This window comes from Leptosomus discolor, chromosome Z (assembly GCF_034619465.1).
Source record: "Leptosomus discolor isolate bLepDis1 chromosome Z, bLepDis1.hap2, whole genome shotgun sequence".
NCBI classification, from domain to species: domain Eukaryota; kingdom Metazoa; phylum Chordata; class Aves; order Leptosomiformes; family Leptosomidae; genus Leptosomus; species Leptosomus discolor.
In genome coordinates this window covers 78,135,104-78,279,282 of record NC_141419.1, presented here as the reverse complement: position 1 = coordinate 78,279,282, position 144,179 = coordinate 78,135,104, and the positions used below count along the sequence as shown (strand labels likewise).

Below are 144,179 nucleotides of genomic sequence, written 5' to 3'. Positions count from 1 at the left end.
GTTTTTGTATTTGAGTTTGCTCCTGCACCTTACATCTGAACTTCATAGCATCCACATCTTAAGTATCTGCAGTAAGATCTATCTTGGAATATGTTGGTTAAAAAATACTAACACATGAATGTGTTTTGCCTGAACAGAATGACACAGCTGTTACACATGACAGCATAAACTCTCTTTCACATATCCACAAGATTTGAAAGGATGATCTTTCCCAGGAGAGGCAGAGAAACAAGTAGTAATAACAGTTGGAAACCACAGACTGAGCCAGGGATTAAAAGCTAGGTTAGCAGAGAGGTACAAAAACTGTGCTCATACAGACAAAGCAGTGACATGCAGAGAAAAATTAAGTATCTCCACAGGAGCTAACTCCAGTACTGGAAGCAGAGTACTGCACTAGCACGGTGCTCTTCAAGGCAACGTTCTAATTCATACCAAACTGGTAATCATGGGCATTGCTATGCTAATGACTTCCTAGCTAATGTCCTTAGATGTAGCTTAAAGTACCTTTGCACAGCATCTTCTTGTGCCATAATTACAGAGGCTTCTTAGTACACAGGGGTTAGTTTTTAGACCACAGTCTGACAAGGCTAGCTGCTTAAAGCTAGTTGTAGTAAAGAAAAAAAGAAGGAGACCAGCAGACTCCATAAATCAGTCATCTCCTGAAAAGTAAGATGTGAACACTTTGGGTCACGTCTTGGCATAAAGCCACTGAAATCTCAGAGCTATGCAAAATGTTAGCGGCTGGGACATGGTCACACGACTAAATCCACAGTTGAGCAGTTACTTGTGAATGTGTTTACTTGTGCATTATGCACTGGACCCTCCTTAATTATAGTAATCACCTGTGTAACTGCCAAACTGTGTTGTATAAGTATGTTCCTTAGGCATTAATGTCCCATTTCAGAAAACATTGTCCTAATGGTGAGAAATAAATACAGACAGACAAAATTCACAGATGTTCAGACTGGTGAGAAGTGGGAGAATTTTATCTTTGAAAAGGCATCTATGCATGTTTAGTAGGAGCTGACAGGTGATAAAAATCAATTCTAGAGTTAACAAGACTGGCAGGATATGTTTAGAAAAGGAGTGGAGATTTAGCCACAGAAAACCAAGGACGGTGAACCTGCCAGGTAAAATAATACACTGATTCTTGGACAGAAACATCACCTGACTATGCAAGGAGCAAAACAGATGGTAAATGTTAATACAAATGGGCTTATAAACAGCACTTCATAATGAACAAATATGTGCTGCGTAGCATGCGCAAAGGATATGTAACCTGTATTTTCCATGCTATAACAGGTATACTTTGGGTGTAGTACAGTTCTTAGACTTTTCATATCTAAGTGGTGTAAGCAGAGATATGTGCATGTCAATTGCAGTTGAAATGCAGGAAATCAGTAGCTAGCTAGCCAAGTTTGTGCATACTGCACAAGACCAGGAACAGATGGCAGAACTACAGTACAGACTTCCCAAAAATAACTACATAGTTTTAAAAAAAAACAAACAAGATAAATTTGACCATATTGCCCTAATCGAAATCCTCTGATGGTGCTTTTGAAACACATCATGGTATTTAGACTGCATTTAAAAGACTGATAAGAGCTTATGTATAGAAACTAGCTGGTTCGGAAATAGATAGAACACTAACTGGGGTAGGGAACTACATCACACTGGCCGATCATTTGAGGTTTCTGTAGTTTTCCAGACATACATTGCATTGCATGCTCAGCTCCACACTACCACAGTTATGCGGTTATCACCATCAGAACTACTTAATTCAGGTTGGGCATGTTGGTGTGAATTGCTGTCATATCTAAGACTTCAACACAGATACTTCCTCCTCCCCGCAAGAAAGCCTTAAAAGCAACCGGTGACACTTTAGACTCTAGGCCAATCAACATCTGGCAATCCTAAAATTCTTGTAAAGATCTGAATGGTGGCAAAATACTAATTCTGTGAGTAAGTAAACATTTAAGAAAAACTTTATACAAGTCAACAGAAGAAGCTTTCATACAGGCTGAGCAGCTGATAAAACACTGGCATGGTACAGATAGAATCTGAAAGAAAATCACATAGAAAAAGAACAATAGATCAGTAAATTGAAGGTGGGACATCCAATCTTCCAAACTAAAACGAGTAATTCGACAAAATTAACAAGTAATACAATAGCAAAATCTGCAGATGACACAACAGTATTGTAGATAATCAAGTTTAAATGCTGTGAGAAGTATCAGAGGATCTTTACAAAGCTAGGCAAATGGAAAGCAACAGATAAAATCTAGGACTGTGCCATTCAAAGCAAAGATGGCCTAATCTAACTATTTCTTGGTTCACAGTTAACTGTCATTCACCAATGATCATCTAGTTAAGAAATATTGTAAAATCCTAGCAGCATTGCACTCTCACCTGCAAGACACTGTTCAGTTCTATTTACATTTCTTCAAAAATCTACAGAGAAAGTTCAACAAAGCTTTATTCTTTTAGTTTCATCTTTACCGTGTGGGACAACTGACAGCTTTGGCTGGGCAAGAGCTGACAGTCATCTGCAGAACTCAGAACACCTTTGGACAACTAAATAGTGCACACGTTGGCCTGTCATTCAGGATCACAGTATCATTCTTTCTTTGCTTCATTCATGTAATTTTTTCTTGTGGGCTCCGCTCCGACACCACTCTACAAACTCTGCCTCTTTGCTGTGCCATTCCTCCTTTGTCACAATGTACTCCACAGACAACATAGTATTCATACTTACAGACTGCCCACTTGATTTATAGGACTGCTTTAGCTTGTTTGGTTCAAACAAATACAGTAAATTTCCAAGGGTTCTGCAAATTCTGACATTTATTTAAAATTACAAAGCCAAAACCACATCACAATCTAATCCCCTTCCTTCTGATCTGTACTATGTAAAAACAGCTTTCCGTACCACAGTTTGCCCACTTCTCTTCAAAGGCAAACTTAATTATGTGGGATCTCTAAAGTAATTGTTGTATTTTTCATATATTTCCGACATTACTATACAAAAATACAGCAGGAGTGTCAATAACTGTAGTCTAGTTATTTATGAAAAATTTGAAAACTGTTTAAGGAGATAATTGGCACAAGCGAAGGTATGGGCCCAAGATTTTTCTTCTCTACCCTCATCGCCCCCCAAAGAAGACAAAGAATCTTCCCACTGAAAAAATAGAAACAGACTCTTACTTTTTCATAATCTCATCCTTGAAAGCTGTTAAAAAAACAACACAGTTAGCAAAGGCTTCTCATGGACTCTTTAACACTGTTTAGAATGATAGTGTAGCAGTACTTCTACAATGAAAACAGCAGCTGGGATGTTTAACAAAATCATAATATAAATGACAAATAAAAGTAAACAAAAGCCAAACTTGCTGATGCTAGCCATGCCACCTCTACCCAGCAAGCACAATTTTCATTTCTTATCAGCAAGGTCCCAGGAGACAAACTGAGTTTCAAAGCTGTCAGCTGATGACAGGTATCCAGGAACATCAACACTGGAAGTGTCAGTGGAACAGCAGATTTAGGGGTTTCCTGCTTTTTGACACTCACCACAGTTTTGCTTTCTGATGTCTGAAACTGCCTTCCTGAGACAAGCTTTATGTGACTACCTCTTATGGCCCTGCTCAGCATTGGAGGAGTGTCAGCTGTGTCCAATCTGTGGAATCGCATTTTACAGAAGTTGTCTATGAACTGGAAACAGTACAGCATGGAACAACAATAATTAGAAACCTAGACAGCATGATCTGTGAAAAATCTAAAAACAAACTACAGATGTTCTGATAATGCAAAAAAAAAAAGAGGGAATAATCTGTCCTCCATGTGTTTGATGGACAGGCAAAAGAGCTATTGTCTTAAGCTTCTGGAGCAGTGATTAGGTTTAAACAACAGGAAAGCCTCCAAATGTTCAGGAAAACTTTGTGACAGTAAGGAGAGGTTCAGGTGTGAGACAAATAGCTTGAGAGGCATGATCAGAGGTCTTTAAAAATAGGTTAAACAATGTGAATGACACATTATTGACCATCCTTTGCCCTGTCTCCTATGATTGTCACTCTGCTGCTAAGCTGCAAGAACTCAAGACCTCTTTTCACCATTGAAAAATATGAGAAAGGCGTGACAGGTAGAGAAGTAGATTTATTCAGCAACACTCTGGTAAGCCAGGAGTTCATGTGTTAACAAATCAATAGAGTGCAGTATGCAGGAGCCGGTTGTCACCTTAATTAAAAAAAAAAAAAAAATCAGACTCCAACGAAGTCCCTTTCAAAATGTCATCACAGAAACAGTATATTAAATATGTGAGCTACAAAGTATTGTCATAAATAAAAATCGGATAAGACACAAAAATAAAGGAGCTGTAATAAGTGGTCAGTTTCCTTTACCAAAAAGTAAGTTGATCGGTATAAGGCAAGCTGTTTGTTTCTTTTTAAGTATAACTGAAACAAAACTGGAACAAAGGCTGAGTAGTAAGTAAGAAAAAACTGCAGGTGCTTCAAAGTTATTTAGGGTGGTCAAGTCCAGACAGGACTGTGAGAAGTTTACAAGAGAAACCAAAGTAATCGCCAAAATGGCAAATGAAACTCAATGCTAGTACATACAAAATAACCCACATTGGACAGAAGAAAAAAGGAAGAGCATACTTTCATCATCCTAAATTAACTGTGTGAACTTGGGAAAATAGTCTGGTATCACTAGAAAACTCATTAGAGACCTCAGCTCAATGCTGAGCTGTGGTAAAAAAGCAGACATGATGTTTTGAAGGATAAGAAATAGGATGGTGAATAATACAGAAAGTATTGTAATGCCATGATATAAATCAGCGGTGGAGTCTCATCTGGAATGCTGTATGTGCTTCTGATTACCCAGTCTCAGAAAGGATACTGCAGAACTAGGCAGGATTCAGAGAAAAGCAATGCAAATGATCAAAGTGCTGAAACCTCATATACCATGAGAAACGATGAAAAAAAATTACTTAAGCTTCTGAAAGGAACAGACTGTCAATAACAAATGTGCACTATGATGAAGTACGGAGAAAGCAAACGAAGGCTTTCCTTCTCCCTGTCTCGTGACACAATAACAAGGTCATTGATTGACATGAAAAAATTACAAATTTGGAAACAAAAAAGGAGATACTTCACATCTAACACATAATTAATCTATATAAAGCATATAGGTGATTAAAGCCAAGTACTTATATTCAGTCATTTTCCTTCTATATGTTGTGAAGCAATCAAAAAAAAATAAACCAAGAACTACAGAGTGCTAACAAAATTTGGACAGAACAGTAAACCAATTAGGGATAAGGAGTAAGCCAAACCTATGAGGCAGATTACCCTGTTTTACAAGTAATTTCTTGTACTTCCTCAGCTACCTGGCAATGGCCAGAGTTGACTGCAGCTTGCTGAACTAAACCGATTTTAGTCCAGCCCATTCCTTGCATCTCTGAGAGATGAAGGAGTCACATGCGTTGTACATCAGCAATGAAAACAGCTAAGAGAGAAGCTCTTACGACATGGCACCCCACCACTGGAAAGAAACAGTGAAAAGCAGTTTATAAGAGATTATCAAAATCCATTCATCGAAGTTGAATTTAAGCATGACAGGAATGCTAAACTAAAGTTACTGACCACAGAAGGACAAGGATGCCCTGAACACAACTACAAAATCTAGATTAAAAGGGAAGAAAAGTAGCTTTACTAAGGCAGAGAAGCAAATACGCAACTGACAGAGGTCAAGCTTAGGTAAGGAAGCTCATTCTAGGCCTTTCATAGTGCTAACTAAAAGGTGAAAATGCAATAAATTATGCTTTGTTTAAAATGGAATATATCTGCATGACAGCAAAGGTGTGCTGGCACAGGCATCAGAAAAGGCACACTTAAAAGCTTTAAAACTGAGTTAATGTGTTATAAACAGCTGGGAAAACAGGAACTCAGTCCAGAAAGTGACTCCAAGAGTGACTGTAGATTGAGGCTCCACAAAGGCACTTAGGAAGCTAACTTGTACTTCAGAGTGTGCATCTGATGGACTGAAAGAGTTTTAGACACAACTTTGAGGGGCACTAACCGTGTAACACTTTCAGGTCCCACTGATATTCAGAATAAATTGCTAATTGCATATGCAGCTTTGCAAGTCCCCTCTTGATAGAATGAAGATTCCTTGGCTATACATATGTATGTTTGTTTGTTTATGCATACATATATATGTATATATAGGCAAAGTAAATGTGGCGAGGACAGCTCTCTGACACTGAGGCCAACCAGCAATGAACTGATTGGGTGTCTACTACTAAAGTGCCTCGGACTGCAAAACCGAGAAGGCAGCACCAAGAAATGGATGTTGCGCAATGCCAATGCCCAAGCCCTGCCCAGGGATTCCCTGGGAGAGGGGGACCTCGCCTGGGCCAGGGCACAGCAGCAGCTCTTCTGGTGACGCAGCAGCAGAGAAGACCAAGTTCTAGTGCCAGGCAGATGCCCTAGTACTGCTTCCTAGCATAAAGCAGCTCCTGGACTCCTGCCCCTGATTACTAGCATCTGAACTGTGTTTTCTTAAAAAATGTTGATGGTATTTATTCTTTACAGCAGGGGGGACATCAAATAAAATACAATTAATTATTATTATTTTTCATTACTGTCATTACAGAAGTCCCAAGTGGATAGACAGTTTTCTGTCTTGCAGAAAACCTTGTTCTTCCCCTCTGATGCACCTAGTTCACACAAAATGAAACGCATGTGACATTCAAGTGACATCAGAGCCAGTACATGGCAAAAACATAAAAGCCATATATGGACAAGGAGGCACACCGCGATCTTCTACTGCACAAAGACTTATGACAACATTATACTGTGGGATTTGCATGACTAAAATTAGGCAAAAAATATTCTCCATGAAAGAAAGGCAAGGCAGTCTATAAGCAGTAGCCAGAGGCAGCTTCAGACGTGTCAATTCAGCTGTGTAAAGAATGTGCCAGTCTCACTGTTGGAATAGTTTCCACACTTAATATACAGAACGAGTCATTAAAAACGAGGGGGAGTAACATGGAAGGGTGAGGCATATGGCACACAGTGTGCTACCACAGCATACCATATATTCCAGATAATACTGTGCATTAGAAAATCCATTTACACTTTCACTGCTGACAAGTACAGCTACCATCAGTTAACCTCAACCTCAACTTCTGTTTCAAGGTAAATTCCTGGCCCTAATGAATCAACATGAAATTTGCCATAAAGGTTAGTAAGAACAATATTTACTTGTTCAGGATTCTGCAAGTGTGTCAATCCCCCTAGTTCACATGTGTATACTTATTACATATTTTAATACATATCACTTGTTTCATCTGTCCACGTTACTGTCCTCATTTTTTTATTATTGTTTTGGAATAGCAAAGGCTGGAAAATATGCAACCACACAGATTACTATCAGATTCAAAAAACAGCTGGGTACGTGTTTAAGAGACAAAGCTCCCATCTAGGAGAACATCTCATATCTAGTTCAAATCCTCCTTCTAGTTTTGTGTGAGTGGGTCCCCTGTAAAGTGAACAAGGTGAGGCATAAGCAACATCAGCCAACTCAGTTACTGGAGGTCTGCATGGCATGAGTTCAAAGTCGACACCACAGGTGAAAGATTTGCTCAGTGCAATGACAACCACATTCTGATGGTTCAGGGCCCAATCCTGCCCCATAAGCATCCATGTAAACCTTACCATCAACTTCTGTTGTAACAATATTTGACCCTGGATTACAAGTGATGTCGCACTGCTTTCTTGAAAAGAAAATAGCAAGTACTGTTAATTCATATGTCACAACATTGTTAAGCTAAAGGATCTGAACAGATCAGTTCCAAAAGTATGCAAAAATCATAATATCCCATTCCAGAGCGACTGTACAGTTTGCTCTTCAATACAGACTGTATGGATTCATACTTATCAGCTGGTGACTGATTAATATTCATATTCGGGAGTTACACACATCATTTAAAGTATTCCAATGCAACAACAGATCATTGTGATCCATTACACAAGAAATTATGTCTGAACTCACCCAGAAAAAAGGGAGAAAGATCATGCAGAAACCTGTTTCAGTTTTAAGGCTGTTTGAGTGACTATTGTATTATTCATGTAAGACTCTGAGTGAACATATAGATACCAAATGTATTCTGATGAAATTATCAATACCTACACAGAGAATTCCTGACATCAACAGGAGAGCACATCAAGCTGCACAGTAAAAAATTTAATTTACATGATATACCCCTCAGTGTGGGAGAGTTTAATTTTGCCAGAAATTAATGTTAAAATATGCCCATTGAACAAATTCCAACCCATCTGACTATTACAAAGCCCATCTGTACAACACTTCCTGAGACTGAATAGTCCCATTCATGACAATAGTACTACCCACACATTATGGTACGGTTCACTGTAAGGAATGCTATGACTTAGTTTGGTCTGCACTTTTTATTACATTTTACATTTAACCATAAATCTTACTCATAGAAACACAATTGCACTATCTTTAATTTCATAAACAGAAAACAAAAGTGCTTATTTTATTGCAGTTAGTATGTAAATGACCACAAGAAATCTATCCACTCCAAGATGACTCTCCAAATCTTCATATTGTAAGAGATATTTTTAATTAATTTCCTGTGTAAGATTCTGCTATTTGGGGAACATTAAGTTAAAGGCTGATATTCAAAAACAATCCAGCTTCTGGGTCAAAAATCATTCTTTAACAATCCAAACGTCTTAGGTACATTCTCTAAGGAGGAGGGAATTTTCTTCTTACACCATAATACAGGTTTCTACAGACATTAAAAATTCTTAGTCCACCTTTCTGCCAGTCATTAATTAAAAAACAAAACCCTTTCTGATGTTATTTTTTTCTTTCCAATTTCTAAGAAAATCTTATGCCACAAATTAATTAGTCTAGTGCCTCTATACATTGTTTTCCATTTCCATGATCACATTTCCCTCAGTGCATGAACAAATTCAACTACATTTGCAGTAAGACTGATGCAAAGACTTCTTGCTGAGGGTGAGGGGACCAGAACAAAGATCCAAGGCTACAGTGCACCTCCTAAAACGTAGAACTACAGAAATTGTGTGATCCAATGCTCCAATGTATAAATGAAGGTGTGGAAGGGATGGACGGAAAATTCAGATGTTTTTCCATAGCTTCAACCTAGCAGCACCCATATGTGCTAACTTCAAGATAATAAGTGATTCAAGTGACTTCAAGGATGCAAATACCAGCTGTTTGTTGAATCAAACCCTACAAATGAAGACTGTCATTTAGTTTGTTCACAAGAAACATTTGCTATAAAGGGAAAATGGAACAAACAGCAAACTTGCCTGAGTCAAGTGCAAAGTTTGTATACATGATGCTTGCACAGGCTTTATTTGGTAATCTTCTTTCCATAGGAGTTCTCCAAAATGAAATACCAATGAAACAATGCTAATAAAAATCAGCTGTCCAAATAAGTGGGACCATCAAAATTCATTCATATTACTTAAGCCAAACTAAATCCTTCCTTATTGCATTCATCGAAGTCTTTTAGTATGGAGACACTCATCCTCAGTCCAAGACAGTAAAAGAGAAAAAACAAAGCAACACAGCTGTAAAGGGAAACAATAACCTACTAATACAACTTTACCCAAAATAGCACACTAAAAATGAAACAAAAAAAAACCCAACTGCCCTCCTAGATATAAACATGTTCAATGATTTGCACACTTCTGTACTTCTGAGATCGCTAATAATGCTGCCAGCCACAAACGGTATTTACCCAGTATAGGAGATTGATGACCAATACCTTAATCATAACTGAGCTCATCAAAGGCAATCAAGGAAATGAATCATATAATTTAAGCTAGAGGTGAATGTAAATAGTTCATTTCAAAAACAATAACAAAAATAGTTTATTTTATGCAGTATTTTCCATACTTATCATGTGCTAGAACAGTTCATAAACAAGAGAAGTATGTATCAAGAATGCTGCCACACAACTTAAAGAGGATGAAATATATCTCTGGAATGTTCAGGTCCAGAGCCAGAATAAACTGTTATCTTTATGTTCCACTTAAGCTTTCATGTTGATCCCTAGTAAAATTCATTCTGAAAAAGAATTTTAAGATGGTTTTGTTCTAAGTGGGAATCCTCTTCCAAGAGGATGCTGATGACAAAATCTTGGTCCCACTACAGTTAACAGTTGTAGTTGCTGTTGACTTCAGTAAAACCAGGCTTTCAAACAGTTTTTTGTAAAGGTATTTCTACCTGTCGTCAGAAATAGAAAGATAACACTGGCAATGGCTGCTAAGACATCATAGAGACAAGAAGATAAAAGTTTCAAAAACTAAGACTTTGAAAATGTAGGTTTAGCTTCACAGATATAAGCAGGCAGAAAAAAATCCCCTTAACTATAAACTTTTTTGCACCTTGAGACAAAAATATCAGTTGCTATAAAAACTATCTTACTTTTCAAGACCACACATACAAATGTTATAAGACGCAAAACAGTAATACACTCTGGGATTTAATGAACTTACCCTCTTAAAAGGCATAGAATAAAGCTGATAGATTTTATGCAATCAAAGAAAAAGCTAAAAAAATTCCTTCTTTCTTCCACAGAACAGTCACACATATTTTTGTCCCATCTGAATTAATGCCACTTCACATGCATGAAGCAATTCAGCTGAAATGGGAATGGTACATTGCCTCAAAGAGTTTACACCAGCAAATATTGAAGAAGATGAACAAGAATTCAGCTTTTGCAGATAAGTTGCTGAACATGTGTTTTTTGCAGGGCCAGTATAAGTTTGTAAAGAGTTTGGACAAGAAAGATTTGAATCAGCATTACCACTTGCAGGACAGACATTAAAAATGTTGTCCTTTGATATTAAGATAATGTTTTGGTGAGATGTGTTTAATAACAGAGGACACTGGAAACAAAAACTAAGAATAAATCATCCCTTTATGCCTTGGCATGGTCCTCACACTATTGTATCACTACAATTATTTTAACCTCACAGATACATTTTCCATTATTTAACTTTATTACCCAGTGCTTCAATGAAGTCTCTTTGTTCTTTAGTATGGTAAAAAATGGAAGCTCTATAGTAGCTGCCTTCAGGTCAAATGCATGCTTCTTTAAGCCTCTTTTTATACTTTATTTTGTTTCTCCAGAATGAGCAGTTAAAAACAAGAGCCAAAGCACACAGAGAGAGTTTACCTTCATGGTGAAAAAAAAACATCCGGCCAGACGACATGCCCATATGAAAGTCTATTCCTTTTCTGTTCCTTGGAGTAAGCTTGCAAGCTAAATCAGTCCCAGTCACTGATTAATTAGTAATATCTTTATAGTGCTTACAGTACAAAAAAAGCCAGGTTTTCTTGTAAAAGAATACCATATAATGCTGTTTTATTCACAGTGACCGGGGCACTGTCACCTTCCTAAGATGATCAAGAAAGTATTTTTTCCATTGAAAAAAGATCAATGTTCACAAATTCTGGGAAAAAAGACATCGCAGAAAACAAAACTTCAACTTTTCTTTCTATTTTCTTCACATATTTTGCAGATTTCTGAAAGCTGCTAGGGAAAAGTCAAGAGAAAAAATATGTAGCTGGAAAATTAAACCAAATTCAGCGGGAAGAACAAGAACTAACTTAGTGTAGTGTTTTTCCCGTTAAACCCCAAGACAGTAATACTGGAGGCACTGGATTCAATATTAATACTTTAAAGACACAGACTATGTGCTCACGATGAAGTCTGACACAAATTTTCTAGTTGTTCATTTCATGCTGTTATTCACAAGCGTAGCAGTCCGCAGAATCAAATACATCCTCCACAGCTTCATTGGAAGGAAACGTAAATTACAATAAAATCATAATTTTTTTTGTGCAACATGATTTTTTAAAAGATAAACCAAATTACATATGATAAACAATGAAATTAATTAAACAGATTTCCATAAATATAGTGCTTTCAATTGATTCAGTTGAGTTTATTGTTGCAACTAAGTGAAATCAGTATGGTTAGTTTTACAGACTGAAGCTGCAAGCAACGAGTGATATTCATCAGTATCTGGGACAGTAAAAGCAGATTCTTATTTTGCTCAAGTCCAGGTACATTCCTTATGACTTCTTTGTACTGTGAATAGTACTTTTCAGCCAAGAGAGACTGGCAGAATTACTGTATAACTGACTGTAAAACAGAAACATGACAACTGACCCATCACAATGAACTCCAAATATAAAGAAATCCGACCACACAAAAAAGGGAATAAAAGTATTTTTTCTATATAGTTTTTTTTGACGTCTTGTGTTTCACATAACATCAGCAAGTTTAGAAAATGTAACGGAAATTGATTTTTAAATTAATGCTGTTTTCTTATAGGTATCTGCCCACATCCTACCACAAGGTCTCTCTTACATAATACCATGCATTAAAACACAGAATTTGGGAACAGGATTGATCACACTTGATTTCACCATTTAAGAATAAAGCCTCTTGTTCCAGGAAGTTATCGGGATCCCTGTTCTGGTCAGAGGACACAGACAGGCAATCTCAGAGGACAATCCTACATGGCCCTCAGGGGAGGTCTCTATGGCATCTGAAATACTCTCAAACTCAGGTTGCTGCTGAAAGTAACAACCCCGTCCTCCCTCAGCTGCACATTCCTACAGGCCTTTGTATATTCACATTCAATGAGATCAGGAAACAGATTAAAGTGAAAATTAACCTCCAAATTCAGGTGAAAGCACTCCAGGCAACCATCTTTCAGAAACATAAAATCCAATGTGAGTCGACAAACACCTACAGAAAAAACTTCACGTGCAACTGAGTTCCCCCTTAGTAGGTTTCTGGTAATAATTTAAGACTTTAGATCACTTCTGCAGAATTGATAGCTATGGAACCTGAGAGCTGCAGGAAAAAGCACTTAAGTGACTACTGTATAGAATTTCTAAATCCCTGCTGAATTGTTCCAGGACATTTTTTTTTTGTTACAACTTTATTTTATTTTTAGTTCATAAATTTGAAAACACTGAAAGCTGATCCTGCAGAGTTTCTAAGCACAATGAGACAATCTCAGTGGATTATTTTTAGCAAGTAACTCCATACCTTTGAAACAGACAAAAAAATCATACAACAGAAAGTAATATTATCACATGTGCAAATAATCCGCTACATACATTGTTGCAATTCCTATGCTACATCTTTTGAGATTTGATATTCCAGGTAATGTAAGACTTCTTAAAAGTTAAACTTTTCACTTTAAAACAAAATTGAAGCATGGCTTCTTCTTCTGCTTAATACTACCTAATAACACGGTTTCCCTAGGAAAAAAAATCTTCTTTATAAAAAGACCAAATTTGTCATATTTCAGGTGAAAGAGTAGACTTTGCTTTTTTAAGACTGAAGATAAATAGACGTAGAATAAAACTTTATTTTATAATTTTCAATTTCCATATTTTCTGTATCACTTAGGATTTTTGCAATATTTCCCAGGCTGTTTATAAAGCTTGAGAAGACAGCATCAGACCTTCCAGATATTTCTTATAAATGGTCAGTGTGCCTTGGTACAAACCAAGTTACACACAAGACACAGTTCCTTACATGAATGTATCTGATAAACTGGTATGTGGCTCACTGCCACAAGACCCTCGTTCATGTGGTTATAGCTGCACGCTGAGCTATTTTCTTGCCTCTCCAGCACATATCTCACATTTTGAAACCTATTCCCACCACCTGGTCTAGTAACACAAAGACCAAATTGCTTCTGTGTCCTAGAGCTTACAGAATGCGTCTTCCTGAGCTTGCACCATGCTAACTCCTGGTGCTACCAAACAGATTCACAATATGCTCCTGGTCTCCTTGCTCTTTGAAGACAGGCAAAGATCAAGAAACTCCCAAGAACCATAAAATCACAGTCTATTTGAGTAAATCGGTGTGATGATGGCTCAGAAAATACATAAAACGTGCTATATAAGGTCTTGCTAATGCCAAGGACATATAGGCAGATTTTCCAGAGGACAAAGTATAAAATTTAGGCCTTCAGGCACATTTGTCAACCATGAGACCACACTGAATTAAGTCTGATCCTGGCAGAAGGTTCCTGAAACCCTTTATAGGCAGACTTCAGCCTCTGTCCTCTACCCTCACTGTCCATTCTCCAGCCCAAACAGTCTCTAGCTGCTAGAAAACATATAATATTATTTGTTAAAACATATACCTGAAACCTATTTTTGTTCCTGGGTCTCAGTATGCTGTTTTAGATAGCTGTGCTCTTTCCCAGTTGAATTAGTCGCAATTCACATGCTCAAAATAATATAGACCCTGACATAGCCCACATGTTTATACGCTAACACCCATTTGTGAGCCTCTGATGTCCCTCTTCTTCTTCTTGTCTCTCCTGCTGATGTATGTTCAATATTATGCAATTAAAATGACAATCCCACCTTAGTCAATTTGTTTGCTTTCACTTCTGTTCCAGGATGTTGTCCTGATTACAAACAAGTGACATACCTAATCTGCTAACTATACTGGATTTTAAAGAAACATCTTATCCAATAAATATGACTACTGAGTGTTCAGAACTGTATGTTCTCCAGTTCTGTTGGGAGTACCTGTCTCACAATTTTAATGCCAGAAATTAACTCATGGCACAAAAGATATCTTAGCAATCCACCTTTTTCATCTGTTCAAGTCTCATTCAGGAAGATTTAACTTTGTAAAAAACCACAGCAACACTGTTTTTCAAACAAAAGCTACTATAAGCAATGTATACATACAAAATATTTACATTACCAAGTAGTGCAGCAATAGGAGCAGATCTGTATTTGCAAACCTGGAAATGGAAAAACAAACAGGTATCTTTCCTGATTTACAGTGTCCAGGAGAATGGAGATCCAGAACATCAGGGATACCAGAGACATAAGGCAAACCCAAGAGGAATCAGTGTCCACAGACGCCTCTGACAAATGAAGATATGTTCACACACACACACACAAAGAAAAATAAAAAGAGTTAAAGAGAAGGCATTACTCAGAAGCAAAAGGACAGAGAAACTCACGGGAGGACCTTATAATTACCAAGGAATTGGTGACATGGTTAGTCCTCTGACTCAAGAGAGAAAGAGGGAAATGCTAGACTTAGCAGAGAAAAATTCTTGGAAAGCAAAACTGAGGCTACCTAATAGAGGAGTTATTTCAAAATGTGTCTTTCTTTCATTACATCATTGAAAGGACATACTGAAAGGAAGCGATGGATTTCCTCTCAGATACTTCTTCAGCCTCTCACCCTGATCTAAATATCATACAAAGTACATTATCATTGTTATTGATCCCTACAGTACAGATCAACAAGTATAGATCTGTAAAGATCTGCACAGTCATTAGTTGGGTCGGTTTTTTGCAATGTAATCTGTATGAAGACAAAGGTCTGCCTTTCAACAAGCTAAAGCTGAAAGGCTTAAGTTATCAGTGTAAATCAACCAGACGAACGTTTCTGAAATGCAGCTTTCAGCGGGACATCAAGTATGTTCTTTGTTAATTTTTTCTTAAACTGCAAGTTATTTTTAGCAAAAAGAAAGCATCCAGCCATAATGGGAAAAGCTCAGGAATAAGTTGAAGATCAAATGGCAAGTCAAAAAAGCAAAAAGCAAGGGTAGAAGGATATACTCCTCCTGAGAATACAAATTCTACTAAGGTATGAGCTCCTTTCTTAATCTAGCAGCAGCATCTTTCAGTGTGCTTTTTAAAATCTAGCTCATTAAGGCTTAAAACTGGCAAAAAATTACACACCTTAGTAGCCCTCCAATTCTGAGGATATAAACTCCACAAGCAGTCTGCTGAGTCTATTATATCTACTGGAAATAGAGCTGCTCAATTCTTCATTTCCCTAAACCGTTCATCTGCTGTCAGTCTAAACCTCTTGTGCAATACTTGAGCCTTCCAGTTACTGTAACAGTAATTTTAGCTTTCAGAAGGCTTCCCCTTCCTCTTAAAGACTGAAATTTGTTTTGCAATTCAGTTCATTTTATTTATAAATATTTAATTTTCATTTGCCTCCTTAAAAATTGTTCTGAGTGGATAGTAACATTAATTTATTATGAAGTGTATTTATCTTTCTGTACTTCATTAGTGCTCAAGAGTTCTGTTGCCTCTTCTAAGCATTCTGCTAAACAAACTTCTGGAGACCAAATTCAAGCACATGGAGGAAATGAAGCATAAATTTAGGATGCAGTTCCTTTATGCTCCTCTGAAATCTTCCTCAAAACCACATGCCCCACTGGAGTTCAGAAATGGCATTAATGCTGGTAATCTGAAAACAGGAGACAAGATCCAGATTAGTTTTAACTCCCCTGTTCCCTATACGAATTGCATCCACATTATTTCCAGGAACAATCTAAAGTGGCAGTTTCACAGCTTATAAACACACACCCAACATAAGAAAAAGGGTGAAAAAAAAGTCAATCTTTAAAATGAAACAAGAAACTCTGAGTCAGGGCTTGTAGTTGTTATCCAATTACTTTATACTAGTTGTTATCCAACATTACTTTATATTAGGTTTACTCACCATTCATGTCTCTAGACATGAACACAACTGCACAAATCAGACAGTTCAAATCAAATTTGAGGCTGCTTGAAAAAAATAGAAGTGAAGAATGAAATGAAGCGCACACACAGAGTTTTAAGGTTAAAAAAGAAAAAAATTCAAATCCCTAAGATACAGTTTGTCAGTGAAGGAACATCTGACAAAGAAATAACAAAACTTTTAGCCCGTCTGCGCATCTTATCATGACAACGGCTGATGACATTTTCAACGTACCTTCAATTCAACTGCAGTCAGCAAATATTCTGATAACCTAATTATCCTGAAAAACCCAAGCAGGAACAACACAGCATGATTTCAATGCGTTTTGACTTAGGTGCATCGCTACAGTTTCATAGAAACAGGGCACAATTAATGGAATTTTATTTGTAATTTTAAAACATTTATGATGCAACTTTCTTGGCTAGCTGTCAAAATCTCTCTGACTTCTTCCCGGTTATGGGTGAAATTAGAGAGAAGTTAGTAACTGGCAATTCCAAGCATATCTGCATACTTTTTCCCCTAAGGCCAGCATCACAACTATTTTACATCATATTGGTAAGTTCACAAAGGGAATCAAATTTTCTCATTAATACTAAATAACTTGGAAGCTGGAGAGTAAAAAGTAAGCCATTAATTCAGTATTGAATTATGATATCAGAATCATTGCAAGGTTAAACACCTTGAGTACAGTAACTGAGTAAATCAGTCTGAATAAAAACCATACATTATACTTACTATTGTTGGCTTAATGCAGCACAGAGGAAACAAATCAAATAACACTGCAAACATTTAACAAAACTATTAAAAGAATAAGAGCATCTTACTCTGTCTCTGCACAGACAAAAAGGCTAGATAATGTATGTTGTGGCTGAATGAAAATGCATTACACTCTTAAATCAGTGGGAAGGCATATAGTCAAAACTACCTCTACTGGTGCTCTTGAATGTCATGATGATCTTTTCTTTAAAATGGACTGATATTAATATCTGTCTGTACTTCAGATAAAACAACTAGTATTTTGAAAAGTTCATGCTGGTCTGCTAAAACAGATGCTGAAGTTTTCCATATCAGTAAAATAATCATTAATCTGCCACACTGCAATATTTCAGACATCTAAACAGGTTTCTGGTTACTATTATAATGGACTTTACACTGGGTTTTATAGTTTATAAAAGATTATGTATTGCTCCAACACATTCTCTTCTTATTCCCAGACAAAACACAATGCTTAGAACTTCCAGTAAGGTCCTACAATAACAGGCACACTTTTTCAAGATACTGTTCACTACAGATGCCTCTGGCATTTAAGTTTCCTGAATACATCAGCTCTTGTATTAATTTCTAGGCACTAGACATACATAAAAGTCACATATTTTATTATAGAATTTTTTATGTGGGGCTTTCTTAGCTACTGGGAGAGTCTTACCAAGCAAGACTTACTATCTATTATTAGCAAAGCCTCACAACAGTGAAAGCAAACTACCATAACCAGTTTAGCCTTCTTGACTATTCCCGGACTCTACCAAAAAAAATGTAGTTTGCAGCAAAGTGCTAACTTTAGCACCCACCACAATTTTTAAGATTAAATTCATTACTATATGCTTAGTACATTACAGCTAAAATCTTATCAAATTACTGCTTGAAAATACAATTCAGTTACCATCACAGTTCCTTCTGAATCAGCAGTAAAACTGAAAAAAAAAAAAAAAAAAGTATTATTTTCTTGATGGTCATGATTATTATTAAAGAAATAGAAGAAAGTCCTATATCTGCATAGTTCCCAAATGTTGGAAGAGTTCAGATCACTGACAAAAATGTGATTGGTATAGATTGTTTCTACTACTTAAATCTTTATACATTTGTATAAGATACTGGATGAGCCATTATTCTCTCAAAAGGTGACTACCAATGACTATCCAGTAAAATAATAATCAAAAACTAGGTTAATAATTCAGATAAAAGATTGATTAGCTCCTGTGGGAAACAAAAAGCAGAAATAACACTGATACTATCGTTGTCATACATTACTCAGTTGGTTAACATAGTATCAGAAAGCACTCAAATAAGGAAGTGATGAAAGCTAAATACAACTACAGAAACTCTTGGTAAGATAATCAGCTTTGAACAGATACATGATGTAGCGTATTTGAAGGAGTAACTTTAGACGTGGAATTTAGCAAAAAAAACCTGAGAGATTCTTGCAAGAATAAGTGGCAACAATATGGAAACGGGAAGCCATGAAAACAGGAGACACAAAGAGGAGGTTTGAGAGACACACACAACTCAACAAGGATCAAAGCAGTGATAGTAGCACAAGAGATTACATGGGACTTTAAAAATACCTCACATTTTCAGCATTGACATGTATGGTTAGATCTGTATAAGTATACTACAGGTAGGATTTAGGTCTGTGATTTGGTGCTTAAGTTCCAAAATTACATACTCTGCATCATCACTGCTACTTAACCCTGAATATCATCAGCACACTCAGCTGCTATTGCTCAAGACAGCTGACATCTCTAGTACCATCTGAATTTTAATCAGTTTAACTTCTGTTCATATCTATTGATAGTTCCACATTCCTCTGCTTCTCTCAGCCGTGACACCCTAATCAAGGACATCCTCAGAAAACCAGGCTGAAGACAGCAAGACTAATGACAAGTGTTCCCTGGAGCTAGGGCTTAAAACCCATGTCTCCCTACTCCCAGTTGAGTGAGCTAATCCGTAAACTGATCTTCTTTTGCACTCCCAATTAATATTTAATTATTCCACGCAAAGCAAAACACCTTCAAAAGGAGGCACTTCAACCATCTCACCTCAGAGTATTTTATAGCCAGGATACTTTCCTGGAAGATAGGAGACGCTGATTAGAGCTCCCTCAGGCAGAGGAAGGAACCAAATGCAAGCCTGCTGCCTTTTAACTGCTGAGCTAGTGCATAGCATGCGTTGGGAGTGGCAGGCAAGGAACAGAAGAGTAAGAGGTTTTGAACAAAAAAGGCTATACGGCTAACTCCAGGAAAGGGATCCTGTGTTGAAGGAGACAAGGGTAAGCCAGTCCCAGACAATGGCACTGCTTAAGGCACTCCCCCACCTAAAGATCTTTTTAAGATCTCTGCCAAGCAGCTCTCCATTCAGCTAGTTGGGATTTGTCACATAACTCTCCTTTTCATAAGGGCTGCCTAAGCAGCTAACCTTAATGATGTTCAGTCACTAACACGGAGCACCTAGGAATTGCAAAGCTCAAAGCTGCAGCAACTTGTGCTTTTCTTTGTGAGTGTGCTGCCCAGCGAGTTAGAGAAGAGATCAAGAAGCAAGGTATTGCTACCAGAGTGGTGAAATATGTTGACGACTTGGGCGGCAGCATAATTCTGGGTGGACACTAGGCAATAGTTTAAAAGCAAGCAGCCTAGACTGAAAGCACTTACTGTAATTCGACAGAAAGTCACAAGGAAATGGAATGAAGAAAACCTTTTGGATACATAAACAGTGAAGTTCAGAGGAAAAGATGACCTACAAAACAAGTCTTCTCCAACTCTACTTCTCCACATGCTCCCATTGAGCTCCTCTCTTCCATCATTTCCAGCCTTATCACCAAACCTTCCACAATTTGTACACCATACCAGCTGTCTTACGGAAAGCTACCATCATTCCACAGCCTTACAGATAATATCCCTTCTCTCATCACACTATAAAATTAACATTATTAACCTTTAATCGTTAAAATAAAACATTCTCTCTCCCTGAACACATATAAAATTATTTTAGATTATTTGTAACACAGATTGTAATTTCCCCTAATTAGGGACACTGGGCTAGATTCTCAGTTATGATATGAATCAGTACATTTCCAAGAAACTATCTGATTTACATCACATGAGTATCTCACTTGTCTAATTAATATGCATCAGGACATTATGCAGGAATGCTTTCCACATGGCATAGATGTCCATGAACTGAGTGATACATCACACACACTCCTTCCAGATCTGAGATGTCAGAGAGGGTGTCCCACAACACTGCTATACTTGCACCTGTTCAGGTAGGTGCGGTTAAAGCACTACTGCAATAGCATATTACAGATATACATGCAGGAAGAAATTACAAATTAGATGGCATAAACCTTTGAGATTTCCATAGGCCATGATCATCCAAGAAGAAACACTGTTCCTTTGCATTGTTTTCCTTTTTCTTTCTTGTCAGCGTGTCTCAAGGAGTCCCCCACAGCATAGAAATACTTGGTACAAAACTTAATACATCCTGAACTATCACTTTTCTGAGAACTGCCCAATCATTTCCATGATTAGACAACACATGACACGCACATGGAAGTCAGTTTGCCTATGAAAGGATGGGAAGCACACAGACACTTCATTTACTGTACTAAGACAAGCAGTCCTAAAGTGCAATCCTTCACATGACATGGTGGCTGCTTCAATCTTCTTTCTTCCTCCTCAGATTAGATAAGAACTGCAGCCACTCCACTTCCTAAATCCATCCTCCAGTTCTTAAATAATTCTTCCAACTGAAACTAATTTAAAAAACACAACAACGACAACAACAAACAAAAAACCCCTCACCTGTGAAGCACTGTAGTGACACTGGAGAGAGCTTAAGTTTTTTCGTACTACATAACTAGGAAAGAATCGCGTTGAGTTCCTTGAAAATGTTCAGACCTCAGCAACTAACAACCTTTCTAAAATTAATACTAGGCTCAGCAGCACTGCACAAGATATCACAAGCCTGTATGATCACAGGTAATTACTCATACTCAGTGCAATTTGAGCTTTCATCACAATACCAAAACTGTTATGGCTGCATACAGTAGCTGTAGCAACTGAATGTTTAGTCAAGAATACTTACATTATCTCAACGTCTCATCTGAAACACGCACACATGTAAAATTCAGCTACAATTTCACGATACACATACTTAAATTATATAGAAAAGAGAAGCAACAATGTCAAGGAACATAAACCAGGGTTTATCTTGTGAAAAGTTACGATTCCTGTTGACATGTGGAAGTTCAGGCTGTTGCAATCAAAAGGCGTGTTTGCAAGTCTAATATTTATAATTACACAAACATTCCCCCACCCTTAATGTCAAATACACTGAATGCCTTTCCGACAGTAGAGACGCTTTGCAGCTGGTGAAGAAAACAGTATCAGGAATTCAATTTGCTTGTTATTTAAAACTATTATCTATCTAAATTTCTAAAGAGACTGGAGTTCACTTTGGTTCCAATCTGCTACTCTAAAACAGCCAGATGCTGTAATAATTGATGGGATATATAAATACCAGATGTAAGTATGAAGATTCACTTCTACATGGCTCAAAAATATCACTAAGCTAATACATACCAGTAATAAATGGTAAAGTGTCCATTATAGAATGCAGTGGTTCAAAGTTTATTTATGTCTATTTAAAGTGCATTAATTGCTAACACATACATTCTCCATCTGTGACAACCTTACAGACTCAGTTAACCAGCCCTTTGCAAACTGCTTACCATGAAACAGTATAAAGTTCAAACTAAATACACTAAATCAACTATAAATGGCTCTGCCTCCTCCAGACAAAGCTATTTCCACCTTGAAAAGCAACAGAGTCAGATGAGATTGTAAGGGACGGGCAAGTAACGATTGTGGCACTAACCCTTTGTGTGACTTTGGACAAGCTGTACCGGGTTCCTCCACCTTCTTCTGTCTGTCTGGTGTTTAGACAACAGTGATCTTGGATCAGTACTCAGGCCTGGAATTATCCCACGTTAGTAAAATACCTAACCAAAGTGCCTGCCCTAAGAGATTAATTGCCTAGGCTTCTTGTATAATCGGTGGAGAGCATGACATAAATCTTCTGCTGATCCATATAAAAGCTTTTCTGTATTCATTTGGTCATGTAGAATATGGGTTTAAAAATGGAATCAAGGTAATTGGTTATACATGGACTGCTCCAAAATAAAGAATTTAGATACATTATTCAACCCTGATATAATCTGGGTTATTTTCCAATAAATAGAAAATAATAACGTGTCATTTCTGAAATCAAATTCAAAACTAGAAGAGGGGGGGAAAGGCTATACTATAGAGGGATACAGCCAGATTTGACTTACAGGCCTGGCTGACTCATACATATATTTAAATCGAAAAAAAAAAAAAAAAAGTGCCATACACCAGGAAAACTCCAAATGATAGTAACACCGAGATCAAACTAGCCATGGAAGCATTTCCATGGACATGATTGACACTGACCACACTCACAGGTTTCTTAAAGGAGTACTGCTTTTATTTTCATCAGAGCAAATGATACAGATGTTCAAAACTGAAATATGCAGAATAGTACTGCTTATATTAGACTTCTGACTAAAATGAATAAAATGATAAATATTAGTTGCTGTTATGTTATTACTATTCAGTTAGGTGGTTTATCAGTGGCTGCATCAAAAATTTCACATGCCAGCTGCAAGATCCACAAACGCCCAAATCAGCCTGAAGTACAGACCCATAGTTTGTTTTCTTCATGGGGCTCTCAGAGCATACCTTGCTTTCTCTTTCCACAATCAGTGGATCAAAATACTCTTTCTAGAAAGCAGGTAAAAAGGCTAACATCCACAAGGAGCTGAAACGCTGCTTTGAATGGAAACAAATTCTGTGCAACAGGGCTTCACTGAACCATGGCAACAGCACAGCTGTGGATCTGCACATCCCTTCTGTCATCCTCTTCAACATTTCGGTGGTCACTGCACTCCCTCATGCTCCCAGATCAGAAGAGCTTCTGCTACACTTCAGGACTGACAGCCATAGAAGCTTACTGGCAGGATTGTTCCCTGACAACTGATTTAAAATAAAGTATCAGAGAAAAGGAGAACTCAGAGAGAGCATCGGAGAGTGACCATACACTATCAGTATAGCAGAGAGGAGATGCAAGTAGTACTATTACGACAATCAACAAACATAAGTTCTCCTTAACATCAGCCGCTGTAACGGTGGGTAGGTACAGTGGCAGAAAGAAAGGTGATAGATACCACCACTAGCAGAACCACTCTCAACTTTGTACCAGGCTTTAAGTGGTGTGTGTCTCACCACCACAGCTCAAATACCCTTGCCCGAGAGAAAACTGCTAAAACCAGGCACAATTGCATCAGTCCAGACATCAAAGAGTGTTTAAGCAACTATAAACAAGCTGAATACCCTTCAACTAGAGTGATTCCATGCATATGGCATAAAAAATGTTTCATACTGTATCTACTAGCCGACAAACGGACGTCAAGTAACTCTTAAGCATCAGGCTGATAACGCAACTCTTCCCAGCATAAGCAAACTGCAGTAATTCTTGAAGTGCAAATGAAATGTTTGGTAGCAGGGCAGAAATGGGACTACTGTTGAATTTGGCTGCCTTTTCCAGTTCCAGCCTAAGAACACACCGTAGCCTAACAGTATGTTTCAGCATTTGCTAATCTGATGAGGTCAGTATGTTGAAGTTAATTTTTATTGCCCTATCTGAAATAAAAGGAAACGGAATCATTAAGTTACCTTTCCTGACCATTCCTTCAACACACCTAGCTTCCTAGAGGATAAACTACCCTCTGCTGGAATAACAGAGAATTTACAGGCAAGAAAACCCTTAAAAACTTGCAGACCTTAAAAGCATTCAGCTGCAAATATAGTTTGTCACCTGCTGCAGACTTACTAAAGCTAGGGTTTATTCCAACTATTCTGCAGCCAGTGCCCTCTTAGTGAAAGATAACTGACTCACCAAATACATGAATCACTCACACAAAATTAGCGTTTTTTCAATGCACTTAAGTAGATTTTTCTAAGAACCAAGCTGCTGATTTACAGATAGTATCCAATAGCTTGTTGGTTTGTATTATTTTTCTTGGTCCTGGAATCCTTCAGAATTCAAAGCTTAGTGTGGTATAATTCACCTTGTGCAGGATTTGATTACATACAGTTGTTACATAGTGTACAAAAACTTTCTGAATAATTGCAATGGCAAGCATTTGTAAAAAGGAAAACCTTTCTCAAAGAGCCCAGTCTCAGCATTTATTAGGAGAATTCTTCTACCAGGCAAGGATAGAACCATTGCATTGCACTATTAATCCATCCTGACAGCTGGAAACACTTTCAAACCCAGCCCCACAGTGGGCAGGATGGTACAAGAAGAAACTTCTATTAAATTTTCAGCTGATCGTAACTCACATCTAGCCTCAAATCACATGCCCAAGCCAGCCTTCATGCTGCGGAGGTAGCATAGAGCCTCAGCATATACTATAAAGGATTCTGCCCTCTTCCCAAAGATGGTTCAGGTATCTTAACAGAAAAAAACAAATTTCACCTCAAAATCACTGACAAGCTTCCTGGAGTGCTTCACCAGGATGGAAACAGAGAACACAATTTCTACAAAGGTAGGATATTTTGCAGAGAAATTTTAGTTTATTTTACAAGGAGGTGTTGAAAAACAAAAGCCAAGTATGACAACAAAGAAAGGAATGCTTCAAAAACCATATGAGTTAAGCCACTTCCATGACTGTTAATCTGGCTGCAAAAATCACAGGTCCACTGATTTCATCACAGGTGCCTTTGGTACACAGCTCTTAACACTTGATAAAAGTTTGTACTTTCAAACAGAAATACACTGCTTCAGTTCTTTCTTCAAAGCTACAGAATACAGATGTTTAACACACTCCCAGGTCCCATTATCACACCTCAAGGAAAAAAAAAGAAACAGAAGAAAGCCTGCCACTTTGTTGAAATTTCTGGCACACAGATATCATCACAGAGTTACAATGGAAATTCTTTAGTCTTTAGATCTCTCATGGAAAATCAAGGACCTGACAGATAACTACTTCCTGTGCAATGCTGGGTTGCTTCTTCTTCCACCACAGCTGTCAATTTCCATCTCTCGTCACAACAAAATGAACCACCACACACAGCCAACTGCAGAAAGGTAAAACAATACCAAAAATCCCAATTACTATTATTTATAAAGTATATTCTAAAGTTCCCTGCAAAACAAATCCAGCATATGTTCTAAAAAGATTAGTTCACTTCAGTGAAGCTGCCATAGTTTGTGCCCAAGAGGAATTTAATTCATAACGTTTCTTTCTGCACAGGGTCTGACTTAGCTGTCTACTTGTGCTTCAGCAGGTAAGACCTGCAATATCCAAAACTATTTTAAGGGCTCTAAAACAAGAAGATTTGTTGACAGCTAATTATTAGTGCTCTTCTACGAACCTCCCTTTTATGCTGTTGGCCTCTGAAAGGCAAGAAAAAATTGCCAAATTTCAAAAAAAAAAAAATCAGAAAAAACAGCATATGCAACAGTTGAGGAAGAAGTTAATTTAATTTATACTGCTCCAAAGAAAAGGATTGAAAAAAATAACTTTAAAAGTATTTTAACTGTTAATGCAGACTTCATAACTGCTGAAATAGAACTATGTACTGCTGCAGTGACAGATGTTATTACAGAGGAAAAAGTCATTCAGTGTATTATAAAGATTAACAGCACCGTTTAGACAGGAAAAAAAACCCCAAACTTCAGTAGCACGATTGACTAATACGGAACCCATGACTGCGGAGTAAATTATAGAGCTGTGTTTTTTGGCATGATAATGACCTACTGGAGCGCAGAGGTGCCTTGCATGCCAGCACACCACCAGATCCCCTGGCAATGGCAGCTTGCAGCTCTCTCTTAGACAGTCATGCAGCAAGAAGAGCTTGGGGGGAAGGGGTCACGCTGCTCTCACTCCGCAGAGAATTCCCCCGCCCAGGGAAATCCCCCATTCATCAAGATGTTTTATCAGGTACAATGGAAATGTTCCAGAAGTGCTAGTAATATTGCTAGTCACATTCGTAACAGCCTAAAATAAATTTAATACTGTTACAGTCTGTGATGATTTTATAAGAAAATATGTGAGTAGGAAAATATTATATGCTTTAAAATATACATTTTTTATCTACTTACAATGTTATTTCTATTCAAATTACATTACAGAATTCCCCACTTCCTTTCAAACATTTTTCCAACTTATTCCTTCTATATTTTTTCTTTTGTAATGATTAGTTAAAGAAAGACAATTATGTAATATTTGGTTCAGTCTATTTCCATTGTCTACTAATAATGATTTTATTTTGTCACACAGGCGGAGTTCAGACTAACGGTTGTTTTTTTCCTGAAAAACTTTATGTGTCAAGAGCACGACAGCTGAACAAAAATTAAGCAAAAAAACCAAGAAAGTTTTCCCATAGTCAAATTTCCCACCAAAAGAGAAAGGTTGATGAACTGTCGAGAAAGTCAAGAATGTTACTGAACTTCAGATATTTAATGGGAGTTTAACACGTAAAAAGTTTTTCAGGCCTGCAGCATGTTAAGAGCAGCCCAAAGTTTCCAAAATTGGCTGTATATCCACTTTTACTGCCCGCTGAACACATAGCTCCTCTAGAATTGGAGCTCATAGAAGCACCTCCAGAAAACACCCACCAAATCACATGCCTACCCAGGTATTTTGGTGTTAAAATCACAGTTACCTACAGCAAGGAGACCTTTGCATAGTTTACTTGTCTATATTCCAGCTGCCCCTGAGCAACACAGCTAAGGTTTTGGAACCATCAGCTGGCTTTATAAAAGAGCTTTCTAAGGGATATCACATGGCAGCTGAGACATGTTGAATAAATATCCTACCACACCACGGAAGAAGAAAAAAAAAAAAGCCAAGTATTTTAATTTAAATCTTTCAGCCAGAAATATAACCACAGTTAGTTATACAGCTCAACTAATCAAGCTATAGGAGTTGGCTCATGCATTTCAGAATTAATCTCCTAAAATTGTAACAACAGTAAAATCAGAAAAAGTTTACTCTGAGGCAAGTAAAAGTCTGTCCTAATAATTCTCAGTGTCCATGTTTTCTAATTTGGTATATTTTAAATGAACTGGGTTTTTTCCCGTACACGATTATTAATCCAAAGCTTTCATTTTTCCTTTGTGATGTTTTGACTTTTCTCCCAAGTGGTTTCTGTAGAAACAGTTGTTCTTTGGTGGTTAATCAATGTTACAGTGGGTGACATTTCTGCTATGACAGCATGACTGCTCATGTTGCAAGTGGAGTTTCTTCAGTTTTTCAGTTCCACTTTAAGTCTCCTCTTTGCTCTGAAGACTAAGGTTTTTGTGCAATTATGCTTTTCATCTTGACTAGGAGTTCTAAATACCAGAACCGTTAGTGCAAAGGGAAACTCCCAGAAGTTAATTTTTCTAACAACTCTAAAAGTTCTACACAGTGGGTACACACAGCAAGTTGGCAAGCAACCTGTCCCAAAATTTTGTGACTGATTTCTATCATATTCTCTGATTAAAGAACTAACACTATTTCACAAAACTGATCTCACTACCCTTGCACTCAAAACTATGCTTTTGTTGTTTCTTCATTGATTTTCCTTGCTTCCTTGCATCTTTCAGTAGTTCTTCAGATGTATCCATTGTGAGACAGACCTTATAGAATGAAAAAGAGTATTCACTTCTCCACACGCCCACATGTGTATGTGTACCCACATAAGGACCTGAGCACGCTGTACTACAGACTGAGGCTTCTGAAGATGCACAGTCTGTTATGAGATGGTCAAAACACCTCTTAAGACTTGATCTGCAGATAAGAAAAAAAAGTGGATAAAAGGCAGCAACAAAGAAACATGAGAAACTTCCTCTGCCCTTAGTCATCAAAAACCTTTGCACCACTTCAGGGAAGCAAGGTAGTTCTTTTCCCGTACTAGTAATGACTGCTGTGCCTGTGTTAACTTAATCCCACATTATGGCCTCTAATACCAGAGCACCAAAGTCTTTCTGTAGGAAAGAAGAACTCTTGAGAAAGCATGTGCAAGTACACCGCCTGAATTCAGAGCTTGCTCTGTACCTGGGTCAGCTTTCCTGGAACAGCTGGAAAACATTTTAAAAGATAAGGAAAAAAAACACCCTTTGTGCTGTGCTTTCTTTCGAAAGTATTTTGAAGTGCTCATAACTTGCTTCTGACAATTAGGGAAACCTAACTGAGCAACCACTAAAAGGTAGCTGTCAATACTAGCAAAACATTAAAAAAACACGTTCTGTTTATTTTGTCTGAGCAGACCAGGCCGCCACCACTGCTATTGTTTCTTTATCTCCATATGTGTTATTCCAAAACCAACTATTTTTTCTAAAACTGGATTTTAATTTTCAAAGCAGTTAGGTAACAACACTGAAAAGCTGATCAAATAGAAGATCGCTTTTGTCTTCATGCCTGTTCATACAGCATTGAAAACTGAAACTCTTTGCTCTCCTTCCCACAGTACACACTTTGTCCTTCTCATATATTTTGTTCTGTCGGTACTTCTGCTGTCAGTATGTCATGACTTTACCGAATGCTAGTAAGGCCCCAGGTATCACTTTCACAGGCTTAAAATAAAAGAGCAGGGAGGATAGTAAGACTGAAAAAAGATCAAACTTTTACAGTACATTTTACCTTTATGTCAGAGAAGAGGTTCTTGTAAGGATATACATGTCATCCTTTGGGGCACGGGTTTTGTGTCCTTTATAGCAACTGATGTCACCTAATGTGCAAGAAAAGGCATTAGACCAGCTGGATCCAGGTGTTCGATCCAGCACAATGCTGTGAAGCCTCATCCCTGACCCAACAGCATGAGCACCGGTCACTAGTACTTTCCCCTCTGGCAGAAACGCCCATGTGTGTTATGTGCTGCAGTTACAGGTTTTCATGGACATTTCTGGACTAGGGACTCAACCACCACCACCATTTAGGTGAAAGCCGCTGCACAGGCATCCCGTAAAAGTGACAGCTGTCCCTCCATCAGCCCAGCTGAAGACTGAACTATAATTGTGAGGCTTTGCTGGTGAGTGTTACCCTATCTCCAACTCATGTATGATCCTCTCACGGTCAAGACAAAACAAGTTCTTGAAACAAACATATAAACACTTCCCTTGAACGTACACACCCCCTTCCTGTGTTTAGTAACCTCACTAACAGCGGCCAGATACAGGCAGTACTCAAGAGATCTTTTATTTGGCAGCGGGAGACACCGGTCATGCTCACCTGATGCAGAAGCACCTGCTGCCAGCCATCGTGCTCTGTGGCATCACCTTGCTGCACCTGCACTTATCGTCCTGATAAACGGCCTGGCCTCGGCCTCTCCCAGCCACCACTCGTGAATCAGCACCCGGTGAAACTGCCCCGGGGCACCATCCCCTTCCTTCCCCGGGACACCGGGGTGACACCTGTTCGCTCCCCGCAGGAGGCCGTGTCCGGCAGGGCCCGGGCCCTCGTCCAGGGCTCCACGCTGCAATATGGCGGGCCGGACCTGCACCAAGCCAGCTCCTCGGCAAACACGGCTCCCTCCGGGCGCCCGCCCAGCAGCGCTGCCCTTTAGGGCAAGGTGCGAGGCGCCCTCGCTCCCATCTGTTACAAGCGGGGGGCGAACCGAGACGGCACATGAGGCCTCTCGGCTGCGGGAGGGGAGTCGGCCAAGGGGGCGCTGCGCGGGCAGGTGCCCCCGGCCCGGCCGCTGCTCGCCGTCCCCACGCGCACACGCGCGCAGACAGCCCCCCGCCCCGGCCCGCCATCAGCGGGCGGCCGCCCGCCTCCCCCCGCCTCGCCCCGCCTCGCCCCGCAGGCAGCCCCGGGCGGAGGTGCCCGCGCCCGGCCCCGCGCAACCTGCCCTCCCCGGCCCGGCCAATGGCGCGAGAGGGCGGGGAGGAGCGGCGGGAGCTGCCCTCGCCGCCCCCGCCCTCCGCGGCGAAACCCGGCGGGAGCTCCGCGGGGAGTTAGACGGCGCCCGCGCCTCACGACGCACCGCACCGCCGCGCCGGCCGGCGGGAGGGGATGAGCGGCGGCCACTGCGCTCCGGCACCTTCCCGCGCCGCCCCCGGGGGCACCTGGAGCTGCCGACCGACCGCCCAGGGCCGCCCCAGCGCCGCGCTGAGCTCTCCCTGGCGTCGGTGCGAGAGGCGGTGAGGCGGCTCCGCTCCGCTCGGCTCCGCGCTCGGGCCGCCCCGGTCCCCCTCCGGGCTGGGCGGCGGAGCGCTGCGGTCTGCGCGGGGAGAGCAGCGGCAGGGAGAGGCAGCCTCGGCTCCCCCGGCTGCAGTCGGTCGCTGCCGGACGGCACCCCGCTTCCGCGCCTTTTTAGGACTTTTTTTAACTAAAACACACCACTTTTTTTTTTTTTTTTTTTTTTTTTTTACTTCTCCCTCATTTGAATTTTTATTTTCACGCTAGACTACCCCCTCCCCTTCCTCCTTACTCTGCCTTTCTTTTTCGGACCAGCTCTTGCCTTTACTGGACTCCCCAGTGGCAGCGTGGGCATCATGTCCTTCAACCCCACCATCATGCCACCTGCGAACGCCTCCGCCAACGGGACTGCCAGCGGGGCTGAGGGTGGGAAGCCCCCCACCATCCCCACCATCATGTTCATCTTCGGCGTGGTGGGCAACCTCATAGCCATCGTGGTGCTCTGCAAGTCCAGGAAGGAGCAGAAGGAGACCACTTTCTACACACTGGTCTGTGGGCTGGCGGTCACTGATCTCCTGGGGACCTGCCTGGTGAGTCCGGTCACTATTGCCACTTACCTGCAGAACCGCTGGCCAGGAGGACCGGCGCTGTGTGAGTACAGCTCCTTCATCCTCCTCTTCTTTGGACTGTCTGGCCTCAGCATTATCTGTGCCATGTCTATAGAGAGGTACCTGGCCATCAACCATGCCTATTTCTACAACCATTATGTAGACAAGAAACTGGCGGGGCTCACACTCTTTGCCATCTATGCTTCCAACGTGCTGTTCTGCGCCCTCCCCAGCATGGGGCTCGGCAAATCTACCTTGCAGTACCCTTACACTTGGTGTTTCATAGACTGGCGAGCAAAGGAGGCCACCCATGCGGCGTATTCCTACATGTACGCCGGCTTCAGCTCCTTCCTAATCATGGTCACTGTGATCTGCAACATCCTGGTGTGTGTGGCCCTCATTCGCATGCACCGCCAGTTCATGCGACGCACGTCCTTGGGGACAGACACCACCTCCAGCCGTTTATCTGACTTTCGCAGACGCCGGAGCTTCCGTCGGATGGCTGGAGCAGAGATCCAGATGGTTATTCTGCTCATTGCCACTTCCCTGGTGGTGGTCATCTGCTCCATTCCTCTAGTGGTGAGTAACGTTGTGCAACCCTTCTTTTCCATCACCCGCACCACTGAGTCTTTTCTCCTCCTAATCTGTGCTTGCAGGACAGATCCTATTTAGCTGGTGCTGCAAACTTACAATAACTTAAAGGCTGTCAGCATACATGCATGGTGAGAGAAAGTTGTGTTGATTTATATTTATAAGAAAAGAAACGCACTTATCCCAAATCCTGGGCTCCTTTGATTGGTTAAAATACAGCAGCAAAAATTCTGAGTAATTTTTCCACTGTTCAACTGGAATCCACACAGCAAAAATCTTACTGAAAGCGAAAGGCACTTTAAAGTTCACTTCTAAAACTAATTTGTGATGAGTGAGGTTTTGGTCTGGCCTGCATTTCTGGATGTTTATTGTGTTTTAAAAATCTGCACACTGTTCCTGAAGGGTAGAGCAGTCCTTGACGTGGAGAAGGAGGACAGAGTTCTGTTCACTTGGCACCAGCAACATGCAGAGTGCTTCACACCCAAAACCTGAGCCAAGCTTCCCCTCCTGAGGGATTCACCCACCATCACTGGGGTAGATCCCACGCAGACATCTCTCCTGCAGCTCCCCACTGTGGGAGGGCTGAACTTGGTGGAACCACCTGCCAGTGTAATGCTCAGTTAAATGAGAGTTGGAGGAATCTAGCCTACATAACCCTAGAGATCATACCGAAATGTCAAACAACATTACCACTAACCATTTGCTAATTTTCTGAAATGGCTGATACAATTAGTGTCATTAAATTGAACATGCAGGATCTACTTATTACTATTCCTCCACCTTATCTCCAAGGAAGACAAAAAAAAAAAACCCCACCAGCTGGAGGCTCAGTTCTTGCTTGCCACCCACCATAATAAAGCTTGGCGAACTCCTCTCCTCCTCTGGCTCAGAGACATTAAACAAACAGCTGGCTTGCGTTATTCACCACCTTCCAAAACAGAGCGTAGGGAGCCAAGCAGTGGTTGTCAGACAGAAAGTGTTTTTAGAAGGATTGTTTTAAGGGAGTTTATTGTCGGTAGGATGATCCTTCTGTCATAGGAGGAGTACAATGTGTGTGAAACACAGCTGGCCAGCTGGGGATGCAAAACACATGGTGTATACCATGCTAATAAAGTTTAGAGAATTACATGTGAACAGGACTCGAGAGGTCAGTGAGTCTGTCCCCCTGCTTCCGAGGAACTGTAATCACGAGGGTCGGGCCAGTTTTGCCACATTACTGACATAAAGTGGAGCCAGTGAAGTGTGGCTGTGCTGGAGCACCAGTGCCCCAGCTGTCGCTCAAGGCTGTCTCCTGTCCTTCGGTGTTGTCACTTTGCGTTGCGCTGTGGCGTGACCGAGCACAGTGCCGTGCGTTCATTGCTTGACATCTGAAGGGAGTCGAGAGGTGCTGTCTGAGCTGCGCGGAGGGTGTCTCTGGGAATTGCACATGCCTTAGGTGGAGGAACCGCACACAACCAGCCCTGTAGTCCAGCTCCAGAAGCTGCAGGGGTGAGCAGACTTGCTGTACCGGGGAAGCACCAGGTCATGGAATGGCCAAAACCCCGACAGTACTGTGGGTTGACAGTACTTCATTTGATCAATCTAGTATTAAAACGACTACCTCACAAAAGAACAATATTGCGTTTTCAAAAGAGATGCCAGTGAATGCAGAGAGTAGGTTCCGAGAATTAAATGCAGTGTTGTAACGTGATACAGGGTATCAGCTGATGGACTTCAGCAGGCTCAGTAAAAAGCCAAACCTTATCCCGTGGAGGAGCAGCTAGAGGAAAGCTGAGAAGTCTGAACGTAATATGCAAAATGAAATTGTTCATATCCATTTGGACCTAGGCAGTTTTTTTAGACAATGTTAAAAAACAAAAGAAGGGGAAAATCAAGAGGGAGGTGTTAGCAGAAAGGGAACTGGATTGTTGACAGTTAAAATTAATAAACCTGGGTGGGACAAAAGGTTTATTATTTAAACAGTAGCTAGCGAAAAATTTGTACGTAGCAGAAGGTATGTGAAGGTGCAGGTGATGAAGTTGCGTAGCTCTCTCAGACCTTGACTTCACTACTTGCGAAGGCACAGTGTTACCTTGGGAGCGTTCACGTAAGTTAGCTTTTCCTGCTAAAGCAGCACACCTTTTCTGTATCTAAAATGAGGTAAAAGACTGTCATTTCACTTAGATGGATGACTAAGAAAAAAAGGAAGCTTTCTTTAAAAAAAATACACAAAACAGCCACATATATACACATCATCACAGTGTCCAGTGTGGTTAAATTTCTTCATTGTTAAGTAGCTTTAAGTCATGTGCCTCCCCCTGTGGGAACAAGCTATAGCCATCTATGCTGCTTTGTGCCGTGACGCACTGCGGTGTGTGCCGCTGTATTAAGTTCTCTGATTGCAGATAGGCCGAGGTTAAGAATTCAGATACAAACTCAGAGAAGTGACACCTTTATGCTGTAAATCCCCTAGAAAGAGTCACTAGCAGAGATAGGTGATCACTAACACAGACGTACATTTTCATGACTCGGAGGAGTTTTAGGGAGCCCTCACCAACGAGAGGCTCATCTATAACAGGACAGCCTGGCAGTCACCAAGAACATGTGAGTGGTAAGGTGGTGGCAGCAGCATGATTCAGATACACCAAGCAGGCTCAGAGGGTGCTTTGTGACTGAAGTTTTCTGATGAGCTGACTTCCTACTGATGATTTCAGCTGAATAAACCATCACTTAAGTCAAAGCAAAGCAGCTTCTGAAAGAGAGACATAAACCTCTAACATTTCAGAATTAACACGTTCACACCATAATAAAGTAGCAGAGGCGATCCAGCAGGCTACATTTATTAGGGTTTGACAAAATTTCAAGTCTTAAAATATTAAATAGCCCTGAAATAATGAGCAAAGTCTTGTCTTGATTTAAAAAGTGGATAAAGAACAGCAAGTTGAGTCACAGAGAACAGCAGTTTTTAATAAAGAGGTGCTCCAGCACTCAGTTTACAAGTAAGGCTGTTTAGAGTCTCAATGATTTATTTATAAAATCAGCAAAATTTTATAGTGACAAGAAGTGCTGTAACAAAAGTATGGGGAATTGTGCAAAACGCTGAATGAACTTGACAACTGAAGGCAGATCAAATTTATCAAGGAAAGAAAAGTTGAACGAGAAACATTAGTGAAAGGAAACTTTTGATGTAACCTGATGTGTTCTCAGTGCACAGAAAGTGACGTGAAAGACGTGAAGGATTTGACAGTAGTGTAAAAATAAAATAAGGAAAATACATAAATCGTGTACGGACTCTTGTCTGCACTCCACACAGGTTATCTCATCTTTTAAAATATTGTGAGATTTTAGAAAATAGAATCGGATAGAGTCAAAAGTAGAGAATAAGCTATATTAGGAGGGATTTTGTCAAGAATAGAGTAGAAATTATTATCTGGCCTTTAAAAAAAAAAAGCCAAACTCTTTCAATAGGCACACACTACTCAAAGCCTGTAATTCACTCCAGCAGTCTGTCAGATACTCTTTTAAGTTTTTTAAGTGCGTGGTCTTTTTCTGACCCTGACCGCTGAACATTGGTGTTACATTACAGTGAAGTGGAAAATAAAATACAATGTTCATGGTGTACACCTGGTTCATTGTATGAAATACTCAGGAGTTTCTAATTTTAAACTTTCTAGTTTAATTGTTCTAAAAGTTTGGATTTTCTTTTGGCTTGGTTGGTTTCAACTTTCAGTATCAGGGCCTGTCCGCAGCCAACAGCAAGGCGGCAGACACGATTTTTGAGCAATGGAGTAGAACACGAGCAGCTGCTAAGCCCTTGAAGGGCAAAAGTTACTGGCTTGTAGAGCTGAAAAACTCGTTCCTGCTTACTACAGTACGGTTTTTAAATTTATCCTATCAGTATGTGGGGAGATTTTGAGGGCAGGCAGAAGCTATGAAGACAATTACCAGCATGACGGTAACTATACAAGTCACTTTATAGTACATCCTAGGATTAGAAATCATGATTTGCATCTGTAGTTAGTAAAAAGGAGAAACAGCAAACAGTTCACGGACTCTAATCCTACAAGTACCTATCACTTGAGCATAAACTCAACACACCTCGGAGCTATGTGCTTCTTAACACAATTGCAAACAAATAATTACAAGATATATTGCCTGAATTCTACAGCTACAAAGCTGTATACTCATTCTTTTGAGATTTGAATTGTTCTGGTTTGCTTCTCACTTTCCTTAGGCTTTCAAATTGCACAATTTCAAGCATCAGATTAGCTAACTTAGTAGTGGATTCCACTTACTCGGCCTTTACTTAGGATGTGGAAGGCAGTATCCTTTATCATGCTACCTCCTGCAGCAGAAGACTTGCAGCCAAAACAGGACACATCTCTTGCTGTTCTCATACACCTCTTACTGTTCTTGTACATGATATGTTAGTAAATGCTGCCTCACCAGTATGTAAAGAAATGATAAAACTGACATTCCAACACTGATTAATTTTTACCTTGTGATTACGATGTAATTGCAGCAATAGGTCTGATTGATAAGGTGTGTGTGTGTGGGGCCTTCTAAAAAAAAGATATGTGACCTTTTTGGGAAGTAGAAACTGTTTTGTACAGTCCAAAGTTTTCACTAAATAGGTCTGTGTTGTGAATCTTTCACCTATACATGCTGCGTATCTGTCAAAAGAAAATAAAGCATACAGAGGTATCATAAAGCAAGCTGTGCCGTGCAATTAGTGATTGTCCTTTTCAGCCACAGAGTCAGCGCTTAAAGACGTTTTTGTCTTTCCATAAAGCCTGCCAGGTAGACAAAGGTGAAATGGGTACCTCAATTTCATATGCTGCTTATCAGGAGAACAATCCCACTGTTAAACCACTGATGTGTAACTACAGCTGCGAGTTTAAAAAGAAAAAAAAAAAAAAAAAAAGGCGGGTCTCCCGAGTTGGACTGTGTACTTCTTCAGCTAGCTCCAAAGTGCGCTTCTGCGATCCGGATGGATTTATCAGCAAGGACCCCGCCCTCCCTCCCTGTCACACCCCCGATCTCCCCAGCCCTGACGGCAGGTGGTGGCGGGAGCCGCTCGAAGGGCCTCCGCTCCCTCCGCGCCGTCCTTGGGGCTCCCAGCGCTCGGGCACCCCCTGGGCGGGGAGCGGCCGGGCCGGTACCGAGGCCAGCGCCTACGCGCTCTCGGGGTGCGTTCCCCCGAAACCGCAGCGCGGAGGACGGAAAGGAGCGCTTGGAAAGGAACGTTGTTACGGCACGTGTTACGTCCCCCGGGGACACGTCACCGCTGTGTATTCGTACGCGTGACCTCCTCCCGGTTGGGAGGGGGAGGAAACCTCAGGCAAACGGCCGGGTCGGTGTTTCACGGACAGGTTTCCGCCGGTGCCAGGCCACGCCGCGTCAGCGCGGCTCTCGGCCCTCCGGCCCCAGGGCTGCCGGCTCCTGCCGGCCGGGCTCGGACCCGCGGCCGCTCGCAGCCGCCTCCGCGGGCGGGCCCACCTGTGGGGCCACAGCGCCCCCCGCGCCCCGCCCCGGCAGGACAAGCTGCGCGGCGGCGGGCGCGGGTCGGTGTCACCGCGGGGCGGCCGCGCCACCTAGCGGCGCTCCCGGGGCAAGGGAGGGGCCGGCTTCCCTGCGCCGCTCCCCCGGCAAATGGCGGGAGGCTTGAATCGAGGGCGCTGTGAGGGAACCGTCGGCGAACACCGGCCAGGCCGTGGGCGCTGAAAAACCTGGGCCTCCGGGGGGGACGGTCTTCTCTCAGCCAGCGCTGCGTGGCGTTGTGCGGTGCTGGACACCGGAGAGCCGGCTAATGTCAAATAAATAGTGAAAAAAATCGAAGCAAGTAAAGCTTAATAAAAGAAAAAGACCCCATAAAGACAAGCTCAATAAGCGTAGGAATACTCTTCAAAGTATTTCAATTCCATGTTTGGTTTAACAGAAAAATAAGGTCAGTAAATTAGTTGTCAAAAAGATATTTGCAGTGCTGGAAATCATTAGGAAAGTAACTGAGGATAAAACTCGGATCATCACATTGCTGTGCAAATTCAAGATTTTCCCATAGTTTGAATTCCATGGGCAGGTTTTGTTACCCATAAACCTAGAGAAAAGCACTGAGAAAGAAAACATAGGCCACCACTGCTTTGACAGTCAGTGTGAAAGAGACTGTATGCATTGGACCTCTGAGGAGGGACTTTGCGTTGTTTTAGCCGTACTTTGTTGCTAGCATTGAAAGTCACTCAGCCTCTGAATTCTCACTAGCTGCATGCCACCACATTGCCCTGCTGCAGGAAAATTTCTCCAAACAGAACGGTGAAACTTTTTCCCCAGCTTGGATGGCTTCACATGCAGAACTTCTAATAAAAATTACTTAAGAGGGCTGTTCTAGTTTGGCATGTTCATTTAAGTGCTTGTCTGCCTCCTTGTCTGTAACCTCCTAGGTAGGCAAGACTTGATTCATTTCAGGAGTCAAGGATGAGATTTTAAAAACCTCATAATTATTTGGCTACTAGATTTTTACTGTATCAGATAAGAAGATAACGAAGGCATTTATTTTGATGTACCGTAAGGATTCTGAAGAAAACAGTGTCTTCCATTATCAGTTCTTTTCAGTGGCTTTCCTAGGCCTTCCTGTAGTTGGACACCGCGTAGGTCTTGCTAAAATCGAGAACAGCTATTTGAGACTGATCAATATAACGAACTCATATGATGCCATCTGCCTTAGTGACACTGGAAAGAACAATTGATATCAAAGAATGGGACTGTGCCTTACTTACAGTAGCATTTACAAAAGCAGCTTCTAAAGCAGGAGAGGGACTAGGTTACTGTTTTTTTTCTTGGATTCAAAGAAAGAAACTGAAGAAGAAATTTCTGTGTAGGAGACAGGATCCTTTAGTCTTAAATTTTGTGCATGACAAACTAAAATTGCAAAGTGAATAGAGGGAATAGTCACTTCATGCAGCAGCTTCAACATCTTAAATTCTTAACCACTCCATCAGTATTTTTATACTTGTGTAAGTAGAACCAAAATGCTGTCTCATGTAGGAGAGCAGGGCACTCCAGTCCAGTGCTGTAATCCTCTCATCATCTTGACCTATGAAAAATCTCCTAGCTGGGGAACCTTTCCTTTTTTTCTTTTACTTTTGGGTTTTTTTTACATTTCTTTTTTCCAAACCATGCTGCAGCAAGCAAACAGTTGAGGGTATACGAACAATTCCAGTAAGGACAGGTGCCAGCAAATAGCATTTCTAAACTTGGGAATTGACAGCTCTGAACTTGTTTCCAGCGCCTAGTGTACTTGGATTATACTCTGTATTTCAGTGTGTTTCTAAACAAACAGTTATTAGACCTTTGCTAGAGGAACTGATTTTCCAGGTCTCCTCAGTCAGGTCTCTGTCTGCAGGTAGTGTAAGACTCAAGATGCACCAAGGAAGTGGGATACAGGTCTACCTCTTTGCTTCCAAGTTCTATCAGGAAAAAAGACATTTTAGAAACAGCCAAAAGTTGGACGTTCAAGGATTAATTATGAAGGGAAGGGAAGAGAAAGAGCCACTCCTTTCCTACCTGCAACAAAGAAGGCCAATTTACAGCAGATTAATCTCCCTGAATTTTTTTGCTATTTCCAAAAATAAACTCACAGCTGCCAATCTGAGATGCCTGGCTTTGTCAGCCTCTTCTCTTGTCATAGCTTGCAGCAGCAAATCTAGATCTCTGCTTTGAAATGTAAACTTTGGTTTCCTGATATAATGGCATAATTGTGTCTTTCTCTTCCCCCATTTCCTTGGGTAGGTCCGTGTCTTTGTGAACCAGCTGTACCAGCCGGAATCAGTGAAGGATGTGAGGCAAAACCCTGATCTGCAAGCCATCCGCATTGCCTCAGTGAACCCCATTTTGGACCCATGGGTCTACATCCTCCTCCGCAAGACTGTGCTCAGCAAAGCCATTGAGAAGATCAAATGCCTCTTCTGCCGCATTGGAGGGGCTCGGAGGCAGCACTCGGGGGGCAATTTCAACTGTGTGGATGGTCGCAGGACCTCCTCTGCCATGTCAAGTCAGTCACCCTCCTTCATCTCCCGTGAGCTGAGGGAGATCAGCAGCACCTCACAAACGCTGCTCTATCCTCCGGAGTTAAGCGAGAGCAGCGTCGGGGGTCGCGTGCTGCTTCCCGGCCCCAGCGCCAGCTTGACTCAGTCTGACACCACATCAGTAAGAACGCTGCGTAGCTCGGAAACCTCGGACTCTTCACAGGGACAGGACTCCGAAAGCGTCTTCCTGGTGAATGAAATCAGGTCTGGTGGCGGGGCCAGCTCTACGTCCAAGGGCAGCCCTCTGCAGGTCACCTTCCCTACAGAGACATTGAATTTATCAGAAAAGTGTATATAGATAGCCGTGAAAGGCATCAACCCTGGGGATACTTCCTGATATATTGGAAAAACTGGTGCAATAGATAGGTGTTCTGCCTTTTCGAGGGGAGAGGGATTCAGCTGTGCTCCAAAGGGCTATTTTTCTCTTGCCATGTGATGGGTACATTTCGTTTAGACTACTGAGGACTGTGTGGAACAGACACTGCACTTGGGCCCTGCTGTCAGAAGTTCTACAAGGCAGATCTAATGGGACTGGAAACACGAACTGCCTTGTCTTGTTCTGGGATGCAGGAGAGCTACTGGGCCTCTGGAAATAGAAAGACCCATCACTTCCTTTTTTTTCCTTCATTCCCTTTCCAAATCTGGTAGAACTGTGTTTTCTCTCCCCATGGTTGCTCAGCTATCAAGAGTTTAAGCTTCTAGTACTAGAGCTGAATGTGAGGCAGCTGCTAGGAACTGGACACAGCAACTCTGAGAGCTGCCTGGGGCAGGGTTTTAAAGTGTCTCACTAAAGCATGAAAATGTGAATTTTTATCATTGTATATATATCAGGATTGAAAATATTTAAGACTATTCTTCTCTATGAGAAGGTTTTTTATTAATACAAGGTATATAGAAATGATTGCCAGCCTTCTCTTCCCCAGTATTTCCTGCTGATAAGACATTCTTGTTTTAGGTTTGTTGTCCATGCTAGATTCACAGCTGATGAGGTAGTTGTCTAGCTGAAAACAGATAAGCACTTTCTGAGTGAAATGGGAATATTTGCGCTATTAAGAGAGAGAAAGAAAGCACATCTTTTCAGTTAAGAATATTGCTCTGCAGTGTATGTACATACTAAAAAGCCAGATTTTATTTATGTGCTGAGAATGTTTCTCTGTATAACACATATGCGCCTCTCTGAGTACTATGGCCTGGAGTCTGCACACACTTAGAGGCACACAGTTAACATTGCCCAACAGAGTAGTCCCTCTGCTGCCAGGGAGACTCCTTACGTGTAAAGTTAAGGACATATAGAAGTGCTTTCAATATCAGGGCCTAAAACTTTCAACCCCTGGTTAATAGTCTTAATACTCACTTTAGTTAAAGAATCACTGATGTAATAAAGGTATTTTTTCATAACATTTATCAATTTACTTTAAATAGTAAATAGAATTTTATGACTGTGTAATCTGATACTCTGTCAAATAAATGTACAAAACCATGGAAGCAGAATCTTCATTTAAAAGTATAGGTTATATAGAACCATATCCTGGTCTTGGACCCCTTGAAAGTAATTTGTTCCTAGAGTTTTAATGGCAAATGTGTTACCAAAACCAGCTGTTAACCACTGACAAGAAGGAGTTTTGTGTTTCATGTTGCAAGGGTTAGATCTTGTTCCAGAAACATTGTTTATAAAAATAATTCTGTACAAATATTTGGAGGATGTTTTGTCAAATACTAAGCATGTTACGCTGCTTAAAGTGTTTTCATGTGAATGCTTTATTGTCATGAAAATCTTGAGCCTTATGTTGATATGTTTAAGCAGTTGTACTGACCAAAGTGATTTTGGAGATCACAATTAAATGGAAATGTTCTGCTTGATTTCAAGTGTTCATATGAGTCTTCCATTCAGTGACAACTCCTCACCTTAACGAGCCTCCCATCTTGGAAAGCTTTGTGCTGAGCTACTGTCAAAACATACTTTGTCCTGTGAGTTTCCGAAACACCACAGCATGGTCACCATCGGCAAGGGGCAGCCATCTTCAAAAATGTCCCCACCAGCACCAACACAGAGCCATGAAAATTCTTTATGCAAACAAACAAACAAAAAATTAAAGACATTTTCCTTTAGTAGGGGAGCAGTTGAACTTATTTGCCTTGATACATGTAGAAAGTGAAGTTAAACCTAGACACAAATGTTTGCAGCAGAATCCACTTTTCTACCAGTTAAGATGGAGAACAGTATTACTCAAGTTCCTACTGCAGCTACGCATAAAGATTCGCCTGAATTCTTTGGAATTAAACCACTTAACTATGGTATGTTGCTCACTAGTGACCAACAAATAGAATACACCCATCGCACTTCCTGAGTCAGGAAAGCGGGAGGGTGGGACTGCCACCCGCAGATCCACCACCTGTACCAATACTGGACCACACCTTCGCAGCTGGCCTGAAGCAGGACACCAATGTTGCTGGTACTGCATGCAATGACAATTAACTATCAACAGTTTATAATAAGTATTTAAATAAGCAAGGGCTTACTATTATTTTTGTTGGGTTTTTATTTTGTTTATTTTTTAAAAAATTATTATTTCTTATCATTACTGATGAAAAATACATGTGGTCTGGAAGAGCTTCAAGCAAGAATAGACCATCTTAAGTAGCTGACCTTCGAGCTTCCCTTAGCAAACATGTGTGATAAGCCTGAGGTGTTCCTCCTGCCCACATCATTGCTGGTGTGTCAGTAGTGGACTGGACTCACAGCCCACACCATCAACAGTAACACCCTCAGTAGTGAACTCAAGGATTCCCAACAGCCTACAGATTACAAAGTCTCCTGAGCAGTACTGGAATTGCCTGCCTCAACTCAACGGCAGTGCACAAAATAAAAATGGGAGTACCTCTCCCACCTAGCTGCAAACACAGATGGGCATTCAGAAGTAGCCTGGCTAAAAGGATGGGGCAAGGGTGCCTTTTTTTTTAGGGTGACAGACTATTACAACTCCCTCACCTGCCCAACAGTCCCTGCTCAGCTTTGGCACTGTCCTCTATGCTGACCACAAACACATTACTGAATTATCTTCCTTAGTTTCCCTGAGCATAACAAGTCTTGTAAAATAAAGCTACAGTCTTTGTAGAGACTAATTTGTCACATGGAAGTTCAAAGGTTATTTTCCTGCTAGGTATTACGAGTGGTTTCCATACATCCAAAAGGGCTTCCCTTCTCACATGTAATAGCTCCCTTCCACTCCCAGTCCCCAGAGATCCATATACCCCCAAAACAGCCTGTCTTCCACATCTCTATTTACCTTCCCCAGTCCTCTGTATTCACAGAAATGCACTAATTTGCCACTCAAAAATTTTCTCTCTCTGACTCCATCCTGCTAGTCCTGCAAATGGCAGCCCCGCTCCCTCACTTCCAGCAGCCTGCCCTGCCCACACGTCCCAGAACACCACAGAACCCTTTCTATCCAGAGGTACATCCATACAGACCTCCCAGCCTCATGCCACGCCCCAAACCCCAGCCCTAACTGAATCTAAGCCCCTGTCCTGTCGCACATCTTGGAGGAGCTACTCACCAGAAGCAGGATGACAGCCAGTATCTGTATAAGACAGTGGTTTCTATGAAAATGTGTAGATTAATTTGAATCTCTGATCAGCAATATAAGTTAGCATTAAGATTTATATATACCTCTGCTGTCTGCAACACTAGTGCTGCCTAACCCAAACCGGTGCTATAGGTGCAATGCTAGAGCACTAACAAAACCAATGTAATCCCCCAGCTTCAAATGGCACCAGCCATCATCCTAACCAAGAACCCTTCCAAAAAGTTTTTAATTCTGCTCCTAGACACACTGCAAACCTATTCCACTTCAGGCAGATTTACTATTAAAGCTACTAAATATCACCAGACCTTTGCACTCCTAGGCCTTGTCCCAGACCTGCCAGCTTTACTGGATCTGGAAACAACGGGAGTACAAATCACCTGCTTTCTGAACCCAAATAGTCAACTCATTCCCCACCTCTAATGTTTCCCTTTCACGTTTTGTCCTCTTTATGCTCCTAGAGCTACAGCTCTTAGAAAGTCAGCCCTCAAAACCACGCCAGTGCATCTCGCAGGATCCAGCAATGACCCATGCTCATAAGCTTCTCTTGCTTCTAAACTAAAATTCTGGAGATACCACAGGCCAAGGACTCCAATCCATTCAAGAACGTGATGTGAACATGATACCAACCTACAATAAACACACAGCATCTGCAACCTGCCAATAAACCAAGCCCACATGCTTCTGCTGTCCTGTGCCCCAGTCCTAGCCACACTTACTATAGTTTTTATAGTTACTACATGACCTCAAAATAAATTAGGAGAGCACCTGCCCTCAACACTAGTTTTTATCTCCCTTCCTTGGTTTTAGGATCTGGGGGACATTTACCGTGTATGGCCAGGTAAGTTTCCAATGCTACCTCTCTAATCTTGATCCTCAACACCAACAGATAACTCTGACAACTTTCAGGAACTAGAAGAGCAGAGGAAACTAATATTTGCTTTCTTCCCCTCCATAACTACTTTTAAAATCCAGTCTCTTACGGTATTATCAAATTAGAGTCACTGTTGTATTATCTGATCCATACTTTTTTACCTTCTAGTATTGTCACAAAGGATTTATTCTCGCTCAGTATAATCTATGTTTAAGTTTTTTAAAGATAGTTACCTCCATCTGTAAGAGTGGAATTCATCTGCCCTGTTCCAGCATTTGAAATTAACTGCCAGCCAGTCACCATCAGCTTCCTTTGCAGTCAATGGAAATAATTAGGCACCTTGGGAGGCTGATTCAACTCATTCTAAGATACTTATCTAACGCAAGGCATATGAATAGCCCTCTTGAGGCTGTGTATTTCCTTCCACTGGATGTAAAGGGACTCAAAGGGAAAAAAATTACATTTAAATGTTTAATTGCAGATTTTAAATTAAGCAAAATTAATCCACCTAACCTACTGCTGTTGTTGAGATGTCCTCTTTAACGATGTTGCAACCCTTCAGCATTTTAATACAGGACTCATAGGAAAGGCAAACACATGGAAGCTACTGCAGCCACTGCCACTAGTGATGATGAAGAACAATAAAAATAAATTCCTGATAGCAAAGTGGGAGTGTGCTTCACAGATATCCTATTTTTGATAACAAAGGCTTTCTCCTTTGGGTTCCTCTCATTTGGATACCCCTGAGAGGTTTAAAAGTACTGAGCACTACCTTTTATTGAACGTTTTTCCTCAGATGTCTTTTTTTTTCTTTCTACTGTAACCCAGTAACATGCTCAGCAGAGACGGAAGAAGCCAACTGATTAAATGAGTAACATTGCAAAATGGTCAATGGTAACCCTTATTCTTGTTATAACCAAAAGAATAAACAGGCATCACTAAGCAGCAGAGAAGTCAGTATTTTATTAAAACAAATTAAAAACAAATCCCATACATGCAAAACATGGCATGCTGTACAAAAAACAATGTTGAAATCATAAATTTTTGAACTTCTTTCCAGTTTGAGAATAACAGTGTCACGAGAACTTATCTGCTTTACAGTGCTCTACAAAACACTATGGGTCCTGACAATACCTAGAGTTCATAACCTAATCTAATCAGAAGGAAAACACATTTAGTACAGGGGATGGAAACAATCACCCCTTGAACCCAGCATGGCTGTTCTGCCTGATGGTGTAGATGCACACCCCTGCAGTAGTTTGGCCCAGCAGTGCTGAAGTCAATAGGAATTTTGTGAATCATTTCAGTGGAAACAGATTCTGTGATAACATGGAGCTCTGAATGGAGGCAGGCAGTCCTTCCTGTATGAGTAAATACATAATGCTGACGCAAGTATAAAGCGCAAAGAAAGAAAAGACTTGTTTGATTATAACTGAGCTCCTTCAAAACGAGAACATACCTGACAAATTCTCGCACATTTCCTTTTCTAGCCAGAGAATGTATCTTTTTTGAAGAAATCTATCCAAATCCCTCTCATAATAACTCTTCCTATGGCTGAACAGATTGTATTATTTAAGTTGTTAGGACAAATAAGATTAAGAAATTTTTCCACCGGGGCAGTTTAAACCATCTATGGAACCATATTGAAATCAAATGTCTATTCAGAAAGAATTTAAGAGCTATTTCTGAATTGAATGAACAAATAAAAATGCAGCATGATGTTGTTTTACATTTAACATATTTTAGTCGCTTTAATTACAATTCTTTTGAATACTCAGGAGATGTTAACAAGTGTAAATTTTGTGTGTGTGCAAGCACAGATCTAAAAATGCACATACATACAAAAATATATTCAGGAGGAATCTTGCAAAAATTATGAAAACTTACTAAGTACACCATAGCAATTAAGACTTTGAAAGGGACAATTAATTTCACAAAGACTGTAAGTGCCCTGTTAAGTAAAGTTATTCAACTGAAAGCATGATCCGAGATAAATAATTTTTCTACAACACATTTTCTATTGCAAAAACCACTGTGCTTCTTGAGTAACATTATTTCTTCTTAAAATGTGTTATTTTGAAAATAGAAATCAGATATGAAAAATGCAAAGATTACTGATTTCAAAACGTTTTACTTATCTACAAAGCTGTTACTCAAATGTTTTTGTCATTCAAAAAGTTATAAAAATCAAGTAGAAATGATGTGTTTCCAATCCTGAATTCACCAGGAATTCCTCTGTTGACGATTTTTTTCCAGTCCAATTAGGAGGAGACCATGTCTATGATGTCTCCCAGACAACAAAAAGAAAGCAGTCTCAGCACAAAGCACATCAAAGAAACAGGCTGACTTTGTTTCTCTGAACTGCCCATGTGAGGAACCAACAGCCACCCTCCTCTAAGGAAAGATTAACATTAAACAAATCTCCTACATTGTGCCTAAGCTAAGACCACATGAATACCCACCACAGCATCCAAAAGCCAAAAAGGATAAAAAGGGAGACTCAGGCAATGCTGTCCCGAAAAACTGGTTCATTAAGAACATACTTTAAATGGCAGGTCATAAGAATTAGGAAAAACAAGCTGACTCCCTTTATCAGATCAGCCCCACTAGGAAACAACAGACTAAATATAATACACTTCAGATGTGCCTATTTCCAACTTCCACCATTCACTTTCAGTGATGTTTGTAGCACAGCACTGAAGATAAGGGAAGTACAGTTTCAGTCAGCTGAATACTCTTTCTTCTGTAATAACTAAACATTCAGGGACCTTTTTGGTACAGCATTTCCCTTCTTCTAATCACAAAGTCTTTAATCCATTCACCTATGAAAGCAACATAAAGGTTTTCACTGGTTTCATTTGACTGCCAGGTCTATCACACACACAAACACAAGCAAAATAATAATTCAAGTCTGCTTCACAGGAAACTTCCTCATAGAAAAAGTAATCTTAACGAAAATAAAGACTTCTGGTAACAGAGAACAGTTCACACTTTAACTGGAAGAAAAATAATGAGTACGGATTGAAATAGATTTTTTTTAAAAAATCCTTTTTTCTTTTACAGTTTAAATAAAAGCTTATTAATTACTGGGCAAATGTAGACATTAATGCATAAAATTATGAAATACATAAAGATGAAAGCAGTTGTTAGAATTTAGAAATTCTAACATTTAGAAAAATGTTAGAACTGTTAACATTTTAACATTGCATTTGTTCATAAGATTTTTAGAATCAACTCTTGGCTTTCTTCTCTAAAAACATGGATGGAACAACAACTCGGGTCATTGCTTTTTCTATTTACAAAAGAAAAATAACTTCAACTCTTTAACTTCCATAGGCTCTGCCATTGCTTAAAAAAAAACCAAAACAAAAAACCAAAAAACAAAGCAAGCCCAGTACAATAAATAACACTAGTTCTTAAAACAGCGTGGCAACCCATAAGGCTACCCTATCGGGCTCTGATGAAAAGGGTTTCATCAGGAGTTGTAGGACAATTCTCATTCTCAGTAACAGTCTCTACCCTGCCTGAAGCAGACACAATCACTACCGTTTTAGCTGCTGAAAGAGCTTTCTCCTTCTCTGCAATGGCAGCACAGACTGCCACAATTTCATCACTTTCAAAGTCATAGTCTGGGATTGACTCTTGTGCAAGCCCTTTTTCTTTTGCCAGTGCTTGCACTGCCTCAGTCTTTGTTGCCTTCTGCTGTTCATGTAGTTTTCTTGCCCAGGAAAGGTCCTCTTTCCATACTTCAGGGTTCATTGGAAAGATGTGTAAGGATATCTGGAAACTTCGGATTGCCTATAAACAGAATAGGGAAGAAACAAGGATTGGACAGTTTTAAAGCCTACATATTTCATCACAGAAATTAACAACAATGACAAATATTACGTGCATCATTCAAGCAAAGAAAAAAGTGATTTTACTCCAGTCTGTCTTTTGTGACACAATCCTCCCTCAGCTCTAAGTTTTACATATTTCATCACAGAAATTGTCAGCTCTAGATATTTCATCATAGAAATTTTCAAGCCTAGGTATTTCATCACAGACAACAACAAATATTACGTACATCATTCAGGTAAAGAAAAAATTGATTTTACTCCAGTCTGTCTTTAGTGGAACAACCCTCCCTTAGCTGTAAGTTCAACAGCAGCATTATCCCCAAACAACCGCACGCAAAAGTGTCTGAAAGTATCAAGAATGCATGAACAAATCAGGTACCAGACAAAACGGGCACAAATAAAAGCTCACATGTCAAAAATAATATTGTAATTAAAAAGGTAAAAGCAAAAATAATTTTTGTTTTGATTGTTTTGTATGCCACTTTCTGCTATCACCAGATGTATGGGAAGGCAAAAGTAGAGAGATACAGTTTAAAGAAATACAGAAAAGGGATGACTGCAATTTGAAATATCACTGATGTTCCTGCTTTTATATTAACATGTAGTCATTTCACATACAGACCTAACACTACAGTAATCCTAGCCCTGCAATAACTAGTTTCTGTAACAGGTTTGTGGATGCAAACACACTTACCTAAAGAGGCAAAAGTAGACAAATAAACTCCCAATTGGGAGAGTTGCTCTAAGGAAGAACTCCTATAATCTTACAAACCATGCAATATTAATAGAATTAAGTATAGCTGATACTGTTTCTCCTGTCCATCAGCTCAATTAGGAAAAGTCTCACAATTACAAATAACACAGAAGCTGTTAAATACAACAAAACATGACCATCTAATCCAGTAGATGTGATATTCAGCAGTAAGAAGAGACTGCTACAATACTGGAAAAATGCTGGACCAACTGTATTGTATTTATAGTTATATTAACAGTTAAAAGGTCAAGACTGATCTTACCTACTCAGACTTGTGTGTGTCTACACACAGGCACATGTGTATTTCACATTTATGACTGTATGGTCCCTTATGGAAACGGCCACCTGACTGACCAAACTTGACAATGTACAGAAGCCTCCCTTTGGGTTGGGAAAACACTGATGATAAAGATTTGGATTATATTTGGGAAGAGTTCTAGCAACTAGCATATAAAGACTTTCAAGACATATGAACAACCATCGAATTCCACATCCTGTTGTAATTTATAAATACTTAAAGCATGGAAATTAATTTTAAAAATCACAACTTTTCATCTGCATTGACAGAAACTGCCAATTCACCCTTCTGCTGGCACAGATTAATATACAAATTCTGTATGACGTGAACTCAGCAGACAAGAGATATAAATCAGAGTTAACAAATGCTGATTATGCTATCAGCATTACTGCTGTTGTAATAGGCAGCCTTTCAGTTCCAGGAAAAAAAACGAACCCAAACCCTTTATTATTGGTCCACAGCCAGCTCTGAAGTGTAGGAGCATGCTCAACCTTCAACAGAAGGAGGAGCGCAGTTTCTTGCAGAACAGTGTAATTTTACTCAACTTTGTTAGCTTTTAATTTCCAGGCATAGATGGGCTACAAGTAAACACTAAATACTCTTGTTTTTTACTTCTACTGAAAAGAAAATACAAACACCATCTGCTTTTAAACTTTTCATGAAAGAGGCCGCCTAATTAAAACCTGTCTATATAGTTACGTTTATGCACAATGAACAATACTAAACACAGTAATCAAACATAAGGTAACATTTGATAAGCATAGAAGCTGCCTTGATGATTCACACAATACAGCATAAACCAACCATGTTTGTAAATCTATTAGAAAAAAAAGATTGTGTGATATTTTTATAAATAAATAATGATAATAAAATACTAAAATAAATTTTAAGTGCTGCAAAAGATCAGAGGGATTAATTTTAAAGCAGTAATGCAATACTGAAAAACAGGTCATCCACATAAAATTTCATGTTGCCACTGTAACCGCTTCCACCAAGACTATTTTTACCTTACACCTATCGGAATTCGGTCAAGTTATAAACCCACAAAAGTCTTTTGTAGACATCTGTGAGATGATGCTAGCTTACTTCTGTGCTGATGGTTCTCCACTGCAGAGAACTCATGCAGTGCGGATGAAGACGCACCACCGCCAGCGGTGACTCAGCACACGTACTCCTTGGGGTGCAGTGCCTGAGGGCTGGCATGAGAGGCCAGAGGACATATGCCTGAGCCCAGAGGTACAAGAAGAGAACAGAAACTGCAGTAACTGATAGAAAAAGATCTCAGTTTCTCTGGCCCCAGGCACACATCTCTGTAGAGATCAGAGTTTCAGAAAATTTCCCATCAGCACTGTGTCTACTTCAAGTTTTGCTTCAAGGTGCATCTTCCTCCCTTTGACAGCTTCCTTCTTCCTCTTCTTTTGAAGAAGTTTCTGTCCTCTTCTTGTACTTTCTTTTGCTTCGGTGATATACTCCCATTTCCCAGATCACATTTGCACCAACTTGCTTTTTCTCAGCCCTCTTTCTTCACAATGCTTACTGCCTGTCTGCCTTTACACTGCAGTCAGCATCCGCAAGACATTGCAGCACACTCTGCAGAAGTCACTGTTTCAGGCTGCCTCTACCATAGAGATCTTCACACTCTTCTCTACTACATGCGTGGACATAACCCAGGATTATCTGTGGCAAGGGAGGGAAATCTGTCCCATCCTAGAAATTTATATATTTAGCCCAAGAAAATAATGCCTGAAGGGATATGAGTGCTCTTAACTTGTAAATTGGAAAATCCAGGAGGATAGAAAACATTTACCTCTCTCTTACCAAATTATACCGCTAACATTACAGGGAACTTTAAAACAACAGTAAAAAACACATTCTCCTCAGTCCCAGTTCGTCATATACTTTGCATCTGTTTCAGTTAATGCTTTTAATTACAAGGTCTAAATGTTGAGAAGATGGACTTCATCATCACGGCGAAAATCTCTAAAGTTCTGAGCATCTGACAAAAGTACCTACCAGGAGGCACCAGCTAAGTCAGTGAGGAACACTCACAAGAACTAAGTACCCCTGCCAGAAAATGGCTGGATGGTCACACAGAGTTGTGGTCGATGGCTTGATGTCCAAGTGAAGACCAGTGATGAGTGGTGTTCCTCAGGGGTTGGTATCGGGACTGGTGCTGTTTAGCATCTTTGTCAGCGACATGCACAGTGGGATCAAGTGCACCCTCAGCAAGTTTGCAGATGACACCAAGCCGTGTGGTGCAGTCGACATGCTGGAGGGCAGAGATGCCATCCAGAGGGACCTGGACAGGCTGGAGAGGTGGGGCCGTGCAAACCTCATGAAGTTCAACAAGGCCAAGTGTGACAATCCCAAGCACAGATACAGACTGGGTGGAGAATAGATCAAGAGCAGTCCAGATGAGAAGGACTTGGGGTGTTGGTGGATGAAAAACTGAATATGAGCCAGCAATGTGCGCTTTTGCAGCCCAGAAGGCCAATCACATCCTGGGCTGCATCAGAAGTGTGGCCAGCAGGTCGAGGGAGGTGAATCTGCCCCTCCACTCATGAGACCCCATCGGCAGTGCTGCATCCAGCTCTGGGGCCCAGCACAAGAAAGACATGGACCTGCTTGAGCGGGTCCAGAGGAGTGCCACATAAATGATCAGGGGGCTGGAGCACCTCCCCTACGAGGACAGGCTGAGAGAGTTGGGGTTGTTCAGCCTGGAGAAGAGAAGGCTCCGGGGGGACCTTATAGCGGCCTTCCAGTGCTTAAAGGGGACCTACTGGAAAGGGGGGTAAGGACTCTTGATCAAGGAGTGTAGTGATAGGACAAGGGGTAACAGTTTCAAACTGAAAAAGGGGAGATTCACATTAGATATTAGGAAGAAATTTTTCACTGCAAGGGTGGTAGGACACTGGAAGAGGTTGCCCAGAGAAGCCGTGGCTGCCCCCTCCCTGGCAGTGTTCAAGGCCAGGCTGGATGGGGCTTTGAGCAACCTGCTCTCATGGAACGTGTCCCTGCCCATAGCAGGTGGGTTAGAACTAGGTGATCTTTAAGGTCCCTTCTAACCCAAACCATTCTATGATTCTATGAAATACAGCAGAAAGGGCATTTAAAGTTTCGGAGACTTGCTTGCCCTTCTCAGTAGAAGCTATTTTATTAAAAAATTCATTAGGTGGGTTATCAAAAATATATTTATGACTTCCAACAATGATTAAAAAGAAAAGTATCATACTATAGCAGATGGAGACTGCAGGACTAACACAGGACCTCTGGGGAAGCTAGTATTACTGGGTATTACCTGGTATTACCTATAACTGGGTAGACTGTTTAAAGCTATTGAAAAGAATTTAACAGAACCCTACTCTAACTGACAAAGCATTTTATTTTTCTCTCTCACTTAATACTTTCCAAATACTATGCACTAGAATATGTAAGTGGCTGGAGTGTAGTTCAAAATGGAGTCAGCAGGACAGAAAAATGCCCTGTGACATATTTTATTTTCAAAAGAAATGTCTTTTATCACATCCCGGTAAGCAAAGCAGCATCATTTAAAGTGTGAGACTAAAACTGTAAAGGGAATATCAAGAAATTCTAGGCCAAAATTATTTAAAATATAGCAATTTTTAAAATTGCTGCCTCTTTTTCTTTTCATTTAAGCACATAAGAAGAATAAGTATCAATTATATTAATGTAATGATAAATATTCCATCACTGTAAAATAATCCACACATTTTATTGTGCTTAGAAGGAAGATTAGCACAGCAGTGTAATTAAATATTTAACCTCACATAAATCTATAAAAATAAAGGCCGAGTTATTTATCCCCTCAAGCTGACAGGAACACAATTTGGAGTACAAATTTGTCTGCTTTTCAATGGAAAGCCAACCACCGGTTTCCTTTTGATTACCAAAATCTTTATGTTCCTACACACTTACATTACTAACATTTTGAAAAATTGTCTCAAATTCAGAATTAGTTATGTTAATTAGCTGGATTTCAATAAAATCCAGTAATTCCTCTCTCTGCTAGTACGTAACTCCCACCATTATGTAGAAGACCTAAAACTGTTTCTCTCAAGAGAAATAAAAGGGCTGATCTGAGGATTCATGTTGTCAAGGCTTGGTGCCTTTCACAAAGGCATCATACTTTTACAAGTATCACACTTAAAGACTGCTAAACCACTAACTACTTAATAACAACACAGCAAACCACATCCTTCAAAACATCAAACAAAAAGCATGCACAATTGTTTCAGATTTACACATCTGCCCAGTTTACTTCGTAATCTTCAGTACTCCAGATTTGACATAGAGGACCCAGCCCACAATGGGGTAAGCTTAAGTCACAAAATCACAGAAGGGTTGAAGTTGGCTGTGACCTTCCACAGTCATCTGGGCCAGCCCCCTCCTCAAGTAGGGCCACCTGGAGCTTGTTGCCCATGACCATGTCCAGATGGCTTATGAATTTCTCCAAGGTGGGAGACTCAGTCACTTTCAGTTGGTCTTTTTTTTTTAGTGCTGCTTTTGGGTTTTTTGGTTGGTTGGTTTGTCTGCTTGTTTAATTAAAAGTGTGGGGCTCACTCTGTCTCATGAGAAGAACTGTTCTAATGAAGATATCAGTGTGAAATTAACTGCTTAAGTTGCCATCAGCAATACAGTAAATATCATTTGTAAAAACAGAGAAATATTGCAAGCCTGACTACATTTCTACAGTTTATACATTCATGTTGCAAAGTTTACTAGGATCTACTCTTGCAAATTGATTTGTAGAATTTAAGGTATTTCTGCCTTTACAGCAATGAAGTTCTGCCTGCTCACATTTAAGTATTACTGTTGAATTACCTTATTAGGAAATCCAGAAAAAAGAGCAAACAGCTTTTGTAAAAGCTAAATAAAAAAAGCCTAATATATCTCACTTCTGTCACAAGATTGATAAAACCAAACCAAACCAAAAGGAATACATTATGCAGCTCATAACATAAATTAGATTTGTTTGGAAGCTGTATTTTAGACCTGGGAAACTTGAAATTGGAATACAGTAAACTGTTTTTTCCTAAGAAAAAGTGCATCATTCACTGTGAAGGAATAAAAACATTTAAAACAGATCATTTGGCAGGATGTGGGTAGTAAGGACAGACATTGGTGGGGGAGAAACGAGACAAAGAAACAGAAGAAGCTGCTCTTGAGAAGTGTAGTACTTCCCAAATCTCAAACTTTACTTAAAAGCCCTGATGTTTATGCTTTATTAACTTCTCTTTATTAAAAATATAGTGCAGTAAAAAATTAGAAAGTCATGATAATGAAAGGCTAATGGGAAAAGGATAATTACGACTTAGATCACTTTGTCAATAAGCCTCCACAGGTTCACTAATTATGAAATCATTTCACCTTTTAAGACTCCTCCAGTCTTAACCTTTTAAGATTCCTTAAAAAATTGCTATGTTCAAAAATAAATAGTGAACATTATCTGCATTTTTGAATAACTGTTCTCTTATTATACGTCATTCTGTTAGATAATAGAATTTTATTAGCAGGCATATATAAAACTGAGCCTGAATATCAACTGGGACTTCACAGTACCTTCATCTTTAAACTATGGTGAGCTGTGCTGTAGCAGTACAGTACCCAGAATGTAGTACAGCAGTTATGTCAACATAATTATTCTATTGCATAAACCCACCACATAAATATAGCATATAACACAAAAGGCTTTGAGCTAGGCCCAGCAACAAAACCACAGAGGAAGCATTTGTGAAAAACAACAAAGTAGAGGGAATACTGGAGATAAGTAACAATAAAGGTATCCAGCTATCTCGATATTTCTGCACTTTCATTCTCTCACACACAATTCAGAGGATGTGGTTTACAAGTTCAGCGTAATAATGTTAATTTTCCTACCAGTGCTATCTCTCCTAATCCAAGCTGGGCTCGTCCCAAAGTCTGCCAGGCATCCCAGGAACGTGGGTTTCTCTGGACAGCCATTTCGGCTGCATGCACTGCTGGGAACATTTCATGTAAAGACATCAGGACCTATGACAGAAAAAGAAAAATAAGAGGAATAAGGGAAACTGAAAACAGATTTAAGTTTTCTGGGATTACTCAGACAACCACCATTGTTTCAATAACTAAGGACAGGTTCATCTTACCTAGCTTTTTCTAGTTTAAAAGTTAGTTTTCTAATCTCAGATAGTCATCCAGACTCATTCCCATGGAGAGAAACAGACATGCTAGAAAATGATTCATCTGCACTATTTAAGCAACTCCATTAGAAGCAGATTAATTGCTTCTGAAAGTGTCCCTCCCTCTCCCTTCCTCCCTACAAACCTGACACTCCGTAAAAGCGTAACAGGATACATTAAAGGACAAACCCATTGAAAAATAAACACAATAAATAAGCAAGTATTGTTGAAAAACCCTGGGTTCTATTTTTTCTTTTTACTGGAAGACTGGAATCTACCAAATACAGTTGCAGTGCACATGATAAAATTAGAGAAACAATCCCTGTAACTCAGCATGGAAACAACCTTTAACAATGGCTGTTGTATTCGGAGAGTAAGGCTTTTCTATTGCAGAATGCTAACTTAGACATGAAGTCACCTGTATTTAAAAAAAAAAAAAAGTAATTTCCAAATGGGGAAATCTCTTTTACTCAGCAGTACAAGTTAGTGTCAGCCTGTTACCATAGTAACCTGCTCCTTGCATTGAATCTCTGTAACTAAGCCTATAAATCATAGTTAATGATACATAACACGGCACAAAGCTTGCCTTATTTTTCCAAGACCACCATGAGATTGGCATATTACCTGAAGACCTGCATCACTCTGAGATCATGATTTCAGACACCCACATGCTATGGTGATAGATACCAGCATAAGAAACAAATGACAACTGCATTCCTATAGTATGATGAGAATGTCAACCACAAGAGTAAGACTCATGTGTGGGCAGTCACTTTCATCCCAACTGACTGCAAGCATAATGAATAATATTAGAATCTACGAGGACTACTGCTGAAGTGCAAAATGCATTTATTTAACCTTACTGTTCTATGATACATTAAATATAGCACAGAACTGGGGTGTGTACAGCTCACAACATAGCTTTACTAAAATAGTCCCATACACAAGAAAGACAGGAAGCATAGCTCCCAATAAACCCTCCAGATCCATGCTCTTGCTGTTTTAGTAAGACAAAGTTTTTCTAAAGACTAGTCCTATGGCTTCTCTTTAATTCCATTTAAGAGGCTGTACACTGGAATTTAGAAGTACCTAAAAATCTTTTAAAAATAAGACACAGCTTTATGTCATGTCACTTCCCCTTTTTGTCCTCAACAGTTCTCAATGACTGGGCTTTGTAAGCAAAGTTTTTAATGAATACTATGTATTTTTTCCAAAACTTTCAGTTCAACTGCATTTCTGTTTGCAGTTTCTCTTACCTGCAGCAGATCTGTGAATTGAATCAAACTGTTCCTAGTGGAGAGGTGTACATTCTACCAAGATTAAGTGATTCTGCATCTATCAGCTAGCCTTTAATCTCTGAATGTGTTTACTCTTGTAAGAGAAAACAAATCCAAGTATACACTCACCTGAACATAGAATCACAAAATAGTTTGGGTTGGAAGGCACCTTAAAGATCACCTAGTTCTTACCCACCTGCCATGGGCAGGGACACGTTCCATGAGAGCAGGTTGCTCAAAGCCCCATCCAGCCTGGCCTTGGACACTGCCAGGGAGGGGGCAGCCACAGCTTCTCTGGGCAACCTCTTCCAGTGTCCCACCACCCTCGCAGCGAAAAATTTCTTCCTTACTTCCAATCTCAATCTCCCCTCTTTCAGTTTGAAACTGTTACCCCTCATCCTATCCCTACACTCCCTGATCACAAGTCCCTCCCCACCTTTCCTGTAGCCCCCTTTGAGTACCGGAAGGCCGATAGAAGGTCTCCCCGGAGCCTTCTCTTTTCCAGGCTGAACAACCCCAACTCTCTCAGCCTGTCCTCATAGGGGAGGTGCTCCAGCCCCCTGATCATTTATGTGGCCCTCCTCTGGACCCGCTCAAGCAGGTCCATGTCTTTCTTGTGCTGGGCCCCAGAGCTGAACACAGTACTCAAGGTGGGGTCTCATGAAAGCGGAGTGGAGAGGCAGAATCACCTCCTTCGACTTGCTGGCCGCGCTTCTCCTGACGCAGCCCAGAATACGGCTGGCTTTCTGGGCTGAAAAAGCACATTGCCAGGTCACATGGTGTTTCTCGTCAATCAACACCCCCAAGTCCTTCTCCCCAGGACTGCTCGTGATTCACTCATCACCCAGCCTGTATCTGTGCTTGGGATTGCCCTGACCCAGGTGCAGGACCTTGCACTTGGCCTCGCTGGACTTCATGAAGTTTGCACAGCCCCACCTCTCCAGCCTGTCCAGGTCCCTCTGGATGGCATCCCTGCCCTCCAGCATGTTGGCTGCACCACACAGCTTGGTGCCATTGGCAAACTTGCTGAGGGTGCACTCGATCCCACTGGCCATGTCGCCGACAAAGATGTTATACAGCACCAGTCCCAATACCGACTGCTGAGGAACACCACTCATCACTGGTCTCCACTCAGACATAGAGCTGTTGATTGCAACTCTTTGAGTAAGACCTTCCAGCCAATTCCTTATCCACAGAGTGATCCATCCAGCAAATCCATGTCTCTCCAATTTATAGACAAGGATGTTGTGCAGGACAGTGTCAAAGGCTTTGCACAAGTCTAGGTAGATGAGATCAGTTGCTCTTCCCTTACCCACCAATGCTGTAACCCAATCACAGGCCACCAATTTTGTCAGGCACAATTTGCCCTTAGTGAAGCCATGATGTTTTTATGCAACCGGGGTATTCAGTATTTCCTACCAGGACCTACTAAAGCAACACAATTCCAAAACTTCCATGTCAAGTATTTAGGAAATCTTTTGTAGCTTTTAATGATTTTCATTTATTTGTGACTTTTGTGTGTACTAATTCAGGCAGATGCTTTAAAAATGGTCTTCCAGATTATGGTGGTTATTACTGTGCTCCTATGCTGTCAGCTTCTTAAGGTACATTCAAACAAAAACAAATTTTGTCCAGCACAGGTGTTTTTTTTTCAGTTAATAAAATGACTCAGCTATACTTCTCAGTCATTGTGAAAGAATAAACTTATTAATGCACACTATTTTCCAACGCTTTGTTTTCAGGTGAAGAGATCACCAAAACGAACATACGATAGCAAACCTGAATGTCTGCAGCCTTGTCTTGGCTTACTTTGCCTGTGATATTATTATCATTTTAATAAAATACCTCTGCATGCTAAATAACACTGCTACTTGAAAATTGCACCAGCAAACACTCAGTTATTCTACATCTGTAATATTATGCTGAAAAAGGAATAAAAAGCACTGCTAACATAAAGTTTTCTTCTGCACAGATTTGATAAGAGTCAGTCCTTTTACTGGGGCAGGTCACATGGCCAAGGCAAAGCCAGACAGGAACCACGTGTGCCGTATCCCACTTTTATCTTACAATGTGCCTGTCATATGCTCAACATGCAGCCACATCAAGCACCAAATGTATGTGCATATACAACGTCCCCCAATAACACACTGTCCAGTGGTCTTCATTTCACTAATATGGTAAGTACCTAAAGGGTTATTGTCACCCCTTACACATGTGCCCCTTAGACAGCGTGTGTTCAAAAAGGGGGACAACAGGTAGCATGTACATCATGGGAATTACACTGGTGGCCTTCATCAAAACAGATTTCTCACCCTGAACTAGCTTAACATATCAGTCTAACAAAAACACAATCATACTTTCAATTCTATATATAGCATTCATACACAACATAACTTCAGTATTTATACCTACTTGAATAATATAATAATCTTGAGTTCTGCATGACAATACAAGATGTGAGACTTATTTTCAAGAATGCAGCTACTCTGAAATACTACTTTCATTGCATTTCATGTCTTCTTGCATAACTCATTGCTAGTTTAAACATATCTAGAACTGAACTCCTTGCCTCCTTCCCAAATCATCTTGCTTTTATCTATAGTACTGTCATTTTTAATTTTCTCTTCCTTCATATAAATTTAGTCTACAGTTATGCCTTGTGTAAGAGCAAGGTTAGTTTGCTACCTGCAAAACTCTTCTCATCGTCTTGATTACAGTTTCTTTATTGTTGGTTTCCTTGATCCCTACATATCACAACCTAATGGACCAAAGTCTATTTGACCTAATAAAAAATTAGACACTCAATGTCATTGTTCAAAGTCTAGCTTCCACTTCCTACTGTATACAACTTGATTTCCTCCTCTCAGTTTAAGAATCTATATTATTTGTTTCCTTTTATTTACCTCTTTTTGAGTAAGTTACTTGTATTTTATTGGCTCCAACATGGCACGAGCATAATGGTCTATTTTTCTCCTTCTTACAAAGATGCCCCCCAAGTCTTCTTTCATTTCAGCCCATATGCTTGGAATACTTAAGCTGATCAAAAAACTATTATCTTTTCATTCAGATGTGTGACTGAAACACGAATCTGGAAGCCAGCAGCAGTCTTTACACCCGATTTGAGCAGAATGTTTGCTGCTACTCTTACCTTTGCTCAATTTTACCTCATTGCCACAGTAATTTATTTTTGTTCTAAGTTTGTTTACACTTAGATACTTCAGTAACTGTTTTGAAATACTTATTCTGTAGAAAATGGAATAAATAGAACACACCCCCAAGGGCTCCCTCCAAGATTCACATGTTCTTTGATCCGGTTAAATTCCTTTCAAAAGAGTAAAGTGAACTCCCCTGTGAGTGGAGTGTTTCTTGTTGGGAACTCTATTTTACTTAATACAACATACACTTGACCCCCTTTTAATCCTTTATGGACTACTTTGGTACAATTGGCTCTAAACAGCAAGCCATCATCAGCATCAATCCAGACCTGCATACAATAACATTACTTCATCAGTAACCATGCAATCTCTTTTGATTCAAGTTACATTCCTTGTAACAAGCTACATTCCTTGAACAGGCTGCCCAGGGAGGCTGTGGAGTCTCCTTCCCTGGAGATATTCAAAACCTGCCTGGATGCAGTCCTGTGCAACCTGCTCTGGGTGAACCTGCTTTGGCGGGGAAGTTGGACTAGCTGATCTCCAGAGGTCCCTTCCACCCCTACCATCCTGTGATTCTGGGATTCACACCGATTTCACCCATGGTTTTGGCAGGGTATTTTTCACAGCAGAGGTAATTGTCACCCTCTGCTAGTTACTTCCTGAAAAACATTCAGATTACTAGTAAACACAGGAACCAGCAAGCATTATTCTAAAAAGGTCACAAACCATTATAATAAAGTACTCAGACATAACATCTCTTTTTTCAAACAGATGTTTACTTTTTAGAGAAACTAATTCAGTTGCATTAGGGTGTTTTTCAACGACCAGACAAATAGCATGATGCTTCACCGAGGAACTATGTATCACTGAAAACTCCATTTAGATCTCTTTCCTTAATGTTTTAGCATCAACTTAAGGGTCTTTAGATGGCGGTGGATTCAGGAAAATGCACAAATATAACCTTGTCATTTGAGAATATGAAGACATTAAGCTTTTACTTATCAAAAAATATGCTGGGGAAAACCTTCATAAAAGAGACAGTCCTACCAGCAAAATCAGTCTTTAATCCTTTTTGAAGGAAGTTATGACAGAAAAGGGCTATTTTGCCAGAATCACCTAAGGTAAAGATAAGGATGCATGTATTTGCTTATGAACACCCTTTTAAGAGCTGACACACTAAGATTCCTTTCCTGTTGCTCTCAAATTAATTTCTTAGATGAATTTTCTTTTGCAAACATCATTAGCAGGATGACACTCAAGTTTCAGAGTTAAATAATCTCATTGCATATTTGATTTGTTTTCCAATTATAGGGATAACATTTCATTAGAAAACATATTTAAAACTAATCAAACAGAAAAATAATCTTATGAAGCAGAAAAAACATCTAAAGATTCTAATGCACATATATATTAAAAATGACTAGAGGAAAATGTCTTATAAAGATGTTCAGTAGGTGGATTTTCAGAACTCACTTTATTCCAACATAGACTTACCATGATCACACACATTAAAACAAAGAAGATCCATGTCACTACAATGACTTAGTTTAATAGATCAAGCTTTTAAAACAAAAGAAAATACATGAGAGGTTAAGAACTCAGTGGCAAAAACCCCAACTAAACATAGCAACTACCATCAAGAGACTGACCAAGCATTAAAAATCCAGGCAGCAGAATGACCCATTCTGCCCTACCAACAGTATTTTGGAAGTGTTATGAATCTGAGTAAGTCCTGGTTTTAGATGAGCTCACTGACTTAAAGCTGAATCACTATATATAGATACATTCCAAGTCCAGTGAAATTGACCCAATTCCTTCTTCCATCCAGAAAAACACTTCAAAACTCTGATTAATAAAATTCTTCCTACCCATAAGCAGTTTACATTGTAAAGCAACTACCGTTCCACCACACAGCAATGTCTTTTGCTACTTAGCTTTCTGGAGTTTACATCAATGTTCTCACCATATCCCAGTTTAAAAATAAAGTATATTTAAAAATAGTCAGCAATTATAAGCTGATTTATTATAACCAAAATTTGGGATTGTGGGTCTAGTCATGTCTTATGAACCTCACCATTCCTTAAGCAGCAACAGGGATGGATGGAAGTTGGTATTATTTCTTCACTGAGTTCAAGACTAAGAAAACCTTTAGAAGAGAAGAAATAAGGTCCCCTCTTGTCTTCTCCTCTCCAGGCTAAAGAGCCCCAGGTCTCTCAGCCTTTCCTCCTCGGAGAGATGTCCCCCAGCACAAGAGAGACAGAGAACTACTGGAGAGAGTCCAGCAGAGGTGGACTAAGGTGATGAGTGGACTGGAGCATCTCTCTCATGAGGAAAGGCTGAGAGAACTGAGGCTCTTTAGCCTGGAGAAGAGAAGACTGAGAGGGGACCTTATCAATGCTTGTAACTAAAGAGCAGGTGGCAAGAGGATGGGGCCAGGCTCTTTTCAGTGGTGCCCAGTGCCAGGACAAGGGGTAACAGGCACAAACTGGAGCACAGGGAGTTCCACCTGAACATAAGGAAAAACTTCTTCACATTAAGGATGACAGAGCACTGGAACAGGCTGCTCAGGGAAGTTGTGAAGTCTCTTTCCTTGGAGATATTCAAAACCCTCCTGGATGTGATCCTGTGTAACCTGCTGTAGGTGAATCTGCTTTATCAGGGGGTTTGGACTAGATGATCTCCAGAGGTCCCTTCCAACCCCTACCATTCTGTGATTCTGTGAAATCGAATGGTTTGGATATGGATATGACGGTTTTGGCCTATTAAAAAACCAACCAACCAACCAAACAAACACAACAAAAGAAGAGACATACATCTGAAACCCCAGTCCTGTTTAACAAATGCAAATTGAGAATGCAGGGTTGTACTGAAACGAGATTCTCAGCTGATGACAAACATCCAAAAAGCTTATTAAATGGAGGTAAACCTGACTGGTTACATTTGTATATTTATTTGCTTCTATAAATATCTATAAACAATTGCATTGTGTACTTTAGGAACTCTGTCATAGTTGTACAGTGTGTTTGACAACGTTATCTGAGATCTGAGGTAGAAGTATCAGTGGATGAGCAACATGAACCAGGTAAATTCTCAGAAGTGATGCAGAATAGAATGCCCGATTCCCAAGAGAATTTGCAAGAGATAACAATGTAATAAGTCCTTTGATAACTCTCTTCACCCAAGAAAGAGTTACACATGGTCCAGTATACAAACGTTCCGACCCAAATTCAAAGAATTTCTCAAAGCCTGTTCCTCCATCTTGTAATTCAAAGCATTAATAAAATAATCCAGTCAATGTTTATAAAACTTAGCCCACAATGAATTTCAAGCAGTCTTAGTGACTGCCTTTATATAGGCAGTCTTCATACACTCCTTTGAATTTACTTATGATGCTACTTATCTAACACTAGAATCAGCACTAGGCTGTTGTTGTTGGGGGTTTTTTTAAAAGTGTTCTTTTAAACAAAAATATAGACATGAACTGCTTGCATAAAGATTTACTTGCCACTCGTTGTTCTTGCAACAGGGGAGCAATGCAGGCTGGTAATGGAACATCAAGTATATACACTGAAAGATCATGCATGCAAAGACAGTTTAAGTGCACCCCAACCTCTCCACACACCACAATAATCTGTTTTTAAATGGCTCAAAGAGTAGCTGAAAGCAACGGAAAAAAAACTCATCAACTTTTATGGGGTTTTGAAGCAGTTGAACAATTCCATATTTCCCATACGTTTTCCTGGAAACACACTTACTCCAAGTGTTATTGACAACTGGGAACTTTAAAAACTATTTCCGCTCTTCAGAAATACTGAAAGACATTTGTCCTGCATCTGTTAATACACAGATCTTTAAGAACTTACCATAAATATTTACAGATTCCCACTGTATCATTAGCATATTTATCTGAGCTGCATATCAAACAGGGTATTTAAAATGTTAAGTTTGCTGCTGAGAAAGGAAATACTAATGAACTGGGAAGATGCTATATAATCCAACACAAGATTATCTTCATAAATGTTAACAGGATATACAGATATTCAAGCCCATGAAAAACACTCTATCCAATGTTAATTCTCAAGAGCAATTACTTCATGGGAAGACTTTTCCTCACTGAAAGAAAATTAGTATAGACCATAAAGAATCTTTGCATATCGCTCAAAGTCATTCTTAAAGTGAATCACTGCCTCCAGTATGTGACTCGCATACCAAGACAGGCAGATTTTCCTAGGCCAAATGCTGGTCAAGCCGTTGCTGAAGTTGGTGTGCAGTTCTTCCACATCTGGAGCTACCAAAACGTTCTCATTTAGCTACACAGTAACAGCTGCAGTATTTGTGCTGGTATGCTGGACTGGAATATCATAGTCAGCTCTAAGACAGTATCATTTAAATATTGACCACAATATTTTTGGAATGAATTATGTACTCCTATTTTGGCAAAAATGGATTTTTACAGCTCATATTAGGGCCTTTAAAAGTAGAAAGGTATCAAATTATGTATTATACTAATCAGCTTCCAGTAAACATTAAGTCATACTGCAAAAAACATCTGTAATAATTATTCGTGTGTACTAAAGAGATGTTACCAATTTTAAAATTAGAGGGCTTGTTAATAAGATTCAAGAAATAATTTCATAAATGCATATTTTGTATGTAAACTTTCCTGGTGTTCTCATTTACAGTGTAACAGAACTGTTATGCAATATCAGAAAGTGAAACAAAGAGAAACAGTGCAACTGCCCAGCACTGCTCTCCTCTTCACGAAAGGAAGCAAAGGCATGGTGGAAGCAGAGGCCTGAGTTCCTTTATTCTTTCAGCTTTCATTACTCTCCAATGGTTTCATTGCACAGGCAAAGATATTTCAGAAGACAAATGACAGCCACCCAGCTCCTTTCACAGCTCCTCCTGGTCAGCAGGAAAGCCATGTGCTTTATTCCTCCAACTGACCTTTGTCATTTAGCTGAAATACAGTGACCGGGGCGCCGAGTAAGTAACCACCCATCAGCATTAGGTATTGCAGCGGGGGCACCAACTGAAGGATATTGTAGTAAGCACCTGTTTGGATAAGTCACTGCATCACAGTTTGGATCCTGGTAAGCTAACATAATTCCCTGTTCTCATGTTATTTCCACTGTGAAAATATCTAATTTTAGTATAATTTCAATTAAATAGAGTACTCTTGGAGAGTTAGCCTAATTCCTGCATTCACATGATAAAGAACTGTTACAAGAGAGCTATTGACTAATTTGTCAGCATAACTGTCCTTTTCAACAGCTTTCTCTTGACTTTAAGTAAACCAGCTTTGCTGAAACACAGGAGTTGCCCTCCCACATTTCTGTACTGTAAGATACTGAAGAATTTAAAACTAAACTGTAACAATGAAGAATTTAAAACTAAACGATATAGCAAGGTTCCTAAAAGTTATACAACACAGTCACTGAAGTACCATGACTCCACTTTCTTTTCCTTTCTCCTAACTTTAAACAATGTATTTTTCAGCCATATTTTGAGTAGCCACCTTCCTAAAAATAGTTTTTCCCATTCTAATCTGACCAGCTAGCTGAAAGAAGTAATACATTTCTTGTTCTAATCCTCAATCCAAATTAAAATCATTTTTGCAGGGCATTTTTATTTAATACAGAAAAAAAAAAAAAAAATTTTTGTACCTTTGTACAGAGATGGAGACAAAAGCTTCCCAAGCCAAAGAAAATAATGGATCCTGGCACTTTTGCCATCTAAGCTATGCAAAGACACACTGAAATTACAAGCTGATCTCACAACTTTAGTGAGTTGTTGATGGCTGCAAGCCTTTTTCCTCAAGCAGCTTTAAAATAAAGGCTCAGACGAATTGACATCATAAGTACACTCTGTTTAACACTCTTTTCAAGATTAATTTATCTACATAATACTTAATACGAAAACAGACTGGAGCATATCTTTTGCGTACAGGGTACCCGTTTAATGTTGACAGTATTAAGCCAACTCTTTAGAAAGAGCAGGCAGCCTTTTTAACCATCAAATTTTCTGATCTATCACAGTAAAGCTCTCCTTGATCCTCCAAATATAATTCTCAAATATTCCAGTTGCATTTTCCACGCTGTAACATCCTAATTCATGTCCTAACAAAGATGCTGTTTATTATGATTGGCTAGGCTAACAGCATTATTTTAATTCCTATAAAAACATATATTGTTGTGTTGGGAAAAATTAAAACTAAATTGTGCTGTGGTTCATGCACACAACAACTACACAATGTTGCACAGTATCTGTTCACAAGCACAATGTTTTTGTTTTCTGAAATGATAAGGAATTGTCATGCTTTACCTGCGATTTCATCTCATAAAGCGTAGCATCCTCTGGAGTTAACTGAAGTGCTTCATCCCACTTCTGAATAGCCTCTCGGTACCTGTAGTTAAAACAATATCGCAGTCTGACTATATTTAAAGACATCATATATTTTTATTCATATCCTGACATTGTCCTAAATAAAGTGCCATGACATCTCATTAGTATTACTGATTTTTCTTCCCTATAGGACATGCTGAACTGTTTTCAGGAACTGGCCATTTGTTCTTCTTACCAAATGAATGCTAAGTTCAACTGGCCTCAAGTGAATTTACAAGTCAGCATAGGAAACCTATGGCAAAGCAATGACTTAAAACTAGAAATCTTCAACTGAGTCCAACTCCCCTCATTGTCAAAATCATCCTTAGTCAGGCATAAAGAAATACAATCTGAACCCAATATGCCTTGCTACACTCAAAATTTCTTTACAGTCTAAAAAGGCTGAAACACAGGAGTTGCCCTCCCACATTTCTGTACTGTAAGATACCGAAGACATCTGCATAACTTTGGTACATAACTATAAGAAGGAAGTTGAACATAAACAGCTATACTGAAATCACTCAATTTTTGGAAGGTATACAGTAGCTCCGTAATTTGTTGCCCTTCCCTAGTAAACAAGACAAAACAGAAGAGTTCACCAAAACTAATAAAAAGTAGGTCTTGAACAAAGGGGTAAAACTTGGACAAATTCATACTAGAGTTTCGAACCATACTGAAGAGCTGTGACAGCACAGTAAGACAGTTACAGGGGTGCAGTCTTTTAGCCCTAAAGGCAGACTTGAATTAACATTAACGAGTCTGTGGGGTGCCACATGTTCTCTGACTCTGTTTCAAAAGACACCTTTTTTATGGAAATGTGTAGGAACTCCTTTTACTGCAAAGGTATGAAAACAGTTACTCCTGATAGATACGCACACTGCAATTTTAATATAGCATAGATAAAACTAAAGTAATTTTCACATGCTCTTCATTTTTATCTTCCCCTACTCCCCATTCTTCCTTCCCTTTCCCTGCCCCATTTTTCAGTCCTCTGGCTTGTACTATGCCTCCATGTTTTCCACAGCAGTCACATGAAGACTTCAGAAAGTTCTGAACTGTCTTGGAATAGAGGAATAGATTGGAAAAACAATGCAACTGAAGTCAAACTCTCATTATGATTCGGGTATCATTATTAGTTTGTAAGTGACACTTGTAAGTATGACGAGCACTAAGCAAAGGATGTTTCAATAAAGTTTCACATTTCCTCAAAGTTTAGCCACCAGCTGTGCATTTGTGATCTCACTTCATTCTCCACGGGCAAGTGTTCACACTAAAGGAAACACCACATTTTCTACATTTGTCAGTAGAAGCCTTAAGCTGTCATTCAGCTAGCAAGAACTACTTTTTGAGTGGAAGATTATAGTTTTGTTCAAGAACTAGCAGAGACATCGCACAATAAAACCTACATGAGTAAGGTAAGTCCTCAGCTCACTTAGGTGGTGTGCTGGCCATGCAGCAAGGCACAATATTGTGAGGTAGCAAAAAAAGTTTGGGAAAAGATGATTTTGGGAAATACATCAAATACCGTAACAACATCAGTGAACAGAAAGGAAGGAACAACATTGGCATTCTGCAAATAGGAAGATACAAGATAAAAGTTATATTTCAGGAATCTTCATTTTTACTTCTATGGAGGGGACATCACTGCTTAAAGTGTCAATCTGAATGGGATAAAAAGTCATAGCAAGAACATGCTACCTCTGAAGGGAGCATCAATTATAAGCAAATATTCCCCCAAATCCTGTTAGGTTTTCCTGCCAATTTGTCAACACTCTGTCAACAGAATAAAGACAGGCAAAGGAAAAGAAGTTGTCCACTGACAGAAATGCTGTGCTGTATGTGTTTGGTGTGTGAACAGTGACTCAAGTCTACCTGTGAGCCTCAGAAAGCGAGATCGAAGAGAAATGACAATGCCGGAATCACTTCCCAGGATTGAGAACAAAATGGAAGAGGAATGGAAAAGGAAGATTTGTCTGCAGGTACAAGCTGAATCGCCTGCTTAAAAAGACTGAAAGCTGACTACCAGTTTACAGCATGGACATATCCACACAGCTGAGGAATATTGATCTTCTCATTGCATATGTTTCCTAAAGAAGAAATCCTGATAAAACATTACTGTTCTATTCTTTCAAATACTCAGGAAAAAAGATGTTTCCATTGTTGTTCCAGCAAAAACTAAGGACACTGTTCTTAGTAAGAGAAAGTGAGCCATGTTGCTTGCTCCAGTAATGCAAATTTAGGAAAAAATTCCTTTCTCTAAAGATAGTCCATGAATTCAAGAATTTTCTACCTCATTCTTTTGAAGGAAAACATTATATACTGTATTAAATATCAAATGCCTTACTGAAAAAGTTGCCAGAGAATATAAGATACAGTTGTAAAGTCCATGTTCCAGTAAATGTTTCATGAAAACCATAAACCTTGGCTGAAATAAGAAGTGACATAACACAGAGGTAGTGTTGTAAAAGAAATAATTTAAAAAATCTATCATTTTACTGTCTCTCAGTATCTTTTTTGAGATGAACTGTATGGAACCTTTATCATTATAAGCAGGGAAAACTAGTTTTCAAAAGGAAAATTTCAATATAAATATGACATCTGCTTTGGGTTTAACTAACACAAATTTAAAAAGCATTCCATTTGCTATTCCTATTTCTTTCCTTACCAAATAAATAAGCTCACATATAGTTGAGCAACAGGTAACAAGCTTGTATGCATTAGCTGAGCTGCAAAAACTGCCATGTCATGGCCAGCAAAAGTGAAGTAACGAATTTTAGCTTAATGCTGTTCCACTGAGGTCTACCTGAACTTCTTCCCATATGCCTGATATGGAAAGAGAGCACGTATGTTCAGAACACACACTATGGCACAGCTGATGTACAGTAACAAGCATTTGAATTTCATGTCCCTTCAGAAAATGGGATATGAAACCTAGCACTTCTTATACAAGTTAAAATAACTTGTATAAAAAGTAACATCTCAGAAACAAGACTAAGACTCAAAAATCACAGATTCATCCACCAGTAATGCTATAAACCTTCTTAAGAAACCTTTGATATTTATCAAAGTGGCGACTAATCCCAAGCACCAGTCGGCTGGGGGCCTACTGACTGCAAAACAGATTTGCAGATAAAAGACATGGATGTCCTGGGGCACAAGAAGTTGAGTACAAGCCAGCAACGTGCCCCTGCAACAAAGAAGCTCAACAGCATCCTGGGATGCCTTAGCACCACCAGCAGACAGAGGAGTGATCTACTTCAGCTCTGGTGAGACCACATCTGGAGTGCTGGGTCCAGTTCTGAGCTGCCCAGTATGACAGAGACATGAAAATACAGGAGAGAGTCCAGCAACGGGTCACAAAGATGATTAAGGGCTTAGAGCATCTGTCATATAAGTAGACGCTGAGAAAGATTGGACTATGCAGCCTGGGGAAGGGAAGGCTCAAGAAGGATCTCATCAAAGTGTAAAAATACCCAATTTAGAAGGGAGGCAAGGCGTAAAGAAGATGGAACCAGACTCTTTTCAGTTGTGCCCAGTGACAAGACAAGAAGCAACAGGCACAAAAGAAGCACAGGGAATTATGTTTAAACATATCTCCATTGTTGGAGAAACCCAACTGTACAACGTCCTAAGCCACTTGCTCTAGTCGACCTTGCTTTGAGCAGGAGTTGAAGTATAAAATCTTCTAGGGTTCCTTAGGATTATATGATACTAAGACATCAGCAACATTAGTAACACATGTTTTAAGATGAAATACAATGATCTCTTGGCTAAATGAAAACAAATTTTAAGCAAAACATAATCTTGCAACAAATAGACCAATTAATTTTTAGATGTCTGAGATTACTAAAAAAATTTATCTAATGTAGCAGTAAAGAAGCCACCGAGTATAATGGGTGTATCTTGATTTTATAGAATATCAGATTAGAATTTCCTGCAAAAGTAAAGCCTTAATCTGTATACACAGTGTAACTAAGCATCTAAACCTCAGAAATATAAAGCATCTTTAAGACTATTATGTTTTGAAGTATTGAATTACTATTTATGTGAGTACAGAGATACAGTACACTTAGTTTATCTACCCACAGTGATTTCAGTGAAATAGTACATCTCACTTCAAAAAAATTACACAATTATAACCAGAACTTAATTATCTTTTTCTCTTCTTTATTGCAATGCCATAAAAAGGAATAAATTATTGAGAACTGGATATATCTGAGATGGCTTCAGTGTAGAAGACTTGATGGATCTTGCCAATTTTTATTTTAACGTATGAAATCCCACAGCTCCCCTAAAGTATTAAAACTGCTTTCCTCAGACATGCTTCTGACCATCTGGGAGCTATACAGACTTGGCACGTTTTACTACAGCTTGCTAAACTTTTGAAACAAACAACTCATGCGTACACTTCGCTTTTTCAACACCACTTCTGGGAAAACAGGAGGATCTCTTGAACTCTCAAATTAAATTATTTAAATAAAGTCATATTTCCATAAAAAGTATGGAGGCTTCTGGGTTAAAAAAAAACCAAAACCAAACCCTATTTAAGTTACACAAAGATCAGTTTTTGAATCATACATATATAATGCTAAAAAACACCACTGGAGATTAGGCAGGATTTAGAGTCCAGTAGTTTTACTCCAACAGGCTTGCCACAGTTGATGCTTCAGGAACAGATGGAGACAGGGCATGCTCAGAGTGACACTGAAAATATCTGAAGACACTCTGAAGAGATGAGATGGCATTTTCTCAGACAAAATCAGACAAAATGAGACATGCCTGCAGGAGAGAGGCAGAGCACAGGAGTACAGTGTCAGAAGAAAGAATCAGGCAATGTGACTCCTCAGAATTCTGAGACACTTGGAGGAATACTCCTACAATCAGGTATTACAGGAAGACGACAAAAACATGGTTAGACAGAGCTAAGGAAGGAAAGCAGAAAAAAAAATTAAAAAGAATATGGCTAACTGTCAAATACTCATAACACATAGAATGAATATGAATGGTCTGTGGCCACCAGAAACACAAGCTAGAACAATTTTAATCTAGTGTAGGGTCAAATTCAGACTTCGGTGGAAGCTAGAGAAAAAGAACACTAGCCAGTAATTATACAGAGTACATAAAAAGAGGAATGAAAAGCAAAGCAGAAGTTGATTACAGGAACAGACTTCCCTTTTTAAGCTGGGGGTTGACGCAAAGCTGGACTGTGAGAGAAAAGATTCAAAGAACAGGTGAAGGAGGAAACTGAAAAGAATAAAGGAGAATGAATGTAATACGTTTTTTTTGTTTTTAACAGCTTCGGCGTTCTGTAATCCAGCCAGGTTTTTACAGTAAAATACTTCCTCTGCTGGGGATGGAGAGGGAGGTGTATGGTGCTTTATAGAAGCATCCAGGAAAAAACTGTGTGCAGGAACAGGCAAAAGCAAATTGTTTGCTGAAGTGCACACAGAAAACTCTTGTCCGTAGTTAGTGCCATACAGCACGTTTAACCTCACTGGTAACCTTCACAAGATTTGTAGGCCTTTAAATACATGAAGTATAACAGTAAATGTTCTTTTGTAGTCCCAGAAACTCTACAATTTTTTTTTTTTTTTTTATTGCAGACAGTTCTGACAATATTGATGAACCATCACTAGTGCAGCTCAAAAGCATAGCTATTTTATGGTAAATAAAGTGTCACTCGTTACTTCTGATTATGCAGGGAGGAAGTTAAAACCAATTGCTTTACTATCTACTCAGCTTCCAACACAATATTTTAATTTCACAGGATGAATTAGGCATGGTCACACGAATCAACACAGGTGAAGAGGTGCATGACAATTCTTCAATGACACCTGACCATATACATGTTCTTGTCTCACAGTAAAGGAGACAAACCCAAAATGTAAGGCTGTAACTGCCCTTTGAGTAGGTAAACTATACTGATTTAACCATGGGGTAAAACTGCATGTGCATAGCTAACGCACATCATTTCAAAGCATAATTATTCATCAGAGTTACTATTCTTGCACATATTAGACCCCTGACTATCAGGTCATGACACCTGGACATTTAGTGCATATAGTAAAATAAGTCTGATGTATACAGCTAAATCTTTTCCTACGCAGCAAATACAAAGTTCTGTTACAAGTAAATCAGTTGAACACACGACAAACTAAATAGCTACGCAAATATTTCAGAGAGACTTATCTCACTTAAGAACGTCCACAGAAGCACAGATAGGAAATACCACTTCATCACATGCCAAAAGCAGCTACCACCTATCATCACGCTAAACTACAAGATCAAGATTTTAACATAAGCTTCACTCCCCATTTTACTAATTTTTATTTCAGCCACACACGGAAATATGGACACCTTTTATTATTGACTCTATTAGGCAAATACAGTTTTGAAACTACCTTTAACCAAGAAAAGGTAAGAAATCCAATATTTGAGAAAGATCACCTCATAACTAACACCCAGAAGTGAAAGCCACAAAACCAGGATTCTGATACTGTCTGACAGAGACAGCTTCTCTCACATGGAAATAACATTTAATTTCCTCACATACAAGATGAAAAAGTAACCTCAAAAAAAAAATCACTTACTACTATTTCACAATTATTTTATTAAGACCCGAGAATGGAATATACTGCAGTAAATAACTTCAACGACAAACAATAGAGGAGTTAATGCAACAGAGTTCAAGATAATGATGAGGAGTGAACAGTGCCTACACTTGACAGCCTGCCATAAGACGTCTTTCACAAATACATTTTATATTAAATTGTGAGCTGAGGGCCCTGCTGCCTTTGACTTATTTTATACCCTTCTTTACAATCTGGTGAATCACTGATTCATCATTCACCCCAGTGAGATACGGCACTTATATGTAAGGAGATAAAATTTTGCAACACAAATGCAACACATCCAGCTGCTAATCAATTCTCTTGCTGGTAACTGAAAACTACTTTCATTCCTGTACCTTGTGCACTGGCCCTGTCAGTGTGGGCGATTTCAGGACTTTGAAAGCATGTATGTGCATATGCTTGTGTTTGTTCTTGAAACATAAAATAATTACTTCAACTCTGACTAATAAAGAATTTTACAGTTGACTGGCAAGCAAGATCAAAGCACATATTTTTCTTTTTAAAAAAAAACTTTATAGTCAGAAGAAAACCCAAACAAGTTGTACACTACTAAACAAAACCTTAGTTATATATGCCAATAACACAAAAATTCTAGTATCAAAGAACCAGAGAGTCACAGAATGGTAAGGGTTAGAAGGGACCTCTGGGGATCATCTAGTCCAACCTCCCAGCTAAAGCAGGTTCATTTACAGCAGGTTGCACAGGATTGCGTCCACGCAAGTTTTGAATATCACCAGGGAAGGAGACTCCACAACCTTCCTGGGCAGCCTGTTCCAGTGCTCTGCCATCCTTAATGTAAGGTTTTTCCTTATGTTCAGGCAGAACTCCCTGTGTTCCAGTTTGTGCCTGTTGCCCCTTGTCCTGGCACTGGGCACCAGAGGTGGCTCCTGTAAGAGGCTTTGAGAAGCTCCCCCAGCTCCAATTTTGGACCCACCTCTGGGCAAGGCCAGACCAATGGCACCTCTGCAAACTAACGAAAGAAGGGGTTGATTGCTGTCTCTTGTTTTGGTGTATGTTGACGAGCGAAGGGGGATGGGAGAGAGACAACACCTTGCAGACCCCCGGGTCAGTGAGGCAGGAGAGGGGCAGTTGTGCCGGAGCAGGGGTTCCCCTGCGGCCTGTGGGGAGGTGGCGGCTGAGCCCCTGCAGCCCCTGGAGCCCAGTGATGGCCCAGAGGCTGCCCTGCAGCCTGCAGGTCCCTCTCCCGGCAGACAACCCTTCACCCACCGCCCCAACGGGAGAGGGACCCCGCGGTGGGGCAGAGGAGGGCTGTGAGGGCCCCTCTGCCTGAGGGCGAAGGAGCAGCGCAGACACCTTGTGCCGGCCAGACTGTGACCCCCATTCCCTGCCCCCTGTGCTGGTGGGGGGAAGAGGCAGCAGAGCTGAGCCAGGGAAGAAGGCAGGGTGCAGGGGGAGGTGTGTTGTACTTAAGACCTGGTTGTATCTCTCCCTATCTTTGACAGTGGTGGTTGTTTTATTAAATGTATGTTGTTGTCCCCAAGTTGAGCCTGTCTTCTGCCCGTGACCATAACTGGTGAGTGAGCCCTCCCTGTCCTTGTCTTGATCCTCAGGCCCTTTTGATTGTATTTTCTCTTCCCCATCCCTCAGGGGACAGGGTAGGGCTGAGTGAGCAGCTGCATGGTGCTTTTGAAGCCAGCTGGGTTGGCTCAAACCGCGACAATCCCACACCTCCTAAGTTTACTTATGAGGATGTGGTGGGAGACAGTGTTAAAAGCCTTGCTGAAATCGAGGTAGATAACATCCACTGCTCTCCCGTCATCCACCCAGCCAGTATGCCATCACAGAAGGCTGTCAGGTTTGTCAGGCATGATTTCCCCTTGGTGAATCCACGTTGACTACTCCAGATAACCTTCAAATGCTTAGACACAACATCCAGAATGAGCTGTTCCAATACATTTCCAGGGATGGAGGTGAGGCTCACTGGCCTGTAGTTTCTTGGATCCTCTTTCTTGCCCTTTTTGAAGGCTGGAGTGATGTTGGCTTTCCTCCAGTCCTCAGGCACCTCTCCTATCCTCCATGACCTTCCAAAGATGATGGAGAGTGGCTTAGCAATAACATCTGCCAGCTCCCTCAGCACGTGTGTGTGTATCCCACCGGGGCCCATGGATTTGTGGGTGTCCAGTTTGCCTATAAGATCCCTAACCCAATCCTCCTCAACCAAATGACAGTCTTCCTTTCTTCAGACTTCCTCTCTTACCTCCATGGTCTGGGATTCCTGAGGGCCCATTAGCAGTAAAGACTGAAGCAAAGAAGGTATTCAGTAACTCCACCCTCTCTGTATCCTCTATCACCAGAAACTGGGTGCTCTACAGTTTTGTTTCTGGCCTTGCTGCATCATCTCCCTGGACCTGGCACTACTACTTCATATTTTTTCCATGAAAATACGGATTTCATATAAAACTTATATAACAGAGGAATTTATTTACCTGCAATAAGATTAGATCACGAAGACTGTCAGAAGCTCAAAGAAATACAATTTGCTAATCACAAATACGTCCTTATCTTTGCAAATGACCCTACAAAAATGCTCATTTAAAAAAATCAAAATAACTGTTCTTTTACTTGCAAGTTCAGTCTAATTTTAACTGTTTGTGGTAGTACAGAGAACTTTGTAACGTAATTTTTAAGTGAGAATGCTTAATAGCACAAGTTCTCTCTACAAGCTGTCAACTTAGACACCTTCTCAAAATGACTTACTGCCAAAAAAATTATGCTTAAGGGTAGGGTATTAATAGGGCAAAACATTTTGAGAGAGATGATACACAAAAAGCAACAGTCTGCTCACGTTCCATTCTGAGCAGTTCCATTTCACCTAGTTGACATGCTCTCATTATCTGTATTAAATAATGTAATTCCCCTTCGTTTTCTTTCCCTATGTTACTTCTGGACTCTACAATGTTTGCTGATGCCAACATCAGAGGGTAATAATGACAGAAGCTATATACAAAAAGAGAAAGAGAGAGAGGAAACGTAATTCTCTACGGCATTTTGAAACTTAAAGGGCAATTTTAATGTATTTTCCATGAAAGCACCAATAACTTCAGTAGGCAGATACCCTACAGACCTCCCCACATAGCTGAAACAATTAGAAAGTATTAATGTAAAAAAACTATAAAGCACCAATGCAAATACTAGTTAGCAAAACCCATGAAGTTTCCCAGAATAAATGAAATATAGATGTGCAACAAACAGTATGATCTACATTCAAGAACATACAGATTGTATAAAGACTGGATGTCACCAGCCAGAACTAAAGGAATGTATCAGACACTTCTAAAGCCCAAGATGATTACCATGAAAATCTTACACACAACCGTGGCAAGAATAGTGGGAACTCTCACTACCAGCACTGCAGAGACAAGGAGTGGTGAGCCTCAGTGTCAGTAGGCAAAAATGTTTTGTACAGGGACAGAAGAGGCAGGTTTGTGCTCCAATTTCCATGACAGAGCTAGTTAGTCACTTACAATGCTGTTATGTTCCTCCTGATAAGCAGTCTTACAAAAACCAATAGATTTAGACTGATGATTTTTGTTCGCAGTGTGATTTTGCATACACATAATAGTGCCTACTGAAAGAGAGTAACAGCAAAAACTCTTTGAACTATCTGTTTCAATTTTTCCCACAGCACAGCATGAGATGCAAAACAAAACATTAAAGATTCAACAGAAGATTAATATTTCAGATGTTTTTATCTGTGTTAATTACTGGATAGGAATACTTAAGCCATTTAGTCCACAGTATCCTATGCTTCTGAATTCTAACTTCTGAAATTAATTCTTCCTCTTCCTCTTATTTCATGATTCAAATCCTATGCTCTACATAGCAGGGAACATCTACAAATAATATTTTGACATCTGGAACGATTCCCTTTCCATTAAACTAATCAGATTTACAAAACAATTTCAGAAAAGTGAACAGGACAACAGACAGTAGTTTGTCACCATAATGCACACAGCTGTAATACATTTATGAACTAGACGATCCCTTCTGGACAAAAAAAAAAAAAAAAAAAAGGAAAACAATCAAAGCTTGACAGCTTCAGTATTGCACCTAGAGAAAGGATCTGTATCTCAGTTAATTATAAAAAATATGACCTTTACCATATATTCCTTACTACCTTCTCTTTAAACATTAGGGTTGATGCCACTGACTAGATAAATGTAATTAAGTCTGACTTGCAAAAGTTATCTCTCCACAAATCCTCTTCCTGGATTTAAACAAAAGATACCATCCACAAACTCCAAGAGCAACAATAGATTTTCTTTGAGAAATATACTCATCTTGCTTTTTTTTCCAGTTTTGCTCAGTGTTTAAAACTTCTCTCTCCCAATCTCAATTTATTACCAGAATAAGATGACCAAAACTAACTTGGGCATCATAATCAAAATATATTCAAAAACTCTAAATTACCTAGAAAAAAAAGCCAGGTTAAAGGTTTCTCACATACTTATGCAATGCTCCATGTAATGGATGTTTATACTAGCAATCTACATAAAACTTCCTAAAGTTTTATGACAGCAATTTATTCTGTAAATTAATTAGGACATTTTAGTATTTAGGATTCTAATTTTAGTATTAATTTCTTCCATTCTGTATGTCTACAACACTTCCAAAATTTTTTCCAGTCTTGCCTGGAATTCATTTCTCACTTTGAATCCCACAAAAGAAATCAGCTACTAAAATAAATAATTTCTGAAACCTCATTCATTCAATTCCACCCACAGAAGTATTGGAGTTCCGCCACATTTTTGAAAGGCAAACACAAACGTCTTAATATTAAGTTGTAGAGTCATTCTAAGTCAGCCCTCAAAAGTCATTCTACACTCTTCTCACATCAGTCTACTGTCTTGCCCCTAACTTTGCACCAGTATAAAACCTTTTGATTCTTAAACCAAGTCACCAGTCTAAAACAGGTTACGATCTGTCCAAACATTAGTTTGTTTTAAAACACCAAGCAGCTCCCCAGTGTAATTCTTCATTTGGATACACGAACACAAAGAGAACAATGACATCACTATATTGTAATGGTTTTGCATGACAGCTAAACTTTAACATCTCATGTATATGTTGGGAAGCTAGAGAAGTTCACAGTCCTTTACTAAATAAGACAAATGTGATAGTCATGAATCTCAATGCATTACAAGAAAAATGGCATCTTCATCTGTCCTGGTTTGGCTGGGGTAGAATCCTAGACCATCCACAGCCATGCTGGGCAGGCTGCTAGCAGCTTTGAGTCAGCCAGGGCAGCTGAGCCGAGTTAGCTACAGGGGCAGCCCGTACCATCATGTCATAGTCATTATAAAGGGGGAAGGTTGGCTGAGGAAGGGGAGCTCCTGTGGAGTTCCTGTTGGGGTTCCTCCTGCTCTCGGCCTTCTCCTCCTGCTCCAGAGGGCCAGACATTCTAGGCTGAGTATAACTTTGTACACTTTATTTGTTCTGTTGTTTCATGAAATCTGTCCTGCTTCAACCTTTGGATTTCCTCTCCTTTTCCTGATTTCCCTTCTCAACTGGGGAGGGGTCATCAGGTGATAGAATAACTGCTACAGTTTAGCTCTGGTACAGGCTAAATGTAGACATCAGCAAATAGCTTCCTACCACCTTCATACTGAAAGCCCTACAAACAGATTGTTCTACCTGGCAGTGACAGAAAAATCGTTCAGCAAGGGCTGACTAAAACAAAGTTTATTTTCTATACTGGAAAATTTTTAGTTCTATCTCAACATGTGATCCTACCCCCCAGAATGCTTTATGCAATCCTTTTCTTTATTAAGCCCCTATTTAAGTCCTTTTTGAAGTCTTAGTAAATACTAATCAAATTCAGATCAGAAACGCTCTTTGAAGACTGAAAGTTGGAATGCTTCACTGAACTACAATTCTATTTTAGAACAAGCAATACTTCAAATAATATGCCCATGAAAATAAGTTATGTGTGAGCAATACCAGGAAAAGTTAACCTTTTGACAAACAGAAGAGTTTCACTGGCAGATTAGATTAAAGACAATTAAAAACCTCTATGTCAACATCCAAATCCACTGAGGATGAACTTATCACCACCAAAAGAGCTAATTGCCAGGAAAAGGAAAGCTTGTATTAAAGCTTGCAGACAAATACAACTTCCCACAGAGAAGCCTAGGCTGCAGAACTCCTTTCAGTAAGTTTATGCTATTTCAGACGTCTTCCATTTTTAACAGTAAAATAGGATTGTAAAGCTGGCTGAATAGAAACCATTATTCATCACCAACATCTCCGATCCAAAGAACCTAGTTTAAAAAAAAATCTACAACTACTATGAACTGCATTTTATCTTAACTATCTTTTTTTTTTTATTTTTGTAGAACACAAAAAGCTTAAGCCACGGTCTGTTACACTGGATTTCTATTATCAGCTGACAGGTCAAAGACAAAATTATAGAATGGTTTGGGTTGGAAGGGACCTCAAAGATGATCTAGTTCCAAGCCCCCTGCCATGGGCAGGGACACCTCCCACCAGACCAGGTTGATCACTTGCTTGTACACTTCCAGGGATGGAGCATCCCCAGCGTCCTTAGGCAACCTGTTCCAGTGTCTCACCACCCTCAGGGTGAAGACCTTCTTCCTCATATCTAGTGTAAACCTGCCCTTGCCCAGCCTCCAACCATTACCCCTCATCCGATCACTGCAGGCCCTTGTAAAAAGTCCCTGCCCCGCCTTCTTGTAGGCCCCCCTCAGGTACTGGAAGGCCGCTAGAAGGTCTCCCCGGAGCCTTCTCTTTTCCAGGCTGAACAAGCCCAACTCTCTCAGCCTGTCCTCGTAGGAAAGTTGTTCCAACTCTCTGACCACCTTGGTAGCCCTCCTCTGCACTCGCTCCAGCGGCTCCATGTCTTTCTTGTGTTGTGCGCTCAGAGAAGGACGCACTATTCCAGGTGGGGTCTTACGAGGGCAGAGCAAAGGGGCAGAATCACCTCTCTTGACCTGCTGGCCACGCTTCTTTTGATGTAGCCTAGGATACAGTCGGCTTTTTGGGCTGCAACACACACTGTTGGCTCATGTTCATCTTAACATCTACCAGCACTCCAAAGTCCTTCTCCGCAGGGCTGCTCTCAATCAACTCATCGCCCAGCCTGTATCTATGCTTGGGTTTGCCCTGACCCAGGTGCAGGACCTTGCACTTGGCCTTGTTGAACTTCATGAGGTTGGCCTGGGCCCACCTCTCCAGCCTGTCAAGGTCCCTCTAGATGGCATCCCTGCCCTCCAACGTGTCGACCTCAACACACAATTTGGTGTCATCAGCAAACTTGCTGAGGATGCACTCAATCCCACTGTCCCTGTTGCCGACAAAGATGTTAAACAGCATCAGTCCCACCACTTGTCACTGGTCTCCACTCAGACATGGAGCCATTGATCGCAACTCTTTGAGTGCCACCTTCCAGCCAATTTCTTATCCATCGAGTGATCCATCCGTCAAATCCACGTCTTTCCAATTTGAGACCAGGATGTTGTGCAGGACAGTGTCGAAGGCTTTGCACAAGTCCAGATAGATGACACCAGTTGCTCTTCCCTTGTCAATTGATGCTGTAACTCCACCATAAAAGGCCTCCAGATTCATCAGCATGTTTTTCCCTTGGTGAAGCCATGTTGGTTGTCACCAATCACCTCCACATTTTCCATGTGCCATAGCAGAGCCTGCAGGAGGATCTGCTCCATGATCTTGCCAGGCACAGAGGTGAGACTGACTGGCCTGTAGTTGCCTGGGTCTTCCTTTTTTCCCTTTTTGAAAATGGGGGTTATGTTTCCCCTTTTCCGGTCAGTGGGCACTTCACCAGACTGCCATGACATCTCAAATATAATGGAAAGTGGCCTAGCAACTTGGTCTGCTAGTTCTCTCAGGACCCAAGAATGGATCTCCTCAGATCCCATGGACTTGTACACCTTCAGGTTCTTTAGGTAATCATGAACCTGATCTTCACTTACAGTGGGCGGATCTTCCTTCTCCCAGTCCCCTTCTTCAGCTTCCACAACTTGCACAGTGTGGCTAGAGCCCCTGCTGGTGAAGGCTGAGGCAAAGAAGTCATTGAGAACCTCAGACTTCTCCATACCCCTTGTGACCAGTTCTCCTGTTTCCTTCCAAAGAGGGCCCACAGCTTACCTAGTCTTCCTTTTATCACTGACATACCTATAAAAGTTTTTCTTGATACCCTTGATGTCCCTGGCCATATTTAATTCTATCTGGGCTTCAGCTTTCTTTACCTGATCCCTGGCTGCTCGGACAACTTCTTTGTATTCTTCCCGGTCTACCTGTCCTTTCTTCCACTTTCAGTAAATTCTCTTTTTTGTCTTGAAGTGTGTCCAGGAGTTCCTTGGTTCATCCATGCAGGCCTCCTAGCATTCTTAAATGTTTTTTTAGATTTGCCATTTAGTTGCTACAGTCAGTAAAACTCCAGAGACCAGCGTAAAAACATGTCCAATACACACTCAGAATGGCAACCTGTAAAAATTATCAGTTTGAACTGGCTTCAAAATAGCAAAATTCAGTTCTTAATAAAACAAAATTTCTATTATTGTTTTTCAGAAAGTAAGAAAGAGGGGACGGATGCATTATCTCTGTCACTACATGCTATTAATGTACTAGGCACCATCCAGAGGTAGAAAGGTATGGGCCTTTGTATAAGACCTTTGACTAATGGTATTTAAACACCATATTATAAAATTGAACATGATATTACACTGTGATTCCTCTCTTGATATTGGGATGGATGCACTGGTCACCCAAATGACTGTAGTAAGAAAAACCTAGAAAGTCTATCACCTATTTCACATATGTCACAGTTTACCAGAAGTACTTGGCAATACATGTAAACTATTTCATTGTGTTATGACTCTCTCTGCACCTATCCTCCTATAAAAAGTGTACTTCAGTTATGTACTGCTAAAATTAGAGAAAATAACTGCTCATATAACACATTAGCACAGTCCCTTACAAGCTAAGTAAGAGTAATTTATTCAAGGTCCAGTGATAAAGTGAGAGAAGAATTACACTCGTTCTGGAGGAGATGAACATTTAAAAGTGTAAAAAGAGAAATGCCTGGCCTGCAAGTGAAAATACATTCACAGACATCCATTTCAAACTCTTAAGTGCAATACAGTAACAATAACACAGGTTACAAATAAATAACAATGCCACATAAATTAAAGAACTTGTTTCCACATTACTTGCTTTTTGGCCACTTACTCAAACACCTGTTTTCCCGCGTATTTTGGCAAAAGCATTTGTGAACCAGATCAGAGAGAGAAATCAGAAAGACGCTATTTTCCAGCTAGGCTTCCTCTCCAGTTCAGTGACAAATTAGTACTTCGAGTTGACTCCCCCCACGGTAAAATAAGAAAATGGGACCATTGCAAAAGGAGTGGAAATGAGAGAGCAGGAGAGTTGGGTCACATTGACCCTGACTGAAATCTGCTTGACCAGCGATGGAACTGCAACCTTTGACTAGATATTTGACTTGGAAACAACTAAGGCTAGGCAGCATGTATACCAGCCCTTGCTTTCAATTAACTCAGCCCTGATATAATTTAACAATTGTCCTCAAAATTACTAAATAATTAACTCCCATGTAAATAAAGAACAGGACAAAAAGCAGTAGAGAAAGAGCCACAATAAATTAAATTTGTATTAATTTGATGACCATGTTAGTGTACAAGATTACGTTGTGAAGTCAACTCTTAAACAATTAGCAGTCCTGTAACATCAAGTATTTCCACAAAGCATAAAAGAGAATGTACCACTCTCGATTTTCCCTACCCGCTATTTGAACTAACCCTCCAAACAACTGACTGAGTGTGTTGCTAAGGAGTTTTTACTCTGAGCCTTTACTGCCAAGCATATTTTTATGATATGCCATAAGATGTGGAGGACACCATTTAGGGAGCCAGAAGACACGCTGACATACACATAGAAACTCCTGAAACAAATGCTGATGGGCAACTATAATCCCTTAAATTTAGTAATTTTAATTTTAGAAGATATAGACAACAGGTACACATTCCGTTCAATGAGGAACATGCAAGGAATACTGAAATTACTGTTTCAAAAAAGCAAATTCCATGAACCATAAAGACAATTAAAACAAAGCGGGTGCAGGGGAATCTTATCTTCATCAGCAACAAAGACTTTGTTTAAGAGCAACTGGACAAACATATTAAATCAGGACACCACTTTAATTTTTTCCCTGCAGCTTCCCCTGTGAAGAGAAATATTATGAAAAAAAAAAAAATTCTAAAAACAAAGGTTTTATTATTCAACTAAAAGCAACTACGTGTATTTAACAGTAGATTTGGACAATAATCAAAACCACAAAACTAACCTGTAAAAAATTAAACACAATCATACTTTACAGTATCCACACCACAATTCATGATGTCATTAATATTAAGGAATTCTGGACTCTGTGACAGCAGTACTTCAGTAGAGCAACTCTTGCAAGCGGTTGTCAAGCAAAGGATGTGAGAAAGGCTCAGGGTTATATTTCTCTGTAAAAACTTCTTAAATTATTAATGTAAAGTACTAGATTTTGCTAAATGGTATACAAATATACATATATACATATACTATGTATATAAATAATAGAATTTTCTACATTTAGACATTCTAATAATGCAGCATTTAACTGAAGTTATGGGCGAAAACTCTTGGCTCAAGTCAGAAACATGTTCTTTAACTTGCTAGATAGACTTTTGCATTAAAGTATTTACATCAATTTCTAGCCACTATCTGCCACTACAGACCTGCTAGCAGAAACCGGTTTCTGCAGGATAGCAATACTGCTGGTTTTGCTGTCACCACATCTGCTATTTCAGAAGGTGGTCCCTGCCCCAGACAGTTTATAACAGCAATATGCAGCAAGAGAAAAGGAATGAAGACAGTTTCAGACATCGACTCTGAAAACAAACAAGCCAGCTGTGAAACTTGCAGCAGAGCACTACATCTTAATGTAACACTTGCACCGGGTGCACTCTGCTGAATACACTTATTGACCCTCATATGCAGCAAAAGGTTGTAAGTGTTGTTGGGGAAAAAAAAAATCTCTCAAAGGCCGCATGCCATACACACATCAGATTCAAAGACAATCACAGACTGTCAAAAGAATAAAGTAAAAAAGGTAAACAGAGTAATCAACTCTACTTGTGTATAATTTACAAGACTAGAAATAGGCCAGAACCTATGCTTTTACTTTTTTTAATTAATTTTTCAAGCACAGCTATGATAATGAGTGATAAAAATTAAATGTAAAATGCTGTCATAATAAATAACAAAAATAATATAAAGATATAAATATTGTTATTTTTTATTTATTTACAGCCTATTATGTTATGCAGTTCCTCATAGGCCCTTACATAGTACAACAGAGTTATTCCGGGATTAGGTGCAAATATTCTACTTGGTCATAAACAAAAGCTGTCTGGAAAATATGACAGGAATTAAACAGAAGCAACAGAAGCAGCTAGCAATGTAAAAATTCAGAAACTATCAATTCCTGCCCTACTGACTACTAAAAAGAAAATCCAAGGGTAAAAACCAGAGGCAAGTATTCATTATTTTCCAGTAACTTCACATGCATCAGAAGGCTAGAAGAAAGCAATTGTCAGGGATGACATCTCTATATAGAGATATAAATATATACATAAAAATTAGGTAAAAGTTTCGTCAGTATACATTAAGAACCATTTTTTCATGCTTGTTCAATTCCAGTAACATAGCCTACATATTTAAATAAGGGGTTTTTTTAAGTAAACAGACATTTTCAAAGAGTTAACATGTACAATGAATAGAGTGGCTTTTCACTTACAAACTTCTGTAAATTATATTTCATGCACAGAAGGAAGAGACCCTCTGAACTTAAATCCAAAGACAGGTAACACAAATTATCCTTCATCTCCAAACAGGTATTAGCAGTCAGGCCCAATTCATCCTACCCAAGTTTAGGTACCTACCCTCAAGCACTTGCAGAAAGACTTCAGTCACCCTGAAGCCTCGCAAGCTGCACCTGCACTAGCACGTTCATGGAGCCAGGAAACACCACCAGACACTGGCACCTGAACAGCGTTACTGTCAGTCTTACAGAGCAGTCCTTGGCATGGCCATGGCCAGCCAGCGCTCTCCCAGGCTGCCCACAACTACCCTGCCCAGCAAGGCAAAAGCCCCACAAAACGGTCCTGTACCTGTTATCATGTATCTATAGGGTTAAGAGTGAGCAACAGAAACCTCTGAATTCCAATTTAAGCTCTTAAGTGAGCTGAATTATGTCAAGATCTCTTTCTCCTTCCATTGTGACGAGACCTTGAAAAAATATAGATCTGTACCTTACTGACATCACTAAGTGCCCAAAGTTATATAGGATGATATATAGGCATCAACTAAATTACGTTTTCTACTCAAGGAAAATACAAATATATGTATACACACAAATGCTTCCACAGTCTACCATTGCTCCATGCATATTCCTTCTGTTTCTATTTACAAATACATAACTAAATAAATATGCACACATTCAAATACAGACGGGTGCTATAACATCACAAATCAATATCTTCAAGTAACAATAATTCTAACAAAAAGATACTCTCAAAATTATTCAAACTGTGTAATTTAAAAAGTTTAAATAATCTACAGTTCTTCTTGCACACACTCTCAGAAAAATGTGCACTAAATTAGTAACAATTTCAAAACTGAACTCCTGCTTTACCAAATAATAACCAGTTGTTGGAAAAATAATATTTTTCCAGAACAAAAGGAAAATAGCTAAATTAAATTGCAATTTAAACAAAAACTACTTAAAATAAACACTCTGCAAAGAATTTCCTCCTCAATAAGAGAAGACAACTAGATGTACCACCAGGAAGCAACAACTCTACCAGTAAATGAGGAAAAACAATAAAGCTAGCAATAAAAATCAACTTAAGGATAAAAATTAATGTGTTACTTCAAACAGCAGTTTATGGGAGGGTGTTAAACACTCCTTGCGCTTTTTTTTTTTCTTTTAATTCTGTAGAAAGGTTAGGAGGCCTGCAAAATAAACCATGTGTTCTAACTAATAAAAGAAGCTGCAACATGTGCTTTTCCCAGAAAATGGAGGTAGGAAGCCCATACTTGTTCAGTCTTCTCTGTTTCAGCTCATGTGTTCTGCACTTGCACTCAAGATTTACAGCTTACACACCCTTAGTCTCATTTTAGCGAGCATATCATGTGTAAGGCATTCTCAAGGAAGCTAACAGCAAGGAAGTTTATATATCTACACACACAATAGATAATAACGCTAAACACTGAAAAACATTAAAAAGCAATCAGGTATTCTGACTTGAAGTCACAACCATTTTAATCAAGCTCCTATTCATACTATAAAATATTACTTAAGGTGATAAGCCTACCTATTTTCTCAGCATTTTTGCATGACTTCCCTTAGAAAACACTCAACCTAATTAAAGCGAATAATTACTGAGATTAAAAATTTTCGCTTTATTTGGAGAACACTGGTATTGGTTATTTACTCTGAAAGAGGTAAGCACTATACAGAAAAGCTGGTTATACCAGGCATGCAAATTGCATCCAAGACTGGTACCAAACAGTCATTTTCAGCCTACAAGGAACAGTAAGAATAAATACTTACTATGTCCTCCTGTTTCATTACAAGTTATTACATTACATTACATTATTTTCCAGTGATTTCCCATGCACTTAATTACAAAATCCAACTGTGTAAGGCTTTTAGATCACTCTTATGGAAGAGTCAACATTGCTGACATGATATATCAGCAGCCTAACAGAATTTTAGCCTGTATTCTAGGAGCCATAAACAAAAGCTAAATTGGTAGACTCCCAGATTATATACTGAATCAACTCTTTTCATTTTCTGACTTTTAAAATACATCTTCGCTTCAAATGACATCAGTTAGCAGACAGAGATGATAAGACTCAGGAGCAAAGACTGCCCATTTTTTTGCATCTCTCTCTGTACCCAAAGCATTCCACCAAAGATAAATGGACTACTGAAACAAAATGAAAAATAAATTAAAGAAACAGAAGTTTCCCCCACAGAGAAAGGTTCCACACCAATGACCAATACCGTCAAATTCAACTCTGAGGAACTACCTTCTGTATTCTAAATGTGTCTGTAGTTTTAATGGGATATAATCACCGAATGGCTGAGATTGGAAAGAACCTCTGCAGATCATCTAGTCTAAACACTCTGCTCAAAGCAGGGTCAGCTAAAGCCATTTCCTCAGGTTATTGTCTAGTTGGGTTCTGAGTATCAACAAGGATGGAAAGTCCACACCATTCTCTGGTCAACCTGCCATGTATTAGGTTGGCCAAGCATATTTTCCCCTTTGCTAATTGATGCCAACTACTCCCAATAACCTTCTTGTACTTCCTGTATTTCAAAATAGTTTCCAGAATTATTTGCTTCATCACCTTCCCAGGGACAGATTAGAGGCTGATGGGCCTGTAAGTCCCTGAATCCTCCCGCTTACCCTTGAAAGAAGGGATGTTTGCTTTCTAGCAGCCCTCAGGAACCACCCCCAGTTGTCATGACCTTTCAAATGCAGTTGAAGAGCCTTTGAGACCATACCAAGCAGCTCCCTCAGCACTCATGGACGTAACCCATAAGGTCCCATGAACTTGTATATGCCAGGTTTGTCTAAACATTTCATAGCCTGATCCTCCTCCACCAAGGATAAGTCTTCCTTGCCACAGATCTTCCCTCTGATCTCATGGGCCTGGGGTTCCTGAAGGCAAGTCTTATCAGTAAAGACCGAGGCAAAGAAGACATTGAGTACCTTGGCCTGTTCTGCATCCTTTGTCAGTAGATTCTTTACTCCATTCAGCACAGCACCCATATTTTTCCCAGTCTTCCTTTTGCTGCCATTACACCTGTAGAAGCTCTTTTGTTGTCCTTCACATCCCTCACCAGATTCAGTGAATGCCAGGTGGGCTTTGGCTTTCCTAATCCCATCCCTGCATACTCAGACAGGGTCTCTATGGTCTTCCTTGGTCACATGACCCTGCTCCCACATCTTGTACATTTACATTTTATGTTTGGATTTTGTCAGGAGCTCCCCGTGCATCCACACAGGACTCTTATCTTTTCTTGATTCCGTTCTCATCAGGATAAACCATTCTTGAGCTTGGAAGAGATAACTTTAAAAAAAAATGGAACCAGCTCTCCTGGACCCCTTCTCTCTCTAACATACTCCACTTCTCCTAGGCTACTCCATAATGTAACTCAGCCTATTAAACTGCTGAAATGTTTCTGCCAAAGCAGCTGTTGGATCTTCTGGGGAACTTCTTTATTAACACTACATTTATGACTGAAAATTGAAAGGCAATTTCAACACAACGATCTTCGCCCTTTGCATCAAAATGAATTATCAAGACAATCTGAAAGCTACTTTATTACTTTAGCACTTTCGTAACTCATTAATAATGAAGTCCTTATGATAACCTAAACCGGAAACACGCAGGTAAACAGAAAAATAGAATGTAATACAAACACGACAGAAAGGCCTTCCAACTTTATTTAAATATATATTACTCTTCTGCTCCATCTGCTAAACACATTATTTTTTTGATAACACTTAACCTACCACTACACTAAATGTGTTTTAAAGCAATGTGCCTCATCATCTGACACTGACACCCTACAATGTCTAGTGAGAAAGACAGGTTATATAGCTAAGGAATCACAAACCACATATGTTGAAGTGATGTTGGCATATTAGCATCAGGGGAAAATTCCCAATTGCTAAAATGCGGAACAAGTACCACTTCACAGAAGTTCAATTTTTTTTTTTAATAGATCAGAAAATTAAATTAAGTAATGCTCAAAGATTAATTCCTCCAGAAAAGTAAAGTTTCATGAAAATTGACCTATTGTCTGGTCTGCTCATAGCACTTTCACATGCCCTTATTTAATTTGCTGCTGCAAAAGATAAAGGAAAGAATAAAACCTTATTAATCAGTCTAATATACACATCCAGTGCTAAAGTGACATCACCCAGTGCCAAAGTGACACAACTATTTATTTTAATGTAGGTGAATCTCTATAAACTCGGCCAAAATATAACAGTGTTTCAGATGAAAACATGATCTTCCCAAACCAGTATCAGCTTTAGAGATGGAGATTTTTTTACTACAATATGGAATACTAAATAAATATCATCAGAAGCGACAGCAGTATTAACTTTTAGTTAGCAAAACTGAAAAATTAAATGCAAATCAGCAAGAATTTAAACCCAACAGTGTCTATTTGCAAAAGAAATTTAAGTATTTAGATGAGCATTTTTTTGCACATCTTCAAGGTACATTGAGAAGAACTCTACCTCCACCTACTGGACCAGCTACAAAAATATTCATAGTTTGAAAACAGCACAGGGGAATTGCAAAACCATCTATATGAATATGGAACTCAATTACGCTGTAGATACCAGTCTACAGAAGTTTTTCATCTACTTGCTGTTAGGTCTCTACATGCTACGTGTTTGAGGACATTACACTTCACTGTTTAATCTCACCTAAATCCATTCTTAAAGTTGTCTCTGCAGCCAACAACTGCCTACCTAACAGTCAAAATACACTGTAACTGCTAACTGCTGTGTTCAAAATACTGAGGCTGAGGACATAAATTTCTATTCTTTTGGATTATGCTGGATCTAACCTGGATTATGGTTGTTGGGCTTTGCTATGTTTTTTTAATTCCAGTGCATGTGGGCACATGCATACTGGTGTCTCAAACTGGATAATCCGCAAACATTCTAAATTTCACATAAGCAAACCCAATTTCTCCTCTGGAATATTCTCCATTCTTTACACCAACAGACAATACTCTGTTTCCCAAAAGACTGTGTGTATGTTTGTACATGATTGTTTAATTGCTCCTTCCCACACAGAAGGGCACACAAATGGGAGACTTGTTCTACATATGTGCCTCTTCTTTCTGTTCTGACAGCAAGTCATCTTCAAAACCTCCTATTGATAAGTTTCTAGTCAGGATTTCCTAAACCACGTCTTCCACAGTAACAGATCCACTGGGATAATCAACCTAGGTCAACACCTGTTTCTGTTAGTCTCTCCATCTTTCTTCCCATCCCACAAAAAGACTAAAATATGGATCAGAAACTGTTTTCTTCAGCACCATTTTTCTTCTGTGTGTCTCAGTCTTGGCTTAACAGGTCAATGCACACACATTACAGCAGGTACAAATACCCCCCAAGCAGCTACTGCAAAAGCTGAAAACCCATAGAGTGCTGCCACCTTCAAAATAATTCACCCATGCCACTCCTGAGTTTGCCAATGCGTAAAGAAAGCAGGCTGTAGAAATTCTGGGCCCCATTCATTATTCCTTCCTGCCAAGAAGCACTGAGACTCGCTTTACAAGCACAAGTCAATCAGATCTCACTCATCCACAGAAACAGACCTACTGCATACACAAAGACTAACAAAGCCATGGCGGGGGTGCAAGGCCATCACTGCCTTCTCTCACCAGAAGAATAAGCTAATGGACTGACAAAGTGTAAAGGTGGCAATCACTATTCTAACTAAGTAACAGTGGATCTGCTTACAAAATTCACCTTTTGACCTATTAGGTTCACCATGTACGTTATCTTGGAGCCTCTTTTCTTTCAGAAGTGAAGTTGCATTTACTACTTTCCATATTTTACTTTATTTAGCCTCTTGCTTCTTCCCAAGTCTGTTTTCTTTCAGGATCCCCTTCTCTCCACCCTACAAGTAACACCAACTAAGATACCACCTTAGTTACCCTCTAGCGCTCAGTCTCTGCTTTTCTCATGAGTTTCTTCAGTGGAAGAGATACCATCCTTTTACCTAAATGCTACACAATTCAACTCAAAACTTTCCCTAACTGTTATTATGCTTTGGTATTTCAGGAAACAATCTACATTCAGTATTTAATTATTTATGTGAATCTGCTTACATTGTACAAATGTACAAATGAATATACAAATGTATATTCAAGAAATAGATCATGTAAGTCTGTAACACAATTACAGTAACCACTTTCCACCAGAGAGAATAAACACCTCTTTCAGTCTGCTTCCACAAGTTCCCTGTAATGGTACATTGACTATTCCATCTGCTTAAGTAATAAAAGCCTCCCACTGAGTTTAGCCCCTAATCTACGTGAAATCTCTCTTTTAAGAGAAAGATCTGCCTGAAAGTTATGTACTCTGACAGCACCATACTACCATAACTGCCCAAACAGTACAGAGTATGCTAGAGTAACTGATGGAAACTACAGTTTCAAGTTGGAACTTCTGTTATGCTTCAGATGTAAGAGTGTTAACACAAAAGACTCTTATAAGTCTCTCAAAAGCTGCATTTTAATTTCTTGTTACTTGTTTCTCCTATCTGTTATAAGTCATTCACTCTTTCTCTGTAGCTCTTACAGGCACTTCTGATGAGATATAGTTCTCAACAAATTCTCAAAAAACCCTTATGTTGCTACTTATGGACGAGTTAAGCTTTTGTATTGTTTTCTAACTGACAGATAAAGGAAAACTCAATCTCTAACATGAACTTAAGACATTAAAAGCACCAAAAATTATCTGCTGCTCAAAACCAATATACAGCAGTCTGTATCTCCCTACTCTAAACCACATATACAACAGATTATTTGCTACTGTTCAAGATATTTATTGCACTTCACATAACACATAAAAACAAATAATCAAAAAATCAACACCAAAATCCACAAAGATAGACAACATCCAAAGCAAAAGACAAGGAAGGCAAAGGTAGAACAGAAGATAAGACAAAAATAAAAATCCACCTGTTAACATATGTAAGTACAGTAAATATTAGTGATTACCAGACGTACAATGAAATATTTAGAAATAATTCTGTTTTCTTAATCTTAAAAACATTATTTCTATACCCTGAAAAGGACAGAACAGACCTAGTTTTCTGCAGACTACTGTATGATTTATTTCTAGTCTTAAAGGCAAAGATGTTAATAGATTCTTAATTAGCATGTTCTATGTTTTTCGCTATTAACATTACTTTAACTGACTTTCGCAGCTACTGCATTAGAGGTGTTGATTAATACAATGGCAGCAGGCTTAGAACTGATTAAACCAAATTAAACTAAAAGTGAATTTTAAAAGGCTTCAAAATTTTATTCAGCAATTACAGAACTCAGGATGTACAGAAGTGAATCATTGCCCCCCTCAACAGTGTCACCATCCGAGCGAACAGTAAAAAGAGGAAACTATTTAAACATTTGAAAATAAGCCTTTTCTCAAAGACATTTTATATTTATTTACTAATTTTTAAATCAGAACAGCCACAAACATAGTATGTTTATTATCACATATAAACTTGCCTGCTTTAAGCTTCTAAATTGTTCTCTTCTCCATATTGCCCAAGGAACCCTTTTTTAGGGTGAAATTTCTTGACACAAAGAGTTTAAAGACACAGGAGCACATACTGACTTCTTATGGAATTTAATGTTAAGGAAGATAATGTTATCTCTGATCTGGGAAAATTAATAAAGTGAAGCTGCTCATACAAGTCAAGCCAGGGTACAGATTTAGAGGTCAAGCATTCTGAAGATTTTAAGGGGACTATTCTTGGAACTGGTTTTTTCCCTCCAGAGAAGATCTAGCCAAATTACATAGTTAATATGTAGTTTATGTAAAATATTAACACCTCTTTCCCTCTTCTAACCCTCCCTTACTTTAAAGGTACTTTCAGCTTGAAGCATGATAGGACAACGGTTCTTTGCAACACCCTTCCAAAACCCCCAAAGTCTCAAGACTCAGTACTACTATCACAAGACGTTCACAGCAGCTACCTGAACCTGTCCTTGCAAAAGCATTATAGAGATTAACAGTGCATCAGATGCTTTACAGTATTCGCCTAGGCACTGCAAACATGCAAATAAGCTTACTCTTAAGAGAAAACACACATTTACAAGAGAGAAGAAAGCTATCAGAACAGCTAAAGCATTACGCACAGTGCGGCTTTTCTCACTGTATCTTACGTACCCTTTCAGATCCAGTTTCTTCTCCTCCTCCTTCTACCATTTTTTATTATGTGAACACAGAAAAAGTGAGATGGAATACAGACTTCATTTCACAGCTGCCAACACCACCAAAGGAAACAATTTATTTAGTACCAGACAGTGAAGATAGAATGAAAAAAATGATCACTTTTTCAAATATGAAAATTGCAAATGCAGCTGCTAGCAAATTACCTAGTGTTTAGCGAAAGGATTAAAATGTCATTCAACACTTATAGTCAATGCAAAACAGCAAGATAACATTAGTACCTCCTATTTTCAGCCAAATTTGCACCTTCATCCTTCAGCTCCTTACTTTTCTTTACACAGTCTTCCAAGAGAATTTCCTTTCTTCTCTTGGTTGCATGCACCCAGTTAGCATCATCATCATCAGCCAGATCCTTGTCATCTGCAGCTTCTGCTTCAAATTGCTGAGAAGTAGCTTTTGAAACTTTCTCCCCAATCTTTCTCTTCCACCCAAAAGAAGCCATTTGGAGAACTAGAGAAAAATGTATTTTCAGTAGTTATACACTTAGCTTTTAAGTAGACAGAAGAAAAAATACACTTTGCTCATCTCAATTCTAAAACAATAATATGTAACAGACTGCCACCCACCCATTCACCCAAATTCTGCCCACCGGCTTCACCAGAGACGTTAGTCAGGCAACTACACTTTTGAGCCCAGCTGGAAAATATTTGCTAGCAGGAAAACAAGGGAAAAAAAAAAACCAAACAAAACAAACAAAAAAAAAAACCAAAAAACCCACCGCTCTAACGCACCAGGAAGCCTTAAAACGCTGAAGCCAACACCAGAAACGAGGCAAAAGCAGAAAGGAAACGACTCTGTCCAGGTGACCGACGCATCACAGGCACGGCCGTTACCCCGGAACGGTACGAGCCGCACCGGCCACGCAGACCTCCCGCCACGCAGCCCTACACACCCTCGGCCCGGCCGCCTGCGGGGAAGCTTCCCGGCACGGCCGCTCTTCCGCCAGCAAGACACGCCCGGGACGGGCGTCTCCGGCGGGGCACGGGCCCGCCGTCACCGAGGCCCAGCACAACCGACGCGGGGACGACAGGAGTCGAGCAGCCAGCGGAGCTGAGGGAGACAGCGGCCGGCTCCGCCCGGCCCGGCCCGGCCCCACCGCGGAGGAGGCCCTGACAGCGCCCCGCATTCCCCCGCGGTTCGGGCCCCGGCCGGGGACCTGCGGCAGCAGCCCGTTACCTGCCGGTCTTCTCCGGTCACGTCTCTTCCGGCTGGGGGCCCGCGCGACCCTTGACCCCGGCAGGAGGGAAGCGGAAGGGCGGGGCGGTAGCCGCGGGCAGGGCAGGAAGGGCCGCGGCGGCGGCACCAGAGGCCGCCGGGAGCTGTAGTTCCCCGGGGGAAGGCACCGCCCATAAGCGTCGGGGTGGGGCGGGACGGAGCGGGACAGTAAGTGCCGGTGAAATCCCGCTTTCGTGAGCCGACAGGAAGGCTTCCGGACACGGCGGGGGAGCGGTAAAGGAGCGCCCTGGGGGCGAGCCCGGCTGCCCCGCTCCCTGCTGCACAGCGGGAGGTGCGGCTTTGAGGGTTTTAGTAACGTCACCCCTGAGGGCATGACGCAGCTCGGCAGTACGGCGAGCGGAGCGCGCAGGGGTGACGGTGCGGTACCACCGGCTGGCGATGCCCGGGCCGCGCAGCGGGGCAGGGGAGGGAAGGCGGGAGCTCGGCGGTACCGAGCGAGAAACACTGCAAGGAAAAAGGACCAAGGCTGAAAAGGAGGGCTTTTTCCCTAAAAGACAGAAAAATACGACAGGCTACAGGGGCAGATACGGACAAAAGAACCATCCGCGGTGCGTGAGAAGAGCAGAGGGGAAGACGCGAGGGAAGGCGAGCCCCCACGGGCAGGGCAGAGGGGACGGCAGCGCTCCGTCCCTCCCACTGCCCTTGTGCAGCAAGAGGGGGAAAGGGTCAGTGAGGGGCCAGACTGGCACAGCCGGCGGCGGCCTGCCCGGCTGGGAGCGCTGCGGCAGCTCGTGGTCATCCTGCCGCTTATTCTGAGCTTGTAACCGCCGCTGGTTTTGAACACGTGTAACAGAACGAACGCTAGAAAAGAGCATGGACACGGTTTGAACCAAGGTGGTTCAGTATTTCATGTTTACTTCGTTTAAGTTTTGAAAGTTGAAAAAGTTACATAGTTATAAACAAGCATTTTTGCCATTCAGCTTTGCGAAAAGAAAACATAGGAAGTAGGCACATCTTCGTTAAAAGATCAGGACTTCATATCCTAACAATGGTCATCAACTGGTACAATAAAGCTTATTTCCAAGTTTGTATTACATACTCATATCAAGACAAACATGAAAGTTGTTGTGGTTTTCTTTTTTTTTTTTTAATATTGCACCACCAAGATGAATTTTTATCCATTACCAGTGAGTTATATTGCACATGGACAATCAGTTTCATCCATGTTTTTGAAAAACTTACAATACAAAGGCAAGATAACTCAATGCACTCCAACAGGAGTAAGCTTGGGAATACAGAGTAACATACTTGACCAATTTGTGCATTTGCATAAGCTGCCTCCTTACAACCCTGGCAGCCGCCTTAGTGAAGTTTTGTTTTACAGCCTATTGGCAGATACTAGCGCAACACTAAAAAAAAAAAAAAAAGGTCTGCAAGATTGGTAGGAACACGCAAAGAAAGCGCTTTCAACAGCAAAATCTACAAGGCATAAGAAAGTCACACAGCAGACAACTACCCTGGGTTCAACTAGGTGGTCAGTCCCCTTTTCTCCCTTCCCCACCCCCTATAAAAATCTCAATCAGAAAACTTTTGGCCACCAAAAGTGATTTATCATACCAATAAAATTTACCTTATTTAAAACTACGCATACAATACACTTCTGCCAGAAGCTTACTTTAACCTCCAGATACCAAGACAAAGGAAAAACCATTATTGTCTTAATGCACAAGAGGGCCAAAAAAAGTATATAAAAACTAAGAGCTCTCTGCACCTTGACACGCTGCATTTGTGGTCAGCAACACAAGAAGCAGGTATCATTTATAAGTATTTAGTTTAACAGATGCAAGAGTGATCCCAAACCAACTCCAGATGAGGAATTACTACAATTAAAAAACCTGTGCGTTTGTTATATTTGTACAAGTGCAATATTTAACAATTCCAAAATAAAGGGGTAACAAAAATCAAGACACTGACTTATTCAGTACATCAGAACCAATTCTTACAAGACTAAAAACAGGACATAAAAGTAGGAATTGCAGCAGGTCCCTCATGTGGACATCTCAGTCTCAGGAGTTTAAACCCAAGGCTTTACCTAAGGGAAGTCCTCCACTTTGAGATACAGTAACACAGCCTTGCATTACAGGGACCGTGTGTGACACTTGAGCAAAGAAGTGAAGTTGTAACTTGTACCTACATACTAGACAGACCACACAGCTGCCCAGTTCAGAACACAGTTACAGCAGTTCCAAGGCTTAAAGCAGCTTCATGTTTCTTCAGATTCTGTGCATGTTCATAACAGATGAGTTTCTGGACTGAAGCCAGCTGGCCTGGATTAAACTGTTCTTATATCTGTAGCTAGCAGTTTTCTGTGGGTGAAATCTGTCATTGGCAAGAATCCCCAACCGTTTTAAGAGACCAGGTTTCACTGTTCTCTCCCTAGGAGAGCAACCTTTGAAACCAAGTAGGTCATGAAGTTTATTTGGAAGATAACATTAACTCTCGAATGCAAAACTAAACATTATGACTATAGTTTACTGTTTATGTCTATTAGTGCTAGATGAAAATGGAACTGTGGCTAATTATATCCAATTTACAAGGGACTAAATGTTTTTGCACAAGTTAACAGATAACATTCAATTTTCTCCCTGAATATGGCAGAAAACAAAAATGCAGAAGGATTTATGTTATTGGTAATCACAATCTACTGTTGAAAACTTCTGAATATTAGCACTCAAGTTGTCATGATCAGTTTTCAATGTTCAACTGAAAAGCTGATTATTAATATTAGTTAATTATTATTAATAATTAAATAGCAAAGTTTGCTATAAAGCCGGCCTGGGAAAACCTAACCTATATATGTAGTTTCAACTGCAAAGTTAATTCTATATAGTATATGCTAAGTTAACATGATAAACAGCTGTTATCAAAGTCTTACCATATATTTTAAAAACCTGTCAATTTAGATTCTGGAATAGCATGCAGCAGGCCCTAGGCTGTGCTCTTAACTACATGCACATGTTTCTAAGAAAAGGATTCTCAGCCTGCAGTAGCAGCAGGGAGCTGCTGTACTGCTGCCACACTAAGGTATATGCACAGATCAGGAGCTTGCTGTCAGTTCTCCTTCACAGGGCAATATTTTGTTGTAGCCCATGGGCTGCCAAGTCTTCTCAGCATTAAGTCTCTCACCACTGCGGCGGACTCAATTGTTCTACTCACATGCCACAACATTTCACCCTTAGTGCGTTACAGAGCACCTACAAGCATCTCCCTCTGGCTGGATTTGCATGCATTTAAGCAAACTCACCAGTTGTTAGAACTGTAATGCATTAAACTATATCATTTACTGTCAAATAAGGGGGAAGAAACACAGCAGTTTTAACATGTTGTTAGAAGAAGTTGATAGTTCTGACTAACTGAGGCACAACTGTAGATGGTGACCAACAAGTCATACTTAGCTGACTGAACTAGTAAGTGTACATTTGCTTGCAGTGCATTGGATGTATGTATTCCCAGTGAAAAAAACAAGAAGGTCTGTCTAACTTAAATGTTATATGCAGCCTAACGTGCACTCAATGTAAAATGTTATGAACAATGCCCCAAGGGCATGTGATTTCCTTCACCTGTATTACGCTACTGGACAGCAAACAATCAGAATTCACACCAGCTTCAAAATAATCTATGTTAACTGCCCATAATCATTTCAATCCCTGTGCAAATTGCTTTCTGTGGCTAGCTTTTTCAGTGCCTTAGTTCATTTAACTTGATTATAATTGGAAGCATTTGACTATGATTTAGGCATGCTTATTGCTATAAAAAAATAAGCCCATTTTCAAAATTATTGTGCAAGTATTTTAATAAGATTTGCACACATCTCAAAAAATTCTATCGTATGACTCCCTGGTCTTGGAGTTAAGTCAGCTGTAGAAGAGTCAAGCGAAGAGCTCACTGATGAGGTAAGCGATGTATCTGCAGATTTTCCTTGTGCATCACCATCTGAATCTTTTTGACAGGATCTATAGTTGCTCACAGAACCTGATCTCTGTGGAGTTGCAGTCCCAGACTTGGCTTCAGTGATTTCATCTGGGGGGCAGGGGGCAGGAAGGGAAGAGAGGAAGAAAATGATTATCAGTATCAAAACAGTGATAGGACCAGGAAACATCTTCCCCTTCTCACCCTTCTAAACCTTGTTTTTTAAAAGTCTTGATTAATACATAAACAGTTTTTATCTATTCGATACAAAATAAAAGCTTATACATATAGTAACAAGAAGCAAGTATCCTTATGCTCATTACTCATGTAGTCTTAACTACGCTCGAAAACCATTTATATCTGGTTTAGACCAGCACTTGCCATATTTTTCAGGAACTAATTTCAGCGGCAAATAGTTCAATGTAGGTTACGCAAAACAAAACCAGGATAGCATCATAAGGTTAAGTCCTATAGCAGTTCAAACATTCTGTAGATGCTTTTTGCTAACACTTACTTTATTCTATTTTTCTCTTCCTTATATTTGGTTATTATTTTTATGATATTTTAAATTACAATTCATTGATACATTAATTGCTAACATCTACATTCATTTATTCTCCACTTTTGGAACTTTTTGCCCCATGGTAGATTGTACATTTGAGCTGCAGCAGCTTAAGTTTCAGTATAAGGAAATACTTTCATCTTAGAATCAACATTCTGCTGAAGTCTCTCTTCTTTCTTTAAATACAGAATATTAGCCTGACTCTCACCTGGCACCAGAAAAGTTATTTCCAGGAAAAATTAGTGAACACAGGAGAGACTGCCTTTTCACATCAAAGCTACTTGAAACTACAGCTTGGTGAGAGAAATAGAGAACAGTTAACTGTGATGGAGAGAAGGGAAAGTCAAATCATCTTCACTGTTGGAAAAGATGGCAAATCCATGTCTTGGGGCTTGTATTTCCTCAAGAGTTGAGACCAGGACTGCAGCAGGCTGCCCTCCCCCAGCCGCATAGCTCTAAGCAGTCATCTCCCTTCCAAATGGGATGGCATTTGTCCTGTATTGCAGTAGGTCAGTACAGGAAAGTGATTAGTTCCCTGGATCAAGTCCCACTGGATCTACGCAAGCTCCTGTATTATCGGAAGGAACGAGGCAAGAACTGCACTGCCAAGTCAGATCAGATTAAACTGTCACAAGACACGGCCTCAGCCACCCTATACTGTAGTCCAGCCACACTCCAGTAAATCCTTTTTCCATGCCACATGTTTTCCTAGCCACGTCGTCTGCACATTGGCTGTTGGTAATTCCGCTTTAGTCCACTGTGCCCATAAACAAGCTTTGTGGCCAGTCTCTATTAGCTACTCCTTTCATTTTCAGGAAGGTATCCAACTGGGATTTGTACACTGTGTTACTGTCACGCTATAAAATACATCCAACTGCTTTCAAGACTCCGGTTACTGCAAGCATACAACTCCTATCTCAAGTTCTGTCCACTGCTAGCACTGGTGGGCTAACAGTCTGGCAGCTAATACCTCAGTGCAATGTAGAAGAAAACTGGAAGGGCAAAACTGAGAAAATTCATGGACAGAAATAAACACAGTTTAATAAGAGGAAGAAAGAAAAAAAAAAGTGATGCAGAGGCAATCTCTCACCACCTCTCCAAAGCAGACTGATGCCCAGCCAGTCTCAAAACTACGTTCCCCAGACTCCCATCCCCTCAGTTTCTTCGCTAAGCATAATGTTGTATGGTATGGAATATCCCTTTGGTCAGTCTGGCTCAGCTCTACAGGCTGCAACCCCTCCAAACTTGCTGATCCCTGGCCTATTCATTGGGTGCGACAGAGTGGGGAAAAAGAAAGGCTAGATACAATGCAAATACTGCTCAGCAACAGCCAGAACACTGGTGTGTTATCAACATTCTGACAGTCACAGATCCAAAACACAGCATCATATAGGCTGCTGTGAAGAAAATTTAACCCCATCACAGCCAGATGCAGTACAGCAACGTACAGCCCAAGTCAAATGTAAACACCTAGATGCCAAGCTTTATCTTTACTAGGAAATATTATTCACATGCTTACTTCAGATCTAAATTAACGTGTAAATTTGGGAGTGAGGCTCTAAAGGCAGCTTAAGTTGATCCAAATCTCACAGCCCTGTTCCCTTTTGCACTGGCAATACTGAAAGAGCTAAACCCTGGCAATCCACAACTAAGGCCTCACTGTGATCTTAGTTTTGTTTGTGTCTTCATTTTCCTGAGTTTTCCTTCCCCCACAAGGATGTTTTAGCTATTTGATGAGCAAAGTTGGTAAACAGATTACATCTTGCCTGACACCAAGCAGCCATTAAGGAGGTTTCAAGGAGACAAAGCTCCAGGTATCGAGGAGCCATTAAGGAGACACCAAGGAGCCAAAGCTATCTACACATGCCAGATGCTAAGGAAACCCCCAGCAAACATCTACAGGACTGCTTGTTACAAGAGGAATTTGCATCAGAAAAGGGGCCCTGGCTTGTGCTCAGGAAGGAAGATTCAACTAGTGCAAGGAAGACTATGAGCAATCCCAGGAGGATGAAAAGACCCTAAAGCTAAATTTACTGCACAAGCTTGGACTATGTAAATGAATCCCAGGAACTAATCACCCTAAGACTGCCCTTTTCAGGAAATCTGATGAATACGTATGATTTTTGTGTATATGAACTGATGTGTTTTGCTAGCCTGCTGCAGCACTCATGGTGGAACATGCCCAGTGCTGCCCAGCGCTGCAATAAAGAATGCCTGCTTAATAACGCTCTGTTGTTACTGAGTTTCCCTCACTGAATCCTTACCCAGCTGCACCTAGCCTCCCACCTCGGTGAGGAGTGTTAGAAAGCAAGGGGGTTTGGAAGATCCGAATTTTGTATCGGTACTAGTGCTGGTGCAGACACAAAATGGAGCAGTTCAGGAGCTGATGTAGCTAAAAAGCTGTTATTTAAGGGGTCAAGCAGATAACCATCAGATCACAGGAACACTGGACCAGGAAGGAATAAAGAAACACTAATACAGATCTAGATTGGGTTAAACTAATGAAGGGCAACATTTCACTTCTAAACAAGTAAGTTAAGATATGTTTGCATTTAGAATCATTTCCCGTACAACTCCATTGACTTATGTAAATCTTCACATACCATCAATGCTACGGAAGTCCAGTAAGTATGTCCTGCTGTCCACCTGATACAACTGCAGACTCATTTTGGAATATGCACTTGTTACTGGATTCTTCCTTCGAACACGTAGATAGTATGGATTTACAACCTAGTACAAAAGAGATTTGAGTCAGTTACCAGAACTTCTTGAAAAGCACTGCATATTGGTTTTGGCATTTCAACTCACTGGTGTTATCAAGTGATTTCAGGCTTATCTGTTGGAGTTGTGGGGGTTCTTTAGCCAACAGAAAAACATTCTTATAGTCCCAACTGAGAAGTTAAAGACACGTTCCCAATACTTTTTCTTGTCAGCATGAATAGCCTCCCCCCAACCCTTCCCGCACAGCAAGCACAGGCAGTCAGCACAGGCACATGAGATTGTTTTCCAGCACAGGAGAACATAGTTTCAGACTTCTAGGCTATGTAACTACACAGCTCAAACAGCAATTTACTGTTGTCTGCTGTAAAGATCCTTTATTCTATTACCTTCCATTCATAATCCAGTTGTTTAATAGCCCGACAAACTTCAGCCATTATATCATTTGGTCGACTCTGGCTCCGTATCCCCAAGTGCCACTTAGCTCTTCTTACACCTTGGTGTTTTGACTTCTGCGGATTCAGCTCATCAAGAGTATGTCGAGGACGTGGTGCTTCAGCTACTAAAAATGGCACTCTTTCAGGATGAGGGCGAGACAGATGGTGATCGTCAAGAAAAGAATCTGGTGGGCTTGTAGCCAAGTAGAAGTCTTTGGCCTCATTCATTATTCTTCTATTATCTATAATGAGGTGATAAGCAACCGCTAAAGGGTCCTGATGATTTCGGCTGTATAGACAACTTAGCACTTCCTCTTCAGTGCATTCAAACTTCTCACACACCTCTTTTAAGGCTTCATCATCAATCATGGTAGAGCTATATGATGGGTCTTCAGGAAACAAGTATTTTGGAAGGTCCTGCTTAAACCATTCATGTTCCCTAGATTTAAAAATAAAGTCCATTTATGCAAGCAAATCTTTTTAATATTAAATTCTTTTAAAATAAAATTATTTTTAGTCTGTACAAAAAAGAATCACAGCTGTCAGTCCAAGTTCCCTTCTGTGCAGCACAGACAATAAAACAGCATATGAAGGAAAGTAATCACTGCCTTCACAAGATCTTGCTAGACATTTTGCAGGAGACTGAAAAATAAATCCTCTGTCCTGTAAGTTTTTCAGCTACCTGAGCTATATTTTTCACTGCCACTATGTTAGTTTTGAAGTATTTTTCAAAGGAAATTCTTATATTACCCACTTGAGCTGTCCCTCCCCAAGCACACGCAACAATACACAACAACATTAAGAAATACTGATGATGAATAATATTTTGGTTGATGTTTGGTCACAGATTTTTGAACACTGAAGTCACATGCTCCCCAGCCCAAACAAGCTTCTTTCATTCAGAAGACCACTAGCTGTCTCTCCAAGAGGGAAACTTCAGAAGGGTTGATCTGCAGCTCTTTACTACACCCATGGGCTGGTATTCTTAAGAGGGAAAAGGAAAGATACAGAAGGAATGAAATACACTGCCCAGTCACACAGAAAAAAATAACATTGTTTTGTGTGCCTAGAGTAAGCAGCTCAACTAGCCAAAAGGTATGGCCCAACACTAATTTTGAAAGTATTGTAGTCTATAGCATTAAGGACGTGCTACAGATTTAAGCGCAGTTACATGGATGTCATGGTTTAACCCCAGCTGGAAACTATGCACCACACAGCCACTCACTCCTCCCCGCCCCGAGTAGGATAGCATGGAGTATCGGAAAGGTAAAAGTGAGAAAAACTTGTGGGTTTCTCCACAGCTGAGATGCAGGCCCATATTGAGGAAGCAAGGTTCTCCTCAAATTCTCAGAGCTGGCTGGCCAATCCATCAACAGGTGGTGAACCCATGTCTGTCCACCTCATTATCAACAGGGTCTTGGCATACGACGTAGGTGCACATCATACAAACTTTTGCCACATGGGCTGCACACAGCAGATCTCACACAGGTCTTTGGATACCTGATTGTCATCCAGGTTGCTATAGATCACCTCCAACATGGCTAATTCCCTCAGATACTGCACACATCCCTCAATGGTGGTCCATTTGCTTGGGGAATTTAAAAGTTCTTCCTTGAAGGTCGCCTCCAAAGATGAGGATTCCTGCCTCTTTTACAATCCCTTTGTCAATGGTCTCATCCCTAGCAAAGGATACCACCCTGCCAGGCTTCCTTACCCTCTAATTCCTGACTATTGGCCCCAATATCCCAGCATAAGAGTAACCAGCAGACAACTTGCTCCCCTGGCTGATGGCTGAAATCTTTTTGCATGTCACAGCTCATGTAGGGATCTGGTGGTTTCTGTCTCATTTACGAGTTAAGTCCCTTCCTCCTCCTGTTCTTGTGACTGCTCTGCTGCAGAACAGCCTGCCCCATTTGGTTCTCTCTCCTGCTCCCTCTGAGGAGAAGCTTCTTCATCCCTCACTAAAAGAGCTGACTTCCACTTCCATTGTTTCTTTCTAATTATAGGAGCAACTGATACAGTTGAAGGCTGGATCTCTGGCTTAGCCACAGTGTCTGCTGATATGTTTTCACATCCAGGGACCCTCTCTCCTCCCTGAGAGTGCTGAATGGTATTGAGCAGTGTTCAGCAGGTGCAGCCCAGGCCCCAGCACTGTGCTAAGTCATGCCTCTTTGGAATAGCCAGGGCATTTTTTTTTTTCCCCCCAAACATTAGTGTTTTACCTAATGTCTCTGATTGTTGCTCTCTTCATTGGATCCACTTGCAGCATGTGCTTCAAGAGACTAATTACAGACGGATTCAGGTACTGAGGTGTATAAAAGATACCATCACATATCTTCTTAAAAAGGGTTGGCACGTGATCGTCATCAAACGGAAGCGTTCCACATAACAAAGCATAGAGAATAACCCCACTGCTCCAAATATCTACTTCTGGACCTGCATATAATCTGGAGAAAAAGTCAACTATTAGTGATCTGTGTTTAATACATTTAAATAGATTTTTTTTTTCTCTGCTTTCTTACATTGTATTACAGTAGAACTCAGGACAACTGATCTGCAAGTACTATACCATTCCAGTTCTATGCCATGCCTCCCTTGAACTTTAGCACCCTTCCCCTTCAAATACGTGACAGGGCACAAGTATGCAGTTTTCCCCAATATTGTATAACAATAACCCACAAATGCAATTTAAGACAACAGCAAACTGAAAGAAACTTGCACCTCCTACTAAGACAGCCCATGTTATATACTGTTATCATTGTTCTAGCAGAATCTATGCAAAGTCAGCTATCCCCCAAATCTGGGAGGCTGAAAAGTTTAAGATAAGTCCATATATCAGAACTTGTCACATGTTCTGTGCCACTGCCTAAATACAACAGACATTTGGCCTCCAATCAGCAAGAAGCAATATTAGGGTAGGCAGCTGAAAGCAGCAGATTTGACAATCATAGAGTCCAAAAAAGACGTTACCTTGAGACTGAGTATCCATTCTGCAGCAGATACTGCACTGCTACTCAACTTCACAGCAGACTTTGCGTGAATTCTATCCATGCCTCTACTTGTAAGATCTGAGCTGTGAGTGAGATTTTTAAGCCAATTCAGGCACACTGTAACACACTGGATTTGGGGCATTAGACATGACCTCCACCTTAGAGGAACTATTCACAGCTACTTCATAGAAGCCTTAAATACTCATGAAAAACTATCAAGGCAATTAAAAGTTCAGCCCACGGTTTCTCAGCATCAAGCTTGTCAACTGAACTAGTTTTGTAGCCTTTAGAATCAAGCAGCAAAATTACCGACATACATGCACACATGTATCCAATATAAAAGAAACTACCTTCCTGAAATTACTTCTGGTGCAGCATAGTTAGGGGAACCACAGCTTGTTCTTAAAAATTCTCCATCTGACATCATATTTGATAGACCTGAAAGTGTATAAGAGTAACTACTAAAAATTCAGAGAGCAAAATGATTTCACACTGTATATACCACCTAGAACAAATCACTAGTAAGCCAAATTAGAAAATTAACAAATTTATCTAAGTAAAGAAGTAATATTGCTTGTAATTACTGAAATTTTTATGAGCATGCCACACAGTCCTTCATAGAGTAACATCAACCCATTATTGCACACAACTTAAAAATATTTGAGAACAGATTCATTCCAAGACAAAAAACAGTCCAATTTGGATGACACAGGCATGACAGAGAACAAATTTGCTCTAAGGGATATAGAGCAGCACAGCAAGATAGGATTTTGGTCATTAACAAGAAAGTCTTAAAACCCACATTTGCTTCTAAATGCCAAAGTGGAAGATGGTACCACAGAACAGCCTAAAATTCTGTAAGAGGTTATATAGAATAAGAGAACTGAGAAGTACACATGACTTTAACACGATTGAGACACCTACACTGCTCAGCTGGTTCCTGAATCACTGCAGTTCAGTAGTCTGATTTTAGATATTCTGTTAGTACTTGAAGTGTAATTTAGAACTAGGTCAACTTCATTCATCAGCCCTCAGTATAGTCTAATCTCAGTAAAAAACTACCGCTTCTAGAATAGCTGTGGAAAATATCTTACAGTTTCATCAGTGGAGGCTGCATGATCAGGACTACCACAAACCAGAGGACTCTATCTCCAAGAAGGAATTACATCCTTTTTCAGGGGGGGAAGATGAAAGAGTACAGCTTGGCTAGCTTTCGTATTCTAACACACAAAAGCTTTTATTAAGCTCTTGTTTAATACATTAATCGCAATTAAGTAAACGCTACAGCTTTGCTGATACTTAAGTTACAGAATGACATTTTTATAAGTTTCTGTACTTCCTTTCTACACACAAGAAATAAACATAATCCCCAATGCCCACATAATTAAACACCATACTTTTAAAACAGAATACTCAGCATCACCTAGCACCTTTCATCAGAGCCCTCCAAGTGCTTTATAAGGGCAGTTATTATCCACTATGTCTGGAAGAGATATATCATGATGATACAGCAGTACGGATACCTTACTATGCTTGTATAGTGAGGTTTCCTGATTCAGATAGTTCTAAGAATTAGCTGTCAGTCTTCTCAGCAGCTGTGACACAGACAGCTAGTATAAACAACTAAGCTTTCTGATTAGTTAGGCACGTATATAGCAAAAAAATCACAGAAGTTTGCAAGATTAGGTGTTTTTAGTTTACCTTTTATGTTTAGATTTTTTCAATCACATCTTTACGGTTTTTAAAGTGAATTTAGAGTAGTTTAATAGGAGGACTAGTGTATTTTACTATAGCCATGTGGTCCTTAAAAAGTTATGAACTGCCCTTGTGCTGCACTTCCAAGACAGATAAGCATCTACATTTTACACATGGTGAAACAGGCAATAGGAGAAACTTTTGAAGTGGAAAGGTCAGGAACCAAGTCTATTTAGCATTTCGCAGAAAATGTTTAGCAAAACCAAACAAATCAGCCCACAATTTCACCCAGTCACAGCAATTACCTGAAAAGAAAGCTTAAGAGAAAAACAAGTTCTACACATGTGCAAGAACGTAACTTTGCTTTGCATTCATACTCTTCAGGTTCTTGTATTGTGTCCTGCCACCAGGATATTCAAGTATATACATTTTATCAAATACTTTCCATGGTCATTAACAGAATCTAAACACCAGAAATGTAACAGATATAAAATAGCAATACTTACCAAAGTCAGCTATCTTGGCATTCATGTGTGCATCAAGCAGCACATTCTCAGGCTTCAGATCTCTATGTACTACCATATGCCTGTGGCAGTAATCCACACCAGAAAGGATTTGCTGGAACAGACGTCTACTTTCCTTCTCATCAAGCTAAGACACACAAAGGTTTTAAACAATTATGAGACAGTGGAAGATAACTTGTTTTTCATTTATATGAATTAAAGTTATCGTTTATAGTTTTGATACTTTATATAGCAGATTATCAGAACTCATAGCAGAAAACTTCCCAGCTTACATTATTTGTTTGTATCATAGCTCTAAAATGACTAAACTAAGACATACTCACCAACTCAGAAAGACACTGAAATTTCTCAGTCACACTTTTGAAACTTGGTTAGGCAGATGTATTCAGTAACTAGAAACATTAGCACCCAAACACTGATTTTGTTTAACTGGAACATCAATGATCTCTGACATTGAAGCAAGGTGTTAAGATTTAAGTTGACAAAAGCTGCTGACACACAGCACAGAAGTGATAAATTTTATATGCTATTTATGCTATTAGCAGCTAGACCCAAACAGCAGACTCAGCTGGGCATTTCCTACAAACATGCCCTAATCCATGTTAAAGTTTGTTCTAACAACTAACTAAAAGCATCCTGGCTATCTAGACGGTTTGTCGACAGTGATTTTGGAGCTTTCACAGAAACTGTTCTACCAGTAGCAGAGGGTAATGAGGGCTCAATGGTAGCTTTCCCATACTTGGTTTTCAGCTACTCCAACTGGATACATATCCATCCAGTTTGTACCCAATAACTGTAAATTAACATATCAGAATCAGTAGATAGGAAGAATGCTATGACAAAGTCATATATACAGATCTGAAACATGTTAAGACATAACCATTTTTGCTTTCAGAACAAGATGTAGTCATAAAGCATATTTTATTTGCTAACAGCAAAATTAATATTGAACATATAAAAACCAAACCTTCATTTAACAGGGTGTGACCGGTACCCCCTCCTCCCAGCCCCGGTAATGTAGTTAGCAAAACTACCACAATTTTATGAGGCAAGCAGCCGTTCTGTGACTGAGCAATACATATTCGTGCCTTTTCCCTAATTCTCAGGCCCTGACGTCCCTGTGAACCAAGCAAACAAACCAAACAGATTTTTTTCTTCCCCTCCCAACCAGCCTCAAGATTCCTGGGCACCAGGCCGATTGCCCCCTTCCTTACTGGCCTTGAAGGTGTCACGGACCTGGCCAGCCAGGCAGTGGTGACGACCCCATCACAGACCAGGGAAGTGTAACAGCTCACAGAGCACTGTCCATAAAATCAGTTACAAGTGTGGAACCTGGACTGGCACCACTGCGGGACAGTGAGACCCATGATCCCCCTCATGACCAGGGACACCTCCACCTTCCTCTGCTTCCTCCAAGGACTGATTGACTCTTATTCTTTCATATGACTTTCAAGTCTAGACTGTGATTGTTATATTGATACAGCAAACCATGTATTAAGATCTAACCTGATCTGCAGAGGGTCTAGGTGATTAGAAATTGTAAGTTAAGTTGTATTATAAATGCTATATTGAGCTATTTATAGATTGTACCACACTGATTCTGCTTGTAGAAATCCTGTGCCACTCTAATCATAAATTCTGTGCTACACTAATCATAATATCCTGTTAAGAAAATAAAGCTTTAATTATATCATTCTGTCAGGGATGCCCAAAAAGAACCTGTCTGTCCCCTCAGTGTCAGGTGACAAAGGAATGTTGCAAAAGCAGTAATAGAATCCAAGTCCTTGATTTGTAGAGTTGGACTACTTCTTACCCTTCCATTTTTACAGATATAATCAAACAGTTCTCCTCCTGAAACATATTCCATCACCATGAAAATGTCAGTTGGTGTACTGATGACCTGGTACCTGATAAGAGAAGGTATCTGGTCAGTCTACATGCTCAGTAAGAGATACTAGTTACATTTAGTTAAAACCAAAGTTGTGCAAAGAGTCAGACAAAGGAATATTTTAAAATATTTATTAGCAAATTTACAGCTACTGGAATGACAACATTTTTCAGATGGTATTTCCTCTCCTTTCACTATGTGATGCACTCATTGCCAAGACTAGCAGGAAATTTGTATTCCCTACCAGGAATATCAGTCTTTACACTTTCAGAGGACTAAGCTTAGTCTAAATGATTTCTATGAAACTATTACAGTGCTGCCTCACAGACAGCTTGGTGCAGCAAGGAAAGAATTCAAAAAGACTTTGCTACTGTCTCAAAAATACACACTTCTCAACCTTAACATGCAAAAAACCTGACTTGCCATAAATAAAGTGTACTTCAAAAGTAGAAAAAAGAAATTACTTTTAATAAACATGAACATCATATTTTACAAAGAGACCTAAATTTATCATTAGAATTTAAGAGTATTAACACTTCGGTTATTATATTTTTATCATTCTACTTCAATGAAGTTTCAAAAAAACCTTTAAAGTTTTGAAATAACTGGTTTATAGCCAAATTCCCCATTTAAGAGATTTCAATTTTGTTCTACATATCCTTAACTAAAAGTTGTTTAACCTCCCTTTACAGCAGTCGGAAGTGTCTTTTAATAGAACATGAAAATGAACACTGATAGCACTTCAGCCAAAATACAGATATTGAGAAGACAGGAGGTAGTGAATGGATAAAAATGTATGTTTCAAGGTACTGCACATGCAAATATTGGAACTGTAATAAATAACTGAAGTCAACACATACCCTACAGAACTGCAACATTCTTCAAAATGCTGATGCCAAGACAAAGGGGAAAACAGACGTGCTTCAGCTTACTGAGACAAGGTATTCTTTAACTACATAGACAGCAATGAGTTCAGACTATCCAGGTCAATGTGTGCACATGTGTGTGTATCTATTTTAACAGCTTAGTATTATAGAGTAAGATTTCAATAACCTCAATACCCTTCTGAGGCAGTTATCAATATGAGACCTTCAAAGCTAGTTTTACCTAAAACTTGGTAGTCCAAGATGCTTTACTTTCACCGATTTCCTCTCTAATACCTTAGCTGAAAGTATCTCATATACTTAAATATCAACAACATTCTGAAGCCATGGCTAAGACATTATTACAGAAATAGTATTTTAATCCTTTTTAATCCAAAAGTTACTACTGTGCTTCTCTATAGCCAGCTCATTTTTCTGGTTATGGAATAGTTACCTATCTATAGTACAAAGACTGTTATCAAACCACAGAACACAGATGACCAGAATGCAAAAAAGAGGGAATTTTCAGTAGGAAAACAAAATGCGTTCTACTGCTAGAGGTCAAAAACCACATGAGGAGATGCTCAAAGGTTTCTATTTAAAGCACTGTATAGAAAGAAAATCTTCTTGCAACAGGCTTGCAATTGTACAGACTGCTAAAGCCATGGATGAAGCTTTTCATAAAACACAACAATGTTCCAGATAGGACAATGTCTAATTTGTAATATTAAGCTGAGAAAATCTGTTTATCTTTATCCCAAATACCCTAAGCTGCTATCTAGCAACTCCCCAATCCAGTCCGTAACAGCATGAGCAGCATGATCCTAAGTGACCAGCAAGTCTACCTGCACAACAGTATCAATTACATCTCAAATGCTATTTACACATAAGCTAATAATCCTCCTGCTTTATAAATGCAGGCTAAATAACTGAAAAGTTTGGGATCCATCAATTTTCCCATCATCTCCTATACCTTGTCCCTTCTCTCCAGCCACAGGAGAGAAAAAATTCTCCCCATAATTCCCGGAGAAAGAAATTGTCATCTGAAACCTCTTAAGCCGAGTTAATAGTTTAGCAACAACACAAGTACACATTTCTGTTCCACCCCCATATCTCAGCTGGTACACTGACACTTCCTATTTTGTTTCTGGCTACAGGTATGTCCTTTGGACTTGTTCATGAACTCTAACTGGCAGCACTAGCAATTTTGCACCTAAATCTGTTCAACAGTCTTCTGAAAACTAACCCTCTGAAGAAGTGCATTTTACACATCCAATTTAGCTCCAAGGCAAGAGCTCTTGTCAAATTAAAGTGAGTGTATAGTGATGGCATCTGTCAGTGGCAGTCTTAAGACAAGACTCTGCCAATAAAAAAAAAACCTAACACCCACACCAAGATTAAGACAGTGAAAGTAATCCACACTCTGGAGTTGCAGGTTAACTTTACAGGAAATGAAAGGCATTTATAATTTATTTCCTCAGACCAGACACAATAGGTCTATCGTGAGACAGACTCAACTGTACTCTGAACTCCACTGATTAACTAACAGATGTAAACAGGCACGCTGCAAATACCACATTTGGACAAGTGGTAGCAGCTATATTCAAGAATTCTGAAATACCACTCACATTTAACAAACTGCACATCCTTAATTCAGAAAAATCTCACAGAGCACCATCTACATTGGAAAACCACAATTCACTGACCAGCACATCACTAAAAACATATTTTGAGTAAGAAAACACAATAAACTTACCATAGAAATGCCATTTACAATCTTGTTCTTAACTCATTTTCTAAGCAGAAAAAAGATCAAATATAACCAGAAAAAGAAAACCAAAGTAGCAGCTAAAAATATAAATGGATGCTACCAGAAGTAGCTATTACACCATTACCTTTTATATACCTGTCCAAACAATTTGTAAGCAAGATCTAATGGACGTTCTCAGGCTTGCAGAGAAGATCAGTTTTGTGAAAACGCATTACAGAGAACACTGAAAACGGTGGCATAGTTGGAAGCTGGTTACTTTCCTTGCAAGATACTGCTCTTAGTATTACTCTTTAAGTACATTTCAGATCAGTGACAGCAAAAAGAGATTACTGTTTAAATATGTTAGATTACAGCAAGCAAAACTTACAGCTTAATTATATGAGGATGCCTGAAGAGTTTGAGGTTCTGAATCTCTCTGCGGATTTTTCCTACAACATCAAGGCTGCGAATCTTCTGTCGATTCAGGATCTTTACTGCAACTTTATGTCCAGTTAATTCATGTTTGCCAACTGCAAGGAACAAGGCAGTATTTAAGTCACAGTTCTCAGTTGCTCTGGAAAGACACTGGTATGTCCATTCCAGCTGTAGTAAAAAAATACAAGCTGAGATGTTAACACTTCACATATCCCCATTATCTTTGGGGAGGCTAAAAACCAGATGGCACATCATTTCTTCTGCCTTACTCAGATTTCTCCCACAATTCTACCATTAGAAGATGAATGGGACGTAATGTCTACCATTAGAAGACTGTAAGAGAAACAAACTTAACCCTCAGAAGTCTTGCAGTGTGACTACATATTTGCACTATTGCAAACAAACAAAGCATATCCCAATATATTGCCACCCTTGCTAATTAGGGAGACCATTTTCTCTCCCTAAGTCATTCCAAGCTTTTGTCTCACTTGGTAACCCACTCAGATGTGTTTTCCTGCAGCTCTTTGACTTTATCTGCAAGGATCACTGTTATTAAAGAAATCACTGCTATCCTTCCCTCAAGAAGCCTGTTTCAGTAATTACTCTGAATTAAAACTGAAAATTTCTGATCAGTTTACTTAAAAAAATAATTATTTTAAGCAAATATTTACTTTAAAAAATAAACGGAGCAGCCTGACCATATATAAGCTCCACAGTCTGTGCAGAAAACACTACAGCTTTATTATGTAAAATAAGTGACAAAAGCTACAGGAAATGTACAAAATAAAACCCAATAGTAACAAGATGCAATGCAAATATGCAACCTCATAAATTCCTCAGTTTCTTTCCTACTTCTAGAAGAGTTTAATTTTCCTTTCAGAGGAACTCAAAAGCACAAAATATTTCCTAGACAGTTACCCCTCTTAAAGTCCATAGTTTTGCAGGTGCTATTGGAAGCAGCCACAACAAAATTGCTAAGAATATTTTTCTTAAACCAAACATTCGTTCACAGATAAGCTGCAGAAGGCAAGTATCTGCTTCACTAGAAGGCTTCACTATCTGCATTGGTTTCTGCATGCAGTGATTATAACTACACCACTTCCATTCACCACCCTGATCCCCACCTTTTGAAGATAAGCCAGATTCCAGGGACACCTACATGGTTCATTCTTGTCCACTTGAGTGGACATTGCTACCAGACCTGTGCTCTAACAGACCTGTGCTGAACACATTACTTACTCATCTGGGTGCCTCTCCTCACTTGAGAATTTAACTAAGCCCAGGCTTCAAGCTTCAGTTAAATATATCCATGGGAAGCTGTGATAAGCAACAGTGATCCATGAAAATCTTTCTGCATTCAACAAATAACTTGGACAGAATTAGCAAACACCTATCAATCTGTTAATCTCATTCCCAACACAGGAGGTTCCTGCTGGCTTTTTCCTTCATGCTGGGCTAAAAACCAATGCACACGAGAAGAAATTCTCATCAGAGACACAGATATCATAAGCAGGTGAATGATTATTCTTACAACAAGAAGACAGCCACTGTGTAAAATACAGTAGTTTTGCCCAAATTCCTGTAGCGAAGTAATTAAGTACTGCATTACCCAAGACCCTGAGCCATCACCATGACGCCTTTTGTACATGAGAATACAGAAAGGCTCCAACTGCAAGGTGAAAAAAACCACAACCCCTCATTCTAAGGAGCCATTACCTAAAAACGGCCACAATAACCAAACTGGAAAGGCACGTTTGCACTGATGAGGAATACAGGACAAAGACCACATCCATCACAAGTTCTAGACAGACCACAAAGCATCGGCAGGTGAGCGCCTAGAACTGTAAAATCTTGTCACCTATGAAAATTATTTGCTTTCAACCAAATTTACAATTAAAGCAATCACATCCCCTCTGTTTTCTTCAGTTCAAATGTGATTGAAGTTTTAAAGGAACACAACAAATTATACCACCTATGTTCAAACCCTAAAGAGTAATGAATCATTAACACAAAACATCAGAAAAGCAACTATTCAATTTAAATGACAAAGTCTTTGCCTATCAATAATGTGAACTGAAGCCAGAAGTATTTGAAAAAAAAAAAACAAAACACCTTTTATCAGCAAGTTAAAATTTAACATTAATTTTGGTTAGTAAGAAACACCTTCATAGAAACTAACCAAAAATCAGCTAGACACACAGATTTACATCTTCCTTTGCTTTAAAGTACATTCAAGCATGTGTTTCATTTAGTAAGCAGCATATACATTCGAGCAATTCTACAGCTTAGAGTATAAATACCCATCCTGACATGCACTGTGTTATAAAGTCTTATTTATCAGCCAATTTGTTTCATTTCTGATTTGTCAGTCTACCTTAGATTAACATTTGAACTTCATTACAACTCAAAACCATTAGAAAGTAATTTATTAGCTACAGCAATCTATGTTCAATATGCAAGGCACGTAAGAGCTTTTCAAAACACATTTTTCACTCACAGTAATTAAACAGTAATATTTGCAGTTGACTAAAACCAATTCTAGCTGTCACAGCCTTCAAGACTGTGTGTCTCAAGCCTTAATTTTATTCATTGACTGGGAGAAAACAAGATTTTCTGCTTCTTCAACTGTTTGGCAATTTTGAATAAATTATTGTAATGAAAGCATACTGTGGTTTTATGCAGGTGCAAAAAGATCCCAAAAAAGCCTGTTCACTTGATTAAGACATTTCAAATTGAATTGCTATTTTCTTCTGTAATTTTTGCATCTTTTTAAAAATGTCAATTTGTAACAAATCTAGCTTTTAAAGATACGAGTTTCCAATGACCATCTACTTCATGAAATAAAAACTGTTTTCTCGATATGGTTCAAGACATCTGTCATCAGCAAAACATCAGACACTAACTGGTAACAGACCGCCGACTACTTTTGAATTCAGCATAAAGACAGAACTGAAAGACATACTTCGGATGGTAGCATCATATAGAAAAGTAAGCAGCCAGCCCTATCCTTCTGAAAACTACTTTGCATCAGCTGTTGACAGTTTTTACCGATAAAAGAGAACACTCACAAATTAGAAGTAATCAAAATTTATGTTAGATACCCTAATCCTCAATCAGCTACCAGTCCTTCAAAAAAAAAATCACTGCAAAAAGAAGTTCACTTCACAGACTTAGGATTTCCCTGTATTTCTTTACTCTGATAATACCAACTGCCTTCAAGCTTCCCTATTGCTATTCGTAGCACTAAGATTTTCAAGACAGTGACAGAGTCTCAGAGCATCAGTGACTTCTTTTAACTGTCGCAGTGCAGGAGCGACAGTCTCTAAACTCAGTTCAGCGGGTCTGCGATTAGAAAACTGATTATGAGGCCATCCAGAAGAGAGCATCAGTCCACAAACACTAACACTTGCTTCCTGATCCTACATAAATTCCCAAGCCACTTAAGGAAGGTATTTAGTATGCAGAATGACGCTGTATTTCACCACAAGGTGATTTCTCCCCCATCCTCAACAAAAAATATGTTCATACACACATGTATGTACTCTTTGCATAATCAACAGTTACAAAGCAGGCTAAAAGAATACCTATCTTCAACTAAATAAGGCAGAGTGGTATTATGAAAATACAATAGTAAAAAAAACCTGGCAACTATTTTTTTTTTCAATTAAGTGTTTCAAGCTGTGATGCATGAAATATAAATAGGAGCGACACTCAATAATATATTAAAATCATAAAAATAGCTCCACAAATTGACCATCTTTCAGGGTTTCAACTTCAGACACGTCTTTGCCAACAGAGATGAAAACAGCAGCAGTAGTGCAACAGCACTCTAAGCAATTTAAGAGCATATTAGAACATCTACGGGCATGCCAACCTGAGCTTTGTGCAGTGCACAAAGGGGAAGAAAAAAAACCCAAAACATCTTTGCCTCCTCCCCTCAACCATGCAGTCCCTTCAAGAGGAAGGAAAATGTGATGCCTCTCTCTTCTGCCTTATCTCATTTCCTCTCTATTTAAGGAGCTGCTAAGTTCCCAAGGAAGGAAATGGTACTTCAGCTGCCATTTGGGGGTCACTGCTCCCAAGCGGCTGGGGGTGTCACTTTATAAGCCTGCCTTGAAAAAAGGACACTTGAAGGGCTCTATTGTCAAAATACCTTCCACTGTTTTCCTAGGTATTCTTAAGACACAAATACACTCTATACATTAGTAATTTCTTCAGAACAATCCAACAGCTGAAAGAGCTTGTGCAAAGAACATACAACAGGAACACCTACGCTGAAAAGAGGTATCATGTTAAGCTAGCACATTAGATACAGTAGAATAAGCTGCGTTTTTTCACTGCTTATAATCACGAGCAATCTATTAGGTTAACCATAAGAAACCTGATGAAGAATACAACCAGACTCTCGTCTAACTCATTTGTGAAAGAACATTTTCAACACGCACACCCCAGTATTTGAGTAATTCTCACAAACAACACAGCAAGCACAGTGTAAGCTAAGGCACAGGTTTTCCACCTGTGGCAGATGGCATCAAGGGTAAATTTAACTTCTATTTTTTTTTCTACAAGGCTTCAAATTTGCAGCACAGCCTGCACCCCAACTGGAAAAAGTTTTTAAAGCCCGAGCTGAAAAAAAACTTTGATAACCACCGGTCAACTAGATTCAGCATAAAGTCTTGCCATATCTATGCATGAGCTGTGTTGCCCGTTAATCCAATAATCCCAGACTCATCTTTTTATGCTTATTTCTCTCTCTGTAGAAGAAAAAAATCTTGCCTTCCTTATAAGGACATCAAGTGTCACTTCACTACCTGCAGAGCAAAATGTAATGTAGAGACAGCTCAAGAATCAAGGCTCCCTACTTCCACTGCATATCCGGTGCTATTTTAAATAATTGCAGCCTCACTAACTTCCAGTAATTATTTCCGCAAATACTTAAAGAGAAAGCTGTTTCTCCCCAGCCACCACTTCCCGCTGCGGGCTGCAAGTCCCGCCCCGGCGGGCTAGCGCACACAGCTCCTCTCCCCGAGGCGTTCGCAGCGTGACAACCGCCGCTCCCGCACCGCACGCTCGGCCTGCGGCCCCCACCCCGCCCCGGGGCCGAGGGTCCCGCTAACGGCCCGTCAACGCCTTCCGCCGGCTGCCCCAGCCGGCCTGTGGCCGCTCCCCCCAACCCCTCTCCCTCCGCCCCCGTCGGACCGCGCTCCAGCGGCCACCGCAGCCCTTTGACTCACCCGGCCCGGCGGGAACGGCCGGGCAGCTCCGGTCTCCCGGCGTCGCCCCCGGCGGAGCTCAGCCCGCCGTAGCGCTCCGGACGGGAGGCGGAGCGGGACCAAGCCCGCGCTGGGGCAGCGGCGGCCCGGGCCCCCCCACGCCCCCTCCGGCCAGGCCTCGGCAGCCGCCTGGCCCCAGCGGACCGGCCGCCGGGAGGCGACCGCAGGCGGCGGCGGCAGGAAAGACTTCGCCGCTCCCCGCAGCCGGGCCGGGCCGGGCCGGGCCGCCCCGCGGGTCAGGCGGCGGCCCCGCTCCCCACGGCTCACCCTTGACTTTGCCGAAGGTGCCGACGCCCAGCGTGTCGCCCAGGATGTAGTGACCGATCTTCACCCGCCCGTGCTCGTGCTTCTGTTTATCCGCCGCCGCCATCTTGAGCCAAGGGCCGCGTCTGCGCATAGCGCCCGCCAGCGCCGGGACGGGACGGGCCGGAGCTCCGGCGGGGGGAGGAGCAACCACACAGCGCGCGCCCGCCCGAAACCCGGAAGCGAACGCCGCACTTCCCGCCTGCCCGCCCTCCCCGAGGACAAACCATCGCGGTTCCGGGCGGGGGGCGCCGGGACGGCCCACCGGCGCCGCGGGGGGGGTGCGGCTCCTGCCGGCGGGGCGAGGCGAAGCGGAGCGGCGGGAGAAACAGCCCCCGGAGGCTGCGAGGCGGAGTGAGGGCCCGAGGGGGCCGTCCCGTTTTCACACACCCCCGGCCGAGGAGCAGAGCGAGGTTCATTCGGGTTTCGGGACCGAGGGTCAGGGCCGGCGCAGGGCTCGCTGCTCGGTGGCGGCTCCCCTCGGCGGCGCCGCCGTCCGAGGAGTTGGCCTGGGTCCGCCGCTGGCGGAGGCGGCACGGCCCGTGGGTCTGGAGAGAGGCCGGCTGGAAGCTGAGGGTGCCCCGTGTTGCCCTCTGGCACCGCCATCGCCGCGGGGGCCTGTACCCGCGGAAGGCGGGAAGCGGCGGTGAAGCGCTCCCGGCGCCGCGGTGAGGAGTTGTTGAGGGCGTCCACCTGCTTCTAGTGAAGAAACCGCACGATGAGGTCGCTCAGCTGCATTGCCACAGCCGCGGGGTGCCTGTGGACCGCCGGCAGCGGCTGCCGCCGGGGCGGTGGCTGCAGCAGTGGCAAAGGTCTGTGGCAGTGTCCGAGGAAGCGGGCTGGTGTAGCCGTGTTCTGCCTCCTTCACTGGCTCTCATAGAAGCAGACACCATTCTAATCCTTCATTTCAGTAATTCAGGAGCAGATTCCAGAAGATAAACTCCTATAAAAAATGGGTATTGGGATCCTGTAACAGAAAACATAGCCACCCTCAAAAAATAGACCTCTCAGGTTTCTGTATTTCCATCCAACCTTGTAAATTAAATCTGTTAGTTCTCCTCCCACTTCTCCCTTCCTCTTACCCAGGTCCAAATCCAGACTATTACAGGAATACAAAGGTATCTAAGTAGGACCCTCTTAACTACCTTGACCAGATAACCTGTCCTCCAGTTTGTCTTGCCGGCTCATTCACTTGCCTTGCATTTCGACCAGTAGCCTTTCTTCCATTCACACCTTGTATGCTTTCTACACACCAAAGACTGTATTCTTTTATTGTTGACTATAAAAGGATTATTTTTTAAATCACTTTCCAACCCTTCCTTCAAAGAAACAGATGAACCTGGAGAAGGAGTGACAATTGGATGGGTATTTTTGCATGGAGAGATCATTGACAGAAGAGCAAGGTTACAGGCAACTCGCATCCCTTCACCTCCTTTCCCCAGTTCACCAGTCTAAGTGAATGATATCATCTATTGTGCTTTCTCTTGCCTACCCTAAGCATAACCTCTAAATGTCACTTTGCAAAGAGATAAATACATTATAGAAACAATATAAAGATTTTAAAATGTGTAGACATCAGGAAGTTAAACAATTTTTTCTAGTAGCAGACCTAAATCTGATTCAGTGAACATCCAGTATTACTTACATTACAGTCATTAATTTAATAGAAAGTTGGAAAACAGAAATTCCAGTCCATGGAAAATCTTCATATTTTAAAACATACGTCTACCTTAATGGGGTAAAAAAATTAAACCCCATCTGTTCATTACTGTGGAAGAAAAATTCTGAAAGATTTCATAGGAAATATAAAGAATCCTTTCTTTTTTAAATTTGATAAAACCATGTAATTTGTTTAGCCAGTGCCAAAACATAGGCTGGAAAGCCATGTAGGGACTATTTATAATATTTATCCTGTTAAAATTTGCCTGACATGAAATAAAATATTTCAAATGGTAAAATAGTCAAAACAAGGAAAGTAAAACTAATACATAATTCATGGATCATCTTTGAGAAGAAAATGTGAGAAGCTTTCAGCCTGTGCTAGTTGACCAGTATAAAGCTTTAATATAAGTGTATTAAATCAATGTTAAAAGATAGTATGTAATGCAGGAAAAGCAGGTATTATTGCTCCTCAGTAAGCCTGCGTTAATGTGTAAAGGTGCCAGATTTTTCACTTCCTGATTTCTGAATTCAGATGCATTAATTATGCACTTTCTGGACATCATCTAAAGAGAAATATTCCCACAGAAATTCTAATCTGAATCATAATTCATGCTTAGCATCAGTAGGCTTGAAAATCACGTGGTGCAATTTTTTTGTTCTCCTAGTTAGAACAGAAGAACAGAGAATACAGAAATCTGGCAATTTCTCTGTAGCAAGACTTCCTGTGTTCTGCTGCCAGACCCATCCGTTCTTAACAAAGCCCTGGCATATGTACGGAAAGAGCATGGGGGGAGACAAGCAAACATCAGGCTTTGTACCTGTCTGTATCCATATGATTTCCTACAGTTCTGCTTAAATGGAAATGGCGTCTGCTATTTTTAAGGAAGAACAGGAGAAGTTCAGGGCTACTAGCTTGCACAGACATGGCCTTTAAATGACTCGAATTTCAGTTCTGAGATAAAATGAGGCCTTAGCTTTAAAAATGCTAACATTAAAAGGTATTTGACATTGACTAGTGTAAACTCACCAGCTTTTTACTGTGTGGTGTATTTTATCCACCATACTCTGCCTCCTGTATCCCACACCAGAAAAATAATCAGCATCTGGGACAGCCATTGTTTTACTGAAAATGTTTTCTGTAGAAGGTCAGTTAGTAGACACCTCTGAGAAGCCTTCAGTGGTGCCATAGAAGAAACTACAAAAGAGAGAACCAAGAATAGTTGGCAGAAGGTACAGAAATACAAAACCAAATGTGTAAATAAAAACAAAAGTTCAGTTCCAAGAGTTCAGTGTTACTCAGCAGGATGTTTGAACCAAGTGATAGCTGGGACCATCTGCAGCTACTTGAGCCAGCAAAAAGCCTGAAATAGCCTAGCAGTATTTCTGAGATATGGGGAATATACAGTGAGAACGCTACTATTCGATAAAGTAGCTGAAAACTGTTCCTGTAAGTGTACGTGAGCAGATGGCAGGACCCTGGTGATCAATTGCATTTCAGATTCTGTAGTGAGGTCAGACCTTTATAGGCCCCAGTCCGTAACAAACATGACAAGGCATGCAAAAGGCTGCAGCAGCTTTATCCCTTATTAGCACTCATTACTGTTAGTAAAAACAACGTAACAGCTGAGATGGCTAGCATTTTTTTCTTCAGTTACTGATCTTTTGGGAAAGTACATTATTGCAGTCAGGTGGGAACCCAGGTGTGAGTTTTGCTTTTTTTTTTAAATTTATTTTTATTTTTCTCCCTTCACCTTCCTGTAAAATGCTTGTATTTACAGAACAAGGTGATCTAGTACTCAGGTGAGATCCAGCCACACCAACTGGTCAGTGATTGCTCTTGCTTTCATCCAGGCTATTGTAGACTGGCTGGGTTAAGCCCAGTGCAGAAGGGTAAAGTTGATGTCTACAGGAGTACTTAGTAAGGGGTACTGGCTCCAAGTTAGAGGCAGTATCAAATGTCTTAAGAATTTCGCACTTATCTGAATTGCCTAAATGCCTCAATTTTGTAGAAGATCCTATCTATGGCTCTGTGGAAAGGCTAATCTGTAACTGTAGGAAAAACAGCGTGTGCAGGCTCATTTGTACAAGTACTAATATGAATGTGTATATCAAAACTCAGTGGATCATTTTCTGAATGGTATACAATCTGCACAGACATACCTAGAACACCAGACACTGATTAAGGCAGCGTGAGAATGAAAACGATATGGTGTGCCACTTGCTATGCTTGCTGTCCCATGCGTGTCTTGCTGATCCCTAACTACATGGATCCAGATGATAAAGTTCATAGTATGTTGAGGTTGCACATACACAGTTTTAGATTTGCTTTATTGCTTTGATCACTATGGAAAATAGCATAAAAAAAGATGCCTACAGGCTATTGTATAGTAATGGAAAGCAGAAGTTGGAAATAAAATCTGTCCTTATCACCATGAAAAGGTACCATATTTTTCTATTTCATCTCCCAAACAAAGTGCAAAAATTATACCTAAAGAATATCTGTTTTAAACAAACTCCTGCCAAACAAAGGAAAGTTGGAAAGAATAGATTTTTTTACCTGATATTGTGACTTCATTATTTTTATAACTTCAAATAATTATCTCATTTTCAGTTTTCATCAGTTGTATTTCTGATTGTTTTCCTATATTCTTACATGCATATTTAAACTATATTTTTTCACTGCTTTAACTGAATGATACACATTGCTCCCTCTATTTCAGAAGACCCAAATAATGTTGCACTTGTGATGGTAACCAATAAACAGCTATTAACAACAAGGAATTTGTACTTTCAAGAAGTGGCTACATGTCTGACAGCTGTTCCCTTGAGCAGTACTAGAACAGTAGTTCGCTGTTGTACTGCTTGACTCAAATGGGGTCAGATTTGTCACCGAATACAAGACAATGAGAAGAAATAGTTTAGCCCATTGTCTTTAATATAATTTAAATGTTTGAGGTTTTCCTATTGGAACACCTAAATGAGCACTTTAATTAAAGATCTCAATTCGTGTCTGTATTGCCTAATTGGCTTTTCTGGATAAAGCAGAAAATCACAACACCTGTGTTAGTGCGTGCTAACAACTGTAAAATTACACAAGTTTTTGAAGCCCAAGGGTAAAGATTATTGAGCCTAATGTTAGATCTAAAAATCTTGTACATCAAGGCATAAAGAATCTGATTTTCATTTTATGTTACCTTTACTATGCACTACACAAGCCTTAACATGGTTGATTTCACCTAGTTGCAATTTAAATTAGATTCTTCAAGTCTTTCCTTTCAAATCATAAAATGAGCAGAGACATTTATCTCATCCTGACCTGTTTCTCGCAGTGGCCAAGGTGACTATATTCACATTCCTGGGACTGGATGGTGACTAAACACTCCCCTTAAGCTCTGAATTTTTCTAGAGCTCTTACAGTTGGCACTGTTCCTTTGCAGTAGGATATGTTCATCCAGCTGCTCTGGATCTTGATATTGGTGGCTCATTTTTCTGAGTTCATAAACATTTCTGTTGAGTTCCACTCACTTTGGGCTCTGGTGGCTATGGCAAGCAAAGACTACCATCTTAACAAAGGGATGTGCATTAACCATTGATGTATCTTGTCAACAGTATTCAGAGCCACATGTGACTAAAAGTAAGAAACAGTCCTGAACTTTCCTCTGCCCCTGTCCCATTCAGGAATCTATTATTTCTCTGGATCGGCTCATCAGAGAAACCATTAAAGGAAGAAGTGCTTGATTGTGCTGATTTTTCAAAAAAGACATCATCCCTGAGCAAATGTTTTAATCCGAAATACAATAATCCAAAATCCCCGCTACAAGCTTTGTATAGAGCAATTGGAGATGGTCCAGCAAAGGACCACTAAGATGATTAAGTGGCTGGAGTATCTGTCCTATAAGAGGCTAGAGTGCTGCAATGGTTTAGCTAGGGGAAAAGAAGTCTTTTGATATACAGGAGGGGAATTTTATCAAAGTATATAAAGACATGAAGGGAGGGTGTAAAGAAGAGGGAGCCAGGTTCTTTTCAGCAGCACCCAGCAACAAGACAAGAGGCAGTGTGCACAAACAGGAGGTGCCACATGAACATCAGGAAACACCTTTTTACTGTGAGAGTAACTGAGCACTGGAACAGGTTGCCCAGAGAGATCGCAGAATCTCCCACCTTGGTTGGGGATACTGAAAAGCCAGCTGGACATTGTCCTGGAAAGCTGGCTCTAGGTGACCCTGCTCGAGCAGGAGGGTTGAACCAGATGACCTCAAGAGGTGCCTTCCAACCTCAACCCTGCCATGATTCTGTAACAAAACTCAAGATAACACTCTCAAATGCTGGTTACAGCACAAAGTGAAATAAAATGGAATTCAAAAACCAAATTAAGTTCATACTTCTGATCTAGGTACATCCTGTGCTAGGTAGGTACTCCTACATTTCTTGATGCTAGGGTCATATGCAGTCCCTTTTTCAGGCTTTTTCAAGAAGCCTAATTGTGTAAGAAGAGGAGTGGATGAATTGGAGACTTTTCATATAATTACCTCATATGTCAGTCATCAAATAAAATCTAGTTTAAATCTAAAATATTTTTTAAATTGCTGTCTTAGTGGCTGTTCTCTGATCTGCAATGTGTATGGCTTTAACAATTATGGTGGTTTGGCCCTGGCCAGATGCCAGGTACCCACCAAACCCACTCTATCACTCTCACCCCCTCAGCTGGACAGGGGAGAGAAAATATAACAATGGGCACGTGGGTCAGATAAAGGCAGTTTAATGAAGCAAAAGCCACGCGCGGAAGCAAAAGCAAACCAAAAGATCTTATTCTCTACTTCCCATCAGCAGGCGACGTCCAGCCACTTTCTGGGAAGTAGGGCTCCGGTACGCGCAGCGGTTGCTCCGGACGACAAACGCAAAATGAATGTCCCCCCCTTCTTCCTGTTTTCCCCAGCTTATATTGCTGAGCAGACGTCATGTGGTATGGAATATCCCTTTGGACAGTCTGGGTCAGCTGTCCTGGCTGTATCCCCTCCCAAGTTTTTACCCACCCCCAGCCTACTGGGGACATGTTGAGGAAACAGCCTTGGTGCTGTGTGAGCCCGGCTCAACAGTAGTCAAAACACTGGTGTGTTATCTAGCTACCACTGCACAGCACGATGAGGGCTGCATCTCAGGCAGACCCATTACACTATCCACCCCTTATTCCATACCACTTGTGTCATGCTCATGTACCACATAATTTAATGTACATTCTTCTTACAACTTACAATTGACGCTACATACTTAAACCATCTTTATCCCCAACATAGAGATGTAACATTCTCATTAACTACCATCCCTTGTTAATCAAGGATATGGACCTGTTGCTTTTCTTATCCACTGTTTCTTCTTCACTACTGGGGCAATTACTGTAGTCGTTGTTGTTTGGGTTCCCATCTCAGCCATGGTGTTCTCAGATGTAGTTTGGGTCCCTGCTTCAGCCACAGTCCTCTTAGAGTATTGAACTGTGGCTCAATAGGCACAGGCCAGGCCCCAGTACAGGGCTAGAAGCTGCTGGGTTTCATTGGGATAGGTAAGGCACCCTTCTATCAGGTGGTGCGTTAGTTTGCCAGGATCGCTTGCCTGTTCAGGCGTGAAGTCCCAGCTTATGGGAGGTGATAACCATCCTAAGAATCTGCCCAAATCCTTCCACACACCCTGCCACCCAGGGACTGGCCACCTCAGGTCACTTTTCAGTATTGCCTGACCCAAAAGCTGTCTTCTCTTATACCAGGATGATGCCAGATTCCACAGAACCCATACCATGCCAAAAGTATTAGTGAGTAATATTAAACAACTCACATAAGGGTGAATGAGAACCTTGGCAGCCTGCATAACAAAATCATCTACATCAATTTCAGGCAGGGAGAGGGAGATGGATACTTTCATCTTCTCCACAACATAGCTCCCGAAGCACAACAAGGCCATCACTACCAGGCAAGAGCACATAGCTATTATTTGAGCTAGCATGCTCCCAAGCTCCTTCATCCTTCTCACACAATAGCTTCCCCAGCACACTAAAGCTATCACTGTGATACCAAAGTACATAGCAGCTGTTTCTACTAGCATGTTCCCAAGCAGAGCAAAATAAAGAGATAAGCACTGCAATTAACAAACTCCGTGACCTGCACAGGAATTTTGCCACTTAATAGCTACTACAGCTACAGCACACTTAATGCAAAACTGCCGTTATCGTTCCCCACGTTGGGCACCAAAAAGACTGTGGTGGTTTGGCCCTGGCCAGATGCCAGGTACCCACCAAACCCACTCTATCACTCTCACCCCCTCAGCTGGACAGGGGAGAGAAAATATAACAATGGGCACGTGGGTCAGATAAAGACAGTTTAATGAAGCAAAAGCCACGCGCGGAAGCAAAAGCAAACCAAAAGATCTTATTCTCTACTTCCCATCAGCAGGCAATGTCCAGCCACTTCCTGGGAAGTGGGGCTCCAGTACGCGTAGCGGTTGCTCCGTACGACAAACGCGAAATGAATGTCCCCCGCTTCTTCCTGTTTTCCCCAGCTTATATTGCTGAGCAGACGTCATGTGGTATGGAATATCCCTTTGGACAGTCTGGGTCAGCTGTCCTGGCTATAGCCCCTCCCAAGTTTTTACCCACCCCCAGCCTACTGGGGAAATGTTGGGGAAGCAGCCTTGATGCTGGGTGAGCCCGGCTCAGCAGTAGTCAAAACACTGGTGTGTTATCTAGCTACCACTGCACAGCACGATGAGGGCTGCATCTCAGGCAGACCCATTACAACAATGCATAAACACATGCTCCATCCTGCATAGGAACGAGTTACAGAACATTTTAATAAGGTTCTAATTTTTCACACAATTTAAATAAAAGACAGTCTTCATGCTGTACTTTTCATGGGGTTTCCAATGTAAACAAGTTGAGATGCCACAGTATTACATTACTGTTTATTTAAATGGAATATAAATGCAAGAATGGCCAAAGCTGAATATGAGAAGGAACATACTGGGCAGTCATTATCTTGGTGCTGAATATATACAAGAAGTAATGATAAATGGAGGATCCTTGAAATACCCTTTTAAAGTCTGAACAGGTTCAAAACCATTTAAACCACACTAGTGGAATTTTTAAAACAGGATGTTATACTTAAGGTATAACGAAATGTGTTTGCCTTTCATGGAGCAATTAATCACTGGATGGAGGAGTTAAGGCTCGATCAAAATGGAAAGGTGTTTATTGCTGCAGCTGGTCATTAAATTATTTATATAAAACTTAAGCACTGGATTTTACTGGCTTTATTACAGAGCTGCTCCTGTAAAAATATATTTAAACTTCCCTTTTCAGATTTTGTGGTTTAGTTTCTTACGCTTCTGTTAACCAAACATTTCTAGTGAAACACGAACTTATTTTACCACCCGAAGAAAGGGTATGGTGTTCTGTTATCAGTGGAACTATCACTGACAATAGGAACCAGAACTACAGAACATCTCACCCTGAATTCCAAGACATGAACCTTGTCTCTGTGGAAAAAAAATGTGAACTATGGCTGTAACACAAAATAGTCATGATGTGAAGCCATTTTTCCTTGGGCAGGAATTCATTTTATTCAAGACAGGTAATTGATTAAAACTGAACAAAATTCCATGATATATGGAGGCACTTATGAAGATTTTCAGTACTTTGAAGATACTGACTTGTACATGCAATCCTTTTGACAAATCATTCGTCATTTTGGATGGATGCTTTGGCTGGTAGGGAAAGAATGAAAGAAAACTTCTCTGCTACATTTAACACTTCAAATGGCAATACCAAAGGAAACATTGTTGGGGAAACCTCCAAGGGACATTCATCCTTTTTACGGCATATCAAATGATTTGATGTCTTGTTTGCTTCTACAAGGTATTTTTAGTAGATGCAGATGCCTTGGGAATTACATGTTTAGACTAAGACGACAGGTAGAGGTTCATGTCTTTGGTTTGAAGCAAAACTTATAGAATTCCCCAAGAGAAAATTTGAATCCCAAATTTCATCACCCTTTGAGTGACTGCTATGATGGATGCCACAGCATTGCCACGTTGTGGCAAATAAAGCCATAGCATGAGTCTGAGTAACAGCTTAGGGAAGCCAACCTGCAACCAGAATCTTTTCTAAAGAAAATGAATGATCTACAAAGGGCACACTGAACTAATATTTAAAACATACTTAATGTATACAAATTTTATTGAGAATACTTACTGACTGATTTAAATAGCAAAGCTGACTCTTTCCAGCAATTGGATGTGTCCTGGTTTGGGCTAAATCAGAACTAATTCTGTTTTAGTGCTTTAACTTTTCAGTTAAGTCTCCTCTAACTAACGTCACTTTCTGAAACAGCAGCACGTATCTCCAGACAGTGACTGCTCCCAGCAGTGATAAGGCCTGGTGTTTATAGTTCGTACCAAGGAATGGTATGCAGAGAGGCCCTTGCTTGTACTTGTTCTTATGGCGACCAAGGTCACTGCTAAATCTTGTACCCCGTGTTGGGGTGCGGGAGTGAAAAGGGTCGCGCCTACAGGGAGGAGCGAACTGGACAGGTGACCCAAACCTGACCAACAGAGTATTCCGTCCCATAGACGTCATATTCAGTATAAAGCTGAGAGATCACGAGGGTCTCGCTCTCTTGGTCTCTCTTCCTCTCTTCTTCGATGGCCGACATCTGAGGAGGACTGATCTGTGCATCCCTGAATCCAGTGCCTGAGTCCAGCTCCTGTATCCCATCCCTGTCTGCTGCCGAGTCCAGCCTGGGACTGCCCCAGTGCCAGCCCTGCAGCGTGGTGGTGACGTATCGTCATCAGGGTGGGGGGAGTTGGGTTCGGTATTGGTTTTGTATATATTTGTACATACTGTATATATTTCATTTTTTTCCTTATTCTTATTATTATCTTTTCTTTTATTGTTATTGTTCCATTAAAGCTGTTTTCGTTTTCTTTTCCAAACCGTAAAGTCTCTCTCTCTTGTTCTCTTGTTCTCTTTCCTTTTCCGTTTTGGGAGGGGAGAGGGGTTAGTAGAGAGCGTCTGTCATTCTTTAGTGGCCGGCCCAGCCTCAAACCGTGACAGGAGGTTGGCAAAATTATGTTTGTGGAACGAGTCAGGAATACTGAGACAAAAGCTGGCACCTTTCTCCTGGAGCTGGATCAAAGCACAGACCTCCCTTTATATATGCAAAAGGATTTTATTAGCCAGAAATCCTACAGTTTAACTAGGTGGCTGCAAACAAATCAATAGCAGAACATGTACACATTCTCTGAGAAGCAGCAGCAAACACTATCAAGATTTATGCATGATCCTTTTAATGTCCTACATGCTTCCACCTAGCACATCAATCAAGAGGAATGAATTCCTGATATATTAATTTTTAATGAATGCTTTTACTACAGTATTAATTTCATAATTCCTTTCAGTTAGAATTTAGAAAAATGGTCCTTAAGTATAAACCATGTAGCAATAGCTTTTTTCCTTTCATTCATACACAGTTTTTAAGAGTAGAAACGCACACACACAAATAAGAATATACAAACTAGCATAGTTCATGATCTGAGATTTTGAGGAAAAAATAGTTATTGTTAGGCCATCAGATTTCACCGTGGAACTGGATAGTAACCTAACATCAGGAAAATTAAATTTTGCAAAGTCTCTTCAGTGTTGCGAAAAGCATGACTTTAACCTTTTGGAAACATTCTTTGCAGTATGAGAAGACAGTTATATATTGGACATTGTATCACTTATGGGAAAAATAGAGTAGATTAAGCCACATCTGGCTGAAGAGGGAAAAATTGTATTTGAAATGTCTGCAGAGCTCCTTAGTACCTTAGAACTCGGAAGTTCTTTGTAACATCTTGAGCATTAAGTAGATTTAAAAAAAAAAAAAAAAAAGTGTTATGATAGGTAGAGTCTCACAGCTGGGTCAAGTCAAACATAACCTAGGCCAAGACTTTGGTCAGCCTTATGGTAAGACAACAATGGATTGATACTTGATGCGTATGTACAATACATGTGAATCTACAACTTGAACTTCCGCTCACTGTAAAAGGTAATGATAAAAGCTTTTACAATACTAATCAGCAGCACTGCTTCCTTCCTCATCTTTGGCTGGAAGAATCATATTCAAAGATTGAGGGGTTTTGGCCCACAATGCAACTCAGAATAATGTAATGTGTGTGTTCACATGCTGTGCTCAGCCCAAAGTTGTCCATTAGATGAAGAGTGCAGGGGAAGAAAACATGTAACTGCCACACGCCTGGAAACTGAAAATTTTACAACCCAACTCTTTCCTTTATACCACAGAAATCCACAGGTGGTGTAAAGGATAGCTCTGGCCACTCAGCATAGCTATAGGAACAAGGCAGACCAGAGGAATTACTCCCTGAGTCTTTTAAGATGACTCACTTTCTGATACCCTCTTCATTACGTGCTTTACCTTGAAGAAGCCCATAGTCTACTTTAAAACCACTTTTTCTGTTTGTTTGTTCACACTGAGCATACCTCTTTTTTACAGTCAGATTTAAAAAAATAAAAAATGAAGTCAGACTTGACAATGGTTTTTGTAAATTAGAATCATATTTTGAGACAGAAAATTGCTGCTAAATTCCCTTTGTACAATTAATTTCCTTTAAACGTGAATTATTTCTATATTTTCATTTATTTATTCCTATATGTAAGAAGAATAGACCTGGAACCTACTCAAGTTTACTGTGTGCTAAAGATAGGCTGCACAATATACTGATGAGAAGACAATTAGCATGTCTCCAAGCCCATTCACTTATATCTCTGAGGGCTTCCATATACAATTTTAGCCCATTTGGCTTCCCAGAATCATGCTCTTCCAGGAAAGATTTTTCTGCAGTCGGAAAATAGTGCCATGAACCTCAATACATTTATTTCAATCATCTGACTAATACCTGAAGAGATACCGCCTAACCTAGGTCTAGCAATAGCTGCTAAAGCTAGGAAGAATATGTGGAGTATTTGTCCCAAGTCATCTGAGACACTGAAGAGGGTCTTGACTGGTTGTTCTTGATATATCAATATTCTTAAAACACTCTCATTAATATATCACACTCACCTTTTGTTGTTTAAATCTGTATTCCAGTTTTTTGAGTGATGGGGCATAACAAAGAAAATACTGCTATTTCCCTCAGTATGGGAACAACAATTCTCTCCAGAGATTTTCTTCATTCTGGAAAAGAGAGTTTAATGAGAAAAATGCAAACATATGCATTTGTTTGGTCCAATATAAGCAATTGCACAATTTTTGTGTTTTCCCTATGAAAAAATTAGTTAAACAATACTAAGACATTTCATCCAGATTTATTCCTAGGAAGTCACATATTTAACAAACATAGTAAGTTGGTCAAGCTAAGATCTTGGTAATGCAAAACAGAATTAATTAACCAATTTCTGCCAAAACAAAATTTGAACCCTTTTATCTCCACCTCGTCATGGTTTATCCTTATGGACTCTGGCCATCCGCATGGATTTAGAACTGCTATACTGCCCCACTATAAGGTGACTTCAAATAAGGCCACACTCATTTTTCAAAGAATAGACAGAAAAATCAGCAAAATCTATTAAAAAAAATCCCTCCTGGCACTCCTGAGACCATCTCCTCTAGCTACAGCCTCCAAAGCCCTTCCTACTCATGGTCAGCCTGTAAGTTTCACTCTTCTTACTTTTAGCATTTGATAAAATATCAAATAATAATCAAGAAGGCTCCATTAAAAACAGCCAAAACCCAGTGGAAAAAGGAATCGGAAAATAACATAGTGACTCTGGAAATTACTAGTGATCCCTTTAATGAAATTAGAAATTAAAAAAAAGTCAAGCAGAAGCTGCCATACTGTGAAACTGTAAGATATCATAAACAAAAAACACTTCCGTATATATACAAAATATTAAATAAGTTTAACATACATTTAAAATATTTTTCTAAACTGCTTATTGCATTTTTCAAATATAGACAAAACATTTACAAATATACTTAAGCATGATGAAGGGCTCAGTTCTTATCGACATTCTGAAACAAATGAAAAATTCTCTGTTGATCTCCTTTCCAGATCCAATTTCAGTAGGTATTAAAACAAGGGCAACCTCAATCATTAGTCTCAACCATTACTATCATACAATGGTATAGGTGGGAAGGAAACTTTTGGGGGTCATTTGGTCCAGCCTCCTGCTCATACCAGGGCCAACTCGTTGTGCAGTGGGCACTGTATCATCTCTGAACTGTACTGAGAGGTATAATGTAAACAAACATACCATTGAATAAAGATGAAAATAGCAGAGCACTGTAGTAGCTTTGGTTAGTACTGCACACAGTTTTGATGTACATATTAAAACATACACAAAAACTCCTGCACATCATGTACCCTCTTGCTACCAGTAGGTATTTATGTCAAAGCAATGTATCATCTGATCACATGCCGCTCATACCAACATCACTTTATTTTTGTGAATTATAAATCATTGCACCAATTGTGCTTATATGTTCGAAAACAATTTAAAGTTTTCCTTTTTCATGGTATGTGGTGCACTTTTCATGATCAAAACATGTCTTTACAGTTTTGATGAGATTTCTCTTGAATGCACCTAGAGAAAATGCTGCATCTTCAGGCTTACTTTATTCTTTAATTCCTGAAACCAGAAGGCAAACCTCCCAGATTAGATTACTTTGATACTTGGGTGATACTTGATTACTCGGGGTGATTTTGCACAATTCTTTCAATCACCATGGTAGTATTATTACCCTGTGCCAAGGCCTGTTGTCTACATTTAGCCTGTAACTGGGGCTAAACTGTAACGGTCTCTATCACCTGACAACCCCTCACCAGCCAGGGAGGGGAATCGGGAAAAGGAGAGGAGACCCGTGGGCAGAAGTGAAAACAGATCTAACAAAACACCACCAGCACCAACAAAGGTATACACAGAGTTAGACTCGGCCAAGTGACTATGCAGCTGTCACCACCGACAGGAGGGCAGTCCTCCGGAGCAGGGGGGAGCCAGAGGAGGAGCAGGATGAGCCCCAGCAGGACCCCAGGCAGAACTCCGACAGGAATAGTGGCAGGGGCACAGCCCCCCCCTGCTTCCTCAGCCAACCTTCCCCCTTTATAATGACCGTGACATGAAGGTACGGGCTGCCCCTGTAGCTAACTCGGCTCAGCTGCCCTGGCTGACTCAAAGCTGCTAGCAGCCTGCCCAGCATGGCTGTGGATGGTCTAGGATTCTATCCCAGCCAAACCAGGACACCATTCCACCCCTTAGCCCATACTGCTTATGTCATGCCCACATCCCTAACATTCTTTCCTATTTTTCCAATACATATATACAGACAAGATACTAGTCCACTGTTCATAAGTTATTTCTCAGAAAGGTTCATTGGATAAATTCAGTCCAGAACTGTTGATTCCATCTATTGTAGCAGTCTATCAGGGCAGGGAGGATGGTACGAATTTCATTGTGGTTCATGCCCATGGGTTGCAAGTCCATCTCAAGGAAGTTGTTGGACATCACTTGATGAGGCTAGCTCCGGTTATCACCACTATGTTATCCTGAAAGACATTTATTAAACACTGTTAGTATTATATAACAATTGACATCATACAGCTCAGCACCAAGTGTTCTCACCTACAGTTAAATTCCCTTGGGCTACACTCTGGATTTCACCATCTTTCATCATGATCCACCAAGCATATCCAGGTCTGTGAGCGAAAGCAACCCCATGGGTTTGCCTTTGCCTGAAAGAGGAAATACCCACACAGTTGTCCCCAACAAATTCCTTTCACACACCACAGGGACTTTATCCCCTTCTACTGTATATAAAAGGTCATACTGGGCAGGACCAGCTCACTTTCTCCCCTTTCTTGGAAACTTTTGCTGTGTTACCCCATACGATGATGTCATCGATGCATTGCAGATGCTCAGGAGCTCCACCTTTTCCAGTGCAGACTGTATCAATCCATGGCAAGTTATGGGACTGTGTTTCCACCCCTGGGGCAATTGATTCCAGGTGTACTGGACACCCCTCCAGGTGAAAGCAAACTGCAGCCTGCACTCCATCACCACAGGGATAGAGAAAAACACATTAGCAATATCAATAGTGGCATAACACTTTGCTGCCTTCGATTCCAGTTCATACTGAAGTTCTAACATGTCTGGCACAGCAGCACTCAGCAGTGGTGTTACTTCATTCAGGCCATGATAGTCCACTGTCAGTCTCCACTCTCTGTTGGACTTCTGCACTGGCCATATGGGACTGTTAAAGTGTGAGTGTGCCTTGCTAATCACACCTTGGTTCTCCAGTTGATGGATCAGCTCATGGATGGGGGTCAGAGAGTCTCTGTTAGTACAATATGTTGCTGGTGCACTGTTGTAGAGGCAATAGGCACCCTTTGTTCTTTAATAGCAGCCCCACAACAGAAGGGGCCTCCAATAAACCGGGCAAGGTAGACAGCAGTTTAATTTCCTCCGTCTCCACTGCCACTACACCAAGTGCCCATCTGTACCCTCTTGGGTCCTTGAAATACCCTCTTGAGACAGCCTGCACCAAGAACGGTGTACATGGGGCATCTGGGCCAGTCACAATAGGATGCCTCTTCTAGTCATGTCCTATCAGACTTATCTCTGCCTCTACTATCGTCAGTTCCTGTGAACCTCCCATTACTCCAGAGATATAAATGAAATCTGTTCCTTGGTAATTCAATGGTATCAAGGTGCATTGTGCACCAGTGTCAACTAAAGCTGCATATTTCTGTGGTTCTTATATGCCAGGCCGTCAAACCCACACAGTCCAACAGACACAGTTGTCCCTGTCCTCCCCCTGGCTGGAGACAGGGACCCTCTAATTTTGTACAGAGCATCCGTTGTTAGTGTTTGTGTGCAAACAGCTCGCATGGACTACATTCATCACCGTTACTCACATGTCTTAAATTAGGACCTGAAGTCCATCTGTGCCATCTGTGGGGCTGCCCTCTGGAAACTGGAGCAGCGCTTCTCCTGGCAGGGCCCCTTTTTGTGCTCATTTTGCCCTGTAATTCATTGACACATGCCTGTAAGACAGAGGTAGGTCTTCTGTCCCATCTTCTCATGTCTTCCCTGTGGTTCCACAGGAAGAACCACAGTGTACCTTGTAAGGTGTGCTGTTTCTCTGGAGCACAACTTACAGGAAAACGCTTTCTCCTGACAGCTGAGACATGCATCAGCTCAGACAGAGAACTTATGCTCTAACCAGGACAATCATTCCAACACCTTACCAAGCAATTCTATGGATTTATCAGTTGCCTGTTCTACAGTAGCGATACTAGCCCATGGAGAGCCAGTGAGTTTATCGGCATATTGTCACAGCCAGTCATCCATTTCACTCACCGTTGGGCCTCATCATCCTTCCGACTAAATAATGCCAATGTGTTGACATGTGAGGGTGATGTGCTTAGTGCCCACTTGCACCACATGGGTCCAGTGAACCTGAGTTCATTTGAGTCTACCAGTGTCTGCAGGTTGTCCAGGTCAGAGAAGATCAGCTCCTGCACAGCTATTTCTCTCAGATAGTTCATACCTCTCTCAATAGATTTCCACTTGCTTGGGCAGTATATGACATCATCTCTAAAGCGATACCTTTTCCTTACACTCAACAGGAGTTGCCTTCAGAGAGAGGGAGGATGTGCCTTTCTTCCAAGATGTCTGTCAATACCAGTTTCTCTTGCCATTGGTCCTAGCTGTTTGGCTTCTCTACCACTTAAGTCCACACCATGGGCTCCATTATCCCAGCACTGGACCAGCCGAGTAACAAGTGGCTCTCCGTCATGCCAGCCATATCCTTACAGGTATCTTGCAACTCACCCAGGGATAGAGTTTGAGTTGTCACGTCTTCTTCTTTGCCTGAGATGTCCCTGCAGGACCTGCTCTTTTCTTGTATTTTGTGTTCTCTACAGGGGCAACTGATACTGGCACTGACTGAATTCCTAGGTCAGCTTCATCACCTGTCACCGGGGTCTGAGTAGCTGCCACACTTTCCACAGGGGTTGAGGTAGCCTCAGGGGTTCCTATAGGGGCTGAGATAGCTGCACAGCACCTTCCTTTATACCAATATTTCCCCCTAAGCTCGACCAAGGGCTGAAAGATATTCAAAAGGACTGATAATACGAGCATGGTGGTGGAAGCATCCCAAGGGTATTTTCACTTTTTTTTGCCCATTACCATTCCATAGAAATCAGAAATTGGTGTAACTACAAAAGAATTTATGATATCATAACCAAACACCAAAGTACCCAGCAAGGCAGCACCTCTATCCCTACGGCCACAAGTGATAAGGTGCAGAAAAACAATAACAAGCAGTGGTGAAGCTGCTCATGGCTCCAAAAGCACTTCTAACAACAAATACCAGAGGATTCCACCCAGTGACCATCCTGCCCACATCACTAGTGCCATGAATACTTGTGATGATTCAGGCAAAATCTGTTGAAACTTCAGCCCTTACTCTTAAATTAAATGTTTACAACTCTCCTGGGTGAGCTATTCAAGTTGGGTCCCAAATGAATGTTGGGCACCAAATAGACTGTCTGCGTTTAGCCCGTATCCTGGGCTAAACTATAACAGTTGGTCTATCACCCGGCAACCCCTCACCAGCCAGGAGAGGGAATGCAGAAGAGGAGAGCAGACTCGTGGGTTGAAGTGAAAACAGACTTAATGAAATAGCACTAATACCAACAAAGGTATATACAAAGTTTTACTCAGCCAAATGAATATGCAGCAGTCACAATCGACAGGAAAGCAGTCCTCTGGAGCAGGAAGGAAAAACTGAAAAAAATGTTTACATGCTTTCTGCATTGCAAACTCGAAGAAATAAGAGTATCTTAGAGTGAACTGAAGCATAAAAACTGTCACTGAAAACCAGATATTCTTGCAGTATCTACATATTCTGTAATTTCACCGTGCTGCAGACTGCAAATTGTGAATGATTTATTATGCTACTTTTTGCCCTAATAACGTAATGCTTCAACTCACCCAAGTCATAAATGCACAACAATTTCTAGACTACATTGGAAATTGATTCAATTATTTTTCGTTAATAAAGGATGTCATCAAATGATGACTGCATTACATGAAAGTATCTCAAAATTGTACATTTTTGAGCCCAGTCAACTAGTACAGGCATTTTGGAATAAAATCATTTTATCTTTAATTCTTCCCAGTTTCTTTCACATGAAAATTGGTATCACAGCTGTCCACAATCTCTTTGCTCCCTTCTTCCTACCTTCTTTCCCCAAACAGAAAAGAATTCTTTCTTACATGTGCTGGCAGTTACAATGAGATCTTGCTGCTGAGAAGTTTAAAAAGAACTCATTCTAAAACATTCCACTTGTTGGGATGTCTTATGCCATGGACATGTCTTATTTTGTATTCTAGATAGTCATGAATAGAGATCCCAGCACCCCAGTTCCAACTTAATACATAATGAGACGAATCTTTGCTTTTTGTGAATTACTTCCTTGAAGGAAATGAAGGGAAACTGGTAGAGCTCATTCAGGAAGTCCCTGAAGCGGTCCTTCCCATCCCGTCCTTGCCTGTAAAAGCAGATATGGATAAGAGCGATCTTTCATCTGGCCTAGTGGATTAAGTCAGTAGTTTTAGGTCTTAGCACTAAAAATCATTGAATAATAGAATTGTTTATGTTGGGAAAGAGATCATCAAGTCCAACTGTAAACTTAACACTGCAAAGTCCACCATTAAACCATACCCCTAAGCACCACCTTTACATGTCTTTTAAATACCTCCAGGGATGGTGACTCCACCACTTCCCTGGGCAGCCTGTTCCAGTGCTTGACCACTCTTTCAGTAAAGAAATGTTTCCTAATATCCAATCTTAATCTCCCATGTTTCCCCTCATCCTATCACCTGTTACTTGGGAGAAGAGACCAACACCCACCTCACTACAACCTCCTTTCAGATAATTTGGAATCAAGGTGCGTGTACACTGATGCCAGACTGGCACTTCCTCAGGAGCCTGCAGGACTGTAGTGGTCTGATGAATGCATTCATGAACATCTCCAACTGAAATATCCCAATGGCCAGTGTAAATTTAGAGTCACAGAGAGTACCGTAACAGATTTGTTTCTACCTTCTTTGGTCTGAAGTGCAAAACCAGCTGAAAATTGAGTTGTCTGTCATGTGATTGCAGCAGCTGTTCCCTGCTTCCTGTGGTTTCATGACATTTTATATATAGCAACTGGAAAGACTGCTGTGGGTATTGGTGGTATCAGCATTTCTAGTGCAACGTTTCAGATGGGAAGAAATCAGCAGTAAAACTTCCTGTGACTTAGAACCTCTCCTTCTGAGTCAAGTTTGAACAAATCACTTACCTACTGCAGCAGAGTCACAGGGTTTTTTGACAATATAACCAAGTGGTAGGAGCACTGGGTGTGTTGATCTTCCTTTTAAATTTTGTCTTTTGTTTTCTTCAAACAGCTATGATTGTTGCAATGGAAAAAAATAATCACTCTTGGTTTTTGAACCTCTGTAGATCTTGCAGTGGGCTGTCTCCTGGGGAAAAGGTAATGGAGATTTGAGTCTGAATGCCTTGCAGGTCTTGAGGAACCTAGTGGAAGGGAATGATTTTCTACATTAAGTATTAATTGCCGATTTCTTCTGGGAAATCAATGCACAATCTGCAGTAAGGAGCAAAATTAAGACTTTAAGAGTCTCCTCACATTAGTCTGCTCAATTTTCATTATTGAAATGCTGGATTCTGCTTTCTTCCATCCACTATTAGACATTCCGTTTCTCTCCAGGGTCTTCCTTAGTGTTTTCAGTGCTGTCACTTCTGGGTTTATGGAAGAATCCAATAAAATTGGGGGTGTGGGGTGTGGAGTGTTGGAAAAAGGGAAAGCCCAAAGCTGTTGAAGTTTAGCTGGGGTTGAAACCCCTCTGTTCTTTGCATTTTGAAACATGACAGTCTCAGAACTGCAGAGGTGCTGCTATCTCCTCAGAAAGAAAGTGTGTTTCAGACTCAGCTTCTCTGCATAGCACTGACTTTTCTTCCAAGGTGAAGATGAAAAGTAAATCAATTGTCCTGTGTTTTGGTACAAAGCTGCATGAACTAAGGAGAGTAAATGAGACCTTGGCCTTAGTTGCCCAAGGACCACTGAGAAGCACCTATACAGACAGGAGGAAAGACTGGCAGCTGTACTACCAAAACCAAAGCTCCGCGTAAGTCAGTGTCCTGTCTGATAGCAGCACACGGGAAAAGACCAGATGAACACAGCAAGCAGTTGGCAATCTTTCTTCCATTGAGTCTTACCTTACCTTACCTTGTGCCAGTCATTATAATTCAACAAAATGACATTTCTGTATGGCTGGAACCTGGCCCTGCCTGCCTTGAGCACCACGCACTGTGCTGAACACATGCAGAGGCCTGTTGCTCTCTTTATGTAAGTGCTTTCCCTTGAATTCAACATTGAAATAATGTTTCATTCTCTTTGAGCCCAGCTCTGCACTGAGATTTGTAAACATCTCAGCAGTTTTGACCTCCACAGTTGCTACGAATCTGCTTTTGGCAATCAGTGGTGCATCAGCTGCAGTTATAGATGGACATTTTGCTGGTACCCATAGAGACAGGTGTTTTCCAGTCCCTCAGTGAAGACTGAGTTCGTGTCTATGCACACACAACTTGGAAGAGGAAGGGACAGGATGCATGCTGCTGGAGAACTGAAGATTTACCTTAAGTATTCTGAGCTCAGCATGAGTCCACTGTAATCACCATCAAGAGATTTGGATTTGAGCCAATGCTGAAGGCTTAGGCAGAGCTGAGGTAGAGTGCATTCACGAATTGCCACAGCTCACCACATCATCTCCTTTTCTGAGCAGATCCCAGTAATAAGTATTCATAAAACAAAAAGTACCACCAGGTCTACTTCTCAGGTAATACTGAAACAAAATAGGAAGAAGCAATTTTGTATATTTGTCTGTCTGATATGGAGAGAGATGCCACAAGCTTGGGAACAGCAAGTCCTACGTGTCTCACAGAAAACAAGTGAGCTGGACACAAGGCAGGGTTGGCACAGAAAGTTTGCCAGCTGGCACTGGCACTCTTAATCATATGTGTCTTTCATCAGTGTCAGCTCTGGTAGTCTAGACATATCTAAAGGGAAAAAGCACTAATTGCAGTTTCCATTTTATTGGGAGAACACTCTTTCACCCTGCTAGACAGATTGTCTGCATCATGCTCTCTCCTCATTGTTCTGACACACATAAAGAGACAAGCTTTATATTCATGACAGTAAACTCAAATCCTTATCCCCTGGTATATCCTTAATAGTGTTTTGGAAACCAGTCTAGTTTTTAATTGGAATCTCAGGAATTTAAAATCGCATTGCTGTCAGTGGAGCCAAGCAGCTGTCTTTCAAGAAAGAAAAACAATCAGAGAAAATGGTCCTACCTTTGTCACAAAAAACAATAAGGAGCCACAGTTCTGCAGATGCCTTCTCTGAGAAGCAGCGATCTGAAGTGGGATATTCTTGTAGCATACCTTGAATAGTTCTCAAATAGTCAAGGGCTTTGAAGCAGGATGAGATGTCTTGTGAGAAATCAAAGACATCAATAGAATGGCATTTGGCATAATTTCAGACAATGAGGCTTAGGTTTAACCAACCTGCTTGAGCTCAGGAAAATTAGGTCCTGGTTGCTCACTTACAATTGACACATAACCAAAAAAGCTGTTTCCTTCCCCGCTACAGTTTCCTCGTCTGTTGATATTGGCCCTAGTAAGTCACCTTTATTGGCTCTTTCAGACAAAGAATCATGGTATTTTCCTACAGTAATCTCTTAGAGTGGTATTTTTTAGGGGAGCCTGGACTACTTCAATTCTGCTCCTGCTGCAGTTAGCATTTCACTGGTAGAAGTGTTAGCAGTTAGACAAATAGGAATTTGATTGCAGAGAGTGTAGTTACACCAGTGCTTGGAGGGTTTGGAAATCCAACCCACGCTACCATTAAGAAGAGATGAAAGGGAAAAAAAAAAAAAAAAAATAAAGCTGCATGTCTATTACCCTGCATGGAGTTCATAACATTGGCAGCAGCAAAAAATTGATTATGCATATGTCACCAGCAGGAATAGGATTAATATGACAAATTTAATAATTAACCTTCACCACTTCCTCTTTTCCCTTTCCTGTTCTGAGTCCCTGCCATACATAAGCACTCTTGTTATAAGCACTGTTTTCAAGCTACAGTTTCTGACTGTTTTATTGCTCCTGGAAGACAGAGAAACCACTGTCAGTGGTGTCATTGCCACCACTTGCCAATAGGAGAGAAAAAAGCAAGAAGTTTTGTTAGTTAAATCAGACCTCCCCTCTCATTCTTCCCTCTCCAAAGTGTTGTAATCTGACTATTGAGATCAGCACTCACCTCTTCCCTGTTCCTACCCAGGCTAGAGGAATATACACTGTCTTGGGAATAGCTTTGGATCTATGAGCAGGACTGATGCTGTGGCAGCAGTGGATCCCCACTGACACATCTCTGCTGCAGTCTCCACACAGGAGCTTGAGGAAATAGAAATAGGTCCCTGGATGCTCCAGTGAAGACAGAGCCCTTTGCAAGCTGTCTCCAGCCATGAACAGGACAGGGCATCCATATACAGAGTTTAGGATTTAAACTGGACAAAAGCAATGGCTGAAGAAGGTGTAATAAATATTGAAAGGGAAATGTGTACAAGAACCTGCTGTTCAGTCTATTGGTGGAGGTAATTCTCAGTCCTGCTGGTATTTAAGGTTATGCCAGCTTCTTCATAGCTTCAGCTTTGAAAATATTCAAGGCCACAGGCTCTAGAAATCAATTCTGCCAAGGTGTCACATTTTGGTCAGTTTAAAAAAAGAGAGGCCCTAGACAGGGGCAAAGAGTGAGAAACATGGTCTAGCAGGACTAGAATTCTACTTTTCTAATGCTTAGCTAAGCCCTCGTCCATCAGAAGGTCTGACATGTCAGTGTAGCTGAAGTGTAGGCTATTACCAATGCATGTGGAAGCAAATTTTCCCTTACTTGTTGCTTCCCTCAGAAAGCATTGTTGTGCTCCAAGCAGATATTGGAAAGAAATCTCTCTTTAAACAAAGCTGATGTGAAACTGTGATACAGTTTCTCTGCACTAGGCTAAGATCTCTAGACCTTTCAAGCTGTTGAACTGCTAGCAGTTTGCATCTTGGTCTAGCTGAACCATAAAACATAGCTTCCTTGTAAACTGTGATAGATCTATTGTCCTGCTAAGTAGAGAACATTTTCAGCCCAAGGAACAAAATGACTCAGTGTTTTATTTATTTTAATGGATTACTTTTTGTGCGTGCAATGCATTGGTTGATGCTCTGAGTTCACCAGCATTGGACATAACTGGCATGCTTAGCCTACAGCTGCATTTTTTTGCAATCTTCCCGTCATTTATAGGGGAGTTGGAGTCCTCATGCTTTGTGCTACCCACGGCCAGGTGATGCACCTACGAGGCAGCTGTTAGGCAGACGTGATGTAGCTGTGATGTAGACATCCACGCAGGGTTGCACATCAAGAGCTCTCTACCACAGAGTTTTGGATCCCATTGAGCAATATAACTAGACCAACATAGCATTTTATCCCACTGAGATGTTGTAGAATTGTTTTGACATGCACAGGTTTATGCCTGACTTTGCTGCTCAAGCTGTCTGTAGAAAGACTTTCACACACCAGACTTTATATTCACTCTGTTGGCCACAATGTCCATTTAGTGAATTCCTTCCGTCATTCATTCCTTCATTCACTGAGTTAACTGGTTATCTTTGCCAGATACTTAATACCGGTGCCACACGAATTTGACACAAATACCCATGCAAAGACTTAAAAACACTTAACAGGACAGCTCAGGAAGATTGCCTTTAAAGTAAAAGAACATATGAGAACTCGCAGTGCATTCAGTGCTGCCTTGGCATGTGTTCACCTGTTAAGGTTGGGCCGGCCACTAAATGAATGGCAAATGCTCTCTGTTAACACTCCTCTGCTTCCAGAAGGGGAAGAGAGAGAGAATAAGGGAGGGAGACATGGGTTTGGAAAGAAAACTAAGAAAGCTTTAATAAAACAATAAACTGAAATAATAATAATAATAAGCAAACAATTAAATATATACAAAATATATACAAAACCAATATCAAACTCCCCTGATGATGATCATATCACCACTGGCGCTGCAGGGCTGGCACTGGAAAAGTCCCAGACTGTCCTCAATGGCAGATGGGAACTGGGCTCAGGAACTGGATTTGGGAACTGGATTCAGGAATGCATGGCTTGGGATAGAAGGCAGAAGAACAGAGTCATCCTCAGATTCCGGCCATAGAAGAAGAGAGCTTGACACTTATGATCCCTCAGCTTTGTACTCAATATGACGTGTATGGGATGGAACACTCTGTTGGTCAGGTTTGGGTCACCTGTCCTGTCTGCTTCTCACTGCAGCTGTGACTTTTTCAATTACAGCACTTCAACATGGACTCAAAAGTGAGGACTGACTTTGGTTTCTATAGAACAAGCATGAGCAAGAGCCTTTTCCATACCATTGCTTGGTAGTAACTGTAAACATCAAGTGTCATCACTGCAAGAAGCAGTCACTGTCTGGAAAAATATGACATTAACTTCAGGAAGTGCATTCACTTAGAAGAGACTTTGTTGAAATAAAAAATCACAGAACAGAAAATTTCTCAAATTAGGATGTCATGAAAGATAGGGGATGGAGTGGGCAGTGGTATTGTAGCAACGCCAGGTACACGTCCGAGTGCTGCACGTGAGGACGGCCCATTTTCATATTCCCAAGCGATGGACGGTGACGTCCCCGAGCGATGGGTTCTCATGTCACCCAGGGATGGACCGTGACATGAACGTGAGCAGCGCGGAAAGCCAACCGTATCCTGGGCTGCATCAAAAGATGTGTGGCCAGCAGGCCGAGGGAGGTGATTCTGCCCCTCTGCTCTGCCCTGCCCTCCCCTCGTGAGACCCCACCTGGAATAGTGCGTCCAGCTCTGGAGCCCCCAACACAAGAAAGACATGGAGCTGCTGGAGCGAGTGCAGAGGAGGGCTACCAAGGCGGTCAGAGAGTTGGAACACCTTTCCTACGAGGACAGGCTGAGAGAGTTGGGCTTGTTCAGCCTGGAAAAGAGAAGGCTCCGGGGAGACCTTCTAGCGGCCTTCCAGTACCTGAAGGGGGCCTACAAGAAGGTGGGGCAGGGACTTTTTACCAGGGCCTGCAGTGATCGGACGAGGAAGCTGGGAGAGGGCAGGGTTAGACTAGATATGAGGAAGAAGATCTCCACCCTGAGGGTGGTGAGACGCTGGAACAGGTTGCCTAAGGACGCTGGGGATGCTCCATCCCTGGAAGTGTTCAAGGCCAGGCTGGATGGAGCCGTGAGCAACCTGCTCTCGTGGCAGGTGTCCCTGCCGTGGCAGGGGGCTTGGAACTAGATCATCTTTGAGGTCCCTTCCAAGCCAAACCGTTCCATGATTCTTTGATTTTATGTTCACCATGCACTGGACGACGACGTTGCCGGGTGACGCATTGTGACCACACACCCCTCGCTGCTTATAGCCGGGTGCCGAGTCTCACCCAGCTGGCTCGTGCCCGCACTCCAGCTGAGCGAGTACGTGAGGTTGGAGTGTCGAGCGAGGCTGGTGCTGGTGCTGAGGTCGTGCTCGGGGAGTTCTTCACGGCAACTCTCAGTGCCCGACCCCAGAGCCATCGGAGGATTTTCCCCGGCCCTGTCTGCTTCCGGCAGCCGGGGCACTCCGGAGGCGCGCTCGCAGCAGCAGAGGTGAGCTCCGTGCGGGGAAACCGCACCCCGGGGAGCCGAGAGGGCTGCTTTCTTGAGGGGCCTGGACGTTTCTTCCACCCCTCCCTGGAGCAGCCAAAGACTGTGGCCGCCCTTCCTTTTCTAGCGTGACCCCCGCTGCTGCAGCGCCGGTGAGAG

The 144,179-nt window shown here is 40.7% G+C and overlaps 3 protein-coding genes across 5 annotated transcripts; 1 reads left to right on the top strand and 2 right to left on the bottom strand.

The window, feature by feature from the left end:
• The first annotated feature begins 30,949 nt into the window (after nt 1–30,949).
• Nucleotides 30,950–40,150, top strand: PTGER4 (prostaglandin E receptor 4). The gene is made up of 2 exons (XM_086480241.1): nt 30,950–31,780; nt 39,557–40,150. Exons 1-2 carry the CDS (start codon nt 30,950–30,952, stop codon nt 40,148–40,150), a joined length of 1,425 nt encoding a protein of 474 aa, XP_086336367.1.
• A 7,322-nt stretch (nt 40,151–47,472) lies between these two features.
• Nucleotides 47,473–94,144, bottom strand: TTC33 (tetratricopeptide repeat domain 33). Of its 2 annotated transcripts, none has more exons than XM_086479500.1 (5): nt 94,119–94,144; nt 93,164–93,392; nt 66,137–66,218; nt 55,100–55,231; nt 47,473–48,108 (listed from the first exon to the last, which is right to left on the bottom strand). In XM_086479500.1, exons 2-5 carry the CDS (start codon nt 93,382–93,384, stop codon nt 47,758–47,760), a joined length of 786 nt encoding a protein of 261 aa, XP_086335626.1. In that variant the 5' UTR covers nt 93,385–93,392; nt 94,119–94,144; the 3' UTR covers nt 47,473–47,757. The 2 variants fall into 2 exon arrangements, with proteins under 2 accessions (XP_086335626.1, XP_086335627.1); XM_086479501.1 differs by lacking the exon at nt 94,119–94,144 and adding an exon at nt 93,674–93,685.
• A 3,759-nt stretch (nt 94,145–97,903) lies between these two features.
• On the bottom strand, nt 97,904–117,634 carry PRKAA1 (protein kinase AMP-activated catalytic subunit alpha 1). Of its 2 annotated transcripts, XM_086479245.1 has the most exons (9): nt 117,490–117,634; nt 111,903–112,044; nt 108,827–108,920; nt 106,996–107,140; nt 105,145–105,232; nt 104,027–104,251; nt 101,757–102,243; nt 101,253–101,379; nt 97,904–98,198 (listed from the first exon to the last, which is right to left on the bottom strand). In XM_086479245.1, the coding sequence occupies exons 1-9, from the start codon at nt 117,617–117,619 to the stop codon at nt 97,954–97,956; spliced, it is 1,683 nt and encodes a 560-aa protein (XP_086335371.1). In that variant the 5' UTR covers nt 117,620–117,634; the 3' UTR covers nt 97,904–97,953. The 2 variants fall into 2 exon arrangements, with proteins under 2 accessions (XP_086335371.1, XP_086335372.1); XM_086479246.1 differs by lacking the exons at nt 105,145–105,232; nt 106,996–107,140; nt 108,827–108,920; nt 111,903–112,044; nt 117,490–117,634 and adding an exon at nt 104,775–104,818.
• Between the last annotated feature and the right edge of the window lie 26,545 nt (nt 117,635–144,179).

Excerpts from the sequence above, each read along its gene's own strand:
- PTGER4 (XM_086480241.1), top strand. The coding sequence starts at position 30,950 with ATGTCCTTCAACCCCACCATCATGCCACCTGCGAACGCCTCCGCCAAC. Across the intron at positions 31,781-39,556 it reads TCTGCTCCATTCCTCTAGTG|GTCCGTGTCTTTGTGAACCA; the intron begins GTGAGTAACGTT and ends TTCCTTGGGTAG.
- PRKAA1 (XM_086479245.1), bottom strand. The coding sequence starts at position 117,619 with ATGCGCAGACGCGGCCCTTGGCTCAAGATGGCGGCGGCGGATAAACAG. Across the intron at positions 112,045-117,489 it reads CACCTTCGGCAAAGTCAAGG|TTGGCAAACATGAATTAACT; the intron begins GTGAGCCGTGGG and ends TGTTCCTTGCAG. Across the intron at positions 107,141-108,826 it reads ATATCTGTAAAAATGGAAGG|CTTGATGAGAAGGAAAGTAG; the intron begins GTAAGAAGTAGT and ends TGTGTGTCTTAG.
- TTC33 (XM_086479500.1), bottom strand. The coding sequence starts at position 93,384 with ATGGCTTCTTTTGGGTGGAAGAGAAAGATTGGGGAGAAAGTTTCAAAA. Across the intron at positions 55,232-66,136 it reads TTTATGAGATGAAATCGCAG|GTCCTGATGTCTTTACATGA; the intron begins GTAAAGCATGAC and ends TTTCTGTCATAG. Across the intron at positions 48,109-55,099 it reads GATTAGGAGAGATAGCACTG|GCAATCCGAAGTTTCCAGAT; the intron begins GTAGGAAAATTA and ends TTCTGTTTATAG.